General features: G+C 42.2%; 1 protein-coding gene across 1 annotated transcript; it reads left to right on the forward strand.

Annotated features, from left to right (window-relative positions):
- Positions 1–10,812: 10,812 nt before the first annotated feature.
- igsf9bb (immunoglobulin superfamily, member 9Bb) lies at positions 10,813–117,423 on the forward strand. Its single transcript, XM_076102120.1, has 21 exons — positions 10,813–10,876; positions 38,633–38,824; positions 50,803–50,949; positions 60,762–60,913; positions 62,139–62,256; positions 71,637–71,778; positions 76,967–77,112; positions 83,780–83,922; positions 84,128–84,268; positions 84,371–84,487; positions 84,982–85,132; positions 87,471–87,594; positions 89,728–89,903; positions 91,981–92,207; positions 95,333–95,417; positions 98,430–98,594; positions 99,350–99,395; positions 101,892–101,978; positions 108,637–110,274; positions 115,723–115,850; positions 117,209–117,423. The coding sequence occupies exons 1-21, from the start codon at positions 10,813–10,815 to the stop codon at positions 117,421–117,423; spliced, it is 4,404 nt and encodes a 1,467-aa protein (XP_075958235.1).
- Positions 117,424–132,627: the final 15,204 nt, after the last annotated feature.

Consider the following 132,627-nt stretch of genomic DNA (forward strand, 5'->3'; position numbering starts at 1 on the left):
ATATAGAACTCCAGGCTTCGTGTTACTTGAAGATTACTGAGGCTTGAAAGCTACTTAGAGGGTGAGATCTTTTCTACTTAGATCTTTTCAACTCAGAAATTCATTTTGAGTTTTACTTCCACATCATCAGGCTGAAATGTCAGGTCAGCCACGCAGAGGCAGTCAACGTTGCGTTCAGAGTAGATCTTTCGTCAAAGATCATCCCAATGAACAGCATCTACTGGACTGTTAAATGTTAATTAAATACTCAACTTATTCACATTCATCACATCAAACGCAGGTCCAGACAGCTGTTTGCAGCATCTGTTCAAATTTGGCTGAAAACAGGAAGCCGTGGCGTCATTCTGAGCGGTTTGAGTCACAGGTGTGTGTGAGAGCAGAACGCCCTCTTTAAATTGGAAACTGGAGATGAGTTGAGTTATTTGGAGGAACGAGTTGTGCTCAGTGATTTGGAAGGATTTGCCTCTCCCACGAGCCTCCTATAAATGGGAAGAACATTAGTCTCGCATTTAACCAAAAGAACGACAAAACAGACTAAAAATACGAGCTTTACTTGGCAGCAGAGAAACACGGTGACACGATCGCAGACACCACGTCTTCTTTAAATACAAGAATTATTCAAATCGGGTGCTATAATGGGAAAGACGTGTTTGGCACAGTGCGTGCATTTCTAGATTTGTTTTGCACACACAAAAGAGCATTAACTTTAGTTTAGTATCTTTAAATACCTTTTTAAAATGGCATTTGCGAGTATGTATTGATTTTTCCATTTGCAAACACCTTTGGCCTTCAGTGGATGTATTGTACCTTTATCTCTGTATAACCCAGAGGGGGATTACTTTGTCTAATAGTGTCTGAAGGCTACCATGTCAAAATCTTCATTGAAAATGTTTATAGAGCTGCGACACTCAGTTTGAAGAGAGTAGTCTTTTCTTTTCTTCAGAAAACCGTAAAACACTGACTGGCTATGGGAACATGAAGAGCGTTTCTGTTCACCACTAAGTGGTTGAATGAACGGAAGTGGCAACAGTTTTGTCTGAGACTGAATGGAAAAACACGAAGCAGGGACTACACACCTGGCCACCACCCTCAATAATTTATTTTATGGGACATAATGCATTCTGAATCAACTTTCATTCCAAAAACGATCACCATGATTTTTAATCTGTAATGGAATATCCCAACGTTATCTAGACTAACTTTACCCAACCTAACCTAACCTAACCTAACCTGACCCAACCTAACCTAACCTAACCTAACCTGACCCAACCTAACCTGACCCAACCTAACCTGACCCAACCTAACCTAACCTAACCTAACCTGACCCAACCTAACCTAACCTAACCTAACCTGACCCAACCTAACCTAACCTAACCTAACCTGACCCAACCTAACCTGACCCAACCTAACCTAACCTAACCTAACCTGACCCAACCTAACCTAACCTAACCTAACCTGACCCAACCTAACCTGACCCAACCTAACCTGACCCAACCTAACCTAACCTAACCTGACCCAACCTAACCTAACCTAACCTAACCTGACCCAACCTAACCTGACATAACCTTACCTGACCTAATGTTACCTAACCTTATTTAGATATTAGGGGGCTGGTGGTCACCAGCTTGCTGTTTGCCAATGCCAATGCTGCCTAATTTAAATTACGCGCTTAAGTTACGTAACGCTACGGAGGTTATGTAAAGTTAAGTAACATAGCCTTCTCAACTACACAACAAACGTCCTTATTTTAATCCAAACCACAATCTTCTTACTTTTTTCTGAAAATACAGTGTATACAGTGTAACAAACAGAAATTGACACGTGCAAAACTGACACGCGCAAAGCCAGTGTTGCCGACCCTTTTCCAATGAAAGTAGCTATTATTAGCTCCAAAAGTCACTAAAAGTCGCCAGATGACATCATACACTCATTTGCATGACGGTAAAGTCATCGGTTCGTCATTGTGTCGATTGCAGAGCGAGCGAGCGACTGCCTGAGGAGAGAGAGAGACCCCATTCATTGGGAATGAATTACAATGAATAATATATTTCCTGCTGTCTGATGGTCTGAAGTCGCTAGTTGGGTTTTAAAAATAAAGCTGCTAAGAGGGTGACTGAAAACTCACGAAATCTAGCAAGAATGTCGCCAAGTTGGCAACTCGGACATGAGGGGTACGAAGAGCGTCGTAGTTTGAAGCGTAGGACTGCTGACCAAGCTGCCTTGTTTGACGAGTTAGGGGTGAAAACGTGTTAGAACTACAGAGGTCAGAAGTACTGGCTAACTTATTCCTGCCATCAAAATCATCCCTTTGATCAGTTGCTTTGTTTTCTCATATTTTGAGCACTTGTCAAGCCCTACTCCCCTCATGGCACCTTAGGTTCAGTATAAATAATGAATTGCTCATTCCAATTGTAATGCTTATTAAAAATAGTTTGCATTCCAACTAAAACATGTTGACTTCTTTTTACCAAGAATTACATCATGGGCATGTTTTACTGTAGCAACAGATGCTTGTGAGCTTTTATTTAGTGTGGCTTGATTTTAATGTGGTATTTCACATGTTCAATCACAAAAGACTAAATATACTTCCAAACATCTCAGTATACAGAAGAAATCACAAAGTTGTGCTTAATCAATGTGCATCTGATTGCTTCTTTGCGCCATTTTGTTCTTGTTGATGTTAAATTTACTAATGGGATTCTTCAAGGATACATCCTGGGTCCTCCTCTCTTTTCTATGTACATACATCTCCTTGAGTTATTTGTGATATATTTCCTGTTACTGGACAGTCTAATTTCCTACAAAAGATGATTTTAGTACCATCCTTGTCTGTCATAGCTAAGCATTAGCAGACCATCAATAGTGTCAAATACTGTCCCAATTTGGGACTGGAATGACACTTTCAGTATATGCATCGGTCTGCTTCTTTTGTATCTTGTGTGGTGACTTGGATATCATTGTGTTTGTGCTTTTTGGTTCACTCCCCGTGATGGTGGTCTGAGGGGGAGGAGGCCTGGGCTGCATGCCAGCTGGACCTTCAGCTCTCCTGGGTTTTAGGGAAAGGTTGGGTGACGAAGAGACACAATATGTGTGGGAGTGACTGTGTGAGAAAGAGCGAGCGAGGGGGAAGGCCAGCAGACAACCCTAATTGATCTACTCCACCCCAGTGCCCACTGTGTCCCAGTCATGTGCATAGACAGAGAATGTGGCGCCTGTATTCATGAAAGCGATCAAATATGGCCTGAGTTATGACCGAAATGTAATGAATGTCCAGAATGGTGGTGGAGCTGATTGTTTGGGTGTTTGACAAACCCTTCCAGTGCTGTGATAAACTGGTAAGACTAAAGGTTGAAGCCATTACGAGAAGCTCAATCCCCTGATCGGATGTAACCTTTTTCATTCCCAGATGTAGGTTATGGTTTCAATGGTGACGTCATCAAAGATAATGTCATTGAACTCAAAAATGGCATGACTCAGCCTCTGTGAGAGGTTTCATTTGTCACATGTTCTTACGATAAAACTTTTGAATCAAAGCAGAGAAAGTGCTCTCATTTTATGACAGAAGGACTTAAATACCAGCAACCTTTGTGAGTCTAAGTTATTGTGCATACGAATTAGATGATCCATAGCAGCGTTAAGTGGCAGGATAAGAAAACATAGAGGCTTAAAATGACTTTACAAATATAGGAAATAGTTAAAAACTAGAGAGCATCTGTCAGTGGGATCACACCAGCCGCTACGCCTTCTACCCCCCTACTATTGGCGCCCTTGCTCGGGCCACACCCATCTTCAAACTAGGCCTTCATTTTGATCTTAAGTAGTGATAATGCTTGAGATTGTCCAACCGTCCATCAGGCAGCTTCACTCTCCCTCCGTCTCTCAGCCTCACCCTGCTCTGTTGCCTCTGTTCCTGAAGATGTGACTCTCCACAAAGTCCCCATCACAGTTCTCGTGGGTCTGCTCTCAGGGGATCCCAAAAACATCCGCCAGCTCCACAGACACAACCAAGGCTCCCAACACCCAGCCACTCTTTCTGTTGCTATACTTCTCAGTTTCAGTTGGGTGCAAGAACGCAGCCCCACCTGCCCCTATCACCCTGTGTGACTCCCTGGTCGACACTGTGGAGTCCTTCTACTTCCTGGGCACCACCATAACCCAGGACCTCAAGTGGGAGCTGAACATCAGCTCCATCACCAAGAAGGCTCAGCAGCGGATGTACTTCCTGAGGCAGCTGAAGAAGTTACACACCCTTGCAAAACTCTTCTCTTTAAATATACCCATGACACTTTAATAACATACTTGTTTTAACGTGCGTGTTTGTTTGGTTGTCATATTCTATTGCAAATTTTTCTGCAATGTCTTTTACGATTGTACTATGTTTATTGTCACGCACCAATCACCAAGCCAAATTCCTTGTGTGTATAACGTACTTGGCACTTGATTTCTGATTCTGATTCTGATGGATTGAATGAAATCACATGATTATTTTTCCTATCATCCAATCGTACAATATTTTCTATGTATATGCTTTTTAAACACTGAAGATATAGCTAGAATTGTTTGAATGAATATGTACATGTTGACTTCATGCTTATATATAAACCTACCAGCTGAGGTTTTGTTTCTATGAGAATCCAAGAGATCAATGTGATAATTATCTGTGATATCTGTGTCAAGTAACTCTGAATTCTCTGAATCAGGCTCCGCACATCACCCTACCACCTGTTGTCAAGCTCTCATTGTAGACTGTCCATCATATTCATTAACGTCTTTTGCAATCCTTCTCTTGCATCATTACATTCTATTACATTACATTCATTTAACTGATGCCTTTTTTTCAAAGAGACTCACAATAAGTAAATTAAACCCACAGACTATAAAATATGGACATAGTCTCTGTGACAAGGTCTCTAAAACATGTTTACTTTTGCTGTAAATTTGGGCATTTGAACATGGGGGTCTACAGGGATTGACTTGCTTTTGGATCCCTGTGATTACTCTATCAGCTGATTGTGGGCGTTCACTTTAAATTAACCTCTGCGAGGTTTCCTTAAGCCAATCACATCGTTGCTGTCAAACTTTCAAAATGTTCTCCTCTCTGCTACTGTCACTTGTCATTTCAGCTCAAATCGGATGCGACCCTCCTCCACCCTCCAGTCAGCATCCCAGTCATGGTCCTCATTCATTGTCGGATTGCAGCAACTCCCTTCATCACCACCACCACCACCAGTGTCTGGACTCCAGGGGGATTTTGCCTTATCTGACCTCAGCGTCACTACCTCTCTATTATCCTACTTCAGGATGGAGTCCAATCACCAAAGATTTTGCACTATTCAAATTGTATGCATGTGTAATAAATTATTGTTAAATTCTAATGAAGTCTCTCCTGATTTAAATATATTTGTTCAGTTGGAACATCATCAGTGTTTTCATCAATGCAATGTACAGATGCAGCCACCTGCCTCCATGATGGTTTGCAGGCCGCTCAGTGCTGGGACCTTGCCTCGTCCTTGGCTTAAAGGACATCGCCCTTGATAACGTAGTGAACACGGGGCCGACTCTTAACGTCCCTATGGGGCCATATGTGGAAGCCAGTTGCAATGGTTTATCAATCCATAAGAAACACAGATGTCAAGGTGATCACCAAAGTCAGTGGGGTTAATCATCTGGAGACCGTGACATCTGCACAAAATGTGCCAATCTATGCAGTAGATATAAATATTTTGCATGGATAAGTGGAAATTTGACCCTCTAGTAGTGCCAATACAGCAGCTGAAAAGTCAGGGGATAACCAAAGCCAGCAGGCTTCAACCTCTGGGGAACATGAATGTTTCAACAATATTTTAATGACAATCTATCCAATAGTTGTAGAGATACTTCAGTCTGGACCAAACTGGTGGAGCAACAGATGAGCTGGCTGACATTCCCGACAATAAAGTCACACCACTAGCATGGCTGTAAAGCAATTTTACACTATTATGACCATAACATATCCTGAAGGAGTTGAAATTTGAATGTTAATTGGTTTCCTAATTGCAAATCCAACAAAAAACACATTGTCAGGCTTCAAAATCGGACCATGATCCAACATAATAAACTACTGGAGTACTATGAAGGTAGTGAAAATGGGGAGTCTCACTCTGCCAAATCACCATTTGGAGCCATATTGACAAACTGCTACAAGGGGGGGCATTGATCCCCTCCCAAGTCCAGACTGAGTGCTCCCAGGCACATGTTAAACCTGTTTCCACATTAGCCAGCTCCCTCACCAGGTCACACAAAGCCCTCACATCAAGCCCACTAACAACATGCCACGCAACTGAAAATGGTGTATTGGTGAAGTCGTGTTTGTGACCAGCTATTTCAGTATGGGACACGTTTCAGACAGCAACCCACTCCTGACTTTCGACACACTTATTCATTCCTTTCATTCATTTCATTTTAGCTTCTGCAAACTGACTCATTTTCTTCACAAAATCACAAATAAATATCCAACATGTCACGATGGTATTTGCAGTGTTGGGTAAGCTACTTTGAAAGTGTTGTGAGCTGAGCTACCATTTACTCTCCATTAAATGAAGCTTCACTACACCAGGGGCGTTTCTAGGATTCAAAGAAAGGGGGGGGCTTAGCCTCAAGGAGAGTGGCATGTTTGCGCGCTTTTGGATATCCGGGGGCCATTTGGGGCCGCGGATAGCCATTGCCTCAGACAGTTCATAGATCGGTTTAATCAGAAAGTGTGATTTTGCTCTGTAGTTTTGTTTGCGTTCAGTTTATGATAACACAAGAGACAGAATTTCAGGGTCATAGTGAAATTTGACAACACAAATATGAACTTTTCTCAAATAAAGAGAGAGAAATAATTTTCCTGCTTGTAAAGGAAAGACGAATAAACTAGCTTTCACATCCGCGTCACTCCCAAATCCTAATTCTTAAAGGGACCGCACACAATGGATGAAGAATGGACCTGACAGTGTCAACTTTTGAGTTGTTTACTTGTTTTATTATGAGCAGAAGGGAATACGATTTTGATCAACATTTACATCTATTTTGTTGTCCGTGTAGTTTTTACATACCAGTGATATTTTATGCTCATTTGGACACTATCACTGAGATAAAGATGAATGAGTTCAGTGTCAAATATACGATTCAATGGAGAAAAAAAACATGAATAACAAAAATAAAACTAGAAAATTCCTAAAGAAATTTTGACAGTGTGGCTTCTACTGCCCGAAGAAATCGCGATATACACATGCCAATGTTACCGGTAGTGTCATTCAGGTTCAATTGAGATAGTGCTACTCTCTTTTCTGCATTTTAGATTCATACTCTTGGATTGAATCTTGTATTTGTGGGGCTTTTATTTTGAAAGGGTGGGACTGGGTGGGTGAGAGAGGGGGAGAGGAGACAGAATCATAATGCTTGACACTAAAATGAGAGGCTTCATCACGGGGAGACTGAATTTCAATTTCAAGAGTTTCCTCATCACCACATACATAAACACAGTCTGTAGCTACGACCAACAGCTGACGTTTACACCTGGCTCATTAGTCACCAGGAGGAACACAAACCTGATGCGAGCTGAGTGTAAGTAGATCACAGAATAGCCATGAAAGCTGAATTTGAATATACCATTTGCACTTCACACAGCTCTTTTATAGCACACTGCTCTGTGTGACAGTTAGCTGTGAGACATGGCTGCGCTCCCATCACCGCGGCGGTCTGAATGGCTGTTTAGCATCAGGAAAAGGACCTTCGGCTGCATCTGTAGCCAGTCGGTCACAGGAGCTGACATACTGGGACTTGACATGCCAAACTCTCCTGGCTGTTTCATGAGGAAGAAGAGCCAACGCGAGTACTGAGGACTCGCAGGCCTTAAGGAGAGAGGGAGATCAAGGTGGCCCCAGAAAAAAGAGTGTGACAGAGAGTGAGAGAGGATATCTTGTATCTGGATGTTTGCCTCTAAATGCTGCTTTACATTAACATCTCTATCAGTCAGTATAAAAAAGAAAAAAAAAAGATGAATAAGAATCCCTCTTATGTTCCTCACTTACAAAAGTAAAACCTTTGGACCAGGAGAATGTTTTATGATCAATTCCCTGTTGTTTTTTCACCAAAACTCGATTCTCTTGTTAAGTTTCCTATCTTTAGAATTAGCCTGCAAAACAACAAAGACTCTGCGTATAGTGTAACATGATACATCACCATGTTGGGACTGTATTAATCTACTCAGAGTCTGCCGCTAGTCTTCAGTCTGTGAGGCTGTGCTTACACGTCGCAATGCTTTCAGCATGCTACCATGTTCCCAATGACAATGCTATGATTGTATATTTAGCAGAAAATTACATACGAATTGAGGGGACTTCAAGTTTTAAGACTTTCAAGTTTTGATTTTTGATTTTAATTTTTGAAGCGTGAATGCAGTCACCAGAAGTATAAAGCTAATGTTAGGCTATAAACAAACTACACCACTGTCACATGGACAAACAGTACAAATCTTGAGCTTGTGTTAACCACAGACATTATTTCAGGCATCTAAACAAAAACCCATTAATTTGGAGAAAAGGGAGCCGGAAGTGCAAAAATGCTGACTCATTTCTCTGTTTTAGGACTCATTCCTGCAGCACGCATGCTGGAGCAATAGCTAGCTAGCTAGCTTGAGTTCTTCGCTATAAGCACCCTTGTAACATTTATGTTGCAGTCAAAAATGTAATTAATCTTAAGAATAAATGCCAAGTTTTTAGGGATCAAATAACTCACCAGGCAAGATTTACAAGATTTACAAGATTTTGCATTTAGTTGTATAAAATAAAGTTGTAGTCTGTTATGACCCTAATACTGTATATATATAAATACTGTATATACATATACACACACATATATAAACTTCTTAAAAAATAGACATTATTCTTAAGGGAGATGTTACTGGTTTATCCAATAGGTCTTTCAGAAAAAAATAGATTTTCATTTTATTAAATTAAAAACATAATTTTGTCAAGGAGGAATAATAGATTTCCAACAAATTATTCAAATTTAACATGAATTCAATCAAAATTCCCAATACATCTTCTGTGCTGTATCTTGAAGAGGAAAACAAATATCTGATGTTGCAAGATGACTTGTAGCATCTGTCACAGTTGTCATCATTGGGCCAGCGCGGGGAAAATGTGTGGATAAAAACTAAATATACAAGCTGGGTACATTTGGACATGAATAAGAAACATGATGAGACGAACACTAGCAATGTGAAACAGCAGGACCTCGAATAACTTCGAATTGATTTATTTGTCATATTGCTGGAGGCGTTTACTGGAACCTCCTCCTCCTCCTGAAGGAGCAGCCCCGGGGCCTGAGACTTGGAGCTGGGGGAGAAGTCTGAGGCAGAGGGTGCTCTATGAGCAAGGCCGACTGAGTCAGTAGAATTTGAAACTGTCCTTGACTGAATGAATCACTGTATCAATGAAGATGAATCATGCTGTATTCAAGTTATTTATTACGAATTGTTTTAGTCGGCGTTCTATGATTACAGTGATCTTCCATGTTAGTGCAACACACTGCTTCAGTCATACATAGTGGACATTCTTTCCAGATGGATTTGAATGTATGGGTAGTAGCACATGGCAGTGATCCACATGATGATGCACACAGTCAGGCTCGAGGATTCCTCTCGTCGAAATGCGCAGGATGATACCGCAGCTCCGATACGGGCTTCACACTCCAACCCACCTTAAAACGGTTACCCTCCGGTGCTGCATTCAGGTCCTACGTGAAAAAACGCAATCATCCTTTTTCGACACAGAATTTAGAAACTTGCAGTTTTGTGCATAAATCCTGATTCCTCAGTACCAAACTAAATAATGTGTCACACATCAACACCTAGAGCCAAGCAATGGTTGTATTACTATCTTAAACGAGCAAGGGGGATTTGCATTGGATGCCCTCACAGGGTAACCACCTGTTAGATTTTGCCAACTGTGGTTGAGATACTACGAAGTCATCGCTTCTAAATAAAGGGTGAACTCATTCATTGAAAAACTGGCCTCTTGTCCTTGTAAAAGGTAGTTTCAGTCTTAATCAATCCTTAGGATAGTTACCATGTTACCACAACAATCATAACTTTTGCCTTCTGTTTTCTGTTTGGTATTTTTTCCCCTGCAGCATGCTGTAATAATAATAACAGCAATGTCTTTAATTATATAACACTTCTCAACACAAAGTACCTAAAAAACACATAAAACATAACATAGAAACAGCAATAAAAGAAGAAAAGCACACAAAAGAGTAATCTTTTGCTTCTAACTCTACTATTAAATCGATTAGCTAGTGTTTAAAAACGTGATATCATGATTTTATTTCCAATAATGTCAATTTAAATGCGTTAAGGTTGCAAAGGCCATTAATGAGAAACTTAAGCATGAAATCTCCGAGTATGACCGTGTTCAGTGAACGCAACACTCCATCTGAGAAAGAGACAGCGCAGGTGACCAATCAGCGTCCGGACTTCCTCCCACGCCCATCAATGGAACGAGTGCGGAGGCGGGGCCGCAGTTATCTAGGAGCTCGCGCTTGGTTTCACTGCGTCGTCTGCTCTCGTCTCATTGGCGCAGGTGATCCGTCTCAGGATGCGAGAGGAGAGCGGAGGAGAGGGGAAGAGAGGGGAAAGCGCCGATGGAAAAGTGTCCAGGGCTCGGTTAACAAGAAAACAGGATACCGGCCCGCTTCAGTTCGTCCTGGGACACTCGGCGATGAGCGATTAACCGAAAGGGGCACTTTGAGATATGATGAGGTTTATTTCTGGCCGGCAATAGTACTATGATTTGGTATGTGGCCACTTTGATAGCAAGTGTATTCAGCACCCGAGGAACGGCCGCTCAAGGTGAGTCGAAGTGCAGTGTGTGTATCCAATGACGTTTATTGCTCAAGTTTTAACTTAGCTTTTTTTCTTTAAAAAAAACAAAACGTTTTCCCGCTTCTCTGTTTGCTAACTTTGAATATGTCGCTTGTATGTTAAGAAAATGTCACACTCTACGCCATGAAGTTCATACGTGTGTTCACCACCGCACCTGAGCGGAGCCCGGCCGGCGAATGATGAGGGAAACGGGCCGGTTAACCGTGAAATGACTTGTAACACACGGAGGATAGGGAACTCCTTTGGTTAAACCTTTAAAAAAAAGAAAAAAAAAAAAGAAGACAACCTGTTTATTTCCACTGTAATACACCGCGGACATGCGTGTTAAACGGCACTACTGGGAGTTCTGTCGTTTGTGGCTCCGGGGTGATAGATTGCGGGCTGTTTGGGTTGACATGTCCCTCCCAACATGTGTGAGTTTGCTCGCCTGGAGCTCCAGGACGGGTTTTTTTTTGGACTGCAGCAGCTGGGTTACACTGAGCAGCACACCGGCTTCAAATGCGAAGGCAAATGTGATTGGCATGGTGCGCTGGTGTAGATGTCATACAAATGCTATGAGTGGATGAACCTCTTCGTATGGAGCCGTTCTTTGCCGAAGCAGAGTCTGAGCTGCTGTGTGTCCGTTAGAGGGAGCGCTTTCTGAGGCAGCACCGCATCGGGGTGGATTCCACACAGAGGCTGCTTCTCAGGCATGTCAAGGGGGATGCAACTTTGATCACATGTACGGTGACTTCATGTGAGCTTGAAACAGTTTACTTTATTTCATTTTAACAAATCTGAATGTGCTTTCATGTAGAGAAGAGCACAGGTTTTTGTTTGACAAGATGGCGCCATAGGCTGGAGATCACCTGCAGCTGACCTCTGACCTCCCCGTAGAGCGCTAAAAGAGAAGGTCATTGTTGTGTCTGAAAGCCGATGGGTCATCTTTCACGACCTCAGAAACAGGGCTGCAACTAGTGATCATTTTCATTACCATCTGTTAATCTATTGCTATTTTTCTATTGTTTGGAATATTAAATATCAGAGAATATAGAAATTTGGCAATGACAATTTCCAAAATCCCCCAAAATAAATATCTCATGGCTTTGTTTGACCAGCTAACAGTCCCAAACCTAATGGTTGAGATTACTGTCATAGAACACCAACCAAACACAAGGGAATATGGACATTTGTGAAGCTGAAACCAGTAACCAAATTATTAAATAAATAAAAAATAATTATCTAATGATTGACAATCTATTAATCATCTAACAAAAGCTCTAATACAGCTCTAATGCAAAATGACATCATCCCCTAATCCCTGGACTCAACATGCAGCTGAGTGGTGAGAAAGTAGAGCTGCACCTCATCCTAAAAAAGAAGAGGAATCCCTGCTACTTTTACACCTCCCCCCTCCTCCTTCCTCCCCTTCCCTACCACTGATCTTCAAGAGAGAGGAGAGATGGAGGAAAGTGGGGCAGCGTCTGTGCTTCAGCATCACTGATTAACGACGAATGAAGGAGAAGCTTGATGACATCAAACAAGCTTCATGTCGTCACGCTTTCAAACTTTTTTTTCACACCAAAAGTCTTGCAGGTTTTAACGCGTGTTCACTTCCGTTGACATCCCTCTGGTACGCCAATGGGGCCCGTCTACACGTTATGTGCAATTATGTAACGTCCCGCCTAAAGAGGATACACTTAAGGCGTCGTCTGCCAAATGAAGGGGGGGGGGGGGCGACTTAGGGAGATGTTTTTAAGAGGCTTCCCTCGTCTCTTCCGTGGTCGGGGAGGGCAGGCGACTTGGCAGAAAACGAGCACCGACTTCTGAAGAGCGTCCCTTCAGTCGACCGGCTATGCATGTACGGTCCCGTGCTTTAACGCGTCGCCCCTGCGTGTACACGGGCGAACACGCTAGCCGTCGGAAGCGGGCGGCCTTCTGGCCGAGTGCTGCCAACTCCAGCTGGCGTATGGCGAAGCGAGAACCCTGGACCCGAGCCAGACCGTCTCTCTGTTCTCTCCCACTCCTCTCCGGTTTCCTCTCTTCCTCACCTTGTGTCATCCCCTCCCTCCCTCTCACTCCGTCTGACTCAGGTCCTCGCCAACCTCCCTCCGTCTCCCCTCTCTCCTGCTCCTTCCTGTCGCCTTCCTCTTCCGTACACTCGGGTGAACTTGTATCCCTCCAGGTTTCAAGTGGCCTCTCTCTCTCTCTCTCTCTCTCTCTCTCTCTCTCTCTCTCTCTCTCTCTCTCTCTCAGCGATGGGTAGGGGAGGAGAAGGGAACATGGTGGGCTGTGTTAATGGACGCTCGGGGGTTGCGCTCCACGGCAACCGTCTGCTGCCATACTTGTTACTCCTGCCCACGCACACACACAAAAGCATCCCCTGGGGGGGGCAGTGTGTCTTTAACCAGGATCTGAACATATGCCTGCTAACAGGCTGCCTGCCCCGAACTAAGCTGGACTCGTTATGACGAAGCTCAGTAAATACATGTGCCAACAACATGCCAAGAGGGCTGGAGGGGGAGGAGGAGGGGGGTGATGTTGGAGGATAATGGATGTAAACAATGGGGGAAAAATGAAGAGCATTTTCCTTTTTTGTTTTGCTTTTCTATTGAAATATCTTAGGAGTGCTTTCACATCCAGCCTGTTTAGTTCTGGGTAATCTTCTTCCTGTGAGCTGGTATGAAAGCCGTAACAGACGATATGGGATAATAAAGCCTTGACGGAGTCTTTGGCGTTTAGACTCTACGGGGAGATTTTTAATGGAGGGGCGTCTGCCCTGAGCAGAAGCAAGAGAGACCCCCCCCTCCTCCCTCTCTCCCCGTGGAGTCCAGACACCGGTGGTGCTGGTGGCTGATGATTCAGCTGAGACTGGTAGGCTGGTGAAGCTGATGGATCGACGTAGACTGGGCGGCGGCGAGGAGGCGGGGCGGTGACAGCAGCATCGATGTTCTAGAGACAGAGACACAATCGTATTTGAAAAGAGACAGCAGCAAGATGATTGGCTTACAATGTAGGCGTGTCACCGTGCCATTGGATGGATGTGAGCAGCTGATGAGAACAGCTGATACCACCATTGATTTCCTCTTTTCACTGCATTATAGAACACATATCAGAGAGGGAATTCAGAACACTTGCTCTAAGTAGCTTATGATATGTAATTAGAACTACTAATATCAAGATTTGTTTTTAAATCAAAGCATGTGTTTAAAATTCAATTTCCAGTGTTTTTATCCAAATATCCACTATGAATAGATCCTTTTTGACAGTTTACATTGACTTCGGTATAGTTGTAATTATTTTTTTGGGACGGTGGTAAAAAACAAAAATAAAAGGTTCGTCTGGATCCCTGCTGTCAAATGTAGTTCTTAGAAGTGAAATCAGAATCGGCCAAGAACATTGCAACCGGTGCATCTCTATGTTGGTCTGTATGCGAAACACGACCCTAAGCTGAGAGAGTAGTTGTATAGTCTTCCGTGGCTCTGGAGGAGCTTTGTCAAGTCTGCTAGGACTGCACTGACTCCAGTGATTCCACTTACTTACAAGTTGCTGCTGTCCAGCCCTCTCTATTCTCAGCAGCAATAAGAAAACAAGTGGAGATCACTAGTTTCACAAACACTGCAGTCCCAGAGAGGAGAATCAAGACAGTGAAAAACAAAACAAGGATGAATGATTCTAAGTTAGGAGCCGATAAGGTTTTCTTTGGTGTGGTCAAAGGCTGCGCCACATAACTGAGCCCTCTCTGCCTCCGTTGACGTTGTGCTTATTAGAAACAATAGTGTGGTTTTATTTGCATCAAGGCGACGAGCGTTCGACTACTTTCCTTAACACTGGTTTTCTTCTTCGTGAACTGAAGACAGCACCGTGGGCTTTTTATAGACCAAGCGGTTCATTGAGATAAATAATCTGCTGATTAATTAGTTCATCTTTGTTAGTTGCAGTCCTAAAAGCTTTGCCAGTAATTCCTCTTCTAACGATTACATCCTTTTCCTTGTCCATGACAATCCATGACTTCCTATATTTGACAAGAATGTTCACTGTCCATGTTTCCATGTTTTTATGCGTGTGATAGAAACAGCAGGTTTTTATTAGTGTTGGTCCTCTAAGCTGATTGGGGAAGTTATTCGTTTGCATCTCTGACCTCTGACCTCTGCAGACGAATGTATTTACAGCTGGATTAGTTTTTGGTGTGGTCCTTCTCGCTGCATGTCGGCTCTGTGTTTGCGTGGGTGAAACGAGATTATTCTGGAGCTCCCGGAAAACTTTTGAACTTGCGTTTGTGATTCTCTGATGTGTTTTTGGTGTATTTTTGAGTGAAGTGTGTGTGTGTGTGTGTGTGTGTGTGTGTGTGAATGGAGCATTTTCTGCCTAATTAATTCTAACTCCCAGAAACTTCTCCCAGTACCCCTTTCTTTCTTATTTTTATGATCCCTACAGTATGATCACTTAATGAGTGTTCTCCCAGTAGGTGGGTGGCTACTTGGCAAAAAAACAAAGCTGCTGACCAAGCAAAGAAGAGACTCGCGTCTCCTTCACAGCATGGATTGCAGTCTTGTGGCTGTTCAGCAGTATCTCGCTGTTGAGCCTTCTGTGTGGCTTTTTAAATTAGGAGTGCTCCGAACTTATAAATTTATTGATCTGATGCCCCTTTTTATTTCGGATGTAGAATAAACACATTTCATGTCCTTTAAATTTCTTTACAATAAAAGTCATTTCCTCCCCACAGTATAAGCAGACTTGTGTTTTTTTAATAATAGCTGCTTACAAAGCTCTGCATATTCTGTGATAAACATATTTTCCTAGAAATTCTTCTCCCCTTTATTTTTGCTGCTTATTTGTTCTCCCTGCAGTATTAGTAGACTTGTTTTATTGAAGAATAGCTGCTAATTTGCTCATACACATATTTTCTTTGAATTCCTCTTCACAATAAAAGTCCCCCGTTATTTTAGCTGCTTACTCTTCTTCCCTGCAGTATTAGTAGATTTGTTTTATTGCAGGATAGCCCCTAACAAATCTCCACACTTTCCTATACAACTTTCACAATAAAAGTCCCCCGATATTTTGTTATTTAAAAGATTTTATTTTGAAGCAGCCAAATCGGGAAGTGTTGGGTTTTAATCAGCTGTTACTGGGTTTCCTCCTCTCTTCTCTTTGATCTTTCGGTAAGGTGGGGAAGATGATGGAGACCCATGTTTAATAGATTGTCCGGATTGTGCCAACATGCATACTACACCTTACCGAGATCAGAACTCAATGCGAGCCAGACCACCTCGGCATGTGGATCTCAATGCGAGCGAGATCTGATCTCAGAGCATAGAGACTTGACAGCTAAGAACATTCCTGTCATGATCGCACGACAAAAGTGGCATTAAAAAAGACGAGTGTGACTCAACATATTTCAGTATAACTTAACAACCTCTCACCGGTTCACTTACATCTTACAACTCCCCCCTGGACTCTGCCAGTGGACCAGATGAATGAGCCACGACTCCCATCAGTCTATTTTTATGCTTTTAGGACTTCAAACGAGTTATTTCCTCTCTGGAGTGTACATGTTCTTTAAAGTTCAGCGTGTGTGTGTGTGTGTGTGTGTGTGTGTGTGTGTGTGTGTGTGTGTGTGTGTGTGTGTGTGTGTGTGTGTGTAGGTGTGCATTGCTTCTCATTGCAGACCAGAGTTGAAACTTGAATCACAGCGAGGTGGCCTGCTCTGTGCCCCGTGGCTTTGGATAAATTGTTTCTCTAATTCCAACACTCCACTTCCTGTATTGAGGTCACACATCCTGGTAATCACAGGATGTATCATGGAAGGCCCACTGGTTTTAATTTGTTCCATGAATCTATGAAATGTTTGTTCAGCAGTAGGAAAGTTTCGATGTGATGAGAGTAAGTCTACATTTCCCCCCATGGGGGCTCCATTTTGCAAGGAAACATATCATTATTAAGGAAAAACAACAACTATCCCCAGACTCACTGGCCAATTATGGATACAAATGTTATCACCCAAACCTTTTCCCATCAATATTGATATACATTTTAAAGCAGGTTGGTATTTCTGTGTAGTTTATTTTAGGTTAAAGATTCCCCCAAGCTTCAGATGGTAGATTGATTGTTGGCACAGAGTACACACCTCTATGTTTAGTGTCACACTTTAACCCTCTGAACCCCACAACCACAATCGCCAAAACTACACAGTTTATCATAGCCAGAAGCTGAAAAACAGACAATATCATTTCATTATCTTTCTGACCGTCCTTGAACACATCATGTGTGACAAACACTTCCCTCAAGAAAAACAACCAAATTGAAGCTTAAAATTATAATATTTCATCAAAAACACTTAATTTTACATATCTCATTTGAAATTTTTCCCCAAATGAACCGTTTGCTCAAACCAGATTCTGTAAAAGACATTAAATTCAGTGCTCTTCGGTGCAACTTTGAAGCCCTGGTTGACTCAGCTGAGACCAACTGTCACGTGACAAAAATTCTGTGAAACTTCGACTGAAGTGGCCGTTAAATATATGTAGCATGTGGAGCCTCAATTTATTTTTTACAACAACGGTAACACTTGAAACATGTTGGATATAGAGATTCCATTGTTTTCCAATTTTTCTTAAATAAATGATCAAATAAATTCAACTTCTGTTTTTTTTTTAAATTTTGATTCTGCTGTTTCCAGAGAGATGCAGGACTTAGATATTGCAGTGAAAAATGAGGCCACATAAAGTGAAATGTGACAGCAGCAAAAAAAAGTCATTTTAAAACTGTCTTATCCACTTTGTGGCCAAACGGGGCCTGAAGTAGCCAAAGTATCGCCACACCACCAACATCTTGTTACTTTGTTTATCTTTAACAGCTGTCCTGAGAAGGAGAGGAAGCACTTTTAGTGAACTCAATCAACCGGGCAGTAGGGCTCCACTGTCCATTATTTGTAAGAGTTATTTTATTGATAAGTCGATTAATCATTTGATCTATAAAATGTCCAAAAATAATAAAAAATGTCTTTTCCGGTTTCTCCGAATCCAAGTTAGCGTCGTCACAATACTGGACAATACATTGAAAAAGATCAATTTTAGAAAGCATTTTCGATACCACAGGGAAAAGTTCACAACATCGAGGGCAGTCAATTTTAGATTTTTAATAATCGATAAAAAATGGTGTATTTGCACTGATACTGTGAAAAATGTGTGTTGATACCGTTTCAAATATTCAGTATAGAAATGTATTGACACCTGGACAATACTAGTCCAAGGTAGGTCTTCAAATGTCTTGTTGTGTCCGACCAACAGTCCAAACCCACAGAGATCCGGTTCACTCTGATATAAAAGAGAGAAGAGTAGAAGATGCTGAGAATCAGCTGAACGTGGTATCTGCGGTCCACGTACGGCTGTGCGGTAACATCTGCTGTGCTCCTTGTACAGAGGCCGTCATAAAAGCCACCGACCTTTAGATGGCAATCAACCTGATATTCGGGCCAAACGATTGAGACGCTTCACGTGTGGTTTTAGATCCCTGTCAAATATGTGAGCAGTCCACAGAGTGTTGGTGTGTTTCTATTTCAGTCCAGTTAACCCAGAAACACACCTGATTCATGTTTACAACGGGAGTACTACTGCTGTCACTGCTGTCCTCGATCATAGATCAGATTTAGATATTATGACTAAACTTTACGGTATGCACTGCTGTTAACTTTTGTAAATTCACAACTTAAGAAGCTTTAATAAGCGTGGAATCATTTTTTTATTGCAGCTGCAAGCGTTTGTGCATTTGTCTGCAGCATCGCTCAGTGTCCTGGTGTCGTCGCTTAATTAATTGCTGGAAAGACGGCGTCGCTTATCTAGTATTGCCTTCCTGTGTAACTTCAATTATATATCCCTCTTGAAAGGAGCCAGCAGAGAAGAATGGTGTAGTTCAGCATGGATAAAGACACCATATCTCTTTAGTTGTCTCTCAACTCACGTGAGACCAAAACTTACTCCCTCGTAACCCCCTCACAGCGTCTCCTCACATCTGTGAGGGACTGAAGTAGACTGTGGTGGTACGTTGTACCGCTCACGATAAAGGGTTTGACTTGGAGCGTCCCTCGCAGCACCATCCCTTCAGGATGGTATTGCTCTCTGGCATTTGCTCTGAATATGCTGTACCGGTGTCCTTTAGCTGACTCATCGTAAAGCTGGCCAGCTCGTAATTACTGGAGCCCTTCTGCTGCAGTCAGGATGCACAGAATGGACACGACATCACAACGTTGTTACATCGCAACTTGTTTTCACGAGCTGTATACACTGTGTGTAGCAAGCCGCACGTCGGCAGGTATACTACAGCGATAGGAACCCAAAAGTAACTTTTTGCTGTGATTTAATTTCGATAAACAGGTTAAAATGGATGCCAAAATAACAAACCATTAAGCAGTTGTTAAGACATTTTACTCAAAACCAAAAGTCAGTAAGATTCATCACTGTGGGTATCTGTACCAAATATCATCCCCACCCCCAGATGCCATTGTTATTTTACACAACACAAAACGTTGTTTCCCCGTGTGTAGACAGTGATACAGATACGCTCCTGAAGATATTATCTATATCTGTGTTTCCCAGAGATTCCGTATATGGACAGGCCAGGAACCCCTTGATTGGAGATGCTGTGTTGAGTTCTATTCCTGTTGGCATGCGATGGTAATATCAAGGCTGGTCTGATTAGCCTCACAGTTTAAACAGCACTTTGTAATAAAAACATGTAAGCGCTTAATAACAGCTTGCATGTTGGAATTGTGCTCCTAAATGATAAAACATTGTATCTTGTGCCAGTATAATGAGCACAAATATAACTGTAGCAAATAGATTCCAGGTCTCTGTTGAAGTCCTTTTCCATGTGCAGTTGGTACCTTATTGCAATTTAAGCAGCTTCATATTAATTACAGGTGATGAGTGACTCAGGCTATTGTCACTAAAGGATCTTCCAAAATATGGCTTCAAAAAACAACCCAAACATGTCAATGACGCAACGTGCTTACTTCTTTATGCAGGGATTTGATTATTCCAACTTCAGCACAAGTGTTCCAACTTGTGCGGTGTTGATAGTGCTTAGCTTTACAAATGGGAAACGCATTTCATCAAGTGAAAAAATATATATATATTTAAAGACAGACGTTTGACTCAATCCGCTGCCACGTTGATGCTGGTTTTTTGACGCCTGACAGCAGAAATGATGAAGACACTCCGACGAAGTGCAAAACGCGCCCAGCTGTTCATAAACTAGACCAGAGGATGGATTTGAACATTTTCAGACTTTCTTCTCTCTATTTGGAGGGCTGTGATTACTGGTGTCCTCCTTGAAGTTGTGAGAAAAATAAGTAATTTTTCTGTAAGGTGAAATCCTTTTCTGTGTGCTGTAGTTTATACGCCTCATTAGCATGTCGTTCACAGCTGCCTGGGGGTTTGCAGTTGGGCATATGGACTGACAGACGTACACAGCGGCACGGTCCCTGATGGGCAGAGGCAGCTTTATTCCAGTCAGCGAGCAGGAAGGAACCATGAAGGAGGCAGTTCAGGTGCATGAGGGATTGTGATGGCTGGTCTTACTGCCCAGCTGTCGTCACATTTAGGGGTTTAGATAAGGCCACGATGAAGGGGAGACACCCCTGGTCTTTAAGAATAGCTGTGGATGAATTAAAGTTTGGGTGGAGTGTTGAGTCTGGCCTGACGCCACTGCGTCTGTCAGCTCTCCCATTCAGCCTCCCAACAGTCCCGAGATCTTGCAGCCGTCGAGGCAGAGCCGTGGTCCCTCATGAGGCTTGTCATCTTCACTTATGACATTCAAGTTGAACCTTTGAAGTATCTGACATTGTTTGCAGACAATGGCAGTGCATCCTGCCTCCAGTTCCTGTTCAAAGGGAGGCCTTTCTTTGAGTTGACAGTGTGATCCTGATCTGCTGAGAGATCCCAGTGTCCAACAGGTCAACAGACTGCCACCATTTAGTCCCATTTTGGTCCCAAACATGATACATTATTTAATAGTTACGACTAGGGTTGGGCGATAAGACGATATATATAGTCAAGCGATATAAAAATGTGTATTCATTTAAAAAAAAATGTATATCGAAAAACCAGCGGCCGGACAGCGTTACGGTAATATACGTCTTTATTACGAGGGTGTGTTTTTTTGGTTTCCTGCTAACATGCATCTTGGTTACTGTCCTGCTCTGTATACTTTCTCCCAATACTGCACTCCCCTCCCCTTCCCTCCCTCCATCCTGAGCCGGCTGGCTTCCTGCTCTGTCTCATTTTACAGCCTAGCCCACTGATGCAGCACAGTCAGCTTCCTCCACGCCGACTTCTTGAGACCCATTAAACATTCATTGGATAGGGCTATAAGATACCTCAGTGTAGCCCTCAGCTCTGCTACTCTAAATTCAGCCCAAGATCTGAGCTTCACACTCTTAACCATGATACCCAATGCAAACTTCTATCGGCATGCGTCCCTATGAGAGGAGCAGTAGAAAATGCATGCAATAGACAAACTGATTGATGTTGGCTGTGATAAGGCCCAAAATATTAACAGCAGCTCATGATCACCAGGATGTTCCTTCATTTATCCGTTGCATCAGAGAACATGTGAGAACAAATCCAACCACCTAAGAGCAAAGTAACCTAGAAACCCAGTCCAGTGTTACCAACTCTTTTCCAATGAAAGTCGCTCGCAGCACTAGCTCCTAAAGGCGCTAAATGTAGTCGGCAACACTGACAGCCCGTCCCTTCAGGCCTGCCTCTCAAGCCACTCCCCCAAAATGATCATTATGAACATAAACAACGAACGTTGCTGTTGTTAGTACTCACAGCTGACAGACTAGCAGCTTGTGGAAGACTCCGGTGACGATGAATGAGTGAATGGTTCAGAGTGCGATCGGGGTAAACAGTCAGGTAGCCCATCCAATAATTTCCTTCGGCCTGAATGAAATGATTGGAATGATTGGTAATCATTCTAATTCCATTACCATCTCTAGCTTTGATAGTTTAATACTCACAAACTCAGCTAATGAGCTTCACTGGGACCCATGTGTGAGAGGTTTGACCTGGCAACATGAGAAAACAACCCAACTGTCCCGTTCAGGTGTCGCTCCACTCTGGTTGGCACACCGAAGCATGTGACAGCACCTGTTTCCAACTGAGCTCGCCTGCTTCAAACCAGAGACAAGAACAAAGAGTAAAAACACAAAAAAGTAAACCTCTAATGTGAAATATACAAAACTTTTTTAAGATAAAAACTTTTGCAATTTGGAACCCGTCGCCTATGGGTCTGACAATTTAGCCTCTGGCTGCAACGGCCAATATTTCTGGGGTTCTAGCATAGCCGCTAGATAACCGGGTATCCGGGCCAAGACTTCCTCTTCTGTGCGCCGCTCATTGTTTACGGTCAAATAAGCAACGTGAGACACCACAATATATTTGAGACGTCTTCGACCGGATTGTTGAACAAGAAGCCAGCTAATTTGTCAGCTAATGAAAAGCGAAATGAAAAGCCAATTTGTTCCGGGATTGCATTATAGCCAATGCGTTCCACCTTGTTAGTTCTTGACACACAGTGTTTACTTGCATTCAACCAAAGCCCACTCGAACGTGATTGGTCAATAATACTGAGACTACAAACGTAAACCAGAACACTTCCGATACCAAAATCTCGTCCCATCGCCAACAGATTCTCTTCATATGCAGATATGTGTTTGTAGGGATTAAAACTATTGTGTTGTGGTAAGAAGCTGATTAAAAAAATACACTTTCAAGGCCTTTAAAGTAGCTGTGTATTCTCATACAAGCTGCCGTATACATGTGCAGTACTTTCAGCCCTCTGCCCATGGCGGTATCCATGACGGCTGCCTCCGAGGTGTCGAGTAACAACTTACTTATTGTTTCGCTGACATGAACTGTTTGTAATCTTTCCATCAAAAGGTCAGAGCACTCTAGCCCAGCTATAAGGAACAATGCAGACACGCGAGGCATCGATGAAGAGCTCTGGTAATTCGGTGAAATGTAGAACAGAGCAGCTTGGAGATAACGTAATGTAAAGGAACAGTGTCCGGTTTCACATGTGGAGGATGCAGGATGCTTGTGGAGGGGAATGGAAAACGGTAGAAGAGAATAGTCAGTGCACTGGGGACACGGGGGGAGCAGGGAATAGCTGTCATGTCCAAATAGAGACATATTAGGGGAGCTGGCACCGTATCTCCTCTACCACCAGGTGAAATGTGCTTACTGTGGACATCGGACAGCAGCGTTTTGCAAACAATACAGGATATGTGTCCTACACATCTGCCATGAACCCTATTTTAAGCCCTCATGCAGTTGAGTGTCTGCTACAGTTGTAATGTATGCACTTCCTGCCTTTCCTCCTCTGGCCTCTTTCCTTAAATAACATTCATATTTTTGAGTAAAACAGCAGGACTTAATAAAAGTCAGTTTGTAATAAGAATAGAGAAGATTAAACGATGTAGGTCATTATTTCCTTACTGCCAGTTTCAATATGGTGTGCTGTGGTTTACCTTATCTAGTGGGACCTGATGCCGTGACCTTGTCAGAGCAATGACAGCCGCGCATTACTTCCTGAAACGCAGCCGCACGCACGTGGAGCTATCCCTTCGGAACAGCCCGAGGCCTGAAGATGGCGGGGGGCTCCTGAGCCCTTTTCCCTTTGTCAGATCTGTTTGTTCATCGATTGTGGTTGGCAAACACGAGTCGGGTCCGGGGGGACGGTCGGTGACTAATCGGAGCGATAGCTCGTATAACTAGAGAGATTTATTTCAGAGCGAGTGCTCCCCTCTGGTTTCTGTCAACCCGTTCTGGATTGTTTCGACGTGTCCGCTGCTAAATTGCAGGTTCAAGGGCAGAAATGTTGGCATGTTTAGCGGCTGTACATGAGCCGCGCCTGTTGAGAGAAATAATGGCTTTTTAAAACCAAATAATGATGGCTGCTGTCATTTAATGCTGCATATACACATTTATTCTGCAAGTATGAACCTGCTGATATTGAAGTTGATCCAGCTTGTAGGCCACTCTGTCGAACGGGAAAATAGTTCTGCAATGTTCCTGTGGGTAGGGCTGAGCAATTTATTGATATTATATCAATATCGAGATATGAGACTAGATATTGTCTCCGATTTTTAAATATCGTGGCATAAGTGTTTTTTTGCTTTAAAGACTGCATTACAGTAAAGTCATGTCCTTTTCTGAACTTACCAGAGTGTTATAGCTGTTCTATTATTTGCCCCATAGTCATTATATCCAGATTGCTGATGATTATTTATGAAAGAAATCTCAATCTCTGTTAATATTTTGTGAAATCACCAATGGTCAGTCAATCCTGTAATATCGTCGCAATATTTATATTGATGCGTTTGATCAAAAATATCATATTTGATTTTTCTCCATATCTACGCCCTACCTGTGGGTCATTATGACTATAATATTGAATTGTAGGGAGGAGTCAGACAGACAGCGAGGCCGCTTCAGGTCTGTCCTGTAACTCCGGTCCAACACTTAAGTGATTAGCATACATTAAATGACTGCAGATTAATTGAAGAAGAAGAAAATGAGACACACACAGCTATCACTGAAGTAATGTGGGAGGAAACGCCGTTGACTTGCATTCACATCTACAGCCATTTTACTGAAGGACTCTTGATCAAAGCTTACATCAGGCCTGAAAGTAATCTTTAGAAGCAGCCAAAAAGAGCAGCGGTTTGGGCTGAAAAGAGAGGATACCAGCTGGGTAGTCAACTCCATCATAGCTAAGTTATGCAACGGCACACACATGCTCAAGCAAAGCATGTAGGCATGCACAGTCAACAGCTCCTAGTTATTGTACGTCTACAGTGGGTTTTTCCCGAATTAGTGATTTGTCTGTCAATTAACTAGAGCTGTCATCTGTTCTTTAAGCCGTTTGCTGCTCACGTGCTGTGAGAGTAGAAAACACACAGTAGTTATTATCAGCACCATGGAGAGTTACTGAACATAACTCATTTTCAGAAAGCTCTCGCTCGCTGCATTTTCTTTGATCGTACATGTCAATAAAAAAGGTTTAGAATAGAAAATACAAGTTTGCACTCAAGCCAAGACAAGTTTAGTTTGTCAGAAAAGGTTTTGATTTGTTTCATACATTTAGATCAGTTTGATCAGAGTTGTAATTAAACTTTCTGTGTCACGCTGCAAGTTCATCTTAGTCTGGACTTCTTTGGACTGCTTGGGTTCACTGAGTTAATCAGTAGCCGGTCCTGGCTGTCTGGTGTCCTGAAGCTGGCTTTCAACTGGTTCACAATCTGGCTATGAGCACGTTTGTTTGAAAGAGGCCTTAATAATAAGCAACACTGTCAGAACCACGAGTAGAGTATTAAATATGATATCAAAGTAAGCCGATACTGTTAACAAGAAGCTGTAGAGATCGACGAAATAATATAAGTAAGGCCATAATATCAGGCTGAAAATATATAAGGCTATAACATAGACCTTTTTAGAAATGGTTGGCATATTCAACATGGACATTTTGTCTCAGGCTGTTTTTGCTGCCAAAGCAGAGAGGAAAACTACAGATAGTCTGTTCAAGGATAATTTGTTTCCAGACATCTACACAAGAAAATCCAGACACACAACCAGACCAAAACAGTACTGCATTCCTGTAGTGTAGTTTTTTAACTTGCATCAGGAGGATTAAAAAAACAGCAGCAGCAAAACCATTCTCTGGGCCGACATCTTAAACAGAGTTTGCCTCCTCTCGTCCCACCGGAGTCCTGCGTCCTCCTGCGGTCCGCCCGTCAAGTGCATCTTCGTCCAGGACCGCGATGGCACCAGGTCTCTGTAAAGATGTGGGCACAACAGTCACCCATCTCCCATCGTTGGGTTAGCCCTGATTTTCTTGTGACCGAACATTAGCCAGGAGCAGACTGAGTGGTGGAATAGCCTCAGGTCCTAGCTGGGTTAGCTTAGCTTCCATCGCGGCTCCCCTCCCTCTCGACTCCGTTTTCGGTGGTGTTTGGTCGGGCAGGTCTGGCTGGGTGGTCGGCCTTGGGAGGTAAACGTTTCAAGGTCCGCTCCCCAATCCCCACGCTTCCTTCTCTGATGTTGATGAGTGTATTCTGTCACACGTCATAAGTGCTCCAGTTATAAACATGAAAAGACAACAAATGAAGACAAAATTCATGGGAGCTACCGGCAGCAGCATACACATGCGCCGCCGTTGGGAATGGCTTATAAAGATAATCAAATGTGGAATTTAATAATAAAGGTCACAGTGGTCATACCTTTTTATTTACAAAATCATATCTCATTGAGTCTTAAAAGATGTAATACTCACAAAGTCTCATGTTAAGGTGCAGTTATGCAGTAATACAACAAAACAGTTATGACCAGCTTTGTGTGGATAATGATCTATTTCGGTAGAAGTCTACGTCACAAAACCATGTGAATAGAAGAGAAAAACTATTATTAAATCTCTGACGTGATCCACATGGCAAACAAAGTAATTCTACTAATCTATAAAATGTCAGTCTTTTTTTCTTTACTGGAAGTGATTATCAGTTTAAAAGCCTTTTGCAACAAAGGTCACCTGAGGGATTAGCCTGTAATTGTCAGGGAGGACAAGTTTTGGAGACATATTCATGATAGAGTGAAAGCTGGCAGAATTAGTCCTTATGGGTACAACAATATATTATTTAGAGTAATCAGGATGAAGTGTGATATTAAATATGAACGCGTATTTGATGGGGTCACACAGACCATTTGGAAGGTAATACTTTTTCTTATGTTCATAAATCTTAAAGGAGAAAACTACTCGAGGAGCCAAGGACACAGAAACAGCACAATAAGATAGTTTTAGTAACCCTTTCGTTAAAAGATAGTCATCCTAAGTATTTTGTAGACATGGTAGACAGAATTCTACAGCAGGGTCTTAAAAAGCATTAAAAGATGAAAAAACAATTTACCGACCTATATAAAGCATTATAAAGCATTAAAAGGCCTTTTTCAGAGGTATTCAATTTTGCAGCTTGCTTTCAATATTTCTATTTGAAAAATACGTTTTTGCTGCAATGTTTGGGTTCATACCATTTGTTAACACAGATTTGGAGCTAATTTTATACCAATTTATAAAAATGCCACGTTAAGACACCAAGACCTTGAGGAAAAACATAAAGATCTATACTGTGATTTGGTATCAAAAACTTTTGACATTTGGGGATTTCTTCAAATTCTTTGGCAATTGGATGGCGAACACTTCTATTCTGCTTTGAAACCCTCTTAATGTCAATAAGCCATACATCCCCTGAATGTCCTAGCTCTTTAGTTTGTAGTTGTAAAGCTTTCTGAGGCGGTGATTATCCTAGAGGTCACAACAGATCATTTTATACAGTAATGTCAAATTTTAAAAAATGGTCTCTCGATGTGAAATGGCGACAATGGGAACATTACGCGTAAAGAATATGTAACTCAGCTAGCGGTGTGCATCTTTACCTCTCGAGACGCTTCAATAGGTATCTCAATACTTGATCTGCAATACAATAACGCTTTGAGACGGTTTGATATAGCACGAGGTCAATTCGATCCAATTCAGTACAACTTAATCAACAGTATTCTCATGATGTGTCATATATTTCCTCTACCAATATGACTCAATGCAGCCCATTGAGTCAACTGCAGGCGACATGCTTTGAGTCTGCAGAGCCCTGAAGCCCCATCCCCGATGCTGCACAGAGAGCGGCTCGCTTGTCTATTCAAAGTTTATTAATATTGAACGTTTCCGAACTGCACCAACACGGCACCGACTTGGGTTCCCAGCAATACACCCGCCAAGTGTGAAGTGGATCAGATGAACGCTTTTCGAGATATGCGAAGGACCCACAGACAGACAGAACGACAGACTCCTTGCTTTATAGTTAGATGTTTTAAAAATAATGGTGTGCCGCTTCCACACACCAGCACGCACAAGGAGCACTGGAAGTGATGGATTGTCATCATGACCTGTTCCCAGTTTCTTTTACAAGGAAAACGGGTGAAGCAGGCTGAAGCTCGTAACGCATGCTGACAGCTGAACAGATGCTAAATGTCCGCACACACCAAGAATGCATCTCTACACAGTCGGCCCGTAATGTGCGCCATTTATTCCGATTAGTTTTCCCTCGCATAATATTCCCGCCTTCACTTGGCAGCGCTCCAACACCAGCTGTCTGTGGCAGCCCAGAGTTTGATTAGGGCGTTCTCACCTTCCCAAACGAAGTGTACCGAGGGTGTGGATGTGCTACAGTTTGATTCAATTGCAGCATGGCAGGCACTTTCACACCTGCCATGCTGCAAGAGGAGAACACCGAACCTTCATCTCAACAGAAGCGAGAATGTCAGTAACAGTATTTTTGATTTGTTTCTCACCATCTCAGAGTTCAAAAGACTCACACAATACAACACATTTGAACACCTTTGTATTGTTAACAAAAGCTGTAAAATTGCAGCTGTACTACTAAACAAAATCATTTCTTGTTTTAGAAATCATACAGACGCAGTGTGGTAATTTATTTCTCCTACCTGACAATTGTTAAATATCACTGAATTGGTTTAATTTCAGTCACTGTGGCCGTGGTTACACTTCTCTATTCAATACGACTTTTGTCATCCCATCATGCCAAGACTCATTAACTGTACGCTAAGTCTCTACGCTCCGAGATCAGATCTGGCTCGTATTTAGGTTCGATCAGCCTGACCTCGTGCCGAGGTGGCCCGACTCTCATTGAGTTCTGATCTCAGTGAGCTGTGGACAGCATGTGGACACAATCCGGACAATTTACCAAACATAGGTCTCCATCATCCTCCCCCACTCGTAGAGTTCCTCTACCAAAGAGAGCAGGGTAGAGAGGAGGGAAAACCAGTAGCTGCTAATGACAACCCAACACTTCCTGATTGTGCTGCTTCAAAGTAAAAGCTTTTAATTATCAAAATACTCGGGTGTTTTGTTGTAAAATATGTATAGAATAATACGTCAATCAGTGGCTTTTCATCAATAAAACAAGTCTACTAATGCCGCAGGGAGGAAAAGTAATCAGAAAAAATAACGGGGACTTTTATTGTGAGAATGATTGGAAATTAAATATGTGAATCAGCGGAGCTCTGGATGCGGCTATCCTTCAATAAAACAAGTCGGTAAGACTTTATAATAACTACACACTATGAAGCATTAGTTAAGTATGAGTAAACACTTAATTCATCATTTATAAAGCATTGTTCCAACATTAATAATTCATTAGTATGCAGTTCATAACAACAGTTATACATGTTTTATTCTTGATTAATAAGCTGGTCTATTATGTGTTTCATTATTGTGTTTTCATACTTTATAAATGATGGATTCCCCATTTGTAAATGAAGTATTATATATTTTACAAACCAATTATTAAGGAGTTGTAGATGATTAATAAGATCATTTATAAAGTGTTAGTAAATGATGAATAACTTATTTAGATGTGCATTATTCATGCATTTATATATATAATGGTTAGGGACTATGTTAATATATGCTTTATTGATTATTTATTCATTGAGCAGTGTTTGCAAGAGTGATCTGTCTTTCTAAAATAGAGATTTATACAAGCATTTTACTTTCTAATAGCTGGACTTTGCAAACTCTTCTAATTACTCCTGGCAGAATGATGAGAGTTCATCATATGTTAAAAAAATGTAAAACGGTGTGGCAATTCTCAAACTCACCAGATGAAAGCCTAGTCTGATAATTGGTGTCAGACAAATAGTGAAATTACTATAATATGCATGAAATGTAATGCATGTATCAGCCAGTGGCGGGCCGTGCATTGTATACCTGGGCCTTCAGTGCTGTCCTGCTACAGTTGATCCACCTCCTAATAACCTCATTATGACGCCACAGCTACAGGTTTTTATTTATACACATATTCGTATTGAAGCGTTCGGTGCGAGGCTCACGGTTCGGTACGCATTACTAACTAGACAATACGTTTGAATAATACTATTGCATTTGGAAAATGCAGAAGCTTAAATTGTGGGAAATATAATGTTTTCGTGTAAAGATGAAGCTCAACACCTACAAATACACTAACTGCAGAGTGCAGATACATGAATACGCGCATGACGGGATGCTTCGTCATTAACGGACAATGCATATAGTCAAAATCAATGTAATTAACACAATGACAAGAACAAACTCACAAGAACCAGTCACATATATTTATATGACAACAAAGCATGACAAATCAATCCAGCAACTCTCCGGCGCTAAAACACGTCTTCCACCGCACACTCGAGGCGCGTTGCCTCCACTAACTGTTGGTAGGCAGAATAGTGAGAAACCAGCAGCAGGAATGTATCTCATCACCAGTGTGCTTCTACACATGGCCTTAAAAACTGCTCCATGTTGCTCCTAGTGGTTTAGTGTCCACAAACTAAAAAAATATACATCCAAATAAATAATTGCCCCTCTTCAAAAGGTGTGCAAAGGTTACAAAAAGTTCTTTGTGACACCCTGAAGGTCTGAGGAGACTCTAAGATTTTACCCAATTAGATCAAATCATTAGGAACGATTAAAGTCCAAATGCTGATCTGAACTGATGCTCCTTTTAAGTTTGACTTCGCCTGCTTTCACCTATTCATCTCAGAACCATCTGCTCTGTCTGAATTTCCTGCCGCCACAAAGAATGTCACAGGCAATGCATTTCAATGGTGGGACATCTCAGACAGAGGGGACTGCAGGGTAACACCTAGAGGACAAAGGGCCAAGGAGACGCCATTACTTGTCTGCACCAATATTTGCGACACAGAACTGCCGTTATTTTTGATGGATCTGCTGGCATGATGCGAAAGGGATGCGTGTTTCTAATCAGCAGTTATTACTTCCTGGATCTTTGGAAGGTTCTGCCCTGTAGCAGAGAACATGGAAATCTGAATTTCAGCATCAGCACCAGGAAAAGTGGGTCATGGAGAAGGACAGGATTAACGGACAAAATACGTAGTGGGCATTCTGTCGACACCATGATAGAACCGGCTGACCTGAAATCTGTGTTTAAAAGAGAACAGACAGAGTCACCTTGACCGGTGGCTTCTGCTGTTTGCGTGGACTGACAACAAAATAGAAATTGCATCCGGGATTAAATGCCGATTGAAAGTCAACCCTGTTGTCTCGATGTGCTGACTATTCACAAATGTTTGCCGTGTTACTATATAAAGGCTACCACTAACATCACATTAAAGCTTCTGTTTGCTTTCCTCCCCGTGTGGTGCAGGAGGGATCAGATGCTTCTGCATCCGGGAAAGATCTCCTGTGAATTCCAAATGATGAAAGCTTGAAAGTGGGAGTCCAGAATTTAGGTCAAGTCTCCCACCCTTTGGTGTAGCATTAGCGTTTAAAGCCACCCTGATATATCTAAGGATTGTAGCACAAGCTGACGAACAAAAAAATGAGCAATGCAATTTTCCTAAGCTCATACGCAGAACGGTTTGGCTTTCTGGGTGCTGATTTCTGGATTTCTTTCTATTTAAACAGAGTCACAGTTCATTCTCACTCACTGCTCTTCCCAAGTGAATTATCTCTTCTTTGCACAATGAATACACCGTAGTTCACACATTTTGCTTTATTGATCTAAAACTGTAGTTGTCTTTGATCTCACACTGGAGAATTGAAGCTCTTAATGGACTCGTCTCATGCTTTTCTGGTTAGAAAACTATTCGGATACTGTAAAAAAAAAAAAGAAATCCCATTTTTCGTTCTACAAATGCATTTAGCATGAGAATGTTGTTTGTTGAGCTCAGTCATCTATAGAGTATTACACTGTTATGTTTTGTGATACTGCATCAATTCTCAAAAACATTTTAAATAATAGTTAACATGCAAAGATCAGTCAACACGTCATTTCATTTGCAGAGTAATGCGCCCTCTCTGTGTATGTGTCCTCTCAAAGTAGGGCTGGGACGTTGAATGTTACATGGACTATGATGAATGCAGATCACACTCGTCTGATTGCATAACAAAGTAAAGTTTTCTAAAATTAGATATAAAAAAGTCTCAATATATTGCAGTATGTTGAATCTTAACCCATGTATCATAATATGTATTGTATCGCCAAAATGCATGCCAGTACACAGCGCTAGTACTCTCTTTAAGTAACATTTTAGAGAAAGATGACCCAAATGCTTTGAAGCTTAGAAGCTTCGACCATTACCATGGTAATCAACGTCCAAATCATTGTTCAAATGCATCTGTTTGTTTCAGTTTTTGTGCATCACCAGGCGGCAAACTCCAGATCTAAAAAGTGAAGCCAATGCAGAAGTCTTCAAACTTGCATTCTCTCTAGTGTCCAGCAGGGGGCGACTCCTCTGGTTGTATAGAAGTCTATGAGAAAATGACTCTACTTCTCTCTTGATTTATTACCTCAGTAAACATTGTAAACATGAGTTTATGGTCTCAATCTCTAGTTTCAAGTCTTCTTCAATACAGCATGATGTTCATTTAGTAAGTTATGGTCCATTTAGAGTCAGATAAACCATAAATCAGGGTATGCTTCAGGGCGGGGCTACACGGTGATTGACATGTTGCCACCACAGCGTTGTCTGGTCTGGGAGTTGTCCATGTTTTCATCTTAGAACTTTTAACACTCTCACAGTGTGTTTTCACTTCATGAAAGTTAATTGTAACATTTTCGCAAAAATCAAGATGGCGACGGCACAAATGGCGAAACTTCAAACGTCGCAACTTTAAAACGGCAGTCCACGAACCATTGGGTGACGTCACGGCGACTACGTCTACTTCTTAATAACAGTCTATGTACATTACCCCATAAAAAAATCCCATATAGCCCCTGAAATAAGGACTAATAATCTCACAGTATTCATTATGCATCAATATGAATTACTATGAGTTATTCTCAGACGGGTAGCTCTCTCCCACTGACATGAGCCACTGCATAACTTTGAGCCACACTGGTTAAGCCTCCAGATTCTGGTAGCAGATGGTGATGGAGTTTAAAGGCCAATGCAGAAAGAAAGAGAAAATGTTCAAATACAGTACACAACTACTAGGCTTTTTATACACAAACCTGTACTAGTATTTGAAAACTGATCATAATGAACCCCCAGTTCATTGTAAATCCCCTTTGGCCCTTGGTAACATCATTAATGGCGACATTAATGTCAATGAGCTGCCGTTTTATTTTCGCCACCTCAACTTTGGAATAAGATACAGGAGGACTAAGTGCAGGTGCAAGAATAATAGGCGGCGTGACAATGCACTGACCTTCCTATAGTCATTAATAATTCATGTTGTATTTTGTAAAAATCTCATTTATTTTTCATTTTTGTTGGCACTTAGCAGAATGGGCCAGTTGTCACTGCTAGACAGAGCCAGGATGGAGCCAGGGGACCGGCTGAGACGGGGACGGGGGACGCTCCAGTATATTTGGTGTTTTAAGTGCTAACACAGAGTCTCAGCTGAAATATTACGCCAGAGTGTGTCGTGTGTGTGTGTGTGTGTGTGTTTGTCGTAACGCTTCATACTTGCATTGTTAATTGCATCCCACTGAATTTTCACGCACGGTCTCGTTTATCACCTTGAATAAATATAGAATTGCAGTTTTCTCCGAGGCTTCAGTGTGAATATAAGCCTGTCTGCACTGTCACATGGTATTACGCTGTCATATATCCTCTGTTATACTGCCATATAGCAGAGGAAGAGCACTTAATCTGTGACACACCGGGACCTGGGATCAAATATTACTCGTAAATCATTTTAGAATAGCAGTTTACTGGAGCATTATGAAGGAGAGAATACCATAAACACACATAAATCATATATATGGGTTCTTTCTTTTCTTTGCAAAATTCGAACATTTCATTTGAAATGTCTTTAAAATGAAAATCACTCAAGTGACTGGGAAAAAGCAGAGTGAATATTTTCTCAATCTACATGTTATTTTATATAGTTTTAACATAAAGCTTACGGCGTAAGTTAAAACCTTATCCAATGATCTTCTGGGCTAGTGGTAGATGCTCATTTTAGCTGCAGGAAAAATAATCCCACCAAGACCTTCAAAAATGCAGTTCTTCAAATGGCCACTTGAGGCTGGCTCCAAAAGCAAGTCAATCCCCATAGACCCCCATGTTAAAATGTCAAACTTCACAGCAGTAATAGACGTGTTTGCAGCAAAGAAACGGTTTTGGTGTCTATAGCTAATATTTACTTTCATGACAACTGTACGGAGGTTGAATTTTTATATATAACTCACCCATTTAAATAATATGGAGGCTTAAAGTTATGCATGATTAAGGCCGTGGCCGCTTCGAGCAACAGGCGAGTGATGCTAAAGCCGAAAGGGTACGTCCCCTAGCAGCAAAGCCGGGAGCCAAGTAATCGGTGCATTTGGGAACGAGCGTGCGCTCCGGACGGGCCACGCCAAGAAAATTCATTGCACTAGTTCTTTAAATGGCGTAACTTTTAAAAATGTGCAATGTGTTCATGGCCCCTCTAAAAACTATGGTAGTCCAGCTAATGACAGTAAGCCGAGTTGACGCAGTCGGTGAGTTTCACCGTGGTATAAAGTGATACCACACACACACTGGCACAACTCGACAAAGTGTCTTTCCATCCACCACTTTTTATGTGCATTTCCAAATTTGCACATTTTTAAATCTTTGCAAAAAAAGGTTTATACTTGGCTGTTATGGAATTGTTTGTGTATTGATAGATATCCAAATTTCAATGGAAACAGAGGCGAATAAATGCGTGAAACATGTGTCTTTGTGTCCGCTGAAGAGACAAAAATAGCGGCAGACTAAAACTACGTCTTTCCTCAAATGAATCGATGAAACTGGATAGACAGTAAATGCACGTTTTTCTACATTTTTGTTGGGTTGATGTTTGACTGGAGCCCTTTTAATCACGTCACCTCGATATCCAGTGAACAGAAGTGGATAAAGGCACACATCTGTTTAACGTTTGCTCTGCATTCGCACGGAAACCTGGTTTATGGATCTTTAAAATGGCTCCAATTGACCCTATAAATCCATTTCAACACCACAGATCAAACATCTACATATTTCTCTTCTGATTGAACCATTACTGGGACACAATATATTTTTAATCTGATGGTGGCTTTCAAGAAGCATTATTACACAAGTGTTACAGTTCTCCTTACTTAAAAGACAACCTGGTTTTCGGTATTCCTTATTTCAGCATAAAAGACTCACACAAAGTGGCTAAAGGATTTTTTACATCACACAACAATCACACATCCCCAGCAAGCATACCCTCCCCTTCTCTCTTCCGCCGTGCTCTTGGTACTGCGTGTGTGTGTGTGTGTGTGTGTGTGTGCGTGAGTGCACCTGAGTGGTTGTACCTAGCGATGGTGCCCTCCCCCGGGTCTTTGATTGTAGATGAGCTGAACCCTTATGGGTGGGGAATGGGCAAACGAGCTGTGCCTCTCCTCTCTCCCTTGCTCCCTCTCCGTCTCATCAGTTACAAACAGTGAAGTCATACCTTCCAAGGGACCAGTTGTTTTTTTTTGTGCTATCTGCCATGATGTCACCGGCAGCCAATCAACACATAGCGCCGCTTGAGGAAGCGTGTGTATGTGTGTGTGTGGGGTGAGGGGGGGGGGGGGGGGGGGGGGGGGGTTCACCACTGGGAAAAGCACAGTTATTATCTGGCTCAGCTAGGCGAGCTCCAGAGCACACATGCACTTCAAAATCACGAAATCTGCAGTCTCCTTCTGATCCCCGCTGCCTCTCAGTGATGTAATGCACTCTGCGTTACATAAGAGCGCTGTATGCTGCGTGGCATTGATAGGCCTGTGATGGTAATGATGTATTCAGATACAGTCCACACGGCGCATTGTGTTTCACGAGGTGATTAGCAGCCCTGCGTTTGGGGAAACACAGCTCAACTGCTGTTACAATTTCACATTGAATCTGCTCCTTTTCATTCCATTAGTTCAGACAATTAGGCCTCATCATAGATAAACATCCTGTGTTTAGTGCAAAACCCAGACAGTTAGTCGAATTTCATATTGACCTCACTTCAAGGTGACTGTGGAGGCCTTTCATGCTTCCCTGCTGCAGCCTTAATACGCCCAAACCTTCAAGTCAAGACAGATCATTCGGATTTGATTTTACGGCCGGCCTCGAACGGATATTCAGTTATTGCAGCGGTGTAATTAGTTTGGTCTGTTTCACAGCGAGCACATTCTGCTAATTGCGAATCGGGACGAGCATCAAGTGCCCGGGATTGAAGCTCAGCAGAATGTCATCCTCTGAGCGTTTGTGCTTTCAGCGAGCTGCTCCTCCTGACCTTTTTCTTTGCTGTTACACACACAGCACCTCCGTTAGCCCGAAGCATTACTGTCCCATCCTGCTCTCAGTGGTTCCTGTGTTCATCGTCCTCCTACTGTTTGGCCACACACGTCCAGCAACACCACAAACATTCTTAATATAGCGTACATTTAGGTGTCTAAAATACCTCATACAACCCCACTTTAAAAAAATGATCCAAACTATCCCTTTAAACATAAGTGCAGCTTTAAATCAATCATTTCTACAGCACAGGTTTCTACATATTTGTGAGTGTAGGAAGAGTTTTAGCTGATTGTAAAAAAATGACGTCCTTTGCTTTGCTGCAAAATGTTAACGCCACAACTAGTGATCGCCCTTGCTTTAGTTATTTGCAGACGTAATAGATAAAGTCCCGTTGCACACGACGCCCACTGTTTGCTAGCGCAGGCAGCGGAGCAGCGTCTGCAGGAGGAACTCGCTGCCCCGCCCGGCCTCCTCGCAGGCCGCAGAGGGACGAGCGGCGAGTACATCCGATTAGCCGTATATCGACTGGTAAAATGCTACCATGCTCATAAAGCCAAGCTACATAGTAATTAGCCTGGGATCGATGTGTGGCCGTCGAGCAGCTAGCCTGACAGACACACAGTTTCACTGGGGTTAGTCCAGTCGCTGAGCCAATGGAGGGAATTCTTTTTGTGAAAGGTCAAAGTGTTATTGAACATCAGTTGCATTACTGTCACATTACCTCCTGCATGTTTGCGTCCTGTCAGTCGGAATTAGATGAAAAAAAAGACTCTGCCGAGATGAATCACATTCAAGTGTCTGCGGGTGCCGTTAATCTTCTCCTGTTCCCAGCCCCTTGGCCTTGGCTCTGTATTGGATTTGTCGCCGGCGGTCCTTGCCGCCCTGAGTGATGGAACGTGTTGCTTAGCACATGTTTGTGTTATCACACACACACTGTCACTCACTTCTCTGGGTGGAACCCTTTTTGCTTTCCGAAGACCTTCTTGCTACATTTCTCTCTAATCTGAACCATCTCTGATCAGGCTTACCACCCCCTCCTTGTTTACTTCACGTCGACTGATGCCACGATAGCCTCAAGATCAGACGACGTGATGGTCACTGAAAGGTGATGAATGGAGCGTCAACACTTGTTTGGCAATAGTAGTTTACCGTCAAGTACCACGAAAGGATTAGTTTGTCATTTAATCGGAAACATGCTTATTGGCTTTCTGGTAGAGAGTCCGATGAGAAGATTGATTCCACTCTCAAATGGGAAGCCACTAGTCATTGATTATTATTGATTAGCTTAGCATAAGGGTCGGAAACAGCTGATCATATAGTTCCTTTTCGCAGCAGCCATTTTAACGTGTGATAGCAGAGTAAGCAGAGGCGTAATCGATCAAATAAATGATGGTCCCGTTCTATTTAGCGTGTAGCAGTCATTCCAGTGAGCCTGCATACTCAATACCAGGGCCATGGCCCATCGCAATGGAACAGGGCCAGGATTCATGTTATTAATTACATCTGTGTTTACCCTTCAATGTCTTGTCAAAGGGCCTATTGTCAATTAGCTGTCAACTCATGATACGATATTATCACGCTACTTAAGTCACGCTGCGATCTTATGGTGAGTTTAGACCTTTTTGTGATAATCGGAGTATTTCGATAACATATACAGTATATCGCGATACTTTGGAATTTATTCTTTTTTTTCAATTACAATTTATGTATTTTGTCTGTTTTTCCACTCGGTTCATCTCACTTCACACATCTCACTCTTATTGCAGCAAAATGGGTTTGTCAGTGACGCAGACTGACCACCTCCATCTTTGTTTTCCTGCCAATATCGCTGAGACAGCACCTTCTAGTGGACTGAAAAAGCATTGTTACCAAAAGGTTTAATTTATGTATGCAATATTGATAGTTCATTTAATAGAACATTAATACTCGGTGTCCATTTGTATCGATACAATATCGCCATTTGTATCGATGCAATACTGTGCTGTATCAATTTTTTTAACCCCACCCCGAGGCTTTATGCCAAGCTAAGCCAATCAGCTGCTGGCTGTAGCTTCACATTTAGCGCACTGACATGAGAGTGGGGGGTCCATCGTCTCATCTAACTCTCTGCCAGAAAGCGAATGAAACTATTCCTTTGAACGGAGCTCTTATTTGCTGACTGTTGCTGTTGTTGTTGAGTGGACGATAGCAGAAAGCCGGTGGAGGTCACGTGGTCGGCTCCTAGAAATAGGATTCATTAATCTCAAACCCTTAAAAATGATCTGTCTGCCTTTATATCTGCTCTGTGGTTGCAGGAGTATTGTACATGCTCTAAATGTGTGAAGATCTGAATTTAAATGTAATGGTGTGAAATGCTCAAATGAAATGGGCTCGTTGACCTGGCTGACCTGTGAATGCCATTAACCCCCAGGTGCCCACGGAGTGCGAGAGGAGCCCCAATTTGTGACGGCCCGCGCGGGAGAGAACGTCATCCTGGGATGCGACGTGTCCCACCCCCTGAACGGCCAGCCCTACGTGGTGGAGTGGTTCAAGTATGGAATGCCCATCCCCTTCTTCATCAACTTTCGCTTCTACCCTCCTCACGTGGACCCGGAGTACGCCGGTAAGATGGTGAACGCAGTCACATTCACACCACAAACGGCGAAATGTCACTGCTCTCTCCGGTCAAACATTTCACGTCTGTTTAAATCTCTGACCCCAGACAGCATGACTCAGGAGTGTGCTCGGTTGCCCCCAGAACTAGTGGTGCACCGGGTCATAAAACTCACGGTTCGGATGGGAACACAGATGGGATCAGCTCAAAAGAAAAAAGGGAGCAAATATCATTTTAACAGATCCCAGATCACCTTTTATTTTTTGCCGCCGATACTAATTGCTGATCATTGATGACATCATGATAGTATAAGTTATGATTTAATATTACTAATTTTCACAGAACAGAGCCTGAACGCATCATAATGTAAGTGAACGTCACCTATGTTTGTTAGCAGTTAGTGGTGCTGCCACGGACACCAGCTCTCCTGTCAGTTAAACACGGATTGGTTGTTTTCAATGTAACATTATGAGAGATCAGCAACTAGAAAAGCATAAATGCTGATGTCCTGATCACATATTTTACGGAATGGTGGCGAGGGGAAGTGCGTGGATGTGAGGCAGGAGTCACTCAGGGGGACGTTCACGTTCTATTTTTAGACACGTTTAATGACATCGATAAGTCCCGACCTGTGAGGTTCAGGGCTGATTTAATACAGTATGGCAAACGGCGTGTTGAGCTATTTTGAACCCATTAAATACAGGGTTTTTTCCTGCTTCCTGGTTTTGGAAAGAACTGTCAATACTAAAACCAGTCATGCAATTTAGTTTACAGCTCAAAAAGCACGTTTGAGTGTGCAGCACAGCGTTCCCCCTCCAGACAGAAACAAGGCTGTGCTTTCAGTTCTTTCACTGTGATGTTTGTTTCACATCCATCTGCTGAAGGAGGAAGGTGTCTCTGTGTAAATATCAGTGTAACATTAGTGTGGAAAGCCAATCACAGTGATGATAGAAAACTATTTAGCAAAACTTTGTTGTCAATAGAGAAACTCACGCCAATCAAAACATTTTTTTCACTAATCCAATATATATTTGTGTGTAGAATAGTTGTGGACAGCCCTGATTCAAAGCAAATGTTACAAATGTGGCATCAAATAGGAAGTGAACTCGGTGTGTTTCCAGTAGGTAAATAAAGTGTCTCCCTTGATTTATAGAAGAGTCTCCCTTACAGGTGCAGCAGTGTGTTTTACAGCTCTGGGGAAAGTCGTCGCTTCCATCCAGCTCTTCTCATGAGATAATTCACATCAAAATATTTGGATAGAAACACGGTGTTATAGGAGCAGTGTGGGATCTTCAAGGAATAGCTAGAGAGAGAGAGAGAGACGGTGGGCCCGCTCGGAGCAGACAGCTGTAAAGGGGTCAGTTGGAAGTAAATATACAGTGCAGGTTTCGGTTTGTCTCTGAATAAACGTTGCAGCGCCTCAAGACCTAAGAAAGCTATGCGAGTTAACTTCCTTGAACCCTGTCTTTGTTACATTAGGTCAGCATACACAGACGTTTTGGAATAAAGCAAACCAGAGACGGATCATTATCGACACCGTTTTGCCAACAATCGCATCATTTTGGACAGTCGGGGTCAGTTGGAAGGCCACACACAACCGCACCGCTGTGTGGCTTCAACAAGACAGAAAATTACAATCAAACCGCAAATCGGAATTAGTTGTACAACAATTAATTGGCAACTAAAATTTCACATAGAAAAGCTCAACATCGATATTGAGAGGATCGCTATGGGTTGGTCGTTGGTTCTTTTACAACATATTTACACAATGAGATTTTTGATTAAATAATAAGTAATGTGGATATAATGACTAAGTGGGTAAAGAGAAATAAAATAAATGCTAGAGTCTCAGACCACGATATTGATATAATATTGATATAATATTGATGTATTGCTCAGCCCTAGTGTACAGTGATAACTATTAGTTTGATATTTGTCGTAGTGAAACCAGTGGTAGAATGCTCAGGATGTACACACATCCGGGATCATAGAATCACATTTTGGTAAACAAAGACATGAAACCATCGCCTTCTTGACAATAGTGCTGTCTTTGATCAGTGGTGTGCTTACAGCGGTCGACTGTAATAAATCTGTTTACTAACTAATGCAGACAGCTTTAATGAGATGACATGTCCTTTAGAGAGCAGCTCTTTCCACCACAGATTAATCATGTGTTGTGCTCAAGGTGAAGTTTGCTGAGGAGGTGAGAGGGATTGCCTGCTGTTGATTTCCTCCCCTCCGATCATTACATTTCAGAAATAATCCCCCCCTTCAAAGAGCTTTTATCATGTATTTATTCATGTCATAATAAATTAAATGTCAATTTTTCCACGTGTGAGGAGGAGTCAGCGCAAGCAGTATCCACGTGTTGGATCATCCAACGAGTTCAACAGTATTTCTAAAGCAAGCATGTAAAAGGAAATAAAGTATGGACGCACACCACAGAGAACAGACATTGTGTCTGATCTCTAGCATCAGCAGTACCTGCACACAAACACCAGTCTTTGAAGGAGAAGCCAAACCTTTGAACAGCTGTGCCACTAATAACCACACAGGTTTCAATTTATTCATTAACTTAAGAAGAGCATTTTTAGTACTATGATGTATCCTAAAATCAGATTGAAACAAATCAATTGTACTGTTTTCTCAAATGTATTGTTTTTCATAATTTCACTAATCATCATTGAGAGGCTCTAAGGTTCAATTTAAGACATGTTCATGTTGAACCATAAGATTATTTCCCAATAATCTGGATGCAGGATATTCTTGAGAATTGGGAAACTTTAACGTCTGTGATATTATGTTAATATTGGTATCACAAAAAGCCCTTCATAATACCAGATCATTTTCTTTATTTCTCTATTAGTTAGTCCACTTTGAAGCTCCCACAGTTTAAGTCCCAGTGTCTGAAATACAGTATACGATCCACTGGTCTGTAATTATCAGTTTTAAGAAAGTGCACATCAGATAGATTACATAGTATAAATGAAATATTTATTTGTAAAAATATATGCCAAGTTTACTCTAATTAGCAAAACCATGCCGTTGACATGGCGGATACTAATCTTCACGCGTGATTGAAAGGCAGCCGGTTGATCTGCCGCTGTCTGCATCAGATACAGGAAAAGGTGTATTTTTAAAGAGTCCTTTACATCCCACCTGCCAGCCGCAGCAGGAAGAAAAATAGAGTTTCAGACTAGGAGATTGTGGCAAAAATACTCGAGCTTTGTGTGATCTTTCATGCACCCTCACACACTTTGTCCTCATTGATTAGATCACCAAGTTTCAGAAGCTTTTGGTTACAGTTACAGAATCCTGACCGCAGCAAAAAGAGCAGCAGGATGGGAGTGCAACCCCAAGTCCCTGAGGACAGCAACAATCGCACCATTGAGTGTGATAGTATTGTGTCTTCAACCAAGCAAAATCTATATAGTAGACCTGGAAACCAGTTCATTTATAAGTTAGACTCATGCTAGGATGGGGTTCAATAGCATTATTTTCAATCCAATATTGGACTCTCCTCTTGAATACAAATCATTTCAAAGGCCGTATAACAATTAAATTAGGTCCAGCTTTCAATATCTACGTGTAACTGACGTACATAACTCAAAGTCAGTTTACATCTGTATCTCAAGTTTTCCTGGCTGGAGACAGGTTTTAGTAGCAGCCCGCTATGTTCACAATATAAGCGCCAAAGCAACAAAATGGCCAAGCGTGGTCAACTACATTGTCGGCGAGTCGCTGTTGAAGTGTTTCTCAAGCGCGCGTTGACGTTGTTACGTCGTTAAATATCACTGGGAACCAGGCGGCAACCTCCAGTTCTTCCAAGTGAAGCCAATGCGGAAGAGTCTTAAAACTTGCATTCTCTCTACTGACCAGCAGGGGGCGACTCCTCCGGTTGTATAGAAGTCTATGCGAAAATGACTCTACTTCTCTCTTGATTTATTACCTCAGTAAACATTGTAAACATGAGTTTATGGTCTCAATCTCTAGTTTCAAGTCTTCTTCAATTCAGCATGATGTTCATTTAGTAAATGATGGTCCATTTAGAGTCAGATAGACCTTAAAGCAGGGTATACTTTAGGGCGGGGCTTACTGTGATTGACAAATAGCTGCCAAATTCCAAATATGGTTACACCGTTCATTGGTTGTGAAAAAAACCAATGAATATATAGATATCTGGTAGTTTTAGTAAATGTGTTAACTGTATCTGGGTAAACTCTTTCTAGTTCTTCTTGTCAGGTTGTACAGCGTCCCATCAGATGACACATTGTTCATACTAGTTCTTTACCCCCGTTCAAGGCTCTTATCACTGTTGACCTAAACATAGCGTCCATAGAGTGATGTTTCTTTGTACAGACACCGGTTGGTTGAGAGCACATCACCCAGACAACAGCCTAAAGTTTCAGTCCTGCTGCTCTGTAATAAAGGTTAATGACACTGCCGCCAGCAACGTTTGTCATTTTAACTGGAGAAAGTGACAGCCATCACAGGCTAAAAACAGCTGGCTAATGTTACTTATATTGCTCTCTCTCAATAAGAGAAGAGAGATAAAAAAAGACATTTGTCAGCATCAGAGCTTAACCTATTTGTGTATTTTGCCATATGGAACCAGATCCAGGATGTAACTGTTAATTGTGACCTATGCTGCACTCATGTGAAGACCAGAATCCACATTTAGAGTCCCAGGGAGACGGAAGTCAGAGTGTGTTTTGCCTCTGTGCTGTGAAATGATACATTTAGGAGACGGATTCAAATCAAATCCTTTGCATTTGATTGGACTGCTAAAACGTGGGCTGGGTTAGAGTTTAGCGTGATACGTAGCTACAGACGACTGTTAGCGCCATACAACACCTCCCTCACCTGTTGTTAGATCAGGAGGCCACAGGGGGAAGTAGTGCTGCGCCATATGACCATATACATAGTCAAACAAACTAAAATGTCTATTGTTTATATTTTTAATACATTGTTTCCATCACAATGTTTAAAGAAACAGCGGCCCAATATTTACGTCAGTTGCACACCGCTTTACTCTCTGATCCTCGCATGTGGGAGCTGGAGTCCTCAGCTGTTCTGGAATGACGGAGAGGACACAACATGCGGAGACAGTCTCAGACTAAAACCATTAGAGCTCGTAAGAAAGTCAGACACGGACCAGAAAATGAGAAAATACTCTACTTTTCATTAAGTATCTAATTCAAAAATTTGAATGTAGGTAAAAATATTGCATGTAATGTCTGCCCTGCAGTGACACAGAGCTGGTTGAGTATTGGCAAAGTTTCCCCTTGAATGAATTAGATCTCAGTCCTAACTCATATCCAAACTCACCTCTCTTCCTGTCTCTCCTCATGTTGCTCCATTAGCTGCTGCGATCCACAAGCGGCGAGGTGCGGTTTCATAGCGGTTTGTACTAGGTAGTCGCCCAAAGTCTCATCTGATTGGATGACTTTCTAAGTGCAGGATGAGTCACCAAAACATTTCAAACCGCTTTACAGAAGCGAAACGACAGGAAGTCGATTAAAAAAAAAATACTCTGAAGCTTTAGATACAGATGTTTTGATATACATTTGTCATATAACAAGAGCTGAATGGACAATTAACGCAGGATCAAAACTGGGAAGATTTACATTATCTTTTCTTTTTAAACAGAGGCAAACATTAGTTTGTATCATATATTGCTGGAAGCTATTAAAGATTAGAAACTTCAAACGCTATAAAGACTGCATACATTGAACTGGTTTTTAGGGACCATATATACGCAGCGTTGTTTTGAAATTCTTCTCGCCGTCAGTCCTATGAGACACATGGCCGACTTTAGCCTTCAGCAGGGCGACCGTTCATCTCGTCGTTTCAAAGCGCAGAAGTGAAATATGTGAAGTTCTTTAGCCGGGTCGCAGGCGAGCATCAACCACCCACTGTGCTTCAGTGTGACATCATGGAAGATCACAGGTCACGGCCAAAAGCTGCTGAGATACATAGAGGCTCTCATTGTGCCCTCTTTAGATCGGGATGTTGTGGAGGGTTAATGAGCGGAGCCAACCACAGGGCCACTGTTTCCTAGACACCCGTCTGCCCTTCTGTCTCAAACAAGCCTTTGTCATGTGTTCCTTGTAGAGAGGAGGAAGGAGAACACATCCGTTAGAGTAGAGGAGGCAGACAGAGTCTCAAACATTTCCATGAGAACCAGCAGGAGGAAGAGATGGACAAACGTTGATAGTCACGCAGGAAGAAAGCAATAGAAATTGAAGATGAAACTGGAAATGGAGGGACGGAGAAAAAAGTACGATTACATTGTTGAGTGCCCCCCCATCATCGTGGAAGATCTCCAAGCTGGTCCCAAATTTAAAAATGACCCAGCAGACATTCACTGAAGCTAATAAATCTGCTTTGCCCTTCTTCCTAAGTTAGGCAGAATACGGGGGGCTCAGATTCTAGTCCAGGTCTGATCAATTGCAATTTTCTTTGCAATTTTTCCGATTTCTGAACAATTTAAAACTCCGACCCGCTGATTCTGATTTTCTTTCTAATGAGCTTCCGATCAGTTGAAAACCGGCTGCCGATCGATCGGTGCGTATAGAACTGATGAACAATCACGGTTTAAACGTACTGTATTTAGCACAGTTAAATATGAAGTAATATGTATGAGAATATGTCTTATCAGAAGCATGGCCTTTGATGATACCACTGCAGTGTTAACAAGCCAACCCGCAGCACCGGGCGACCTCATGTGAAGCTTTTGAAAATGTGGACCCAAGGCGAGTCCTCTGATGTTATCACAGCTAACGTCAGTCAGGAGGAGTGGGGCTCTGTGACAGGCTGCCATGTGCCGACTGCAGGAAGCCGATAGAAGAGACAAGAAGTGGGGTCGGACTGACTGGATAGAAGACAACAGAGGAACAGCTGGACTTGTGCCATAATTACTCCAATGATCAGAAGTCCCGCTGACTACTGCTCTTCTTGCCGTAGGGATACTGCTCTTGTCAGTCATTACAATATTCTAGGCACACACTTCAGGCCGTATATTCCAACTGTGAATTGAAGAGGGATTTAAATGAGAATATGTCGGGTCCAATGTATCGTCTGTCCATTTTTTTTATCCGAACTGAAATATCTCAACAACTAGAGTCAAACTCCTGCACACAAGGCCTGCACATTGCTTTTCAAATCTGCGACCTGGAAGGACATTGCTCAACTTTGTGCAGCATCTGTGATCCGCTGTTCACTGACTTCACTGTGTGACTTCACCCAAAGCAAAATGTATAGTCAGAGACTGTGGGTCAGCTGCGACATCACCTCTTGACAGTTGAGTCCTCACACGAAAAAGTTGACCGGTGACTTTCAAAAGTCCAACGTCGTCATCGTGGTTGTGTAGTCTTTAACCCTCTGAACAACACGTTCTGTATTGATTGAACTATTGACATATTTACGACCTCTGCAGGCTGCAGTTCATTCACTGAATTGTCTTTCCCTGACCGTTGGTCTCAGACGAATCAATTACGGCTTCCTAGTTGCGCTGAAAATGTAATGCTGTTTACAGGACCTAGCTAAAAACAAAGGTTTATGACAGTAATGATGGGTTTTGGGCGATTGTTTAAAGAAAACCTCCGGCGGGTTTTGGGGGTTCAGAGGGTTAAGTGAATCACTGTCTGTTTTCTGAAGAGTCGCATATATACGTAGCAGAGATTCTCTTGAAGAGCTCTCGAATATCCTGTCGTGTTAGCTCTGACAGGTACATATTCTTCCAAAAAGGAGAAGAATGGATGCTGTTTGAAGTGATGAATTACTGCTGTGGGGTTTTGCTCGGCTTAATTCACCACCAGTGGACTTGTGGCTTTCATGAAGTTTGCCCAGCCTGGGCTTTGTCTGTGATAATGACATAATTGCTGCTGAAAGCAGTTAATGAAGAATGAATAGACAACAAAGCCAAAGGGAGCGTGGAGTGTTCTTTTAAAATGCCACCAAAGCCCTTTAGTGGCTCCTCACCTCAGTCAATAGTAGCTGCAGCCTCTCACTGAACCGTCAAAAGGACATAAAGGTTCAGTGTGTCAGTTTTATGCTTGTAGGATTGTTGGATTGAAGCTAATGGAATAATATATGGTGTTGCCGCTCCAGAGATTTCTACATCCTAGAACACATGAATTTGTGAGACTGTACTTGTATGTACATATAACTATTGGTATCCTGCAGTGCACCATTACATCTTCATGGGTTTACATTAGCAGCACTAAGGAGCGTTTGTGTAAAGCTAGCTGGACATTACAGCTGCTATCGACCAACCTACAGACATTCATGGTCCCCAGATGGTGTATGCTACTGATTAACATATGTCCTGTTTATGATCATGTATGTTTTATGGACGGGGGTTTTCCTTCTGTGCTGGAAGAATTAACTTATATAATAATATAATATTACAGAATAAAATGTCCTCTGTCTACAGCATCACACTGGTAGTGAAGTGACAACAAAAGAAACATATACAATAACGTATAACAAATACTGCCCTGAAAGTATACGTCTATTTGTCCTGGCTGGAAAGTTCTGATGAGAATATACTCTGTTCAGCCACACTTAAGCCATCTGCATGACAGCTGTATTCTCTGCTAGATGGACTATGTGTTTCACAATGGGGATCCCTGGTGGCATAATGTAGTCAGTTTGTCAAATCGTGTATTTCACTATTCAGATTCAGAAAGGAAGAAAGTGAAGATATGCGAGACATTGTGTTTGAAATGATGAATTTCTGCTAAAAAAAAAGAAAGGTGCCACTTCCCACAGGTGACGTACCCTATCGTGGAATGCACCTGATTGGTCCCTGGTTCTCTCCATAGGAAATGAATAGAAAGATTTAGAAGCTCTCTGTTGCCGGATCCGGTTGAAATGCACCGTTGGACATTTTTCTGAACACAGGAAGTGGTTGTGGCATCACACGGTACAGGGAACATCACAAAGATAAAGCATGAGACTGGCGGTACTCTTTATTTTTCTTATTGTCCCAATAACAATCCTATTATAAAAGACCAAAAGCCATTAATTAATTTATCTTACTATCAAGAAGAGATGGGACTCCATGGAATTCTTCAATGGAGTCCAGTTCAAAATCTGCTCATCGGAAGTGAATCCTTTTGTTCTGTAAAGTTCTTACTTTAACATGATGTGCGGTTGATACAAATTCAGGCAGGGATTCAAGAAGTTGTTGACTTTGGTGAAGCACATCCTCACATTGGAACGTTTAAGTTCAGGGTCAGTCAGTCAGTCTTATTATCTCCACCAGGAGATTATGCATTCCGCCGTGCGTGTGCAGCTCTATGTCTGTCTGTCCACGACTGATCTCACATACTAGCGGACCCATCAGCCCAATATTTACTGTGCTCAGTTATGACTAAGCATAGAGCTCTATTGTTGTCCAAAAACTATAGAAACACTCCAATGAGCGATATGTTTTTGGTGATGTTCCGTCATTACCATGTATACATACACACTGAGCCTTTTAAAAACATGAAGTCAAACAGTATAGTATATTTGTGTCTTTCTTACAGAGCAGAGGATTACAGAAAGTATTTAGAGATGCACTCAGGCATTAGTTGTTAATTGGTTTTGGTCTTTTCGTGGAATTCTTCGAAAATATTCAATTTATAGAGCAACACCATCTTAATCCTTTAATCTGGTAGACAAATTCACCACATTTGGGCATCCTGGTGTACCTACTGCTCAAACAATTGATGCGTTGCAGTGTAAGTAACATTAGGTCGACCGTGATAAGCTTTTTCTCCAACCTGTGTTTACTTACCTTAAATCCCCCTCTCCGGTAATATCTTTTCGCGTCAGCATAGACTGTCAGGCAAATGACAACTCACTGACGTGAAAACAAGAACAAGACCTGCATTCATACACTTAAAAATAGCTTGACACTTTCTAGCTGTCAGAGGAGTTAAAAATGTATCCAGCTTCAGTGAACACACAGAGCCAACAGAAAGCATCACAGCCCTGATGCTGTGTTGACTGAGCAGTGGAGACTGTCTGAAATAAACGAGGAGGACGTGACCTCAGGGGGAAACAGAGCATGGAGGCCATGTCATCAACTGGCGGTGGATATAATTCACATCATCAACAGGGCTGTGGTACATGGTGTTGTTCGACTTCTGTGTGAGCAGTGCTTTCACAATGCATTCTATTTTTAGGATGTTAAATAGCTTTGACGCTTTTATATTCTCATTAAACGCTCCCCAATTTTACCTGGCAATCCTAAAAAAAATGATGAAGCAGATTGAAACACACACTGCTGGCAGGATCTCTGATAACCATAGAGTGTAAACGTCCATACATACCTGTAGTCATCCCTTTCAGAGTGTATACTTCAGTATTGAAGTAATCGGCTGTCTGTTAGTGTGAACATGACCTGCTCGCAGCCAAAGCAGCGGGACTCAACGATGCAGATTGGCAAAAAATTCAACAAATAGACTTGAACACGCTCCTGGTGGAATCAAATACGTACCTTACCAATGTGTGTAAAGAATGCTGATGTGAAATATGAAAAACAACCAGCAGTCAATGTGCAAGCTGCCAATTGAATGGTGATTTAAGCCACTCTATTGGGTTCATATAGTTGTAAATGCCTCACCAGCCACCAACCTCACCGCACGTCACTGGTCTGTGGATAATTCTTCCTCAGCATGCTGGGGAATCAGCATGCAGCAAAGCGAAGGGCCATGTGTGACAAATGACGCACCACTATGCTTTCACACAGTAAGCGAACAGCACCGTGTGTTTACACAGACACACTCACGCATGATTTCTTGTTCATTACCTGAAATACATCAAGCCCAGAAAAGGATACCCACTACTGTTTGGACACGCTGTTTACCCTCAGACAAAGAGAAATGGAGGTGGAATCAAAGGGCATGTACACAGCAGTGGGGGATACATAGATACATCTGTATACTAAAGGCAGAGTTCACACTCAATAATTAACACGGAGTGTCTTTCCAGTCAGGCAAGAGAGGAGACAGACATGGTTGGAAGCTGGACAAATATAATCTGATATATAAATAGCCTAACCAGGACACACACACACACACACACACACACACACACAGGCTACAGGGAAAAAACATCACTTTGACTGTCTACCTCAACTCAACTCACTGAGGCAGCCACCAGTGCAGCTGATATAGTTACCTGGGGTGTCATGCTGCAGAGGAGATTTAGGGGGGCAAACAAACATTAGTCAGGAATACCCTCAAAGTGGAGCGGACTGGGGGGGGATTAATAAAGGATAGCAGGGCTTTGAAAACGCAGACGTTTTGAGCCGCTGCGCGCTCCCTGAAAGCCCTTTGTTTAGCCTTTATTGCCAGTCGCCATCTGTTATGATCCAGTTGCCAGATTGCCCTGAGCGACATCATCAATCCCCCCCCCCCCCCCCTCCTCTCTCGGCTTTTGATCTGTAAAAGTAAGCCGTCCCTGACTCTGCTGTACTCACCAAGTCGGTATCTGTTCCGACGGATTGTTGGCTCCTGCGTAACCCCGAGGCTCCTCCGCTGTCACGCTGGCCACTTCCCACTCCTCAAAGGAAGCAACGACCTGTCCTCGCCTCGGCGCGTCTCCAAAATAGACCACGCACACAGTAGCTTAAGTGACAGATTTCATTGCGCGCATGCAGCTGCAGCCAGTCTCCCACTATGATGTTGTGTTGCACTTTAACCGTGCAGCAGAAAAACGGGCCTGCACTGCGATGTCACACTGTGACACCAACTCTCTTGTGCTCTGTGATCCCTTTATATTTATATCAGAACCTGTTCAAAGGTTGATTTTCTCTTAAACATTCACCCGGCGTTCCCTCTTCTCCTCATCCATTCACCTCTCACCTGCTCCTTCCCCGTCTCCTTCATTTCCCTCATTAAATTCAAACCCACCCGTACCTCCTCACCTCTCCGCTCGCCTCCTTTTTTCCGCTGACACGTCACCTCCGTGTCTCTGTCTCTCTCGTCCAGGCCGGGCCAGTCTTCACGGCAAGTCCTCCCTGCGGATAGAGAACGTGCGCTCAGACGACCAGGGCTGGTATGAGTGTAAGGTGCTGATGCTGGAGCAGCAGTATGACACCTTCCACAACGGCAGCTGGGTGCATCTGACCGTCAACGGTGAGTCCCATGAGCACGCTTTACTCACACTGTTCAACACTAACAGATATGTACACGGCACACATGTGGACTGATATGTAATTATAGGTATGTTGATTATTAGTGATATTGTTGTTGAGACGTGCACAATCAATGCAAACACACACACACACACACACACACACACACACACACACACACACACACACACAGTATTGCAGACAATTGGGATGCCTCTCCCAATACCAATCCTTATCCACAAGGACATGGAATAAGATACACTCAGATGAACTGCTGTAATAATGTAGATAAGCCAGTGTCAATCTATAATTAATGAAGTCATTCAGTCATAAAGACAACTATTAACCAAAATGAATTCCTACATCAACAGAAGGATTGTGAGGCTAATGTTAAAACTATTCAAATATTACGAGAATGTTAAAGGTTAATCATTTCTCCATAACGCTGTTCTTTTCGTAACGTGATAACCAAAATGAAACTTGGCTGTCGTCTGGTTTAAGCTGAACTCCCGCTCTGTAACGCCACTGTTTCTTTGGTCCAAACAAATCCAACAGAGTGGGACGTCTTCTCTTTATCTTTACCATGCCTCAGCGTCCGCTTAGCCTCGGGGACAAATTGATCGGAATTTGGAGGTCAAAGGTCACCATGACCTCACAAAACACGATTTTTGGCCATAACTCAAGAATTCAAAAGTTAATTATGACGATTTCAAAATGATGAAGTGATGACATTTTGGACAGACACGGAGTTACTTGACTGACCGGTTCAAGGCGTACAATCGTGAAGCGGTAGTTCTAGTTTGTATTTATAATATCAATAATTCAAGTTGATGAAATATTTTGAAACCAGGAACTCAAGCATTTGGGTCAAGTAGCCTGTAAAAAGGCTGGTAAGGCCTGTGTCAGGTTGAGTAGCTGCATCTTTATTACAATTCACCAACAAATATTTTTACTATCAATTCATCTTATTAATCTGATTATTTATCGAGCGAGATACCAAACAAGATACGGGGGGCTTTGTTGAATCTCTCTCTGTCTCTACTGTCGATGTAAAAAAAAGAAAAAGAAAACTGTCATCACAGTTTTTCAGATTCTTGACCAAAAAGTCGGCTGCAATCGGAGCATGAATGTCAAATTTCATTTGGGTAGCAATAATGTCAAGTAAGCACAAGGTCAAAGCTTAAATCCCCACAGCGAGAAGTCCACGGTATCATGACACTGATTATGGGTTATTGTTTGTGGCGTCTCACTGTCAGAACTAGAAGACCGCCAACGTTGTCCCTGAGACAAACACGCTGCGCTCCCCTCCACGCTCCATCACTGATGACGTCTCCAGAGAGGAGCGCTGCACAAACACCTGAGCGTCAAATGAGTAACCCACACCAGTGTGAACGCAGACTATTCTTTCCTTCAGTTGGTAGCCCAAGCGTTCATCGAGACACTTAATCAGTCGGCATATGATGACGACGGTTGCTGTGGCAACAGACACACCAGCTACGGTCCCGCACACGTGGTCACGGTGCATTAGCTCGCTTTCATCAGGGTTGCTGATGAGAGACAGTGTTCTCTGTCTCTCTGTCTCTCTGTCTCTATCTCTCACTCTGTCTCTCTGTCTCTGTCTCTCTCTCTCTATCTCTCTCTCTGTCTCTCTGTCTCTGTCTCTCTCTCTCTATCTCTCACTCTGTCTCTCTGTCTCTGTCTCTCTCTCTCTATCTCTCTCTCTGTCTCTCTGTCTCTCTCTCTCTATCTCTCTCTCTGTCTCTCTGTCTCTGTCTCTCTCTCTCTCTCTCTGAAGTGCTTTGAGGGCCTCAGGCTTCCTCCTCTGCCTCTTTTCTCTTTCTGTCTCCACGTCCATCACTCCTCTGCTGTCCTTCAGTGTCTTGGTGCCGCAGCAGACATGAGCCGAGGCACTTGTGTAGACAAGCAGTGGTGTTGTACAGGACACAGCTGACTGGGTTGCTAGTTCTACCAAAATGAAGAGGTCAACTTTGGTCAGAGATGTGCCGACATGGGAATAAATGACTGGAGTTGTCAGTTTATGATTCAAAGTATGTAGAGATGTCAAACCAAAAATGAATTGTCAATGTCTTAAATAATGAAGTAATGAAAACTGTATTGTATTGAGGCTTAATTTACACAGTACTTTTTGGCCGTGCAGAATCAACAAATGACAAACTGCAGGTTGACACTACAAGTCCAGTTTTGAAACATGATCCCACTACAACTCTACACATCGGATGAACTGTACATCTTACTGTAATCACTGCGTCCTCCCTGAGGCTTGTGTTGAATAGGAAATGTGTTTAAGTGAGGAGATAGTCGTGAAATTAAAGACACTATTGTGTTTGTGGCAGAGTTTCTCGTGTTTCAGCTCTTTCCTCAGGAGAAAAAAAAAGAAGCTAGGTGTCAGTGAGAAAACAGCCAGTGTGGGTGGGAGGTCAATATAAGAGCATAACTACAGTATACCAATAAAACTGAGAGCTTTTTCCCCCTTAAAAATAGTAGCATATAACATGGTATGTGTTGTGTAAGTGGAAAAAAAGATGGTTGCACCCTGTTAGTTTATAAAAACAGGTAGAAGAATGCAACCACACTCACCCTCCTGGCTGAGCAACAGTCATGGTGACCCATATGATGCAAGAGTTCTCCTTCGTCACGTTTCGAGCCATCTCCGAGGAGATGGAGGTTCACAGGGAGGACAGGAGGCGGCGTGGGAGCCGGTACTGTATTTTGCAAGGGACACCTTTGTTGTGTAATGTGCTTAGCGCTGCCCATGAAGATTGTGATTGGTTTAAAGAAATACGTTTTTTCCCTCAAAGATGTAAAATATACATCGTCCTATCAGACAACCTTCCGCTCATGGCAGCCAAGCAGCGTCCCTCCTTCTCTGCTGTTTGTATTATTTCACACTTCATTGTAAGTAACAACGTCACCGACTGAGAGGTCAGTTCCATGCCCTCTCTCAAACTGGCTGGTCATTGATTGGTCATGATTATATTGGAATCGGTCAATTTAATGTTGCACTCTGAGGAGAACTTTGCAGCTCTCCGAAGTAAAGGACTATTTTTAAATCACATTCTTATTATGAAGATCTTTGTCCAATAAGTGTCGATGGTAAATGTAGTTAATTAAAGCAATACATTCCTCAGCGCGTGCTATATTGATCCAGGAAGCTAAGTTCTCCTGTTAGCGGAGCCGACAGTGCCTACATGTACCGGGATGCATTGCATGTGAGCATGCATGCAGTCGCAGCCTCTCCCCGCGATATTTCTTCAGTGGCAGACTCTCTCCAAAAACAATGTTAAACGTCCAGAACATGCTCTGCTCTCATATTTACATTTTCACTCTTGGATAACCTGACTAGTTTACAATACAAGCAAAGAGATCAAGGAAGTTCTGTTTTTGAGCTGCCCAATGGCTACCCAGAGGCGCAGACTAGAAATCTTCCTTGAATCCAACTACGTCACTGTCACGTCAAAATGGCGGTGCTTGGATGCAGGATGAGCAACAGATTTATCAGCTGGGAACAGGGTCAATATAGCACGCACTGAGGATTTTATGCGCTTCAATCAACTACATTTCCCATCAACACTGATTGGACATCCAGATGAACGGTGGCTTTCTTTTTGACTGAGCATGTACATGCACAGAGGTGACCACAGAGGTGAGCAAATATATGGTCAAGCCTTAAGAGCTCTGTTGGCGGTGAAGCCCTTGTGAAATAGAGCTGAAAGAAACTGTAAAACAAGAAAGAAAGGAAGAAAAGTCTTTTGGCTTACTTCTGAAGGGGTTTAGCGTGATGTAAGAGGTGCTCTCTACATCTACAGTAGATGAATCCACCCAAGCTTCACATCCTCACCTCCGAGTTTCCGTCGATACAGTGAAGTGTGCAGTCGCAGTGAACCAGTTGGCGCTTCCAGCGTCGGTGTACTCCCCTCAGAGATAAAGCTGTGACTCCCATCATCTCAGTGCCTCTCATCACCTGCCGCATTATTAGCATGAGTGTGTTGAATCCCTAACTAACTGCTCCAGCACCGTGTGTAAAGTGTGGCTAATATCTTTTAGGAATTGCCTCGGCAGTATCTGCCAGGTCTCAGGGCCCTGCTACATACTCGTGCTGCATGAAGCTCCAGCAGTGCTGCTATTTATAGACACCCCCCCATTTGCAATCCACCTCTCTCCCTATCGTCGTCAAACATCAGTGGCTGTCAGTGATGACTCTGAGCACTTTAGCTGTCAGCCTCGTTGGCATTGAAGCGACGCATATAGATTCCGGGTGAGATGCATGCAGATTGTGGGTGAGAGCGTTATATCGCGCTGATGATTTTCCTCTACAAATTTACACCTGTGCTCGGATCCCCGTGAACTTGTATCACCCTCCAACTCCTTCGGGACCGAGTGTGAGTGGAGAACAGGAGGAGCAGGGAGAGAGAGGATGGGTTTGTAAGGATGATGTAATTATTGTGCAAGATGTGTGCTTGAATGGAAGGAATGCCGGACCAGTTATTGCTTGGAAGAGGTGTTGTTGCGAAGTGTCTAAAACACCCCTTAGCTGCTGTAAAATCACTGTAGCTCACAGCCTCCTGCAGCTTATTGCTTTTATAAAACGATTACTACACATACCTGGCAAGGTTTCATAAATAAACAAACAGCAACAACAACAGAAAAATGCAATAATTCATGAACAGCAAATTCTGCCAAGCAATGTAGTTCCTCAGCGAACACAGCAGAACGTTTGCCAAGCGAAACACAGATATAGTAGACGCACAAAGAAAGCCTGCTTAAAGAGTAGGGTGATTATTAGCATTTATTTGGATAAAGCGCTATCAAATGGTGCAATTTTTGAAGTAGCATTCAATCATGTTAGCATTCTTCTTTGCTGGTACAGGTGGGTTTTAATCACCTCCATATGCTCTCTGGAAGACCTAACGTGAGTGTCACCATGTTGCAGTTATAATACAACCATCATGTATCTACCATCAGTGACTGTTGTGTTCCAAACATAGCTTGAGAAACGTGAGCATAATAGGCTACAAATAAAAACATGGAAACCAGCTAAAGTAACGTGGTTAACTTACCAGAGGTCGCTGGTGTAGTTTGTCCGCTCTGGATGGAGGTGAGACCGGTGGACTGGGCCACTGACTGACCATGATTGGTATTTCTCCAGCGCAGTGACAGGACACGGTGGGTTCCCCAGCTGCTCCATCATAGATCCCCAGGGTCTCTCTTTGTTTCTTTCACCAGCATCTTTGTGGTTGGTAGCGTACTGTACTCTTAGCTGTTAACCACATGGTCCACATAGTCTGTGTGACGGTCCCGGTGTTGTGTCGAATACTGTTCCCCCCCACCTAAACCTGACCCAACCCATGTCTCTAACCACCAGTAGGGGGCGCTATCATTTGAATTTGTCTTTCATTAACGTCAGCGTGTAACAATCGACCCAGCGCTGCTGTTACGCTGTCACAGCTGTGTGTTTGTAGAGCATTCTTACAACGGGTTAGAACGCGGCTCAGACAGTCTTTTTGCACTCAAGACGCTGCTGTTGTGAGACAATTATGCATTTTTTTACCCACTAAGCGGGTTAGAAAACTGATGTGTGGATTTGTGGACGGAAGAAGAGGATCACTGTAGCTTCACACAGTCCTGTGGGCAGCATCCCAGTTCTCTGCCCTCTCAGGGCATTACTCTTCCTCTTTTTTCCTCCCTTCTAAATTGATTTAGACTCCCGCTGTTTGCCTCGCTCTCCCTCACAGTGTAGGCCCCAATCCAGCACAAGGTGCAAGGAAAGAAGCAAGGTTCATATCTCCCAGGGTCAGTCTTCAACCGCTCCCCTTAAAATAGCTCGCCATCCCCTGTATTCTGCTGCAGAACTCTGCAGTGCCTGCATGCTGCACACCAGCCATCTTTCCTCTCTGTTTAGTCTTTACCCGTCTTTACTCCCCCCCCCCCCCCCCCCCATTTTTCACTCTTATGAGCTTTCAAACACATACAAACACTTTCCTCAGCACAGGATGAGGTCTTTGAGGAGAATGGGATGAAAATGTAATTTTGCCACACTCCTTGCCACTGGCCACTGATTATCCCATATACTGACAGATCAACAAGCACAGCCCTGAATGGAGTGTCCAAACCCCCAAGACAAAAAGCTGCATTTAGAAAAATGAAGAAGTCTAACACGTCAATACACTTTTTTTTTCTAAATATCAGAAGATTTTACATGCAGCTCCAATCACAACTTGTTTCAGAATACATTCAAATCCACTTAGTCTAAGATATTGTGGAATCATAATTGGCCCTATATTCATTATGAAGCAGTGTGTTGGCCTGACTTGCACTTGTTTCATATTTGAGTGCCTGTGAGTGACTTATGTGGTGACATGGAAGTACAGGTACTTAATAATACTGTGTCAGTCTGGTGAAACAGTCGGTATGAAGAGCAGACTGTTTTTAGGTTAAACGTTGACATTTTACTTAACCGTGGTTCAAAGAAACACGGGGCCATAAATAGAAAAAAGAAAATCTTGGTCAACTGAAATTCGACCTACTCTTCAACCAATCGATTGGACGATGGGACACAAAGAAAAGAATTCTGCACGATTGACTAAATGGCCACAGTGCCCTGAGTGCACTCTACATGGTTACTTGAATTAATTATAAATAAACATATTTATAACATGCCCAAATGAAATGATTAGTAATCTAGATCAAGGTTTTTTAATATCCACCGCACCTAGCCGACCTGATATGACAGCCGATAAGCACTGCCGAACCTGCAAAAATATACATTAATCAACCGATCCCGACACGCAAACTGTCAACTTTATGCACTATAGGAGCACTATTATCAGGACTGAAGACTGGACGAGGACAGAACTGACCAATGAGAATTTGGTCGGACAAGAGCATATCGACCAACCAACCGACCAGATGGTGCCGACCCAAGCAGAAACGCACGTCTGTGTGAGATGCGTAGTGTTGTTGTGATCGCTGTGACGGCTACAGAAACATCTTTCATTGACATCTGAGTGTGTACACACCCGACACAAACGTCCTCCATGCCAGTCCCTGCACTGGAGCACAGTTGGCTCTGAACATGTTAACGCCTGTCACATATGCCTCCGCTCAGTAAAGGTCAACGGTATCCGGACCTCATGATGGTGATCACTGTCATGGTAGATTTATGAATCACATCTCATTACCTGCAGATTTTGACAGGACAGTATCATCAAGCACGGCAAACTCCCAGATCACTCCTCCTCGCATTTCCCTCATCAGTCATACCACATATAACACTATATTACTTACAGCAGCGGTTTACATTAATTACGCTACACTGCAAAGAGTTTACATTTGTTTGGAAATGGCATTCCATCACGTAATTCAAACAATTTGCTTTGAATAAAGGCTTTTCATGGTGTCTGAATGCAATGCTTTGGCAAAGCTGGCTATCAATTATTGGGAGCCAAAGTGCCCTTGAATGCACCACAGAGGAGAGTTTTATAAATAGCACTTGCTCACTACTGCAGTTCACATGATGACATAGATGTAACTATAGCACACGGTACAGGTGAATGATCTGAAATACTGTTTATAGTCTGCAGCTAATGCACTAAAATATGAAAGACCACCATTACTGAAAAAATAGAAAAAATATCATAATATTACAATAAAAATGTATGCCGGAAGATATCCGCCATATTCTAATGTGGTAATATAGATATTAATACATATCATATATCTCTGCTGCTTTTGTCCACTATGTAACTGTTTCTAGAAAAATATAGTGATGTAATCCTATTCATTGTTTGCATATTTTTACACGCCAGTCTTTGATGGAATACCTTTAGCAATAGCAGATAATACAAGAATAAGATTGGAATTCCAACACATTTGCTGTTCTCTTACTCTTGCTTGAAATATGAAATGAATAGATAGAAACAAATGTCTCTTAAGGAGTTGCACCGTGCGAGTGCCGTCACGGTCACCACCTCTGTGGTGTGGCGTTGGAATTAGCACTATGGCCTGGCTTATGGCTGCAGATAGAATGACATGTTAGCCATTGAGAGGCTCGTTGGATTACACGCGTAAGCAGATCAGCTTCGGTCCTAAGGTGATTAGATGGAGAATATCAAAACAGGAATTATGACCAAACAAAATCTGCATCAAATCACTGACAATGATATCGCCATGCGTGCGCGTTGACTGGGGTTGGTTCAGGTTGAACGGGGAATATGCAGCTTAAGTATATTTGATAGGAAGACGTGCCAACTGTCTTGTGTGATCATCCGTCCTCATAATCTAGAAGGCCTCTGAGCTAAAGAGGATTCTGAAAAATGTTTTTACAAAATGCAGCATGCCTGGACATCAGCACTACAGAAGCACACTTGATTCGAGTGTCAAAGCCCTGATAGGCAGTTTATCTAGCTCAAATGGGTCACTGGATATTATGACACACTCATCTGTCAACCTTCACTATACTGTATGTGTTCAATTTATGCAACGTTAGTTAAGTTGCAAAATGAACTTCTCCACGTCATTATTTTGCTCTTACGCAGTTTAAAACTCAAAAGAAGGTCTTCTTCATGTGACAAACATTTGGGTTTATTTAGACATTGCGAACCAATGTGTGAAAAGGTGCTTTGCCAGTAGAATTTAAAGATGGCAGCTAAGCTGTGAAAAGGATGATCTCCCAGAGTAGTGTGAGATGATATTAAATGCCATGGTCTGAAACATATGTTATAGAAAAAAATATTCTATAAATGCTGGAATAACATCACAATCTTCATAGTGAGAGTCAGTAAGGTTGCTAGTTGCCACCATGACAATGCAACCACCGTCCCAAAAATCGTTTCAACCGTTTCTAATGTTTTCTTTCTTCATAATTACACACAATTCAAATGATAAGGAAATGAAAGATTGCATTTTTATAGATTAAGACAAATCTTGTCATTAGTAGTTTTAATAATGTATTATAAGATGTTTAGAGCTAGTGTGAGGAAGTTAAACAGCTCATAATTCATCTCTAATATCTATTTATGTGAAAACATTTCCTTCAAACATCTGGATTTATTCAAGTTTCTCACCAACACTACATTTTTACAAGATTACATGTGAACACATCATGACAACGTTATAATTTACCTTCGCCCAATACTTATTTTCACTCAACAGATCCTGAACGCATCATAATGTAAGTGAACAGAGCCTTCCTTCGCTGGCCTTTAGCGGTGCTGCTAACGTTACTAGCTCTCCTGTCCATTTAAACACGGGTTGGTTGTTTACAATGTAACATTATCAGAGATCGGCGACTAGAGAAGCATAAAGGCTGATGTCCTGATCGCATATTTTACTCAATATTGCACGATTGATAACGATCGTCAGCAAAACTTTATTGGTTAACGTTAAACTGTGGAATGAATCCGCGGTTCACACACGTGCCGAGTCGTGAGGGCGGATTCACAGTGTCTGTTACACCACTATTTATTACTATTATTATACCTTTATGACAGTCATGAAACTGATGTAATAAAAACCTGTTATTGGAGTCTGCATTAAACTTTAAGGAGGCCGTTTTTTCCCCACATTGCCATGCTGGCTCATCAAGAGACGCTTCTGACAGTTGGTCAGACTCCTTCACAGCCTCCTGGCAGCCATCACATACCAGTATGTGTTACAAGTAAAACCGTCGTAAACACATTATGTTGTGTCTGTTAATCTAGCTTTTGGTCCTTCTGCTATCTGTGCTTTATCCTTTTGAAACATGTTTAACCCATCCTTGTTTATTCTTTTCCTCCCCATCCTCTGACTCCTCAGCTCCCCCCACGTTCACCGATACGCCACCTCAGTATGTAGAGGCCAAGGAGGGGGGCAGCATCACTTTGACCTGCACGGCCTTCGGCAACCCCAAGCCCTCGGTCAGCTGGCTGCGGGAAGGCAGCCTCTTGGTCAGCAGTGCCAAGTATAAGGTATATAACTCAAGCACATCATTCACACAGAGTGTGAGACGATGACAAGGACATCATCGACGCACACAAGGGAGAGACAGAGACAGGAGGAGAGGCCGAGTCTCCTGGAGAATGTGTCAATCTATTAGTGAGTCTGATCCTTCTGTAAGAGTAGCAGCTCAGTGAATACATCGGATTTCTATATTTGCTCTCACTATGACAGAGTTTGGTTTTAGTTTTTAGAATTTGTGTTTAGTGAGAAGAAAGAAGCCTTTGTGTTAAAGCTGCATCGTATCGAGCATTGAGTGCTGCGTGTAAGAATGGAAATGACTCCCCCACATTAGATCAATTATTTAAGCTTTGTTCACAGCAGAGTTATGTATCAGTCGCAGGCAGCAGCTAGACTACACTGTACACTTCTATAGTGGACTAACATGGAGATGTGCTCTACACTGACTGAAGATTTAGGCAATGCTGTAATCTGAATAACCATTTGGAGTCAATGCAGAAGTCTGCACTCTGATCTCTGTCTGAAGCTGCTGCTTCTTGCTGTCACATGTTTTGGATTGAAAATGAGTCCATTTTGACTTCAGCAGTGTTGATGTGATGTGACGCACTAACCATAGAGATGTGGTTTTTTTATATTTAAATGGCAGAAAAGTTAAAGTCAGCTGATAACTGCATGTTCACACTTGTTTTCATGTCTATCTTAAAACACTATGATCTACAGACAGTGGAGTTCCTCTTTAAGCTAAACTGCTCACACAAAACACAAAACGTAGTCCACATCACAAGCCACACCAAACTGCTTTCATCCGCCCAATGAAATAAGAAGTAAAACCGCCCAACCATCACCAAGATCTGCCATACGCAACATTTCACTGCCTCACTGGGCCCTGTGGGTGACAGTGTGTCGTAAAAGCTCCCTCTGTGTCTGATGCCTAAAGTTACTGTATGCTTTGACCTTTATCAGTGTATTCCTTACGCTGCCTCATGGGTCCATCTTCCATTTATCATGATGTTTACATATATTGTAAAGTGATCGATTGGAAATATATTATTTCTATTTATTTGCTTTACTTTTTAAAACTTTATTTGGACTCAAAACGTAACATGTGTGTGTGTAAACACACACTCACTGGATAAAAACAACATTCTTTGTTTGGAAGACCTAAGTTTAAGGCCTTTTGTAACCGACGGTCCATTTTAACAGTAGTTAAATGTCTATGTGTGTGTGTGTGTTCAGGTGTCTGATGGGAGTCTGACGGTGCTATCCATCACCAGGGAGGACCGTGGGGCCTACACGTGTCGAGCCTTCAGCCCCCAGGGAGAGGTCATTCACACCACGCGGCTGCTAGTGCAAGGTAGGCACATGTGTCCGTGTTGCTGCGCCCTTAGAAGTGCAAAATATTCATACATGTTCTCACGGCACACACGTCTGTTAATTAAGACATCGTGAACAGAAATTGACTGTTTGAGCACCAAGCATCACGATGTAAACACAGAGTCCAGCTTCATCCATCGACCGGACATCACACAGCCAGGAGCAGGCTGGGTAGTGGAGTAGCTGGGTTAGCTTAGCTTCCATCTCGGCTCTCCTCCCTCTCCTCCCTCTCCTCCCTCTCCTCCCTCTCCTCCCTGCGGCAGTTCGGTGGCGTTTGGTCCGAGGGACGCTGCACCTTTTTCCGATGTTGAGTGTATTCTTTCATATGCCACGAATGCTCCAGTAATAAACATGAAAAAACAACAAATTACGAAATCCATGGGAGCAAAGCCTTACTTAGTTATCACAAACTGTTTTTTTCCTCTGAAAAATGATCAGCCTAACAACGTGAGGCATTTTCCAAACTATATCAGCTGTCACCAAGTCACACACTGAAACTAACTACACGTCAATCTGACCCTGATTTATGATAAAGCCTGATAAACTGTGTGTGCAACACTATCCACCAGCTTATTCAAAACCAGGGGTCTGACCAGATTAATGAGCATGGAGGAGAGAAAGGTGGCTTCTACGAGGAAAAGTCGAGTATAGTACACAACACTCCAAACACTGTACAGAATGCAAAACAGGATTACAGTTGTTTGCCTTGACTTTACATAGACAATATCTGCATTTAGGCTACTACAGTTATTTCATTATTGCTGTTTTTACTGTGAGTTTGCATTCAGTTTAATGTATCTGGGTACATTTTGTGCAACACAATAACCCGACTGTCGGTACTGTTGAAGAGAGCAGAGCAGCTAAGGGAAGAGGAAGAGGGAGATAGTCGTAAGAGAGAGACTGGTTTTGTAAGAGTAGAAGTATAGAGAGAGAATAGAAAATATTTGTTTCTATAATCAGGAAAGATTGAGCAGATATCTGGGTTTACTATTATCTAGCACAGACTAATCGATAAAGTACGCAGCAAGCTACCAGACCTGTGCACCAACAAGGACTCACAACATGATCTATATTGATCCACAACAACAGAAACTATGTGAGCCCTCAATCCACAGTTCTTCCTTTTTATCTCCGCCGGGAGAATCACGCGACCACTGCCTGTTGATTCCACACTCACCACTCTTAACCGGCCCCCGGCCAGTAGGGGCCGCTAGTGACAACACAGCGAAGTGCATCGCCGACCCAGGAAGTGACGCGATAATTACAGTTCAGTGTGTCGGACAAGATCGTTCATTCTCACGAAATGATGTCGAACGACGGTACACATATTGAGTATGTAGTGCATAGTATGTGATTTAGGGCGCAGTCAAAGTCTGTCTTTTTAAAGAGCTAAATCCAAAATCCTTACTTCATAAAGTACCTAATGAAGATGCAGCGTTCTGCACACACTGCAAGAGTACATTTTTAGTTGCGCATAGTGGAAAAGCCGATACCAAAGATCATATTAAGACGGCCAGATAGCAATATACATTAGTATGCCCATGGTGTATGCATGAGCAGATACATTACATTCACAGGACAGATTAGGACAGATTAGGTCCCGTTAGATTAGAATGTGAGCGTATCTGTTGGTGAGATGTGCGAGGGGGGGATCTGCACTCTACTGAGTGTACCTTTCTAGTTTGTACTTAATCAAGTCCCTAAGAACAACAATTTAAAAAGGTATTTAGAGTGTTAATAACCACTCGATAAAGCTAAGAGTCTGCAGCCATGATAGCGACTCTGATGCTACACAACAGTTGTACTTTGAGCTAGCTAAATAAAGTCGCGGTGATGGTATAACATTTACTATATAGGTAGCATATGTACATCTTGTGTCTCGTTTAAAACATCTACAAAAAGAAATGTAAGACATTGTGGGTTTAAAAAAGCAACTCCAGGTCCGTCTTGTGCTAAGTTTCCACTGCATGGTACAGCTCAGCTCAGCTCAGCTCAGCTCAGCACGGCTCAACACGGCTCAGCTCAACTCACTTTTGGAACCAGGTCCTTCTCTCTATTTGTACTATCCCCAACTGAAAACCACAAAAACAGTCAAATTGAGTAGAGCCGTGCCTTACCACGCAGTGATAGTTACACATAGCTACTTGTTTAATAAACGTATATATATATAACTTCAACGTCTGTACCAAACCTCATGGCAATGTCGAGACATTCCCTCAAAACAAATCAAATCAACCCCGTGGTGGCGCTAGAGGAGGTGGACCAGCTGACAGCACACTAACATTGCTGGTCCTCGAGCTAAACGATAAAGTAAACAGTATTAAGTGAAAGTTTGACTTCATTTGATTAAAGCTAAATTCATCCCTTCCCTGCTGGTGTAAAACAGTCACATCCTTTGTGATATCAGCTCGCTGATCCCCCAAGTGTGCTATCACATCCGTGCGAACACAACAGGCTGAGTAGAATCTAAATAGTGCATGATGCAGCAGTACGTTTAGGAGTGGGACTAGACTGGGACTGAAATTAGTTTGAGGGCGGCTAACAGCTGCATTCTACAGCAGCAACATTTAAGACTTGATTGCTTAACAATTGTATTCATACATTTGAGCACTTTATTATTCATAGAGGCCTACGGAGTAAAAAGAATCAGAGGATGAGAGCGTTTCACGCCCGCAGCTCTAAGTGAAATGTCAGCTTCTGTAACTATAACAATCTGTCTTATCCGTCCACACTTCTCCACAAAATCAAGACACATTTAGCAGATTAATCATTCATTGTCTGCAACGGGCAACATCATGCACAGATTGCTGCTCAGTCACCTTTTGTTTCTCCAGAAACTGAAAGTAAACACAGCATCAAATGTGTGTCTGTGCAGCGACCTTAGATTTGATACGCCTCACCAAAGAGGATAAATGAAAAAGCAGCACACATGGCATTCCAGGTCATCTCATTTAAAGATTGCTGCCCCAGATCAACACAGCTGAGTGGTCATGACCTCATCTGAACTCGGGGGGGAATTGAGGCTTGATCTATTAACTGAAACATTTTCACCACATTGATTCCTATTGTTCTTGTGGAAATTCAACAAAGTAGCAAAAGACATGCTCACTTCATAACAAATGCCAGTTAGACACCAGAAAAGGGACTAAGCAAGAGGGGACTATGAGACCTTAAGCTGGCTGTCGGCCGTATAATGCTCTGCCAAACCAGAGAATTATGCTGAACGACTTCTGCTTCGAGCTCCTTCACTGTGGTGTTTGACCTTCACTGTGCAGAATGATGTGCAGTGTTTGCTTCACATGCATCTGTTCATTTACTTGTTGTACAATATATGGACATGACCACGATCATTTTTTACATTATCAACTTATCTTACGATATATGGACATGACCTTCATTGTTTTTGCTTATCTTAATATGATTTAACATGCCACAACATTTTTGCCAACACGGTGCCAGAATAAACAGCACGGTTTACTCCCTACCATCAGATGACTTGCATCAGTTTAATGACATTTAAACATAACTATCTTAGTTAGATAGCTTAGTTGAGCACTCTGCCAAATAATCCTTGTGTCACCGGATCTACTTTTTCATCCAGAGCGATAACCAAATCACCTCATCGGGGCACCACAATTCAAATAATAATCGCGATCTCGATTTTAGCCTCCCACAACTAAATGAAGATGATTGACATCGATATTGACATTTAAAATGATCCGCTCATCGAAAACGCTGCTGCATACCAAATCAAGCGCTTCCTCAACCAACAGCCAGCCACCAGGGGGCGATCCAGATGTTTTTTGGCTTCCCTTTTGGAGAGCCGTCATGCCACTACAAGCACACTTCACAGCAGCAGCCTGTGAAAAGCCTTGCTGAATGTTACGGCGGCAGTCCAGAGTAAAACAGTAATATACTGTACATTTTACAGGCAAAACTGACATGCTCTGAATTCGGGAAAAGAAGAATCTTATTGCGAGTCTTAATTTGATAAAAAAGACTTGTACTTTACCAGGAATGAAGAACAACATGGAAGTGAAAGCAGTGCTCTGTTCATTTAAATGTGAAAGTGCAATAAAAATCAATATTGATCAAAAATAAATGTGATTATCATTTGGACGAGCCATACACTACATATTAATGAAATATAGCCAACAGTGCAAATGGCTTATAAGTGATCACAGCAAAGCTGCAGTGCTGGCAGTTACTTCCTGTAGCTTTACGTAGCTGAAGAAGAGGAACAGTTTTGTGGATGCGTAAGTTCTTTTCATGCAGATGGAAAACAGTTGCTTACACTATGATGCATAGAGAGAGAGAGAAGCTCACAACTGTTGCAACTATGTGTCTCTTTACAAAAGAAAAATACAGTCCTCTTTATTAGCTTGGCATGAATGTTGAAGGTGCATTGATTCTACAACACAGGGTTGCAAAATAAAATGCAGGCTAGCCTTTATGCTACAGTAAAAAAACAAACCACTGCTCTGTGGTGTAAGTATGAATATGAGCCCGCTTTCATCAGCTCGGTGCTAGACCAAAGTAGTGTCTGTGTTTTTTTGTGTCAGTCGCTCTCATTCGTCAGAGAGCAGACAGCGAACATGTTCACAGAGTATTTGCTTTGGCGACTGAGCACCAAAGGCAGTGCAGAGCCGGAGCAGTCGTCTGACCCCGTCCTGTATAATTTACGGGAGAGACGGATTAATAGAGGCCCTCCTGGAAAGCCACTGAGCAGCAGATCAGCTAAGAGACTACAGTGCCAACAAATCTCCAGCACTCAGCTGGTTCCAAATAGGGAGGGTTGGCACACACACACAAACACACACACACACACACACTCACACACACACACACACATGCGCTCAAACACCAACAAAAAACAGTCATCCAACACAGCTCTAGTCTTGCTTGTCCCGCTAAGGGGCTGGCAGATGGAAATGCTGTGCCTGTTAAAGGATCAGGCCGTGGGCTACAGATCAGTATTAACATATGGGACTAGCAGTTTATAGTTGCAACAGAGGCTAAACAAAGCTGTATGTGTGTATCAGTGTGTGTGTATGTGTTTGTGTTTATCCTTGTGTGGACCAGTTATGAACAAATTGGGGAATATAAGGATAAATGCGCGTGTGTGTGTGTGTATGCGTACATCGGTCTTCAGGAGAAAGTGTTCAAAGGTTATTGTAAACCAGCCTCTCATAAACGCTGTCTCACAGCTGACCGTTGAAGCAGGCTGCTCCTATTTATATCTAATATTCAGAGGTTGGTATTGAGGCGTTTCTCATGACAGCAATGACAGAAAGAAGGGTTCCGACGAGGTACCGCTCTGTCTACAGTTCCTGGTAGTCGTCCTAGTTGGAGGAGGAGATGCTGTTTGTATCGTGTCTTGGAACTGAAGATACAGAGCACAGCACACTTTCTAAGGGAACTCTGCATTTGCTATAGATCATATTGGGTCATATTCCGTACCAATGATGATTGCCATTAAATATATTTTGTATTTATACAATAGTATTCTTTCACAAAACTATTTTAAACTGATATAGAAATGATTAAATCAGTCAGTAGGGCTGGGTGTTGGTACTCAATACCTTTACGGTATATCGGCCGAAATAACACAGTACCAAGAAGTGTTGAAACTTCTCCAGTCAAACAATACCTGCAACCGATCCTTTTTGTACTTAGACCTAGAAAATGAATTGTTTGTATAACTTTGCTTGCAGCCAATCCGGCAAGCGTTGTTCGATTAAATGCAACGTTTGATTGGCTGCAGCAGCTACAACCCATACGGTCTGTAGTGTGGCGAAGTCAACATGTACAAAAGTATGGCTCTAGTACACGGCGGGGGTGTGTGATGAAAATATGTGTGGTGGTGGTATTTTACCCAACTGAATGCTTCCAGTCACCCATTGGTTTGTGGACAACTCAACTGGTATCGGTATCATGTTCAGAGTTTTGTAATATTTTAAATGAAATAAAAGCCCTAGTGTTCAGTGCCTTATCTCTTCTAGTCAAGCCAAGTCAGTTTTATTTATACTGCGCCAAATCACAACAGAAGTACACTCGATAAACTTCATACAGAGCAGGTCGAGGCCATACTCTGCGGCACAGAGAGAGGCACAGAGATGCCCATACATAATAATAACCATAACAACTATACAGATACAGTAATATAACCAACTATAACAATAGTAGCAGTGGGCTTCAAGCAGAACCACGAAAACGAGCGCAACAACGTTTCAGGTGCAACCATGACCCGTGGCAACCTGCCAGACAATCGAGTCACCAAAAATCTGTATTTGGTGTCGGTGTGTGCACTTCAGACATTGGACCTCTGTCAAGAACAACTGATACATTTGCTTCTAACTGGCTCAATTGATTCAAGACAACTTTTGGCCCTAATCACAAACCCAGACCTGTCGCATTATACGTAGAGATATCCATCTTTCTCTGCAGCAGGAATGGAGCAAGAGTTCTAATGTCTTTATCTGAGTTACTTTGTGAGGTTTAATATGTTCCTAAAAACTATTTAAAAACAGATAACTACTATAATCTTCATGCATCAAATGTTCCCCATATCGTCATCACGGCATGGCAGTCTGCTGAGAGCTTCCACTCCAACAGCTGTCTTTATACAAGTCCCTGTTCAGAGGAACATCCTCCCTTTCACCAGTCTAACAGCACCCACTGTGTGATCATCTGTTGATGTCAGTTCCCCCTTGACCCCCTCCCATCCCAGTGATGGGCAGCTCCGTTTTTAGTGTCAAACTTGTCGTCAAGCCAATCCCTCTTTGTTTCTGTCACAGCACGGCGCTCTGATGTCGTTGGCAGTTTTCATATTTTCTCTTTTCAGATCAAACAGGTAGCCAGCCAACAACTGTACCTGCTCACAAACAGGTGGCATTCATCGAGTTGAAACGAGCGATTTATGACAGATGTGGACGAGAGACTTTTAGACAGTTTTAGCTATAGCTAAGTGACGAATTCCTCTGGTGTATCTGGCAGTTACCAAACAGCTCCAAGAGTAAATGAAAGTGTCTCAAAATTTCCCCTGGATTTTATCCGGATATGAGACACTTGAACTGAAATGAAGTGTAAACGTAATCTAAGTGAATCTGGCTTGTAAAAAACATGAAAAACGCCTCACAAGAGAGGTTTTGGATAAGAATATGAAAATGCTCTTGCAAAAGGCTGAATTATATAAAATAACTCTCTGAACAATCAGCAGTTCCGAAACGTCGGTTTTTTTTCCTCCTCCTTTCACTTTTTTCCTTTCTTAGCTTTTCTTCGCTGACTGCATGGTCAGCTGCTCCTGGAGCAGCCAAGTTTAGAGCCTTGAACCCGGAGTGCACCGCAGCCGTTTCATCAATCTCTTCATCACCAATTATCTTCTCAGCCTGTGGATTTAGGGTCTGGTGCCACTACTCCTCCTTTTTGACCCTCGCAAATAGTCTTTTGAGCGTGAGCTTTCGAGTCCCTTCGTCCTTTCTTCTCTCTACTCATCCAGGCCCATCTACCCGTCCATCTCCCCATCCGTCTCTCGGCTTTACGTACATCTGTCAAAATTCTGCATCGTGATTGGACTTTTTAAGCTCATGACACTTTTCCTGTTGCGTAGAAATTTGCATTCAAATGAGATCTTTCACACAAAAGGTCTCAGTCTGCCTTAGCAGTACTGATGTTTAGTACTACCTATTTTGGCGTGGTACTGCCACGTACGCTTCCACTTTAACGTGGTGCTCTCGTATAAATCCAACCACCCAGTGTGTGGTAAGTAGCTGAAAGTAGACGAAGGTAGAATAGGTTGACCAAACTCAGCACACTTATGGGTGTATTATGTTAGGAAATAACTGCAAATCAAATGTCATAGGGTAAATATATATCCATGCGTGCAAGGAGGATGATCCATCTGGCCCAGCAAGGATCACTCAATAGATTCTCATAATCCTTTACTTAGTGCAGTATGTGATGTGGCTCTGGGGTCTGCCACAGAGTGGATGCACCGGTGTTAATCCCTGTGTGTCTTCACAGCATGTGCACATGGCCATAAATACCCCACGACGACCCTCGCCAGCTGTTAACTAACTACCGTGAGGTGGGTGTGACGTGGCTGAGTGGGAAGTTCCCACTGAGGGAAGTCGTATCGGTGTCACGTCCTCGTGGATGTCACGCTGACCCGTGTTCCCCATGTTGACGGTGCAGTTAGTTTCATGCTGCTTATGTCTCATGTTTTAACATAGCCCTGGTTTAAGAACAAACCGTTGACACGTTGGGCTTGTACACTGAGAATTTAGTATAAGATGGAATATCTGATATTTTACTCTTGTTTGAATAGTAGTTTGAATTTTGAACAAAAAGTGACAGCCCTGCTCCCTAACTTTAAAGGAAGAAAGTCTGTCTGTGTCCTCCGCATATCTCAAGAACCGTTCATCTGATCTACTTCACACTTGGCGGGTGTATCGCTGGGGACCCAAAGACATGCAGCTTTGAAGTTGGTGTCATTTGGACTCGCAACACATTTGATATGTGCGTGTCATCGCAGCAGGCCTTTACAGGCTTCGGCTCATTGACCGCAATTGACTTTTGCTGCTGGTTTCTGGATATTTTAACGTTACACCCAAACTCTTCGTCACATTCCTGGAGTCAACGAGCAATGAGCGGTTCTCGACAGCGCTGCAAACAGCGCTACCAGGAGCCAAGCCATGCTATTAAAGGAAGACTGAAACTGGTCTCCGGTCTTTATTTTCAAATAAAATAGAGTTTGATCCAATACTGCACATGCGTTGTACCCATAGACTGTATGTAAGAAGTGGACGTAGTGACTTCTTATCACCATCTTGAATTACGTCCGTCGCCATGTTGTTTTTTTCGCAACCAATGAACGGAGGTTACCATATTTGGAATGTGGAGGAGTAACGTAGAGACTCTGTATACGACTCTGGTAGCAGCAGTGACCTGTCAATCACTGTGTAGCCCCGCCCTAAAGCATACCCTGCTTTATGGTCTGTTTGACTCTAAATGGACCATAAGTTACTAAATGAACATCATGCTGTATTGAAGAAGACTTGAAACTAGAGATTGAGACCATAAACTCATGTTTACAATGTTTACTGAGGTAATAAATCAAGAGAGAAGTAGAGTCATTTTCTCATAGACTTCTATACAACCAGAGGAGTCGCCCCCTGGTGGTCAGTAGAGAGAATGCAAGTTTTAAGACTCTCACTCACGCATTGGCTTCACTCGGCAGAACCGGAGGTTGCCGCGTGGTTGTACCTCAATGATATGACGACGTGTCCTGTATTTTAGCCTCATTGGAGCCAAGAAATTGACTCAGCGTATGTTTATCAAGACTGTTTTTTTCTCCTCCAGGCCCTCCCTTCATTATATCGCCACCAGAGAACATCACAGTGAACATCTCGCAGGACGCCTTCTTCACCTGCCATGCGGAGGCCTACCCCCGCAACCTGACCTACACCTGGTTCTGGGAGGAGGACAACGTCTTCTTCAAGAAGTAAAGTTATGATCGGTTTCCTTATTGTCTCCCATATCACCTCACCCGTCTGTCCCTACTGTTGACCGCAGTCAAGAGTCCTGTCTTATGATGGTGGTTTTTTTCCTGAGATTTTCTGAGCTTTCGCACTGCGAATAAAGGCATCGACCAATCACGATGTCCTGAACAGAGAAATTCAATACGTACACTATAGTGTACAACAACACGGAGGCTCCGAAACCTAGAAGGCAAACGTTGAGAACTCCTTTCATGTTTATAATGAACAGAAAAGTCTATCACTTATCTTTTGCAATGGATCCCTAGAAATGTCCGACAGTGCACATCTCCCTCCATTGCCACGAGCGATGATGACATTTCTACTGTTAGCTCGTGGAAGCTGTTCAGACAGACACAATGCACTTGTCCATTCTGCTCACACAGAAAGTGCCCCACAGCCACCAAAGCTTGAAGTAAAGTTAGGTTTGTGATGCACATTCACAATGCATCATATTGCATCAACGTCTGCTTCAACGCACTGTTTTTTTAGGGAGACTGAGCAGACAGGGAGGAAGCCAGCTCTCATGCATTGATGTAAAATAGCCCAACAAAGGGGGAGTTTTTCTCTTCTTTTACGGGTATGTCCATTTCATGCTGGCTAAAATAATATTCAATTATGGCAAAATAGCAAATGGAAAGAAAATAGTGTCATTTTATTTCAAAAAGCAGAATGTCTACACTTTGAAAATTGTAGAATAATTTTCAAGGGACTTCAAAACAACACAGTGGAAATGATACTAAATCTATTTCATCATTCAGCATATCAACTGAACTAACGGCAGACTGATGCATGTAGCGATACCTGGTTCTGGTGGCTAAAGCCGAGCGCTGGTGCTTATCAAAAATGCAACAAGTTTTGCAACTTTAACATGATGCAGCGTAGATGAATATTTCAGCAGGGACTTGATCCCTCCTTGGCCGTGAGTACTCTCCTGTAAATATCGCAGTAGTTTGGTTGACATTGTACATCCACGCTCGGTCAGTGTTATTAACACTTAGCACATGTTTGTATACTTCAGCAGTATTCTTTCTTTGAAGTGTCACAAATAACGGGAAAGAAAATAGTTGCAGTATTATGTTTTGTGATACTGTGTTGATTCTCAAAGGCACTATTGATATTTAATTAATAGTTTACATGCAAACATTTGTGGCAGACAGTGTCCCTGTTCTCAGATTGTATGCATATGGTGGTGTGTTCTTTATACTATTACAGTTTTCCTAAAATTAGATTTTTAGAAAAATGTAATATTTTGCCTTGCTTACAGTATCGCATTATACCGTGATATATTGAATCATAACCCCTGTATTATGATTGCCATATTCTTGCCAATACACAGCCCTAGAGCTAAACTCACCAGATAAACTATTTTACCAACTTAGAACCAGGTTTCAAAATGGAACCGGCTATCCGTCACATGTTGTCACTGATGTACGATGCAAGGCTGCTACACAAGGCGACACATTTTCTTGCCCTTTTGAGATCATATCCCAGTGGCTGTAAAGCTCTGGTTTTCATATAAATGATATTCTGCACACAGCTTGATTCATGGTACACAGCAGGACGGTTGATTCCAGAGGAACTGTAAGTCTACTGGCTACAAAGGTAGCTGTAAAACACAGACCGTGAATGCATTCCCCTTGTTTGTTATTTATTGCCCCATAGCACAAACTCTTTAGAATAAATATATGTACCATAGTGAGGTTGAAGGATTTATTGATACCGATACCAATGATAACTTTGCCGGATGCAGAGATTTCAGACTTTTAAAACCCCTCTAATCCCCCCAGCTTGTAGGCTTTGTGTTGGAACTGAAGAAGGGCTTCACAGAGATCTTGGTTCATGCTTGACTCAACGTCACACACAGTGCCTGCTGATTTTTCAGCAGCACATTTATACTCAAAAAATCCCATTTTTCAAGGTGCTTGACTATTGTGAGATCTGGGGGGTGTGTGTGTGTGTGTGTGTATCTCTGGAGAACTACACTAAAGTCACAGTCATGTTTCTGGAACTACTTCTGTGAAATGTATTCATTTTAATATGGTTAGAATGTGATGGTGGAGGAATTAGTTTTTTTAACAAGTCTGGCATAAAGAAGCATTTTTAAGTTAAAAACCTTAGCATGACAGTGACTCCAGAAATGTTGTATTATACTTTGTACTCTACCTGATTTTGCATGTTTATCTATCCAACTCCAAAAACACTGGATCAATCACAAATGCATCATTTACAGCAGTGTTTCTCGGTACTAGTACCCTAGGGCAGTGTTTTTCAACCTCTTCTGAGCCGCGGCACATTTTTGACATTAAAAAGATCCCGCGGCACACCAACAACCAAAAAAGATACAAAACCACACCTTTTAGCATAATACAGCATATATGCCAGGGGTGTGAAACTCAATCACAGAGAGGGCCAAAACAAAAAATTAGGACCATGTTGAGGGCCAAATAGGGTCAACATCTAATAAACAGGATAGAAGGGATATTGGACAAAGTGCAAAAAGAAATAAGCTACATTATTTTATGCATACGTACCAGAGCCAGATGTTTGGCATCTTCTCTTGGCTCCCAGTTCATCAATGTCTGGGGTTCTGTGCTGTGGAAACCCTCAGGATGGAGTGAAGGTGTGCATCAGTGAGACGACTCCTGTGTGGGTTTTTACTCAGTCTGATATTTTACAGACATGTAGCTCTGTCTATAGTTGCATCTCTTCTTTTTTTTCCACATCAGACATATGTGTTTATTTGGAGCGAGGGAGCTGGGATGAGTTTGAAGCCAGTCCTGAGATTTGGGTCTGCTGACTGTTGACCAGCCACTTGCGGTAGCCAAGGCAACAGATGTTTTGCATTCATTGGCTTTGCTCCCTCCTCTTCCTCTTTCCAAATCAGACTGGGAGAGTGCAACGAGCAGAGGTGGGGAAGCTAGTGAGAAGAAATGACATCATGCCTGACGGAGACGACACACATTTGTTGTCATTTAACCACTGTTGTGGTGTCACTTTCACAGGACTTTGTTTCTATATAAAGCAGTGTTTCTGCTGGTTGAACATAGAATAAAGAGAAGTGTTAAAAACAAAACGTCAAATTAAAGATCATTTGCAAATTGCTCATCATTGCAGCTTTTCAAAGGTCTGCGTATTAGAGCTAACATTTCAGAGAGAAACATGAGGGAAAAACAGGGATTTGTTGGCAAAGGCAACATTTATCATAAGTCCACCCTTTAGTCTTCACTCATTCATAATGAGGCTGCCAGGAGCAACACAATCTGCATCACTTGCCGTGTCTGGAGGCACTGAGACTCGGCTTGTTCCAATTGGCGATCGTATCGTATATTATGGATTGAAGGGATGATTGATGATTGTTTTTCTCATACATCAATATTAAAGGGATTTTAATTACCTTACTAGGAGAACTAAAATGTTATAAAAAATAATCTCCAGACTCTGCGACCTGCTGTGCATTTGGAGATGTTTCTGGTGGAGCTAAGCCCGGTTAATCAGCACCAGTGACGATTGAATTAACAATCCTTATAACAAACCGGTTTCCGTCTCTTTTCCGTGGATCTGCCCCCACATCTCCGTGCTCCTTATGCCTGCTCACTGAAAGGCATTTCTTCCCTTTCGAAGCTTTGATTGAGGTTGTCGAATGAAACTTTGATCGTCTGTTGTCATATTTTATGACGTTTGTCCCCCTATAAAAGTCTGGAAAATATGATTTTGTGTTACTGTGGTTATATAAATGTAATTAATGGTGCTGTTAGAATGCTGCTAGACCGCACCATTAATACAGGTGCGAGTCTGATGCAAGCGGGCGACGGTATTTAACCGCAGTGACATTTTCTCTTTTGAAAGGATAAACGCCCAACAAATATGGATGGAAGCAGAATAATCGACCATTGCACTGAATGTTTTCTGTTAATTAATAATAATATGAATGTCAAAGTCAGGAATGAAGTTTCAAGCTGCAAACTATTTGGTACAGCCCCAGTTATGGATATGATTTGGATTGTGATATTAAAGGTAAGAAAAAACGTTAAAGCGAAAACGAAGCTGTTGCATTGTCCCACCAAGCACACACACACACACAAACACACATACACACACACACACAAACACACATACACACACACACGCGCGCATACACACGCATACACACACACTTTTAAAAGGGAGCCATTGTTTGAATAGAGGAGACATTACTTTTAAATACAAAGATATTTTAAATAAAATGTTCACACACCTTGGTAAATGTTGATTTACGTTAGTTGAACTGCAGGGCTTACAAAAAGCTTCAAGGTTCAAATTATTTCAAACTATGTGTCGGAGCGGATCCACACTGTGAACCGTGTCATTTCTCTCACAATAGCGTAGTGAACTGATTCAGCAGCTCCACTCAGAGACACTGATAAGCCTTAAGAATGAATTACTTAGCTGTAAGAATACGCAGCTGGTGGGTCTCCCGTCCACAGGATCTCAGCTCTACGGTGTCAGTGGGCGACTGGCTCACATCTCATTAATCCTTAGCTTTACCTACGGTGGCACTTTCTACTCATCTTTTCCTTCTTTTTTATTATATCTTCCCATCATTTTTCTAGTATAATGCTTATATGTGTTTTCTTTTTCCCGTTGATGTGTAACAGTTTTTATAGCCGTGCCAATGATATTCAGATGTAGTAGATTATCATGAGAAGAGTATTATTTATATATATATATATATATATATATATATATATATATATATATATATATATATAGTAGAACAGAGGCTACTGTGGTGTTTCAGTGGAGTGCCCAGTGACAACAATATGAGGATCTTGGTGAAAGATGTCTGCCTGGTCCCACAGATGGATGGATGGGTTCAGATTCATTTCATTTTATTTTGTATAGCTCAAAATCAATAAAACCAAATGCCTCAGAGGGACAATCTGTACACAAACATCCTCTGTCCCAGGACCCTCGCATCTGTCCATAATTATTCTCAACAAATATGTTTTACAGTTTGTGCATACGCATCTTATTTTGTAATACAGCCTATGTTTGCTAAATACCTGGCTTTGTTTTTTTCTTCTCTACACTGAATTCTTCAAGATGAAATGATGTCAGCTCAAATACACTTTGATCCCAACCTAAACATTTCTATTCTTTTTATTCTCACAGTGACCTAAAGCGCAGAGTCAGTATTCTCATTGACGGTTCCCTCATCATTGCCCAAGTCAAGCCGGAGGATGATGGCAAATACACCTGTGCTCCCAGCAACAGCCTGGGCCAACCACCGACTGCCTCTGCCTACCTAACAGTGCAATGTGAGTGTCTTTGTGCTGATCTCTGGAGTGTGTCCTGATTCATTGCAAGGGTCCCTCCGTCTTCTCTTTGTCCTTTCTGTGTATTTGGGTCAAAGCCACGGCCACCTCAACTCTGTACTATTAATACTTGAATCCAAGGGCTAATCATGCTGGAGGTTCACTGGAAAGGAACATGGCAGAGCATGTCCACTACAAGAACATGGAGACCTGGCTTCAAATCGTCAACATTGAATGTAAAAAAACAAATAGGCAACAATCTAAACACATCTTTAGATGTTATTTATTAAGCGGTTGACACACGTTTGATCACATTTGATTGACACTGACCAAACCAACTGTCATCGGATTATTCTTATTAAAATGTTGCTAAATGCCGATTGGTGCGAGGAAGATTGTGACATCACTAGGGCTGCCACGTATTTTCTATTGATTCTTCTATCAACTATTTTACAGAATTTGAAGCGATTCATTTTCCCATGAAAAAATCGAATTGGCCATTTCATTAAAGTTCATTTTATTTTGACAAACTGCTACATCATAAATTCTTAAACAAAACTATTTTATTTAGAGAATTGATTTTTCAGCACTGACGTCAACTATTGACGACGAGCACGAGACATCACCTTATTTCCAACTGAGCCCCGCCCACTTCCAACGAGCAAGAAAAGGACGGAGAGAAAGCCAGATATAGATTTGTGTGATGTGAAACAAGCTAAAGGATTCCAACTACAAGTTTGTGGCTTCATAAAGCATTCCGTCACTCATAAAGCTGGTTAGGGAAATACTACATCAGGGACTTTAAGCAAATACACTGTGGAAAAGAAAGTGACTGAGGATTTCACATAGTGCTTCATCAGACTCATAAACACTCAGTAAACAGGCAGTAAGTCAATAGTCATGAATACACAGCACACAGAGAACACAGTCAAACAGAAAACATAGAAATGTGTATTCAGTAGAACCATATGGGCAGACCGTTTACAATCACTCAATTAATGTTATGTTCTATTCTCAACTATTCTATCATTACAAACAATAATATCTGTATTCTTTTTTGAAATGCATGTAGATTTAGAAGTGGCTACAATGAACATAAAATGCAGCTCTGCTCAATATTTTTAGGATAATACTTTTATCGACAGGTCAAGATATATCTGTTATTGTCAAAACGTGTTGTTGATACTCTTTGAAGCTAATCTTACATCCACGTCGTCTGTGTCGTCATACGTCTGTCCGTCAGCAGCTGAAAGGACGGCGGCAGGCCAAACTGACTTCACCAGGCTGACTGATAGCAGACATTTTCTGGATTAAAATAGCTTTCAAGTGGGCACCACGAGGAGTATACTGCTTTGTTTTATTTCATGGTTAATAAACTTCACCCCGCCCCCTACGGCGGAGAATAAATATGCCTACAGTGGAACAGATTTGTGTGATTTAAACAACTTCCTGTGGAGATTATGCTCCAATATGTACTCCAGAGGGGGGGGGGGGAGAACACAGGGTTCCTTTGATTCCCATACCTCTGATTCCTCAGAGTGAGTGTGGATTGATACATTTGATAATATTGGACATTAAAAGAAAAAAACTAAAGGCTAAACCAGTTTTGCTCATTACTAGCGATGGCAAATTTTTTGCAAGGCGTTCAAAAACTTTGTTGAATCGTAATGTAAGGGACACGTTGGAAATATTTACCCCTAAAACACAAATCTTTATAAATTGTTATCGCGGCGATGGAAGCTGTAAATGGGGCGCTTGTGCACAATGCAACAACACAACTGGACAAACTTGGTTCAGCCGCCCAGGTACAGGTAAACGAATACACACTGGACTCTATCTGTTCTCCATTAACAGCATTTCTATGAGAACAAGTAGAAGTGTAGTTCTTGGATGGATGTGTTGAGTTCAAACGTAGATGGACTTTTACATGAGTTAGCGTTATTTATAAATATTAAAGGTGCTAGTTTTGAAATCCAGATCATTAATCAAGTAACTGGGTTTATATGTAAAGATATAGTGGAGTGATGTTTACCTAAGCAGAGAATGAAGTCACGCTTTTTTGACATAACTGCCCCGGGCCAGTGTGCATGTCCTACCTAATCACCACCACTCTGCTCTGCGCTCATACGGCGTCTACCGCTGATAACGCCATCCCGTCAGATAGTACACCGTAGATGGAATTGCACCTTTAAGTGACGAGGAAGGTTTAAATGTGCTATCTTTAGAAAAAATGATCTGCGTCATTATTTAGAATAGATAGACGTGTATATTCAACCTTTTTGTCCCATTGTGGGTGACTGACTGTGCACCTCTGTGTCTGTCCACGGCTTATCTCGCATTCTGCTACAGCAAACTGCATCATATTTTGGAACATTTTTTATTGTTTGCTATTGACTGCCAGCTGACTCCTCGCTACTCTTAATCGCTCTCTGTGTGGATTGGCATTCAGACTTCTCTTGATTATTATTATTATAGGTATAATTGTTCCCAGGGCCTCGTTAGCACGACGTCGTGCAGCCTGCCTCCCATGCCTGGCCACTGGACTCGTTTAGAAAACCTGGCATCAAACATAAAAAAAGTTAGACTTCACAATAAGTGTAGACAGGTCCAATAATAACTGTGTTGCAGCATCACAAGGCTCCTGTTGAAGAAAGTAGGACACACGAAGCATTTAAGACTTCTTCATCTGTTGTTTTACACTTTCTACATCCATCATGACTATTTCCACAAAATAGCTTGAAAGTTTGTCAGTAACTGGCCCAACAGTAATGTAGTTTACTAGGTGTTCCTAATGGTATTTTAGACTTAGTCTTTTATGAATAATGAAACATGTTGATGACTCTCTAACCTGACCCTGCCAGACGGTTTGTTACACAGAACCATCTGAGAAGTCGCCATTAGAAACTGTTTGGAGAAGGCCGGGAACTTTCAAAAAATACGTGGCAGGTGATTGGATGAACGATCTGTCAATCAAACTCTTATCGGAGCCAGTCGTGAGAAGAGCAAGATTATCTTTCCGATGAAGAAAAGCCTGCAGTGTTGTTCTTTGCTCTTCTTTCAATGAAGAAATACTCTCCAGCTCTGAAGCTGTCGCAGCATCGACGCTAACCTCTCCGTCCGTGCTCCAGCCCACCGGACACAAACACATTACTTAAAGCTGGATCTTCGTGTGATATATGATCAAGCGATTCTCGCGACATCACAAGAACTGGTGTCAACTAATTTTGCATCCGATTTCAAAGCTTTTAATACAGACACAAGGCTACCATTGGGATGCGGGGATGAGCCTGCGTCTCTCCTTCACCAGCAGCACTCGGCTCGTACAGCCTCACTTCTAAAACTTCTTCTTCCTCTATATCATCGGCAGGGCGTTTTCCATGTTGAGCTGGAAGCTGCTGTACATTTGAAATATTCAGATTCAGCAATATTGGTTACTGTAACGATGCAGAATCAAATAGCGCTCTGCTAGTGGTGTCATGGAAACTTTAGAGTTTCAGAATATAGCTCAAGAGTATGATGTTTGATGACCAGTTTTAAGCAAAGGCTTGTCCATAATTGTAAGTTTCTGGCCAGCAGCAGGAGTGTCAAATGACCAATTCTGCTGTAGGGCTGCATGTCCAAAAAAAAAAGCGTCCTCTGCCCTGTGGAATGGATTTGGACACTCCACCAGTCTCCAGGCGAACTCTGCTCCACCTCTCAGCCAATCCCGTCCAAACACCCATTTGCTCTCTCAAATCAACTCTTCAATTTTTTTCCTGCTTGCTTCCTGCCTCTCCCTCCTACTCTCTCCTCTGCCTCCCCGTCCTTACTCTCTTCATGTCTCATTTGTACTCATTTATGCATATGTATTCACATGCACACCGACACATCTCTACCCCCCCCCCCCCCCACCCCCCTGTGTCTTCATCATGGGTTGCCGCCTCCTTGCTCCCTCCTTGTTCCCTCCTCCTGTACAACACCCTCTCAGTCTATCCATCACTGGGAGCTCCTGGATTGCGGTGAATCTGTCACTTTGGAAAAGCATCTGCCTCCCGTCGTGAGGCGGCCAGGCGGAGGCAGGACGAGTGTTGAGATTGTTTGGACTCGTCGACCGGTGACCGGCCACCAGCAGTAGTCAAGGCAACAGACATTTTGCATTCCATCGCTCTCCTGCCTTCTTTGATGGCTGTACACTATTAGATCGTGGCAAGTGTGTGTGAGGGTGTGTGTGAGTGTGACGAACAGAGGCGGGCAACACCAGTAGTGAGAGGGAGGGGGAAGTGAGGGGGGATTACATCATTGCTGTAAGACCAGGGACTTTTCTCCGTCAGCCTGCAGACTGCGCTCTCCGTTCCATTCTCTCCTCTTACTCTCATCTTTTTTTCCTTTTGTTCTCTCTTTATCCCTTCCTCTCAATCCTCAACATTCGCTCTTCCCCCATTTGTTTTATGCCCCCCCCCCCCACCACTCCTGTTTAAATCTTTCTCTCCCACAGTCTCCATCTTTCTCCCTGAAACGCTCGCCAGTGAATAACTTCCCCCAAAGCATCCTGCAGTAGGGAAACCGGCGTGTCGTGAGCGATAGCGCCATCTGAGGGCTATATTTAGAAACTTGGCTGATATTCTTGTCTGTGGTGCCGGTGGCGGTGCTCCTCTGGGCATCTTTGTGGCCGAGCGCTGGCGTGGGGGCCGGCGGTGGTTAGGACTTCAGAGGACAGCAGCTGTAGAGCAAAGTTGTTCTGGCAACAGTGCGGTCAATCGATCCGTCGCCGTGTTTCAATCCCTCCATCTCATCATGTCACACAGTCACTCGCTCACTCCCTCATCTCCTCTCCTTTTTATAAGGCAGGATGAACGCCTTTTTTTCCGCCGGCTTCATCGCGTTCACAGTCACGCCGCCTCATCCTCCTCTCTCCTCCGCCGGCTCCTCTCCACCTTACGTCATCCAGTCACATTTCTCTCTCTCTCTCTCTCTCTCACCTGTCCTCTTTCCCACGCTGGTGCTCAGCCTTGCTCGTCCACTCCTCTATCGCTCCGCCGATAGCGCTCACCCCTCCTCCTCCTCCTCCTCCTCTCACTCACACCATTTCTCCTCCTTATCACCCACTGCCTACTTTGAAGCTCTCCTCCTTGACCTCATTTGGGAACCACGCTGTTCTCTCCCCTCTTCAGAATCTAGGATTTTGAAAGGAGAAGCCCCCCCTCCCCCTTTCCTCCTCTTAGCCCCTTTCCTTCAGCCAGATGGTCTCCCTTTTTTTTTCTTGCGTGTGCCCGTCTTCGCCCAAAGGGTATTTAGCTCGACCATATCGAATCCCAATTATTTCAGACTTAAAGTACAGAGGGGGAGACATGAAAGGATGGCCACTAATTTCGAGCAAATAAAGTAATAAAACTCAAACGCTTAAGCGCTGATATGATGGGACTGATTGAGGGGAGGCTGGTCAGGTGTGATGTAATGTGATTTTTATTAAACTGTCTATAACTGAAACTTTAGAGAATTTAAGTTTAAGTTTCTACAGTATCTTATGCCGTTGGGTTACTTAAAGGCAAGGTTGGTGATCTTCTTCAAAAGCATTTCAGATATCTTTGTTGAAATTCTCCTCACATCCTGACAGCAATGAATGAATCAAATGCTCTGACAAAAAAAGGAGAAAAAAAATCTGGTATCTGTTTCTGTCCCAGGACTGTAATAACTGAGTCAATTTATTTTATAATAATATAATATAATAACTGGACGGGCCACCTGTCTACCTGATCGCATTCTGCCCGTGCACTCATTTCTCAGGATTACCAACTTTAAAATTAAGATTTATTTTTACATTCTCAATTTTAACAGTTTTTTTAGGTCTACCACTTGTTTGCAGACTGTAATGTATCAACAATAATAATTCAGATGATGACTCTATTTCTATTGAATCCTAGTAACAGTGCAATTTGTATTTGTTATACCAATGACCCATACAATAACCATCTGCAGTTAAATACCAGCGTACTGGAGATAAAAATGAAAGTATAATTAAAAATGGGGTCTAGCTGAGTGCATGTTTTATAATTTTTCTTATTTGTGAAATAATTTTTTAAGGTTTAATAATATTTGATTTGACTGTTTTACATGCAGTCTGGGACTATAAAAAGTTGCTGTTTAATCTTGTGGATGAGAAACAGATACCTGCTGCTTTCAGAAGGCTGCAAAGAGAATCACCTGAGTGAAGGCCGTCAGAATAGGCTACTAACTGTTGTGGATTCACTCATTCATTTCCATTCCATCTGGCTGCCATTAATACCATATTCTTAATACAACTTTTTTCCTGTATCACTAAAAACTGTCTTATTAAACAACTTTTTCCCTGTTTTGTCCAGGAAGTAGAGGGATGGGGGTAGAAGTCAGTGTAGCACACATACATGAGAGCAGGTTGTAGTGGGATTTGATCCTGTAAAATGTATTCTATGTGTCATCATGTACACAAAGCTGTGTGTGTAATGGGTGTTCAATGTTTAACAAAATACTCTCTGCAAACACGTATAAATGTTGCTCTCAGCCCAGCTGTGCTCCATATTAACTCATTTATCTTTTCATGACGAGCCCATAAACAGGTTGATTTCCCAATCTTCTCTCCGTAGCTCTTACAATCAGCAGCACCGGGTTTCCCTCTTTTCACAAGAGGTGTTTTTTTTCTCTTGTTTTTCACCAGATCCTGCCCGTGTTGTAAACATGCCATCCGTCATCTACGTGGCCATCAGTCTGCCCGGCTTCATCCGCTGTCCCGTAGATGCCAATCCCCCCGTAACTTTGGTTAAGTGGAAGAAAGATGGCCTCCCTCTCCGAATCGATAGGGTGAGCCGGTGCAGCATGGGGTTCTGCTCACTTTACCCCGCCTCAAACAAGTGCGGCATTTCTTCAGTGGAAGCTCCAAGGGATTCCATTTTTCACTTCAAACCCTGGTTTCAGTGTGCTCCTCAGTCTCTTATTTGAGTTATCATCGGCCTTTAACAAAACATGACCCTTCCTTACACACGGTCCATGACTTCTGCATCCACAGTACCCTGGTTGGAGCCAAATGGACGATGGGAGCATCCGTGTGGCAGAGGTGACGGAGGACTCTCTCGGCACCTATACCTGCATGCCTTACAACGCCCTGGGTTCCATGGGATGGTCCCCTCCCGCTCCCCTGGTGCTAAAGGTATGCCCACAGTCCCATAGCCAGTGCATTTAAATGCATCCAGGAGGCATCACAACTCACCCGCTTTTTACTCACCTTGTTTTGGCTGCTCCCCCCGGGTAGGACCCTCCCAAATTCTCAGTGGTTCCTGGAGGGGAGTACAGGCAGGAGGCTGGGAGAGAATTGGTCATCCCCTGTGAGGCGGAGGGAGACCCCTTTCCCAACATCACATGGAGGAAGGTAAGACACCCTGCGCACTCTACACCGCACCTGCCTACATGTAAACAAGACTTGTAAACAAGGGTTCTCCATTGAGAAGTCTTCCCGTCTGAAACCTGTGCCTTTAGTAAATTGCCTGATTTTAATTACTCAAACTACTGTATGTCATTGTAGCATTTTTAATCACATTTTAATGACGTCTATAAAATATGCAATCAAGGGAAATTATTAGATTCTCTCAGTTGTTTGCTTGATTATGAGACATGTTTAATCTCGCTCACTGACTACAGTATGATTAGCTATTGTTGTTACCTCCCACTTGTGAAATCCACCATTCTGTGTAATTTGATACTTAAGTTAGATATTGAAATCAATGTTGTTGTAGATGTAAAATTGCAGATAGATATCTCAAACTATCCCTGCTGTATGTGCATTTAGAAGTGCGTGTTCTCTCTCCGTCCCTCTCTTTCTCCCCTTGGCTGACTCTGTGTTTCCTTGGCTGGGTCGGACTGCAGGTAGGGAAGCCCAGCAAAAGCAAGCACAATGTTCTGCCCCGAGGCAGCCTACAGTTCAAGTCACTCACAAAGGAGGACCACGGGGAGTGGGAGTGTGTCGCCACCAACGTTGCCACAAGCATCACTGCCAGCACGCACGTCCAAGTCATAGGTACCCCGACATGGACACAAATTCACACAAACATACGTTTACAGGTAGAAACCTACATATATTTCTTCAGAACCTATATACTATACTTAGCTTACATACGAAGGCAAACATGTTTCATTTACAAGAGCCAAGGCTTTTAGGATGAAGACTAACCAATATGTTTGGGGAACAGAACGCTCTGTTGACAGGCCTGCTGTGAGTAGTTACGGTCGCTAAGCTATGATTGGACAATTGCTATTTTGGGAGAGGTGTTTAGCGAACATTTGATACAGTTCACATCAGCACACAAGTGAGTTGGCTTTGAGGGTCCCTCTTGGCTCATGCTGACCGTCCTCTTGAGAGATCTATTGAGTTGAATCTGGAAGACTCATCCTGTCAACTCCTTGACTCTTCCTCCTCTGAAGAGCCCACTCAAGAGCGCTCTGACACAGGAGGCGGGGTTATAGAGAAAGTATTAGAACAAGGCTAAAGTTTAATTTCTACACCCGTAGCCCTTGTTTCTGAATCGCCTGCTATGAGTGGTGATGGTAAAATAATATCACTTTGCACGGGACATGGCTTGTGGCCTGAATATGTCATTAGAGGTGTTGTGGGGGTTTTTCCCCGTTGATGATGATCAGCTTCTTTGACTTTATGACTTATGGTAAAACTCAATACCTAACGGCTGGCTCAGTAACTGTTCTCTATCTGACTCGTGGTGAGACACCACAGGATCTCACTATGAGGAACTCAGTAACGAACACCCACAGAACACAAGAGAGATTGGATTTTCTTCAGTTCACACAGATTTATTTGCATCACAAAGTATACAAGTAAACCGAGCTGTCCGGAGTCAACTAATCGCACAATAGAAATGCACATTACTTTATACTTTATACTTTATCCTGCCTCCCCAGTCTTGGTCTCCCCCCTCCTTTCTCCCACGATTCTGCTCTGACCGTTTACCCAGACAGGTTTCACTGCACATCTTAGACAAGTCCAAACAGATGACATTGGATTAATACACTTGAGAAGATACGGCTATCTTTCCCTCAGGACTCCTCTTGACGTCACAGCTGGTTGCCGGCCCTAAGGCCCCAGCTCGTCTTCCTCCCGTGTAAACCTAAAAGTACTACGAGCCCCAAGACTGATGGGCCTACCAACCCACTTGGAGTTCATTTATAGCTAAGCTAATGGACTCCTGGCTCCAGCTTCATATTTAATCCACTAATATATGCGTTCTACTAATATTCTCATTTTACTTTTAAAAAGAAAGTGAATAAGCACATTTCCCCAACAAATCTTTTAACAGGTGTCTGTATGCTCTGCCGGGGGGCTTTAACTGTCACAATGAACGGTGTGATAATCCTAGCAGGTACCACACATACACTGGTGCAGCAGCAGTGGTTGCATGCAAAGCATTCAGTTCTGCGGGTGAAGGTGAGGAGGAGTTTATTGATTGTGTTCACCAGAAGCTGCTCCGAGGTGGATACTTTATGTCTCCTTGACTAAAGCTGTTTGGAACAGACTTATTATTTAGTTTCATTGAACCTTTTGTTTTCCGATTAAGCAACAAAGTTTTGCATAAAAGAACATATAACAGATTTAAAAACTAAAAACTAAAAACAACATAAGAAATTGAACACAAAAGAAACAAGTAACAGACGAACAGCAAATTGCATCAACCAATGAATTAGCAGTGTTGTTCAGATGCTTGTCCGTGTAGATAGCATTGATACTATGTAGTTGAATGCATCATCCTCTCAACCACAAGGAGAACACACTGCACACTCTCTGGGAGTAAAATGATTTTGCCCCCGAATTTGTTTTGAAATGCTGGATTCCTAAAATATTTGAATGTGTGTGGCAGTCATTGACCTTGCCTGTCCTGTTGTCCATCTCTGTCCCTTGCTGACCATTAATGTGCTGTGTGGACGAGAGCCAGTCAAATCAGAGCAAAACAATGAGTGTATTGAACTGGCTCCTGATTGGTTTCCTGTTGCTTTGGCTCCAGTACAGGACCTAAACAATGGGATCGGAAATTAGCAAAAATGCATATCGGGAATTCTGCCTGGAGAAATCAGTCAAAGCACCGTTACTCACATTATCTACGTTTGACATGTCACAAGTACAAAAAAAAGTCATTTTGGACTCAAGATTACATTATTCATGCGAAACCAAAAATGTTTCTTTCTCACAGTTGGATGTTACATTGGCTGGCTGCTTGAAAACACATTACCTGGTCCAGCTCACAGTAAATCCATTTGACATTCCAAATGAATGTCTAACAGCGAGGCTACTCAGTGACTAATGTGGCCTTTTAACAACACCTCTCTCGCCGCTCTCTCCCTCCCTGCAGGCACAAGCCCCCACGCCCCCACCAGCATCCACGTGGCGGCCCCCTCTACCTGGGCCAATGTGTCCTGGGAGGTGGGCTACGACGGAGGCTTCCAGCAGACATTCTCAGTCTGGTATGGCCATGTGTGAGTCATCCCAGCATGCTTTGCTTCCTGCTTTTTCTTCTTCCGGTACTTCCTCTGTTGTTTCTGAAAACGTCTTTTTCCAGGGTTGTGTTCAGAACAGTTGTGAGAACGTAGAGATGGAAATACACGGGGGATCCAGATGTGTGAGTGAGTCTTTCAGCTCTGATCTTGAAATTTGTTGGTTGCAACTAAACTGAACATGACCCAAAATTCTCTGTGCTGCCGCTGCTGCTGCTGCCGCCGCTGCTGCTGCTTCTCTGCTGCTTGACTGGGGAAAAGGGCCTGGGTTGAAATGTTGCATTTACTTATTGACTTGAGATTTCAGCAATAACAGTAAGTAACAGTGCTTGAGTAAATGTACTTACATTCCACCACTGCAAAAAAAAGGAGAATGGACACAAACCTGATGTCGTTCTAATCAATAAAACAAAGTAAGTCTAGAATGCTCATTTAAAGGTCCATGGGATTTTTCATTGCTGCCGACTTGTATGCATTTTCAGTGGGATGCGCAGGTTGATTTTATACTAACAAACTCCTCGACAAGAGCGTTGACGAATGCGGTAATTGGCATGAAGTTAATGTATATTTATTATATGTAATTGTGATAGCAGTAACTGCTGCCAGTAATATGTGCTGCAGACTTTGTAAAAATGGTTAGTTGGTTCTGGAACTCAGGAGTTAGATGCATTCTGAGTGTCTTCTCTGTCACTATCTGGACCCTGCCAGAGAGATATAGCATTGACTAAACAGCTCAGCCCTCTGAAGTGTTCGTCCAAGTCTCCTCCTTAAGCTTCCCAAACACGATGCAGGACACCAACATGCAGGGAATAGTGTCCTTTTTTAAATTGGGATGTCCTGAACCAAACCACAGCATCAACTATAAAAAACCCAACTCCCGTCATGCTTTATTAAAACAGCGAGGGAACCGCAGAGCAGCACAAATATAGAGAAAAGCAGACAGCAGCTTTAATTAATGATATTCAGACTGACAGCAAACATCAGTGAGTGATGCGAGTGGAGCAGCTTTGGGCTGCATCCATCTCATTTCTCAGGTGGTTCTTCCCCCTGAAACCCTGCCATCGGTTAAAGAAGTGCATTTTAACTTCAGCATCATGTTCATGCGAGGGATGATGAGTAGTTTTCCACATCCTGTTTTAAAATCTTCCAGCCAAATAAACCCAGATGCACACTGACTCTCTTGATATTACTGTGTAAAACACTACAGCGCACTATTCCAACTATCTGTCAGCGCTGAAACCTGCTACATTTTCTTAATACAAAGCCACTCAGCTGTCAAGCATATCTAAATTGGATTAGCATTTCTAATTTTAATTAAGGCGTACTCCAGGCCAAGTGTGTGCTGTGCAGCTGTATCAAGGAGAGAACAAAACTTTACCAGATACGTCATATTAAGGAACTCTGGGGCAGAAAAATCCTCCCCTTTTATTGATGCTTTGAAGGGGACATCTCATGCTCATTTTCAGGTTCATCACAGTGCTGTGATATTTCTGCTAGAACATTCTTACATTCTTTAATCTTCAAAAAACACAACATTTGGCTCATAGTGTCTGTCTGAATATATCTGAATTCAATCTGACTGAAACGCTCCGTTTTAGCGTCTGTCTCTTTTAGAGAGTTGTCTTATTTCACACACGTGCACAAGAACTGAAAAAGTGTGTTTTTTTATGATATGTCCCCTTTAATTCATATATTGAACTGTGTGCACTTCACAGTGCTACAGTAGCTATGTTGGTGAAAACACTATCTCACTAGGTGATACATACAGTATAAAGGAAGTGCTTTACTATAGCACTAGGTGTTTAGAGCATGAGTGTTGCATGTGTAAGTTTAATGCTTTATCTGGTGATGAGGTGCAGCTGAATGTATGGCATGGGCAAACCCGCAAAGCTGAGCGCAGCATGGGCTTTATTACCATCACGTGGAAGTCACGTTGTGAATGAAGTGAACAAAAATACATGATGTTGGATCAATGATGGAACTAGAACTGTTGCAGAAATGACGTCACATTATGTTACATCGTGACGAGCAAAACTGTGTGATGATAATGGTGCTGAGAAAAGTGATCTCTCAAAATGTCTCCGCTCACCTCCTCTCATCCTGCCGCCTGTCCAGGCTGAAGAGGGAGCGTTTAGGTCCACACGACTGGCTTTCCATACCCGTGCCTGGAGGCCACGACTGGATGGTGGTGCCCGGCTTGGAGCCAGAGACAACGTACCAATTCAGCATCTTAGCCCAAAACAAGCTTGGCACAGGCCCTTTCAGCGAGGTTGTCACTGTGAACACACCAGGTGAGTGTACTCACTGCTGCTCCACTGTGACAAAAGGGATCCTATAATGAAATGGCTTTGGCAAGTTAGGCACGTCGAATGAGCAGAAAGTCTACTTACTTACTTGAGACTAAACATTTCTTATCTTTTTGTGAAAAATTAAAATTTCCTGGATCACCAAGGATCGTAAAGATCTATTCTCATTTGTATTCTAACATTTTCAAATAAAGAATTTGTCTCTAAAGAAGTAGGAACAATGTTGAAAGAACTATGGAAAGTGCTCTGGTTAATGTATTAATATAAAAGTAAGCCAGCTCAAGAGACATTCCTGGATATCATTCCAGAAAAGGTTAGCGCTCCAGTGTGTAGAGCAACGGTTTGAGAGAGTTCTCTGCTGTAAATGAGGTCTGACAAGTAAATGTTTCACGCCTCCGCTCGGGGAAATCCAAACAACACCCTCTCCGTGTGAGTGCTGGTCGTGTTTCACGTCTCAGCTAGGGAGGATCGTGCTGATGTTTTATGAGCTTCCATTCAGTCATAAACAATAATAGTGATAATTCATTAATGAACATATTATTTTCTGGCCCTAATGAAAAGTTATATTGTTAGGCTAAATTATTAAAAAAGTATAAAGATGCAATTTTTCTGACCAATGTTGGGATATAAATTGCAACTGTTTTCTATGTATTAAACTGCAGGCCTATATTTGTTGATAGAACAGGATGTGACTGTACCAAACATCACAAAAACAATAGAACAATGAGGATGTTGTTTAAGCCAGTCAGTCCGAGAAAAGGCTAAAAACATGTAAGTATTACACAAATTGAGCAGTTCAAATCATATTATTAAGATATTACTGGTGGATTACTGGACATCACCCAATAAAGTGACATTATAGTTATTGTTTGGCCATTTACACCACAACTGCTGAGCGACTTGCTCACTGCCTGTCTGAAATGAAGGTGATGTCCGATGTGATGGTCTTATACAAACACAGAGCTCGACAGTAACAGTTACCTGGTTGCTATTGGCAACCAATTATTTACGTATGTGCAAATTGATTCAGCTGACAAAGAATCAGATGAACCTGAACAAAAAACAACATTTGTGAAATCGTTGGGAGGTGAACTATCCCGGCATCTTTGAGCTGGACGGACGCATACATACATATGACATCTACACGCGTCACATTATTATTATTAAGCTGACGTATAACTGCATAGTAATCACTCAAAATATAAGGTGACTAAAAACGGCAGCCATATTTTCAGTTTCGGCAACCAAACACTGATGCCTGGTTGCTACTTTTAAAAGTTGAGTCGAACTCTGAAACAGCAAAAAGACACAGCACACTCCTTGTTTTTTTGAACATCAAAAACAACAAAGAGGTGTTTCTTCTTCCAACAAATCATCTCTGTCTAAAAAGTGCAAACACCAGAGTGCAGAGAAAGAATCTCTTAACCAGATAACAGCCAAGATGTCTTAATCTAAAATCAACAGTTCAAACATATATAAGTGTACAGAAATACAACATATAACTTAAATTCACATATTTTCCGTGCATTTAAGACTTCTTTTTACAGGAAAAACCAGATTATCAGAACCACAAAGACAAAGCCTAGGCTGTGGTTGAATCATCCATTCTACAGCACCATTTCTCCTGGCAGCGATGAAAGGGACATTTATTAAGTATAAATGAAGCTGTCACAGATTATTACTTAAAGATAAGTGACATGCTGAACATTGGGGTAACCATTCAGGCTGCATCACCTTCTGTGTCGAAGACGACAAAGCATTCAGCCGGGGGGCTGCTTGTTCTCTCCTTTAAAAAAAACATTTTCAAGTCACATTCAACAACACATCTATTAACACTATTATTGTTACTGAGGCAAAAGAAAAAAACGAGTAGCTCAATGTTGGATACCATCAACTGTTGACCACCTGAATTAGTAAATGAGGACCTGAAGAAGTCATGTGAAGTAATGCTCTGAAACAGTGTCAAAATGTAAAGGGGGGCTGATTCACTGGTGGAACTGCTCACTGAATATATAACTGAGTGACTCACACACACATTCCCAACCCGTATGTGCTCTTCCAGTATTTCCTATAAGTACCCCTGAACCATTGGTGCTGCTTACTCCACCACGGTGCCTCACAGCCAATCGCACGCAGCAGGGAGTCCTGCTCACCTGGATCCCGCCTGCCAATCATACAGCACCTATCCAGCATTACGTCATGGAGTTTCGCCTCGGGGAGCGATGGGAGGTCTTGGACGACAGCATTCCTGCTGGGGAGACGGACTTGCTCGCCCGAGACCTGATCCAGGTAAAAGACAGGACCCGAACTGTAGACCTCACACACAGTGTTATAGAAAACCTGCATCTGACCAGTTCCACGCTAAAGAAGTGTCTGGGACGTTAAATAGGAGAGGAGGAGAGGGTTAAATATGCCATTCAAATGTGCACATATACATATATATATATATATGGCATATAGGGGGATGTTTTCATAGAGTTCGATACAATCAGACGTCTTTTTGCAACTGAAGGAGTCGCCCCCTGTTGGCCATTAGAAAGAATGCAGCTTTAAGACACTTCTGCACTGGCTTCACTTTTTAGACCTGAAGGTTGTCCTGAAGGCTTTAACCTGCAATAACTGATATTTTGGCCACTTGGGGGCTGGGGAAACAAGTTGTTAACACAACATTGACGTATCCATATCTTTCAAGTTTATTTACACATCCAGCAGTTAGGGAGCAGCATAATCATTCATTATGAGTCATGTTTGTGTCCACCTGATGAATGTAAGTCCAGCATTCACTCTCTTCTAGTTCTGGTTTTCACTCTAGCAAGTCTTTACTCTATTAGCAAGTCGCTAACTGTGTCCGCCTGCCGTTTGGTGCTGAGCAGGTTGTTATTGTGCCTGAGAGCAGTGAGAATTATTCCAAGCAGTAAGTTCCAATCTCCGCTTTCCGCCTAAAAACCTGGAACACACCGTGGCCTCCCAACTCAAAACCCACCTGCACTCCAACCAACTCTACAAAACCATATAAATCATTTCAGACCCCAACACAGCACAGAAACCGCCCTGATGAGAGTCACCAATAACCTCGTCCTCTCCGCTGATGGCCACACCCTCAACATATGTTTACAACTTGACCTTAGTGCTGCCTTCCACGCCACCAATCACTCCATCCTCCTCACCTGCCTTGAGTCCTCCTCCAACATCACTGGCACTGCCCTTGCCTGGTTCAAATTGGTATCAATAAATCCAAAACTAAAATCCTCATAATCAGGCCCCAGATCCCTCCCGCCACGCTGTCTCTGTCATCGATGGCTCCCCTCTTACTGCTTTCGCCCAGATCTGTAACCTTGATGTTATCTTTGATCAAACCCTCTCCTTCGATCACCACCTTAACCACATTACAAAACTGCCCTCCTCTCATCTCTCGACAGCATCCTGTACAGCACAGTCCACCAAAATCCACAACAAACTACATCACATCCCAAATTCAGCTGCTTGTCTGCTCACCCACCCTTGCGCCAGAGTGAGCAAAGAATCCAGTTCCCCATCACCCACCAGAGGCCTCCACAGCCTAGCCCCCTTCTACCTTTTTCTGCTCCGTTTCACAGTGCAGGAAAAAACTTTATTTAATAGCTTACCTGAACAAATCCCAACACTGAGGCTGCTATGTTCAGACTTGAGGCAAAGATTTGTTTTTTGAAATACTGCTCTAGATTACCCAGATCAGATTCTGCCACATCCACCTTGGTTGTCATAGTAACAATGCAGGTGTGCACACTTTCTGACCACCTCTGTGGGTTTTAATTTGTGCCATTTCTGGTTATTATATGTTATGTCGAACGTCCAGAACGCACACGTGTGCTTTTACCTCTGCAGGTCTGCCACTAGCTTCTACTGAGCGAGAAGACAGACGAGCAACCGAAACGTGAAGTTTCGATACAATGTAACAGTCCGTATGAAGAGGACGGTGAATTTTACTGACACAATACTTATTTTTAAGCATTCCACATCTTCGCGCGTGTCGGCTAATTCTCCTGCCGTGACACGTTTGAGCTTCTTTTCTTCAATCTAACTGCCGCTGTCAGCTCCATGCAGATCCTTCCACTGCACAGCAAACACCCACACACACCTCTCTCCAGCTCTCTCACCACAGACACACACACACACACACACACACAATGCACCTCGCTTGTATAACTCTTTTTGCTGCACATTTTTTACTGTGAGGTGAATTGACCAGGGAGGGGACTGCTCTGTTTGGTTGGACCCGCTTCCCCACATCCTCAATCTTCTTCCTGACGGTGCAGGAAACAGTTCACGGCATGTTTATCCGTTGGTTTGTGGGCGTTACGTCAACAGTACAGCAAAGCAGGTGTTGCACCCCTGCTGAGGTGTCTTTGAGCAAGAACTGAATCTCTGCCAGCTCCACAGCTGACCCTGCTCTGTGGAGAGCACAGGCAGCCACCGAGGAAATGAAATGGAGGTTTAATGTCTTTTCATCATGACTGAGTCACAGGTGATTTATCCATCTTCAGCCACGTTATCGATCCATTAGGATATCCACGTTATTGAGATTCTTATTACTTGCTCCTCCTTATGCATATTGGTCTGATCACAGCACAACCTCGTGATATGATATTGATTTTAACATGAAGCTTCTGTTTATTACGGTTTACATCATTCTGCTGTCTGAATAAAATCAGTAAACTTTATCATCCAAACTTCTCTTAATTTGGCATTAACATGTTTTTTCTTTTTGAAAACATTTTTTATGACGCCCACGTCTATAATGCATTATAAACATAATGTGTTATAAGCACTCATAGATAGCACATTATAAAGCATTATTTAAGAAGTTATAAGTATCATGATACTTCATTATTGCTCACTGACATCTTAGATGTTCTTTTTTTCCCTTAGAGCAAACAATGATGACTGAGAGTAACTTATGATCACATTATAATGGATTATAACAGTGATTATAATGCACCGTAAAAATTATATTATGTTTCACAACTATGGGAATAACACAAGCCTTGCAAAGTAAAAATGTCAATGTCGATCCAAGATCACCCTGACGACATCATTATGACATCAGGAGTGTGATTTTGTTTTGTTTCTAGAGCGCTTAAGAAGTCATAAGAGTTTGTAAAATTAGCGGAGTGCCCCTTTAATAAAAAAAAATAATAATTCTTAATCTGAATGCATGACTTCTAGTTTCCATTGTGCTATTTATAAACTGCAGGAACAATGATGGGTTTTGGAATCTGTTGAACACTGAAAGGTAACTATTCATATCCACAAAGCCTCTGTGACTCAGCTGGCTGGTCTCTGGAGACACAAACAGAATCCTGCAGCCCGACAGACACCAGACACGAGTTTGACCTTCTGAACGTAGCTCTCTCTCTCTGCTCTCCTGCTCCTAGGAGGCGTGGTACGAGTTCCGCGTCATGGCCGTCATGGACGACACCATGAGCGAGCCCAGCAACATAGTAGGAGTGTCCAGCACAGGTGAGCCCACACAGTGCACACACTTGACTCTCAGCTCACCGCCCCCGAGAAGTTCAGAGGAGCTTTTCAGTGCTCAAACGGGACTCAAACCAACAACCTCTGGCGGCAAGCTGCATCTGTAACCTGGGGCGATCTTAATGAGTTGAGCCGAGGAGAGGCTGCAGATGTATTGCACACGCAGCAGCTCCCAACTTTACATTTTGCCCACTCAGCACTATTGAATGTAAGCTCTCTTTACATGCACACTTCTTTTGTACCTTCCTGAAAAGTATGACATCATCGCTCTGCCTGTCTCCCATGGATTGAATCAGGCGGCTTTGTGCTAAAAAGAAAAGATTCATCAAAGCCAGACTTTTCTTGGTCGCAACGCTTAAAGTCTGTTTTAAAGTCTGAAACGAAACCCGTCAAAATGTGATGTCACTCCCCTGCAGAGATCACTGGGTACACATCATTTGGGAAGAGCAGCTGTTGGTAGCGTTTATAGACTGGATATGCTCACGGATCTCTGGATGCACTCTGCTGCCCCCTACTGGTACATGTGTAGAGCTACGCTCAGTGGTGATCAAAGGCTCAAAAGTAGTAATTTGACTGCTTTTTTTCCTGTGCATATCAATATCAATCAGCATCATACTCCATACATGATGTGGATGCACCCTCTCTTACTGAAGGTGAAAGGTGTTCTCTAGATGATCAGTAGTTATTTCATGAACGGTGCAACACTTTGCATTTTGCTGTATCATGCTTCACTGCAGCACATGAACCACTAAAACAAAGCTTGACACATAATCCCCGCTGGTCGTCACTGAGCGATTCATTAGCATGTCGGCCACTAAAACAGCTCCAGCATTAATAAGTGAGGAGTTGGTTGCTCTACAGCGGGACTTAAAGTTGCTCTGGCTGGGTTTTCATTACCGTAAGAATATTGATAGTGCACAACTCTGCCGTGTTGAACAGAGAAGAAAGACAGCTCTAGAATGTAAGGCTGCAGGATTATTGCCAAAATGATAAATGCAATTATTTCTTATCAACATTGAGATCTCGATTATTCATTGATTTTAGGGCACAAAACATTTTTATTGCACTTCCACATTTTAGCTAAACTTTCATGTACACTTTCATGTTGTGCTGCTGGCTGTTGGTTTAGGAAGCGCTCGATTTGATATGCAGCGAAGATTTCTAGAAGCGGAGCACGCATTTTGAACGGCAATATCGCAGTTGATCGTGTTCTGTTAATTTGGGAAAGCCAAAATCGTCATCCTGATTAATATTCAATAAATAAGCATCCCTGTTATAAATATGCTACAGCTTGTTTGGGAAATCTTAAGCTGCAGCACTTTGAATAAATTGATCTAAATGGTTCTACACACCGAGATGGTTTATGTTATAAATATTCAAGAACATCTCTCAGTGACACCATGATCACTTTAAGTTTGAATCATAATTCAAAGTTCATGTCCAGGTTGACAAGCTATTACTCAGTGAAGGAAACCAATGTAAGAGACTTACGTCTGTAAGCATCCCATCCACTGTCTCCTTTCCCACAGACAGTATGTGGATAATAATAGCCAGGTATCAGCTTCTCTGAATTATTAGGATTATTATGGCTATGGTTGATTTATGATATTCTGTACATTCATTACGTCCTATTTCCCTTCAGTTTACGTTGACGCAGCATTAAAACAAACCAGTAATAATAGCTTTATTCTGTTCATTATTATTAACAAGTGCAAACCAGCCTTCATGTTCATTTGTCATGTATGGCCGTGTCATAACAAATAAATAAAAGCAACAGCACAGTGTGAGAACGTTGTGTTACAGCTGAAATCATTCATTCAACATTTGAGTGAAGTAAATGTACATTTAAATCAAAACATAATGTGCCAAAACTACACCTGCTCATTATTATACAGAATGGCCCATTTGAGAATAAATAAATGAGATCATACTGTAAGTGATGCATTCATGTGTTCATCACTTTAGTTGCTTTACACACTGCTGCGTAGCTTGTGACTTTCCCCCTCCAATCAATAAACTCTTAACCAATAATAGTACAACATAATGTATTCATTTATTATATATTGTATTCACTGATATGAATCTGCAAAGTAACTACAAATACAGTACTTGATTAAATGTACTTAGTTACTTGCCAGCACTGTTGAGAATGGACCTTTCAGTGAAGTAAGAGACATCTTGTGTCCAGCAGTGAAACATGTTAGAATATTCATAGATTCTGGATTTTTTTTTCTGCAGAATAGTAGAATTTAAAGCATTTAAGAATTTTAAACTTGGTAATTAATGTGATCTGACACAAAGCATTATTCCAAGCAGAACACAATCCAAAGATAATGCAGTGCACATGTAGCCTCCACAGCTTTCTACACTGCACGGGGAAGACAGTTTACATTCTGCTTAGTCATCATGGCATGTAACACATTACAATATGCAGTAAAGGTCAGCTCCTGCATACTTCAATCTCATTGGAAACGGCTTTTCCTTTCACTTGAAAGGCTCCTCTGCAGGAACCGACAAAGTATTGCACGAGGTGTCTCTTTCCTTTACCCCCCCCCCCCCCCCCCCCCCCCAAATTAACGTCAGAAAATTCTGATTCAGTTTCTCATATAATTAAATAGCTGCTTAATCAGAGCACAGTGTGTTCTCGCAAAGGACAGCGTGCTCTTATTTCTGCGTGGTAATCTCACCGTAAATATCAGCCCCGCTTTCAGAGCCAGGATATGAATGTTGACTTTAGCATTAATCTTGAGCAGTGCCATATCAGAAGTCTAGTGAGCTAACTTAAAGTTTATCATTTGTTTCTTTTACTCTCTTTGCTCGCTCCTCCATTCAACTGTCCATTTCCCTTCTACCTCCAGGAAGACCACGTCTCTGCCCACACACCATGTCCCAACTGCAAACTGTCACGTCCTTTATTTTGACATCCTTTTCATTTTGATGCTACACTGTGACTTCCACCAGCTCAGCGTCCCTGACTCTTCCCTCCTCACCCCACAGACTTCTTCCCTCCTCCGGAGATGGTGGAGGAACGTGGACTGGCGCGGCCTGTGGTGGCTGGCATCGTGGCCACCATCTGTTTCCTGGCAGCAGCTGTCCTGTTCAGTACGATGGCGGCCTGCTTCGTCAACAAGCAGCGCAGGAGGAAGCTTAAGAGGAAAAGAGGTGAGGGAGGAAGTCACGGCCATTAATAGTTGTCTCCAATATCACTAAGTCAATGTTTTGGGAACTTATAAAATATGGCACGAGATGAGAAGATTATTTCATATTGTACAGAATACATTAAAGGAACAGTGTGTAGCATTCAGGAGGATCTATTGGCAGAAATGCAATATAATATTATTAACTATGTTGTCCTAAGTGTATAAATACCTGAAAAGAAGAATTGTTGTGTTTTCATTACCTTAGAATGAGCTTTTTATATTTACATATTTCCAGTTCAAACAGCAAACATCCATTTAATAGTTTGATTTAGAATGTAAGCAACAATAAGCTTAATGACACTTCAGAAAGCAGCCATGGCTATAGTCAGTTATTATTTTTGATGTTTTTTTGTTATAGCCTCATTTGCATTTTTCTATTTTCTTTCCACTCTGTATCAAACCTGCTCCAGGCTCAGCTGCAGCAACACTGATGTCGTCTTTGGGGGAATGAAGTTTCTATAAACCTCATATGTAAATGTCTCGGATCAGTGTTGTTTATCATCAATACCAAAAAAGCCCTCAGTATAAATATGAAGTGCAGGGGCTTTTAATTCTGCCCTGAATGTGAAAGCAGTTCATCCGCTCCGTCTCTTACACTGCTTCTGTTAGTAGTTCTGAAACGAGAGACGGAAAACGCTGCAGTAATTATCATACAAACTTAATTAAAACATACACATAAAACTGATCTTTAATGGCCTCTTTCTGTCTTCTCTCCAGACCCCCCACTCTCCATAACCCACTGCAGAAAAAGCATGGAAACACCGTAAGTAACCCCAACATGACTCACAGCACTGCTTCACTGCTACACTGCACAGAGCTGTACTGCATCTACTGCAAACCCCATGATGACACAACACACCAGTTAGGATCATACACATCAACGTATCCCGTCGATACCTAAAGAACAACTTCACATTATTGCGTCAGTGATGTCGATCCTGCATGCTCCTTGTGTTTATAGAAGAAGAACAAATCATCCGACATTAATTCTGTCCATGTTGACCCTGAAATCCATCCAACCCACCATCATAGAGGGCACCTCAGGTCCCTCCATTGACTCTTTTCACAGCTGACATTTTGTTATATCATAACAGGAAGAGCACACGTGTGACTTATAACATTAACCAGGGCTCTAGTGAGACATGCCAGTGTGCTGGCGTGCACAGGCTGGAGCCCTGGCACTGGCACACCTAATAAAAGGAAAGTATCCATCATGATGTTACACCTGTATGAGACAAGTGAAAATGTCTCAATGTGTGTCTCAAATGTGTCTCAAAGTCTGATACATCTTCGTCCTCTGTCCCATAGAGATCTATTGTTGTCCACAAACACATCCCAGACAAACACTGTTGCACTGGGTGACATGTTCCTACACACTGTAGTTTATTTTGACTCCGTAACGCATGCACCTGCTGCCCTAACTACTCAGTAGCTCACCTGGTCCATGGCTGAAAATGTACTATTTACTCCTGTTGTAGTGACGTTTGTTGTTTATTCATCCTTTTAAAGACAGTATGTAGAATTGACGTCTTCAGGAGGAACCAGTGGGCTTGAGTCTGAGCACCACAGACAGGGTTGTGGATTCAGAATGTAATGAGAGACAGACACACGAGTTGGCTTTTATCGTGTAATTTGTTGACAATTAGATGATATAAAGTATTATCGGCCTTTTCGGGTGCTTTCACACCTAACCTGTTTGGTTCGGTTAAAACAAACACAGGTCCGTCTGCTCGGTTAGTAAGGTCCATTTGGGCCCGTGTGAAAGCTGTCAACGGAACGCTGGTGCGGACCAAACACCCGAACCGAGACCGACCGGAAAAGGTTGGGTCCTGGTCCACTTCCAGGTGGACTCGTGAGCGGTGCGTTTGTGGTGTGAAAGCAAACGCACCAACCACAGGATTTTATGATAGCATATTTGTGATGTAGCATGATTTGAAAAGCTAAGCTACTAATAAATCCATCTGCCATGTATATAGCCTAACCTATTTATGCAAATAATTTGCGAAGCATGGTGACACGTATGAACGTCAGTTCACTGCTCTTAGTTCATGAAGTCCATTAAAAAGTATATAACAGTGATCCCTCAGTAATAAGCTCTGAGATGTTACTGTCTCTACCTGATAGTAATAATTCATAACATGTGCTCGATTTGCAGTCTAATAATACTAATAATGCTTATACTCAGTTATTTATTTATTAGCTCTCTGTGACACCAAAGCACACAAATACACACATCAGAAGCATTAAAGTGCGGCATAAACTTCTGACAGTACAGGAGTTAGATTCCCTCACGTGGGTCCTGATGATACAGGATGACCTGTCAGTCGCTATAACTATAAATGTTTACTCCTTTTGATTTGTTTGTAAAAAGTCTCCCAAAAAAAAGGAACTAAAATGCAACAAGGTATCATTATTGTCCTTGGTCTGGACCGGATTAACCCGACTACAGGTGTGAAAGCACCTTAAGTGTGTGTTAGAATGACAAAGAAACCCTCTCAAAGCCCCCGTGTTTAGACCTTAACAATGTCTGACTCTGGCAACTCCCAGTGGTAGGAAAAAACAAAAACAGTCTCAGATCAATTAGTGGAAACAGTTGATAATTGTCTGATAACATTACAAACAGCACCAGTTTTAATCCAGATTGTCTCATTTAAAATCAGAAAAAAGATTTAAGATGTCTACACATTAACCTAACACTTACATATTTACTGTTTGACTGATCTGTACAGTCCAAATACGGGGTTGCTGTGCTTGTGTGGATGCTTTGCAAAGTTTTGATGTATGACAACATGCATAGGCCAATGTTTCCCAACACCAAGCAACAGAGCGGCACCACAGCGGTGCAGCCGTCATCAGCAGTCACACGTCTCATTCCACGAAATACGCATTCGCTTGATTTCTCCCTGCTCGCCCCTCTTCTACCGTCTCGTGTCTGTGGGGAAAAATGGCATTCACCTCGAGAAGACTGAGTATCAGTGGAATAGTGCTGTGGTTATGAGAATGTAGGATTTGGGCCTCAATAACCTAACCCTGCCTTTATCGCCCTCTAGTTGCTCCATGGCAGCCTTTCTCTCCGATCTTCTCTGCGGCTTACTAATAATGCCTCTTCCCATTCCTCTCCTTTTTTCAACCCACTTAATAATATCAACCTGTTTCCTCTCTTTTTCTGTTGCTGTTTCAAAGATGCCTCATTGACGCGCTTCCTCCTAACCTCCATACTCTCCTCACTTCTTACTGTCTGATCTCCCCACCTCTACAGGAGCCCACTTAGCCTCATTCCCAGCATTGAACCCTACTGGGAGGGGCTGGACGCAGGCAGGTACAAGCCCCGACCCTCCAGTCCTCAGTGAGTGTGCCAACCGCTGTCCCCCCGTTCTTGCACACAGTATACACCCCCCTTTTGCACTTTGGTTCAACCCCCCCGGCTCCTCAGAGTCCTGGCCTGGCTGCATGTGTCTGACCAAATGTACCCACAAAGTCGCCAACAATACCGGTCTTGGTCTTTCATTGATGAAAAGATGAAGGAACTTCATCAACAGAAGATGTAAAAAACAAATAAAAAAATCTCAGTTCAGCACTGAGTATTAGGGATATAAAAGCATGCGGGACAAGATTTCAGGAGACAGGATGACAAAATCAGTTTACTAATATCTCTTAACTTAACACTCATCCCCATTCAGGACAGCAGGAGTAGATCATGGGACATGTAATCTTTCTGGACTTCTGGACACCATACCAGTTACAAAACTTCCAATGGTCATTATAATGTATGTCATTGGCTAAGAGGATCTCACAGCTTTACATCTGGATTATTTAAAGGTCCTACATTGTAAAAAGTTAGATTTCATGTCATTTCTGCTTAAAAGCTAAAAAGATGCTTTGTCAATATTTTGAACGTATCAAAACTTTCAATCCAGGGAGCAATGCACACTGCACGTTCAACCAGTCATCAGGACTTCTGTATGGTTGTGATGTCACAACTGTACAGTGGCCGGTAGAGGTGCTGCTAAACTCTCTCAGAAGCGCAGAAAAACACTGACCAATCAGAGCAGACTGGGCTTTTTAGGGGGGGGGGGGGGGGGGTTTAAAGAGACAGTCGCTAAAACGGAGTGTTTTTAGACCGGTTGAATAAAGGTATATTCAGACAGACCGTATGAGAAACATAATGTGTTTTATGAACATTTAAGCATGCAAACATGTTTTAGTAGAAACCGAAAATACATATTTGAACTTTAAAATGATATGGCTCCCTCTGAAGGAATAGTTTGACACTTTGGGAAAACCCGTTCTTCTCTTTGGGGATAAAGCTAAATCAGAATCGATACATCTCTCATGTCTGTACGCTATATGAAGCTGGGACCAGGGGTTGGTTGGCTTAGCTTAGCATAAAGACTGGAAGCAGAGGGAAACGAATGAGGTATAACATGCTAATTAGTGTACTTTTAGCCTTTGCAGTGAGCCAGGCTAGCTGTTTCCCCCTGCTTCCTGTCTTAATGCTAAGCTAACCTAACCGTCCCCTTGCTCTTGCTTCGTATATAGAGACATCGGAGCAGCACTGACGTCTCATCAACTCTAATGCTGTCCTGCTCTGAGATCCTGTTAGTGGACTACATACAGTAAACTGGTCATTCTCTGTATGGTAATGATTCGTTGAAACATCAATGAGAGGCAGATCATGAAATGAAAGTGAAGAAAAAAGTTTTGGTAAATGACATCATGCATATATATATATCTGCTTTTGTCTGAAAATAATACATAAATATTGAGAGACTTTCCAGAGCAATGAAATCATTCCTGAGATGTGCGTTCAACCACAGTGCTTTGCTGTATTTGTTAAAGGAATAGTTTGACGTTATGGGAAATGCAAAGAGTGGTGCTGGTAGGCTGATTTAGTCACCAATGTAGTCTTTATGCTAAGCTAAGCTAACCAGCTGTAGCCTTATGGTAACCGTACAGATATGAGAGAATCAATCGTCTAAAAACTATTCCTTTAACATAATCCTTGTTTTCTGCATTGTTCACAGCACTCTATGCGTTGTAGCCGTTCCTACAGTCTGAGCTGTGTGTGCGATGGGTCCTTTCTCACTCCTTTGAATCCCCGTTTCACCTGCAAGTGACCTGGAACACTTTCTTTTTGACACTTTGAATTGATTCACGTCACCACTATTCCTTTCTCATCCCAGATGCTGTCACAGTCACACTTTTTGTTTCTGCCTGTTAATCTACCTTGTTGCGTTAAATAAATGCCAAGTGTTTGAGTTGTTAATCTGCATTTTTAGCTTCTGTGTAAACTTATGAAAAACCTTGTCTGTACTCGCTATTTTATCTGATTGAATGAGGATCGAGTAGATTTGAAGGACCTATTTTTTCTGTACAGCATCAGTAGTGATCACTGAATCTTTATTCAGTTGCTGTGTAATGACACAGTAATTAATGTTATTTTTGTCGTGAAGCAGCCAGTTTGAAGATAATCAGCTGTATTTCTTATTGTTACGTGTACATGACGGGAAGATTTTGCTCATACAGTAAATAGCCTGCTTCTCATCATTGTGGCCACTATTCGTCTTGGTTGTAGTCCGTATTTCTTAGAGAAACAGTGACACAATAGCATCATCAACTTAACAACGTTACAGTTTCTGATTATTGTAACCAATGGGAATGATGGTCAAATCAACAGACATAACAGAAAAGTAACCGTTATGATTGTTACATTGTATGAGCAGCCCATATTAAGACAAGCATAGTTGTTGTGATGTATGTGTTTCTGTTACAATATATACATGGGTTTAGATTATCACCATAGTTTATGACAACTAGCTATATTTTAGTATTATCTGTCTCTGTAGCTCAATAAAGCATATTTGCTTTTTCACAGAAACCATATCTGAGTATTTATCTGGTGTAACAGTGTCAGCTGCCTTATAAAGACTCTTCTTATATTATAAGCACAAGTCTGAGTGATTCATATGAGGAGTGGCTATTATGTTTTATCTTCCACTAAATAAAGTAACTGTGGCTTCAAAAACAATCATTGTTTTCATTTACTCCTTCCTATAAGAAGACAAAGTCAGTAACGAAAAATGTCTCGCCAAATGAGAACAGAGTTTCATATCGTGTCCTTTAAAGTGTGGTGTGTACTGGTCATATTCTCAAATACAAATACAAGGTACATCTGTCACCGCTCAACTTGAATTCTTTGATGCCACCCAGAAATCTCACCCTCAAAGCCGCCCACAGGAAAAAAAGGACAGTTGCAGCAATTGGGCTATCTCAGCTGACTTTCATTAGAACAGTGGCGGGCCGTGCATTTTATACCTAGGCCTTCACTGTTGTCCTGCAGCTGAAATACCACCTTATAACCACATGATGGCGCCACAGTTATCAGTTTCTAATGCTGTAACTATGTACGTATTAAATGTACGTAACATTCGGTACGAGACTTACAATACGTTTGAATAGTACTAGAGCATCTGGAAAATGCAGAAGCTTATATTCAGGAAAATATAATGTTTTCTGCGCTCATGGAGGACAGTGGTTCTCAGCTGGTCTGGCTGTGGGACCCACCATCACTCCTTAATGACAAGTCTCGGCCCAAAGAGATCGTCTTATGATTTTACTTTCACAACTTGAGCATTGTAGTACTGCTCTGCAATGTCTTTCCTCGTCTCAGCCCCCTGTGTCATGGTGTGTGGTACATCTCACTGAGTCAGAATGCCCATATTTGATTGGCTGAGCTGCATCACGTGATGTGATTCACTACCCGACTAAGCCTCTGCTGTTAAGTTTCGTTTCACGATAGTCACGTGCTCGCCCACTGACCAATCACAGCACACTCTGCACCTCGCGGCAGAGCTGCACATGGACACTGAGCTGCACGTAATGCTGACGTCATTATAGGCCGGCTCGCAGGCGCTGACACGTCAAAGAATACGCCCAACATGTCAAACTAAAGATCTGATTGGTTGAAGAATATGACAATCAACAATATCGTCCCCATTTACTTAAACTGCAAATGGATGCACTTGAGAGTCTGCAGGCCTCGGGCCTCTCTTCTTACCTAGAGACATAGAGGTGAAATCTGATTGGATAAAAGCTCTACTTAAAACAAGCTGCACTGGAAGCAGAGCAACTGAGGAAGACAGTAGCTGTGCATTGAGAAAATAAGGGGAAAATATTTTTATAAATTATAATACATGTAGTGTATTTAAGAAAAATTATTAAATTATAAAATAGATATAGCTTTGTGATTCTGTTTAGGCCAGCAGAGAAGGCCTTCCAGGCCCTGACGGCACACCACTGCATTATAATGACCTTTGACCTGGTAGTGACACAAAGCCAGTGTCACGCCCAGCTATGGTTGGTTATATTCTCACTCCTCTGCAGGTGTCTTGGGTCAAAGCCTCTGCTCCCACACCTGTCGGTCACACCTGCCTGCCATACCAGAGCGTTACATTGCTGTTGATGGCAACTAGTGTTGCTGGAATCTAGTGCAAAGGCCAGCTTTGTTTCCTCTTATGACATCGTCATGGATTCTTACTATTTGGCCCTGGAGTGGTCAAGCAAGCTGTAACTCCCAAGCTTGACTCCAGTCAGTACTGCAGTTAACATGCTAGCCATCCTGACATATTCACCGTGAGCATCATGTAGTGCACGTGGCATAAAGGAGGTTTTCTTCCCAGCTCTGAAACAGCAAGGGGTCGTAGAAATGCTTACATATTTATTGAAACATGTATGCCACACACTGAAATACACCTAGATGTTGTAGGCATTGTTGAAAGAAAAGTATTGCTCATCTTCAACTTTCATTTGAGAGTGTTTATATCCTTATGCATCCCTGTAAATATTTAGCATTGTCAAAAAGGTATGAAAAGGCTGCAAGTCTTTGTATGAATGTGAACATCCTTAAAGGATTAAAACACCATTTTCTCTGTCAGCCTCTGAGTGTTGGTGATGGGTTCCTAAGTCTGAACACTGGTTATTTCACTATGATATGATATTTCCATTTTTTCTCCGTGCTCTTCACACTAGTTTGAAATGAGCGGGGATGCAAAAAATGACAGTTGGTGCTTTGTTTGTTCACTGTCAATAATCTAACCACACTCGCACAGTCATAATGAAGCAGTTTGACTGTTAAATTCTCTATTATAATGGCAAAATATTTTTTTACTTTGTGTTGCTTTTTTAGTCATGGATATTTAATATTTTAATGGAATATTTTAGATTTGAAGCTACCCATTCCAAAGCTTTAAAGCTGAAAAACAGTTCTTTTTTATTACGTCATTATTTAATTTCAAATAAAGTACACAGCCAAAACAAATGAAATGGTATCACTGTCCAAATACACTTCAGATAGCTAGAGTGAAAGGCACTGTGTGTGTACCAACAAACCACTTTCTTGTTCTCATTTTCCTTTTTTTAATGGAATTGCCCAAAATTTATATAATGTATGTTAGAACCTGAACGTCAGGTTCGGGGGTCTCGGGATCGCCTCTCTGCTGTTTGCAGATGACGTGGTCCTGTTAGCCTCCTCGGATCATGACCTCCAGCATTCACTGGGGCGGTTTGCAGCCGAGTGTGAAGTGGCGGGGATGAGAGTTAACACCTCCAAATCGGAGGCCATGGTGCTCTGCCGGAAACCGGTGGATTGCTCCCTCCAGGTGGGGATGGAGTGCCTACCTCAAGTGAAGGAGTTCAAGTATCTCGGGGTCTTGTTCACGAGTGAGGGTAAGATGGAGCGGGAGATCGACAGGCGGATCGGTGCGGCTGCATCAGTAAAGCAGGCGCTGCACCGGGCCGTCTTGGTGAAGAGGGAGCTGAGCCGGAAGGCAAAGCTCTGAATGTACCACTCGGTCTACGTTCCTACCCTCACCTATGGTCACGAACTCTGGGTCGTGACCGAAAGGACAAGGTCACGGCTACAAGCGGCCGAAATGAGTTTCCTCCGTAGGGTGGCCGGGCTCAGCCTTAGAGATAGGGTAAGGAGCTCGGTCATCAGGAGGGAGCTTGGAGTCGAGCCGCTACTCCTTCGCGTCGAAAGGAGTCAGCTGAGGTGGTTCGGGCATCTAATTAGGATGCCTCCTGGACGCCTCCCACTGGAGGTTTTCCAGGCACGTCCAACTGGGAAGAGACCCCGGGGAAGACCCAGAACACGCTGGAGAGATTACATCTCCCAGCTGGCCTGGGAACGCCTCGGGATCCCCCAGAATGAGCTGGAACATGTTGCCGGTGAGAGGGAAGTCTGGGTCAGCCTGCTTGGCCTGCTGCCACCGCGACCCGACCCCGGATAAGCGGAGGAAAATGGATGGATGGATGTTAGAGATTGCCACTGGTCCTTTTAGTGTGTGGTTTTCCCTCATTGTGTGCACCTTCCTGACTACTTGACAAATAAAACAATGATCTTGTGTCACCAAACGTCTGCAAACAGTCGCTTGAACCTCTCTGTTTAAGCGAAGTATCTGTCCACGGTGAGGCATAGCAGCACATAATGTCTTTTTGTGACTGTTGAATGAAAAGTTGAGATGATGCAGAAGCAAATACACATAAATTCCCGGCTGTCAGGCAAAATTCATAACATTTAGTATCAAGAGAAAAGTTGAGACTGGTATTAAAGGAGTCATAGTTCTTCTCAAGTTCCCATTGGTCACTCCATGTTTATGTTCAGGACAGTGGAGGGTTGTTATATCCCTATCAACTTGTGAAGATGTTGCAAACAGCACACAAATTGAAAATTAGCAGGCAACATGTTTTGCAGGATATCTTTGTTCACTCATGACTTCAAAAAGGTGTTTTGAAGTAGAATTCATAATCTTCTCAATGGAGTGCAGCCGTCATCGATGTTATTGATTAAACCTGTGTTTTTATATCTCGTCTTCCTGTGTAAGGTGTGTTGTCATTTTAGTTTTATTGTAGCTGGATCCGTTTTCAGCACCTTCACTGAAGCTTTGCGCAGAGTACTGGCTTCATGAATATTTAAAGATTTACTTCTTCTGTATTCTTTTCTGTAGGTCATCATCAGGAAAGGTGAGCCCAGAGAGCATTCGTTCAAAGGCATCCCTGTCAGAATCATCTGAAGATAGTCATGACCAGCGTGGGATGAAACCACCCCAAAGTCCGGGGAAGAGGGAGGAGTTGTCTTTATACAAGAAGACCAAAAGAGCAATAACAAGCAAGAAATATGGCATCTCCAAGCATGAAGCTGAAGCAACAACACCAATTGAACTCATCTGCCGTGGCCCAGATGGACGCTTTGTCATAGATCCCACTGACCCAGAAATGTCTGTTAAGCCCCGGCGAATTGAGGGCTTCCCCTTTGTGGAAGAATCAGACCTCTATCCTGAATTCCGTCAGTCAGACGAAGAGAATGACGATCCCAGGCCTCTGCCCCCAATTATGGCACCACTCCGGCCTCATCAGATTTCTCCGATCTCCAGTCAGGAATCCTACCTGCAACCTCCAGCCTACAGCCCTCGTTTCCAGAGGCCCTTCGAAGGTATGACCATCATGGAGAGCAGTCGGCTCCAGGCCACTGGGCAGATCCGAGGTTCTCTCCACCACAGAGCTTTCTATGGCTACCTAGGCCACCCTGGGGATCATGATCCCCCGCCTCCTTTTTACATGCCTGATACTAGCCCTCTCAGCTCAGTCATGTCCTCCCCTCCATACCTTGCTGAAGGTCCTTTCGGTCACCCCATGATTCCTGAAGAAATGGGGGAGGGTGATTTCCCACAATATGCTGTCCCTGGTTTCCCACTTCCTCTGACACTCACCTCTTCCTCTCGTTCCCCGGAGATTTGGCAGGGACTGGATTTCACCTTTGCAAGTCTGGAGGGGCCCCAGTTTATTTTTCCGCCCCATCACCCTTTGCATCTCCGCCACGACTCACCCTATCCTCCTCCACCTCATGTTCTTCCCCTAAGTGCTTTCCAGCCCTCCTCCCTTCCAATGCCTACTTACCCAGCTGTCCTGCCACTGCAGGCCCCAAAGAGCCGCTCAAGCAAGTCTCCCAGCAAGGCCAGGCCTCGTGGCTCCCCAGCCAAGCATTTTGCTATGCAAGAGGCACATTTAGGGCAGCTAAGACACACAAGCCACGGTATGGGTGTGCCGGTTTTGCCTTACACCGATCCAATGGCCCATATTATCCCTAGCCAATTCAGTAGCTTGGACACACGATGGTTTGAAACCACCCCTCGTTTCAGTCCCAGACAGGCTCGTAGGATGGATTCTGGCATGCATCAGGTGGTTCTCCAGCCCTCCCGACTCTCACCCCTCACCCAAAGCCCCCTTAGTTCTCACGAGGGCTCCCCAGAGATTGTAGTACGTCCCAGGCCACGTCCCAGCATTGTCCAACCTCACATACCCCCAGAGATGTCTGAGATTACCCTCCTCCCTCCTTCCACAGCCAGCTTCTCAAGGAGATCTACCCCCTCCTCCTCACCTGCCCAAGGCCAGGGTAGCAGGAGAGCAAGTCCCAGCTACCGTTCCCACATGGCCTTTGCCACCTCTGCAACCAGCTACCCAGCTTCCCAGTCCCCTTCACCCCCCATGGAAAGCAGCAACCTATTTGGGCAGATGCCATCTCAGAGGAGGACTGAGGAGGGGATACTTCCATCTGAGCCCTCTCCACCCCAGTTGTCAGCTTCAGGGTAGGTGCATTAGGCATGCAGAGAGGGATACCATTTGAGTCATCTGCCCCAACCCATAATGCTTTGATGTATGAAGTTGCTCTGACATTTTGGTTGGTGAAAGTGCTGTCTAATATCCATCAATCTTTAAATCATCTCTGTGGCAAATTAATTTAGTTTTTTTTTTTAGATGCTTTTTTTCATTTGTTAACACTTTTATGTGAAAAATGAAAACCGTATGGTTGAAGGAAACCATTTAGTTGAGATGATTCATTTGATGAGCTCTGGAAGTTCAGTTTAGTTTCAGTTTGGTCAATGCTGCTTTTCATGTCAGACATCAAGTTAGAGGTATTCACCCATTCAATCTGTGAAGCATTGTCTTAAAATGATCACCTTGAAAAGTACATTGCATTTTCCAGTGAAACAAAAAAGTATAAACTGTGAAACAAATTATTTGTTGAATTGACAAGACAATGCATTTGCTTCACAGATTACATTTCAGACCTTTTGGGGCTACACTCCACCCGGAAGAAAAACGTAATTTGCTTGGCACAAGCCCCTAAAGGCCTGGGAATTTGCAGACATCACCACAGGATCCCTGTTTCTCCATCTGTATCATGCGTTACCCTGCTTTCACCTAACAGGAGGAATCCTATAATATTCATCCAATTGATTCCCCAGACAAAGCAAAAACCCATTTTTATGTCTAGCTCCAAGCCTTTGAAGATGCCTTTATCATGCAGAGGGATGCTTAAAGAAGAGTTCATCTTGGCAGGCCCTGCGGCCCATCCTCGGCCTTAGTAACCTGACTGCATGACCAATTCTCCCTTACCCTCCAACCTCTCCGATTTTCTCCAACCCTACTTCTCCTTCCCTTTCTGTAACCCTCCTCTCCCCAACCCCTTTAATTGCCCCAAGGACACCCCCAGGTCTGACTACCAAGGAAAGGTTGTTGGGCAAAGTGTGTCACAGGGCCTGTCCGCTTCTCATGTACTGCAATGTCTCCATCATTATGAATTAGGGGCAGTATGGTGGTTCTTGATGGCTCCTGGAGTCTTACCTGCTTTGTTTTTGATTGATCTCAGCTATCTGGGCAGCGTTGTTGTGACCAGGTCCTCTACACCACAATAGGTAAGGGTTGGATCCATGTCTGAAAGGGGGGGGTTAGCAGGTGGGACTTTTTTTGATCACCTCGTCCTTTAAAGGGGAATACAAGACGCTGAGTCTTTGTTTGATTTGTTCCTTCCTTCAGTCAACACGTGTAGTTCATTTCAGTTCTTTCCTTTTTCTTAAAGTGGCTATGCATTTTAAGTTCTGCAGTCTTCAGTACATTATGCATTCTGTTATGCATATGCCATTAGTTAGCCAATAAATTAGATCGGTTGTATCACCAACATGATTTCATGCTTGAGTGGTTTGCTAACTGACCACGTTCACGGATAACTCTACCACAGGTCTACACATAAGTACAACAATAGTGCTCTTAACCGCCTCAAACCAATTTCAATATTTATTTTTCATTCTTATTTATTCATTGCTTACTTTGCTATTCTGAAAATTGATTCAGCAAATGTCACAAGGGAATATAATACATTTCATTATAGTATTTGGTGCAAAAGCCTAAAAACACATCTGTGCAAAGCCAAACTGGACTACATTCCAGTTGACTAGTTAAAAGCTTTTCTTTTCTGAGCCTTTAGTCTAGAGATAAAACCACACTGAAGTTGTCATGGGTTCATCAGCCATGAGTTAAATGATTGTCAATGCAGACAGAAGCCTCTGAAAACGACAAAGTTTTGACTTATCGATTGATTTTCCCTAATTAGCCTCCGCCTCAGCACCCTGAGGCAGACCAATTCACTCGAGTAGTATACAATAATTGAGTAGTAAGATTGATGTTTACCTCAGTTCACATTGAATCCATGCAAAAGACACAACTCTTCAGCAAACATGAAGTCATCAATATTCCAACGTCATTGTAAGATATCCTCATAGAGGAGAACAACTCCTTCTGTTCCACTCCCATCCTGGCTCAAAACGCCAAATATAAGACCTGGGTTATATGTCCCCATTTTTCACTACGCCAAAAAAAGAACAGAACGCATTGCTAACCGCTGATCTTGGGGCAATGTCTTTTGCTACCAAATGCATGGTCAAAGCCCGGCAAACAGACAAAGGAATTGCACATGACAAGAATACAGTCAGTGCCTCCTTCCCTCTTCCTCCCTTTGGCCCAGTGGTAATCCATTTCCTCTATTTGGCCATCTTCCTCAGAAAGGCATCAATTGCTGCTCGATCCTGTCCAATTTCTCATATGTTAATGCTGCTTAGGGTGCAGCTCTAGGCTAGCCTTCTTAGGAGACTCCCGCACTACTACAAGACCCATCTGATTGCCGAGGAGATTGTCAAGGATTACCACACTTCTTACCAGGATGTCTCTGGTGTTTACCGTATTTTCCGCACTATAAAGCGCACCGGATTATAAGGCGCACCTTCAATGAATGGCCTATTTTAGAACTGTTTTTATATATAGGGCGCACCGGATTATAAGGCGCATAGAATAGAATAGCGTCGTAAGCGTGTCTCTTGAAAGGTGCCATTTTGGGGTCTTTATACACACAAGTGGTGTTGGACTAGGAGTAAGCACAGTACCGGTGTTTACCGCGGTGCGGCTTTGTAGTTTACCAGTCGTACTGAAACATTTTGACAGAGCGCCGTGTACAACCAGTATGGATCAACCAATTAACCAATTGATCCATATATAAGGCGCTCCGGATTACAAGGCGCACTGTCGTTTTTTGAGAAAATTAAAGGCTTTTAAGTGCGCCTTATAGTGTGGAAAATACGGTACTATCAACTGTGAGAGACAGTGTGCACTACATACTGTAGGACGGACACCTTTGATGCTCAACATGCCATTCCTCCAACTCACTATTCTAACATCCAGCAAGATGTTAATCTGACATCCAGCTGCTCCAAGTAATCCTTGTCCTTCTTCCGAGTCTGAAGATGAGCCTCGTAGGGATTTGGAGGGCCAATCACATCTGTTCCTTGGCCCCTGGCCAGAGGCCAGCAAAGAATAGCCCCCAGGCCACACTGCCTGTGTGAGCAGCGCGTGTGCGTTGGGTATTCTCTTGCTTTTTTTATTTCCGTGCCCATGTTAACGGGTTCGAGCAGCCTCACTGCATGCATGCACCTGTCTTCTAGAGATTTTAGGTCTCGCATATTTTTTTTTTGCGTGCTGTGCGCGCTTTAAAGCGAAACCATAGTGACATTTATCATCAAATTATTTTGACAGTGTATTGGCATCATACCAGCAGCATTACTACAGTTTCAAAGTCTATATCTGTAGAACATGTCCCAGACACGAGAGAGAAAAATTGCACAGCCTTCGGGAGCACTTTGGCGTTCAGTATCTTGCCCAAGTACACTTTGACACAAGGAGTAGAGGAGCGGGGACGACCCTCTCCACCTATGAGCAACACCCCCCTCACCTGTCTGTGTGGACACCACATGTGTGAGAGAGGCAGCCATCATGCGCTGCTCACACAGGCAGCGTGGCTCGGTGTAATGCTAGTAAGAAAAGGGCGCTATACCACTAATTACTTCCTTTATTGAAACAAATAAAATGGCTACTTACATATTCACAGAACTGGAGTTACATTCAGGTAATGTTGATTTCACATTATAAAAAGCAAATGTGCTGTTCTCAGCAGGTATCATCAACAATTGATGTTGGTGTCCTGTGTCTTTGTACTATATAGATTATTACAAGGTGTGGCATACTGTGTATTTATTTAAGGGTGGTCTACGTGGACGTCCACATTGACGTCCTTTATTGTTAAATGATCACGTTCCAAAACGCTCTTAGCATTCTCCTCAAGCGTGACACATTCTTCCATTTATATATTTCTACAGATGCTTGTATTGTATGTCACCAATTGAAAATATTTTGAGCAATATAGCAGGAGCCACGAGCAGCGCTTCCATCTCTATCTAGCCCCAGTAACTAAATGCAGATTCCTGGTGGACACATGGCCTTAGTCCCCTGTATAAAGCATCTGTATAGAGCAACAATCAAACCATCTACTGTAAGTATACAATTGCACTTTTAAGTTTGGACCGCAGAACAGTTCTCACTGCCATGTGAAGCAAAGAGTCCTGCCAAAACAGCTTATTCTTTTTATCCTAAAGAACAAATATTTTGCCAAGGGCTTGCAGACGTGGACACACACACGGGGGGGCTTGAGGACCCCTTATGTGTGAGTGAACTTCCCAAGTGCTTTTGAATGTATTCCCCTTTAAAGTCGTGTTCCATGTGCAAACTGCCATGCATGCCATCGCTAAATATTGCTCCTCCGTTTGAAAAAAAGAAGAAAAAAAGAAACAATTCTATGGATAAATTCTTGTTACATTTGTTGTCCTAGTGCTTCGCTTTTCTTTGGCTTATTTTTCATTATGTGACTGTTCCCGAGTAGTCATTTTCCCCTCCCGCCATCTCTCCCCCTGTCAGCATGGTGAAGCCCATTGTAGACAGTATCCATGTCTATGAATACATATTGATGATGCTTTGTTGCTCAGCTGTGATTCTCCCCCTCTACTAACGACCTTCGGTTTCTCTCTGCAGCCACGGTGGGATGACGGCCTCTCTGTAATGCTAATTGTTTTCTGTGCCTTGGGAGAAGCGAGTGTGTGTTTGTGACAGAGATCTGTGGGCTGCCGAGTCATATAAGTGCCTCCATGAATGAGGGGGAGGTCTGTGCAGTCATGATCAGCTGAGAAATATACACTGAACGCCGAGGAAACATTTGTTCTGTTATTTTCAGAGAGGATAGATTCATCTTTATTAAATAATGAAACAATCTGCAAACCTATTCAAACTCTTGCTTACATTTTGTTCAAAGAATTTCCCTCTGAAACCAACAGCGCAAGTGTTTTTTAATATGTTGTATCTTCTCAAAATGTTCTCACTGTTCGGATCTGCACCGTGAGGTCAACAGATGGTTTCAGGGCTCATGTAATACTTTGCTTTCCTTTAGATAAAGATTGTTTGGATCAATTTGAGCAAAATATCTTAGAAGTCCCTGAAGGGCAGTGAAATTTCAAGGTGCATAATTCGATCTACCATCTGGATTTATTAACCTATATTGTGAAACACAATCATCTTTGAGCTGAACATAACTGTTAGTAAATCCAGATGACGTACACGGTTTTGGCAATAGTAGAATTAATTGCACTGTTCTTCAAACCTTTATGGAGAAAACTTCTGTTAGTTCAGAGAACAGCTCTCTCTGTGTCTCATATTGATCCTTTGGCAATGTGCTGCACCTCTTTGCTTAGCACGAGCCGTGCTGTTCTGAGATCGTGTGGGTTTCTGGCTCCGTTGCACTCCGAAGTGCAGAAACACCGTCCACTGACTATGTTTGGCCCGGAGTTACCCGTTCTCCCCTCTCTCTGCTCTTCATCCAGAAAACGTCGAGGTGCGCCGAGTGCCCTTTCGGGGTCTGAGAGGATTGATGCACTGAGATACCAACGTATTAAAAAGGCCAAGAAGATGATGATGAACAACAATAACTCCAAGTCCAGAAAGAAAGCAGGTGTGAACCCTGTTCCTCTCACTTTTTAACGCAGTGATCATTTGTTATGTCATGATGACCACAGGTAAAAATCTTTGTTTTTTTTTGCTTTTAGAAGATGCATTTGTGTGTTTTTTTGTGACCTACGAAGGATTTTTTTAGTATTTTTATTTTTTTTATTTTGTGTGGGTCAGACAAATTAGAAGCAAAACTCTTCCTTTGACTCAATTGGGGGGTCCGTACTGATTTGGCATGTGATATTGTAAAAACATTGTCATCATGAACCTCTCATCACTGGTTGACTCCAGGGAGATGAAGAAGAGTTTGGTTGTATGGTTAGTATGTCCAGCATCAAAAGTGAACTGCAGTCAATGAGCCTGTGAAGCCCAGCTGTGGACACGAGGCTCGACTCCACAGAGCCCTCAATCACCGCCCCTGCTGCTGCACTTCTTTATTTAAAGTAAAGTAAATCGGATGAACGGTTCTTGAGATTTGCAGAGCCATCCAAACAAAAACACACAAGACAGGTTCTGCAGTTGCCGGGGTCTGACAAAGGGAACCCATAGATGGGTTTACACTGGAGATGTTCATCACTAGTCACTTTACTCATTTGTAGTCCTTCGTTTAGGTCTATGCAAAGATTTGTAGCCACTGACTATGTAGTTTGTTCCCTTTTTTTCTAAGCTATGTGAACACATCGCTGTTCAAATACAATACAGTGTGTACAACAGTGGGTGCTTCTCAAAGTCAAGGATGCTTGGTCGGACGGGTCCTTCCACGTCGTGTCCTACAGAGGCGAGGCAAGACTCCTTCCTTGTATTGGGACAGCACATAATGGTGTGCGTCACTGAAAAGACTCTCTCTGCTACTAGGGGATGAAATCCCCCACTGGCGATTATACAGCTATTACACGACTTATTGTTTAGTGAGATCAACAACATTGTCATTACATTTGTTTCTCACCAATATACAGGATGTGTGTGACTGGCACGACTGGCTAGCGACCGCTGGCCGTTTGTAGAGCTCCTCAACTCCAAAAACATTGGAGCAAATTTTTTGAATTGGAAGTTAGCAAATGGATATCTGTTTGGACTCAGCCAGGCTAGCAGGTGTCCCCCTGCATCCAAACATGGGAGATACAACACAGATTGTACACTCAACTCTCTCGATCATCTGTTTGCAGCCTTATGTCATGTACTCTTTAGTTGCAATAGATATTGATGTAGAATACATGATCATTTCACACAACATGGTAAAATTAAGGCAGGAAACGACGACTCCGGTCATGTCAGTGGGATTAATGTGCAGAATTGCCTGTAAATATTGGCACCATGAGTTCCAGTGGCCATGACCCTGCCTGTCATCTCCCCCTCCTCCAGGTGTCACCACCTCTCAGACCCAGCAGGCCTACACCTCTCAGGTACTCCAGCCCGAAGAAGCTCTCTACCTCCACAAGAAGAAGAAGCGGCCCATCCTCCACGACCCATATACTCGCTTTTCCGCTCTACTGTACCGCCGCCCACCCCGGGAGGACCAGAAGGCTATTCTGGCCAGCATGGACAACATAGACCTGGACCACGCAACGCTCCTCTGAAAGCCCCTTGAGGACAAGGTCACAATCATGCAATATCCCTCATTCCAAAAGTAACACAGATGGTAAAAACAAACAAGATGTTTGCAATGCATTGTCTATAAACGGAGGGAGCATTACATTTCAGCATTCACATTTAGTACATTCTATAGCTACGGGCCTTGGTCTGTTCAATCCGCACTAGCAAGCGTTCTGCCATGTTCCATCTGTGATGACGGCAAATCAAGAACCCACAAAAAAAGAACAGATTAATGGTTGTGTCTGAAATGCTGCTCCCAGCTTACTGAGAGTAACACAGCAGACACAGCTCTGAAAGAAGTTCTGATCGTTTGTACTACTACTGATTGGGATGTCAAAATGCACAAAGATCTGTGTGCTAAAATCCAGTAGCATTCCCTTTAAAAAAGAAAATGTGTTTAGGCTAGACGATAACAATCTAAACGACAGCTGCCACCATTTTCCAAAGTTTTACTCCAGTGCAAAAAGCTGAATTCAAAAAGAGGCGTTTTTCAAACCAACCGAAACCAGTTTCCCCTCGCCAGTGTTACCGTTTTAATTTTAAAAGGCTTCTCCAGACTTAGACCCCCCCCAATATATATATATATATCCCGGTCTCCGTTTACAGCACCTTCCACCGGATCCTCTCCGCCAGCATCGTCTCCTATCTGCCGAGAAACTCGCCTCACAAACGTGGACGTTCTCACTTCCTACCAAGTATACCTCAGAGCACAGGACACGAGACCACACAACCACAGGATCAGCCAGCAGAACAAACTAGCCTTTTACCATCTCTTTAGTCATCTTTGTGTTCCACTCGCATCCCTTATACTGACATGTTCAACTTCTCACACACTTGTAATGAACCATTAACGCGGCGATTCAATTACTTTCAGTAACAGATTTAGTACAGGAACCAGATATAGCAGATGTATCTGGTTCCTACAGCGCTCTAAATAAAGTCACCTAATTGCTCCAATGAACTGCTCCGTCTTTCGCTCCTCATATATCATATAACGGTTTGCACTGGAGCAAAATCTTCTCCATGTTACTTCCATGTGTGTGTCTGCTTCTTTACATCTTTAGTTCTTCTACTTTAGGTAGTATAGAGGGTTCAGAAAGAACTATAGTTATGCCAAAAACACTTCAATTAAAAAATAAAAATAAACAGCCATACATAGTGGAGGGTAAGATTGTGTGCCATAGTATATTATAGTATTGTCTTCATACATGGTAGAGGGCATAAAAAAAACAATGGCTTCGTTTGGTCTTAATCGAGCTTCTGGTTGGTTGCCTGCTTCACTTGTGTCTATTTTTTTATTTCTAGTTTCTTTTTTATTTCCATCTGTTTGTGCGTGCTTATGTAAGTACCCGCCTCTTTGTACTTTGTCTCTTTATGTGCTTGTCACTCGAAACGGAAATGCAGAGAGTGAAGTCACCTGTTAAGAACTTAGTTTGTGGCATTGAGGGTAACAAAGTGAGCCAAAAAGGTTTTTCGTTGTACACCACACTGGTATACGCAGATTTGTTTACATGTTGCCCAGTTTTACTTTGAAAGATTCCAGCGATTGAGATGATTCAATTTATCTAACTGACGTGGAAACGTGGACGCTAAGGGGCTCATTTTATTGGATGAGTACAGGAAGTGCCATAACATCAGAAACCCAACTACATCACCCATTGTACACGCTGCAGCTCAGTCATATTTTAGATTCAACACAGAGCGGGTGTGTACTGTTTTTCAGTTTTGCTCAAAAGGTGCTCAAATTCTTCAGAAGTTGTGTCCATTTATAGACATTACGGTAACATATCGGGGGCTCCTGATACGGTGACCATGTTCTTCTGAAGTGTGTCTGGAGTGGCATTGCTCATAGCTCATGTTCAGTGAATTTCTATCCATCTATTTACTTGTGTGACTTTTTATTTATTTTTTATTGTCATTTTGAGCAATTCTTACAACTCCAACATCTTTTATAATCAACTAAATTCTCAGTGACTGAACTCGGTTGCTTGATTAAGATGTTTCCACAATGAGTGCGTTTAAAATGAGCGCGGTCAAGGTTTACAAAAAACCTCTCCGTGACCTCTCCTCTAATATTTGATATTTAAAGTACAGGAGAAGTGAAGAAGAGATGTGATGGGATCTATTTACATAAATAGTCCTGACTCACAACCATATCCAGCCCACAGGAATCAAGTCAATGAAGTCATCAAGCACATGCATTGGGGTTGCTTTAGCAGTTTTAGTAAAGAAGCTAGTGCCTTTATGATGGCATTATGACGTCTGCAATTGTTGGAGCATCTGGTAGCTAACAGTAAAGAATGTGTCAATATGACGCACTTATTGTGGAAATAACTTTTATTCAATTCAATTGAATCATCTCATCTCATCACAGGGTGCTTGAGCGGTCGTGTCAAACACTTCCTGCGGTCTAAAGGTGCTAAGCAAGCCGTGTATGTGTAACGCCGTACCAATGAGTATATGTTTAAATGATTACAAATGCCACTTCTGAGAATGGGCGGTTAGAAGGCTTCAAAATCACACTGAAAGAGAAACGAGGCCCTCTTCCTCCATAAAACCCTTTATTTATGGCATAAGAACCGTGATATTACAGGCACTCTAATGCATAATGTTGTAACCAATATGTAACTGTACCTTGTTGCTTTTGAATATCATTGGTTTTATGCCATTTATAGAGCGATGTTTGTCAGATATGAGGAGAGTGCCATTGTTTCCTTTCAAGGGGACATGTTAGATCACTGAAGACCTTCTGATGTTTGTGTTGCTGTGGGTCCTCTTAGCTCAGTCCTGAATGAATGTTTGTTTTCGTTGACCTTGGACATTCTAGAGAGGACAGAGGACGTTACATGTAACACTGTGTATGAAGAGACAAGCTAACACATGGCAATCAATTAACAATGAATCCCCCAATAATTACTATAATGACTTTATTTACATTAGCAAGATATTGGTGACTTTCCCCAATACTAGCAGAACATTGCTGGAACAATATCTCAAAGCCCTTTCTCTTTTCTACCAATGATGGAAGGTTTTTAGAATGGAATCAATATTAGACAGGTGCTGACAAGTCCTCAACTTCCTTTAAAAGAGTTTAAATCAAGAATTTATAACAAAAGTAACTGTATTAACAATAAGGCCAGCTTCTATTGTACATACTGTACTGTACCAACATATTGTCCCAATCTACATACCAATATTGTTTTTGTTGAGGAATTAACTTGACAAGGAATTGCATATATTGTATCTGCAAAATCCAAACCGGTGCACTCTGGCAACATAACACTGAAGGGACTGTTCCGTGTTGTAATCAGCCCACATTTAAAAGAAGAAAGACCAAAATATATATAAGATTAATTATTGAAATGTGTAGATATAATTAGTCTATATATCGTAAAATGTAAAGAAAAAACAAGAAACTGAATATTTTGTTAAAATTGGGCAATGATATGCATGCCGTTACAGAAATCAACCTGAAATATATACCCATTCATTTATTTGAATATGAATTAGTTGCATGTAGATGCTGCTGTGAGTTGGACAGTGTCCCTCTGAGCACAGATAAACAGCCTCTACATCCCCTCCAATGCAAAGCCATCAACTAACCAACTAAAGCACTGACATGTGCGCCGCTCTGTGCATAGTGAAGGTTCAGAGCTTTGATTTGATTTTATATTTTTCTGGTTGAAAGTCGAGAGCATGAAAACCTTGAGTACGCCAACAAAGCCCAAACATTCTTTTCGTCACAACCGCGCTCTTCAAACCCGGGGTTGATGGGAAACGGTCCCTTTGTCTGCAGGTGCTACCAAAGGCTTCAGTGAGACCTGTCAGCGAGGACGGTGTGAGCTGGATGGACGAGACATCTTAAAGGCTGAGGGCGTAGAAGTACTGTATACCTCTTAATGTGCCACTGAGAAATGTGTACATAGTGTAGAATGAAAGATGTTCTTTGCATGGTATGACACATTTGAATGCTACTGATTGGTCCCGAATATTGAAGCATAACCCCAATGAAACAGCTTTGCTTACCTGAAAGTTTAAAGGTAAGCTGTGAGGCTTTTAAAGTGACTACAAAACGATAGAATAATGGGAAACAATTCATAAAACCAGCTGCTGTAGCAGCACTGCTTCATGTTTGACCCTTAAGAGGAGACACTACAGGAGGACACGTCTAACTCTCGTTATCAACATGAAACTTCCCCAGTTTATTACCAACATTAAGACAATTAGTTTTTGTATTACATGTTTTCTGAAATATTAAGTTTAAATATGCTAAAGAGGCATTATCTTATATATTTACCAAATGTGTGGTAATTTGCATACACTTCCATAACAGAAATATGAACACTGGATAAAGCCAGGATTTTAAATTCTTCTTTCATTTTGTTGACATATATATATATATTTTTATTTTTGATATCTCTTCGTATCACTCCATGAATCAGAAAGTACTGTCAACAGCCCCCAAAAAATAACAATTTCCACCACATTTTCAGTAATAAAATGTTCAATAAATCAGGCTATGAATGATATATGTAAAGGTAAAAACCTTTAGAATAGGAACAGGAATGAACCTGGAAGTTTGGTGTATAAGTGCTACTGAACATATTCTGGCTCATTAGAAAATGTCCTTTAATTACATTTTACAGGTTACAAAAGAAAATCCCCAGTTGAGCATTTACATAGAGACAATTGATGTAGTTTTCTCAACTGTTATGCTAAAATATACAAATGAGGCGTTATCTAATGGTCACTTTTGGTAAATGCAAACAGACAAAGTAGTAAAATAAACATTTAAATATGTATTTTGGACGTTTTCTTTCCACTAGTGTGAAAAAAGACATGTTATGGAAGCAAAACAGACCAACATCTCTAAATTGACCAGCGCATGTAAGACTATATTTTTTACCTGTATTGTCTTCTGTAGTGCAGCAAAAGCTTCAACACGCAAGAAAAGAACATACGGTCAGATACATTCAGTGGATTTGAAGCTGCAACACCCAGAAAAGAGTGAAGATGATTTGGTGATTAGGACGTGTAGAGTTGCTCTTTTACTACTTCTGTGATGTCTTATCAATTGAATTGATATTTTTGTAGTACGTGTTAGGTGAGCGTTATGTCACAAACCGTGAGTCTGGAGTAAAAAGAAACCAAGTCCAGTCTAGTTGACTTTTGTTAAGTCCAGTACATAGATGTACACTCCGTTGTGTAATGTAGGTCAGAATGATGACGGACTGTATACCATGATGAGGGTCACTCTTAGTCACACATCTGTACTGTAGCTTTGTCATATGAGCTCTTCCAGCAAAGCGGAGACAACAGCGACTCTGAAATCGCTTACAAACAGTTATTTGTGTGGTGACTTTTGTTTATCACTCATTAAAAAAAAGAGTTTATTAAGAATATCTCAGTACTGTATCACTCCTGACTCCTGAGCTGAGGAGAAGGTCTGCCCGTGCTTCACATACTTTAAGGTGCATTCGGAGAGAGACTTATCGGAGCGTGAACATCTCTGGTGCTAACACGTGCTGCGTGTCACCACATTGTAACCATATTCAATTGCTCTTTAGATGCACCTCTCTGAGCTCACTGCATCTGATACTTAAAACTGCCAAATATTATTTATATTATATTATTATTATTTATATTGTATTGTTTTAGCCTGGACAAGCAACTAACCCGTGTGTTGTGAAATAGGATTAAATCATATCACAGATCCATGAGAGTTCTGTAAATAAATAGACATATTGCTGTGTTGGCTCACGGTCAGAGCTGGCAGACTTATTGAACTGCAAATTGATACAACGTAATACGTCACAAGAAAGACGTTCCTCTGCCTTTCACATAAAATGATAGCTTACAGGCCAGTAAAATAAATCAATAACAATAAATGACAGGACGGTCAGAACAGACTCTATCATCTCTAACTGGCAGGAACGATGGAGACCTTGAGTTATGACTTTTTTTTTTTACTCTCCAAATTTGAGTGTACAAGCAAGGCATTACATATTTGAGATTTAACAAAAACAACATTTTGTTACTCTGTGTATATAATATCTCAAATAAGCTTACCTTGTCATACATCTATTTTTTGTAGAAGAATATATGATGCACACTCAACGCTATTGAAGACTGAGCGGGAACTGAGTAGTCTGCTTCAGTGACTCATTATAACACAGCGTAACAGACCCATCAATACCTTCCAAATGCTAGAATTTAGTTCAAGAATTTAATATCCTAGAGGCAGGAAATATAGATATATAAATAGATATAAATATATTGTCATGGAACCAAAACGGTTATATGAGTATATATATATATATATATATTTGGGGACAGTACTTGTTTTCAAGAATGTATAAGTCTATATTCTATTATTTTTATATCCATTTGTTGCTCTTTACTGTAGCAATCACACAAAGTAGAGAAAATGACTTTTTTAGCCTGTGTGCAAAACAAAAGAGAATGGTGCACCAACACCAACACTGTCACTGTACTGTACACCTCACCGTCTATCACACGGAGACCGTGGGAGAAGGATACAGCAGACTAGTTATCATAGCAATGTCCATGTGGTGTGAATAGCAAATGTAATTGTTGCATTATTTGTGGGCCATCTTCTTACCTTTACTACCTAATCTATATATATACATTTTTTTTCTATCACCAGGCTGGCTTCTGCAGTTACACATTCATCTTTAAAAAGATATTATTATTATTATTGTTTTGGCATGAAAGAATGGCGAGACTCTCTTTCCCTACTCTGGTGCTCCCTTGCAATGTGTATCAAAGCAGAGCACACAAACATAAACGTGTGATCCACAGATAGAAACCTCTATATTTACAGTATGTGTGTAACAGCAGTGCTTCATGAGGCCACTTTGAACTGACATAAAGGGGGGGGGGGGATCCACATGTTTGTTGTAAAACGGGAAGCACGTGTAAGCTAGCGCTAACGCCCTTTGGCTCAGGAGTGGAGGTCGAGCGTTGCAGCGGCTGCTAAACGTTTCTCCCACACATTCAATTCAGTGCTGTACATTGCCAAAAAAAAGACACGTCATATACTGTACAACTGGTGCTATTTAAACACATCTGTGGTGCTTTTTTTTTAAGTTGGATGTTTCCTTGCTTCAGACAAAATGAAGCTACACAATCCTGTACTGTACTGTATGGTTGCTGTCAGTCAGCGTTCGGATTTCGATGGTTTGCTTTGACTGCTCGCTGTTTCAGGGAATACACAGATCGGATGGGACTGACATTTTGAGTGGCGAATTTAAAAAGCAAGGAAATGGAAACAGAGCAGTTCACAGAATACACGTATCCTAACGGTTTTTTCCCCCGGGGGTTGAGTTTACAAGTCTCTTGTTCCCTTGTTTTTGCTCTGAACTTGCTTCAAAGTCTGATGTATTGGTGGCTGCAAATAGTATCCACACATTGTGTTTGGTGCTCACCATGACTTTTGATACGGTATTTCATCTTCGACATTCAGCTCGCTCTCTAGTCTTTCTATCAGGTCCGGTAAACATACTAACCCCCCCTGCAGGTGCCGTTTTATTGTACAGAATAAGCAACATCAACAACTAGTTCTTCTGCAACCGAGCTGCTCCAAATCCCACCACTTGGTGAAGGTTGTTGCTTATTAAGGGACCTGTAGTGTTATTTAGTTTGAAGACTGGAGGAAGCATTGAAATATTGTCTTATGAAGAGGTCTCCGCTCGGGCTTAAAAGGTTAAAAGTAGTTAACACTCACCTTTTGGGAGCCTCTGTACATGAAAAACGTTATGTTTTTTAAGTTACATGTTTTTTTCATCACGAAATGCAATACAAGTGGAAGAAGAACAAAGTGAAGTTTTCTCCCTCTTAATTGTTTGGTCTTCCTGAGATGTGGAGAACTGGTTTGAGTTACAGATATTTTATTTATTTTTATCTGAAAAACAACGAACAAGCGTGTGAGTGTGTTCACCGTTAGTTACAGGTGTAGACAACTCAGTACCTCAAATTGTCTCTTCATGGAAATCTTCAGTACAGATATATAATTATTCTGTTTCTTTTTTTGTGTGTATTTGTTTTTTAATGTTCACCATCTCGGAGAAGTCAGTACTCATGATGCTTTTTTATATTTGTTGGCACAAACACTAACAAGAATGTATGGCTATTGTAATTCCTGCTCACTCCCATTCTTTCTAAAATTGAAGCTTTTCAAGCAAACAGTCATTTTTTTGTATTTCAAATGTCTTGGTATGCTTGTTGTAGTTGTATATTCATACTGGTGTATATTACATCCGTTTTTATTTATTAAAATGTTTAAATTTTCTAAGATGACTGTTCTTGTTATTGAGCAAAGCGGCCTTAATCCTTTAAAGATGCAGAGAGGTGTTTACTCAGCACCGTGTTGAAGGACCATTTCAGTGTGTGTCCCTACCGTTTCAGGCAGCTATTGATCGCCATTCATTTCATATGTCGACATAGAAAACACACATTTCTAAAACACAACATCAAGATCTGCAAAGTTGTTGTGTGATAAATGTGATTCACAGTAAATGTGATAACGCATGCAAAACCACCATTTTAAAGCAATGTCAACATTTAGATTAGCCAAATATTAGATGAGAACAAAAGTTAGCTACCAGCACTGGTATACGATTGCATTCATTTTCTTCTATCGCCATCATAAGGTCATCATGTTTGTCCAATACTTTGCTTTATGACCAAATATCTGCAGCTGTACTTTTAGTTTAACGCTATTTAGCAATCGTTGGCATGCTAAACCCAATGTGTGTTACCATTTGTCTGTGGTAGCGTGTTAGCATGCCGTCAATAGCATTTAGCTCACAGTACACTAACGCGGCTGTAAACGCTTGTTTTTAAATTGTAGTGGTATCAAACGATACAAGCTTAGCTGGTTATTATAAAGAAGAAAGGAATACACTTCATCACAACATTATGAATTATTCATAAGTGTATATTTTCAACAGTATAAATATTACATTTTGTGGTACAATACAGTCGGCTTTCATAGAGTTACTACAAAAAGAGCATAACCAGGAAATTCGGGCCCCGTGCAAAGTGAATCACCGCCCATCTTTCACTAAATAGTCGTACCCACTGGATATCTACAGGGACAACTGTGGCCTGTTGAAATAGCATCTACTTCAAACATGTGAGTGATGGCATTGCATGCAGAAAAGAGAAGAACAATGTGTCAGCCTTTTAGTCCCTTATGTCCACACAGTGGTGGGCATCTTTTTCTTGAGCATTTCATTGAGAACAATCTGGGACATCAACTTTTTTTAAATCCAGAATATGAAAGTCAAATGTCTGACCTGGTCATTCCTGCAGCATGGACACGGTCTCACTGGCATTCCTCATTTGAACTAATAACAACAGAAAGCTGCTGGCAAACTGCAAAACAAATAATAAAAATGAGAAAATTGTCTGATGAGAAGAATTTGGTAAAAACTCCACAAATCCACTGAGATGTCAAATATGAAGGACTCTGTTTGATGCTAATTGTTGTGGACTCAAATGATCTGATCTGATGATGGCAGAGATTGATGGACTTAAATTTAACTTTGAGAAGAGCAGGAGTTGGTGGTGAACGTGAAGGATAAGGAGGAGGAAGAAGCACCTGCTACTGGTGGATCTGGAAGTCTGTGGAGTCCACCAGGTCCTGGAGAAAAACAGAGAAGATGTCTGGTATGAATATATTATACAGCACAAAACCTCCATTAAAAATATTTACATTCAGAAGAGAATCAGAGCTTCAAACAGTTCACACCTCAGATAGTAATCTAAGATGTTCTATCACAAAGATATACAACATCCCTGTTGAATGTGATGAGTTTCTGTTCATCTTGCAAATGTTTGAAATGTGTGTCTCACCTCTGTGTCTTCATGATGTCCTCAGGGCTCTTTGGGTCACATGTCATGCAGGTCAAACAGCTCGGATGCCAGAGTCTGCAGGTGAGACGGAGGTGCAGGTAGCTGGAAACGTCTGGAGGTGGAGGTTCGAGCTGTACCTTTCTGCTGGTATCTGAAGGTGGAGAAGAAGACTGCAGGTTACTGATGAATGGCTGCCGGAAGGATCTGGAACAGGCTGTAGGTGCAGCTGTCTCTCACAACATGCTGGTGGTGGCGGAGGCTGTAGGTGGAGGTTTGGGTTGCAGTCAGAATCTTCAGGTGGGGCCATGGTGGAGGTTTCTGCAAAAGGGCTGTAGGTGGAGGTTTAGGTTGGTGAATATCTTCAGGTAGAGGTGGAGGTGCAGGTTAATGACAGAGGCCATAGGTGGAGGTGCAGGCTGTACCTGTTTGCTGGTATTTGAAGGTGTAGACGGAAGATGCTGGTTGCTAATGAAGGCTGCCGGCTGGAACTGGAGGAGGCTAGAGGTGGAGCAGGAGTCTGGAGATGTCTACCAGAATCAACAGGTGGGGGCTGTAGACTGCTGGAGGAGGCTGTAGGTGGAGGTTCTAGCTGCAGCTGTCTGCCAGAACGTGCAGGTGGAGGCGACAACTGCTGGTTGCTGGCAGAGGATGTAGGTGGAGGTATTGTTTGTAGCTTTCTAACAGAATGTGAAGGTGGAGGCGGGGCTACAGATTCTGGCTAAAGGTTGCAGCCTGAACCGTAGGTGGAAGCGGTAGGTGGAGATTTAAGATACAGTTGACTGCCAGCAACCTGCAGTTGGAGGTAGGCAACTGCAGGTTGCTGGCAGAGACTGTAGGTGGAGGCTTGACCGCAGCTGTCTGCCAGAATCTGCAGGTGGAAGCGGCACCTGCAGGTTACTGGCAGAGGCTGTAGGTGAAGGTGGTGTAACTGTCAAAGAGACGTGTAATTGTGTATTCTATTGAGTTTATATGGTACCGCAGTGGCGGCTGGTGGAAAATGTTCTAGGTAGGGCTGTGCCACATCCAATCAATTTCAGCAAACATCCCAGTATGATTTAATGCAAAGTGAAGGTATCAAACATGCATTACTACTTTGCAGTTAAATATTTAATCTTTATTCCAACATGAAAAAAAGCAGTAAATAACACTTTGATAAACACGTCAGGACATCTTATTTTTGTCACCCTCACAGACAATATATATTTATATATGATATAATAATATATATATGATATAATAATATTCAGTATAATATAATATATATATATATATATATATATATATATGATATAATAATATTCAGTATAATATAAAACACACACACACATATAATTATTTATTTATAACTATATATCCATTTCTCAGACAGGTGCTTCATATCTCTAACTCCCTAACTGTCCGTGCTGGATCTGTCCCCGTTGTTTTAAAAAGCTAAATAAGTTATTAGCATGACGTCATCCAGCTAGCCAAACCTGTCTGGTGTACAGCTAGTAGAGAAGCTTCGCATGTACTGCTTCCCTTTCCTGCTAGTCTGCTGTCTGATTGTGGGGTCAGGTTGATCTGGGATCAGCTCTTTCACTGCAGTTTATCCGCCAAAGTTCTCCTCTCAAACGGGTCTTGGAGGAGTAGTGCTCGCGCTCACCTGTAGAGACTAGTCCGGACGAGAACACGCAGTTTGGGGCAGAATTAATTCTGCCCCAAACTGAATCTATTTGAGGACGCTGATTGGCTAAATTGTATGTCACTCATGTATATATTTTAATCAGCATTAAAGCATCATTGGCTAAACTGCTTCATAGACCCGCCTCTTTGGGGCAGATTCTCCAGCGCCCAGCCAGCTGAGACGTGCACATGCAGAGAGGACGTGCAGGAAAAGCATATATTTACGCAGATATCATATTTTACACATATTACTGGGTGATTCCATTTTTCAAAAACACAAATATTGACAATTTGTATAGTTTATTATTATTATTATTTATTTTATTTTATTTGTTGTGGTTTAAGGTGGGGCGGCGCCCTAGCACCCTCTATTGACCAGCCGCCACTGGATACAAGATTAATCGTACCGATGTGTCGTTTCTTTTTAAGTCAGATAATTGAACTGTTTCCATTTTGGGGGAAATCCGTCTCTCCAAAAAACACGAGGAAAAAATAGTGAAGAAAAGAGATTAAAATATAAAAAAATACAATATATAGACCAGTGGTGGGCCGTCAGGGCCTGCAAGGCCTTCTCTGCTCGCCTAAACAGAATCACAAAGCTATATCTATTTTATAATTTAATAATTTTTCTTAAATACACTACATGTATTATAATTTATAAAAATATTTTTCCCATTATCTTATTTTCTCATTGCACAGCTACTGTCTTCCTCAGTTGCTCTGCTTCCAGTGCAGCTTGTTTTAAGTAGAGCTTTTATCCAATCAGATTTCACCTCTGTGTCTCTAGGTAAGAAGAGAGGCCCGAGGCCTGCAGACGGAGGCCTGCATCCCTTTGCAGTTTAAGTGAACGGGGACGATATTGTTGATTGTCATATTCTTCAACCAATCAGATCTTTAGTTTGACATGTTGGGCATATTCTTTGACATATCAGAGCCTGCTCGCCGGCCTATAATGACGTCAGCATTAGTGCAGCTCAGTGTCTGCCGAGAGGTGCAGAGTGTGCTGTGATTGGTCAGTGGGCGAGCACGTGACTATCGTGAAACGAAACTTAACAGCAGAGGCTTAGTCGGGTAGTGAATCACATCACGTGATGCAGCTCAGCCAATCAAATATGGGCATTCTGGCTCAGTGAGATGTACCACACACCATGACACAGGGGGCTGAGACGAGGAAAGAGACTGCAGAGCAGTACTACAATGTTCAAGTTGTGGAAGTAAAAATCATAAGACGATCTCTTTGGGCTGACTTGTCATTAAGGAGTGATGGTGGGTCCCACAGCCAGACCAGCTGAGAACCACTGTCCTCCATGAGCGCAGAAAACATTATATTTTCCTGAATATAAGCTTCTGCATTTTCCAGATGCTCTAGTACTATTCGAACGTTAGTACATTTAATATACATGCATTTAATAGGTACATAGTTACAGCCTTAGAAACTGATCATATCTGTGGTGCCATCATGTGGTTATAAGGTGGTATTTCAGCTGCAGGACAACAGTGAAGGCCTAGGTATAAAATGCACGGCCCGCCACTGATATAGACAAATAAGCACACATACTGTACATATGAGTGTGTATATGTATATATATATATATATGAGTGTGTATATGTATATATATGAGTGTGTATATGTATATATATGAGTGTGTATATGTATATATATATATATGAGTGTGTATATGTATATATATATATATGAGTGTGTATATGTATATATATGAGTGTGTATATGTATATATATATATATGAGTGTGTATATGTATATATATATATATATGAGTGTGTATATGTATATATATGAGTGTGTATATGTATATATATGAGTGTGTATATGTGTATATATATGAGTGTGTATATGTATATATATATACGAGTGTGTATATGTATATATATATACGTGTATATGTATATATACGTGTGTATATATATATATATATATATATACGTATATATATATGTGTGTATATGTGTATATATATATATATATATATATATATATATACGTATATATATATATATATATATATATACGTATATATGTATATGTGTATATATATATATATATATATACATGTGTGTATATGTATATATATATATATATATATATATACGTATATATGTATATGTGTATATATATATATATATATACATGTGTGTATATGTATATATATATGAGTGTGTATATGTATGTATATATATATGAGTGTGTATATGTATATATATATATATATATATATATATATATATATATATATATATATATATATATACATATATATATATATATATATATATATATATATATATATACATGTGTGTATATGTATATATACATGTGTGTATATGTATATATATATGAGCGTGTATATGCATATATAGCCATGGGTGAATTCAGTTTGTCTCTTTGTAGTTGGTTTGTGGCTCAGCGTTGTCATTTTGTGTCTCTTGGTTGTTTTGCCCATTTGTATTGTCATTGTGTGAGTCTTCTTGTGTCCCCTTGTAGTTTTGCATCCGCTTGTAGTCGTTTTCTGTGTCTTGTGGTCCTTTTGGGTCCCTTGTCCTGGTTGGTACGTGTCAGTGGCATTTTGTAGGTGAAGGCCACGGGGGGCCCTGACACTTTGGGCTCCTGGGCCTGTGCTGTAATCCATCATGGGTGAATGTACGTCCTCTTGTGGATACATTTCATACACCCTGACCATTATGTTGTCCCACTAGTGCAGAAATCAGAAATTGCAGGTTAAAATTTTAATAAATGAGATGACCATATGAATGATGATAGATTGTTAGATTCTATACAATTGTTAAAATTCCACCACAGCCAGCAGCCAACATTAAAAATCGACTTGCATGTGAATTCATGTGGTGGTTAATCTATTTGGTGTTGGTGTGACCCCTAGAGGAGCAAAAACAAAGACTCAATAGAAAGACTTGGATCTCAGTATCAACAATAAAGAGCAGGTTCACGTTTCAATGTATTCAGTACAGTATTGCTAATCTAGCTATGACCGATAACAATCGGTCATAGCTAGATTAGCAAGACTGTATTGTAGATTAGCAAGAGCTGCTTAATGGGTCAGTTCTGCTTGTTTCATAAATTGATGTGACATTATACTGATTTTGCAAGACGCATTTCCCGTAAAGGTGGAGTTATTCATCACTTCACATGTGATCTAAGCTACTGGATTTCTACTGGATTCTTACCACTGCTTTGAAACAAATCTTTGACCTGTAACTATTACCAATGTTTTAACACCTTAAACACAACATTTTATTGTTTTAAACAGTGCTTGTAAATTTGAGTGGTGGAATGTAACAAAGTACATTTCACTCGAGCACTATTTTTACTACTTTCCAATCTATGCTACATTATACTTATCCTCTGCTAAATTTGGAAGCCAATATTGTACTAATAAGGATGTATTCATATTGATTAAGCTACCTGTTAGTCCATAAAGTAATTCAAATTACACCAACGACTGCACCTCAGGAGACCATGTGGCCTCATCCGGGACGGCGACATGTCTGCATACCGACATGAGGTTAAACAGCTGGCCCTCTGGTGCAGTCAGAACAACCTGGAGCTGAACGCTCTGAAAACTGTGGAGATGGCAGTGGACTACATTGCAATAATCCAGTCTGTTCTCTAC

The sequence above is a fragment of the Anarhichas minor genome, unplaced genomic scaffold (genome assembly GCF_050575085.1).
Source record: "Anarhichas minor isolate MPS153535 unplaced genomic scaffold, ASM5057508v1 ptg000027l, whole genome shotgun sequence".
In the NCBI taxonomy this organism is placed as follows: Eukaryota; Metazoa; Chordata; class Actinopteri; order Perciformes; family Anarhichadidae; genus Anarhichas; species Anarhichas minor.

Bases quoted from the DNA above. Each gene is read 5' to 3' on its own strand.
- igsf9bb (XM_076102120.1), top strand. From the start codon at position 10,813: ATGATTTGGTATGTGGCCACTTTGATAGCAAGTGTATTCAGCACCCGA. The intron at 84,488-84,981 runs GTAAGACACCCT...GTCGGACTGCAG, and splicing joins CCAACATCACATGGAGGAAG to GTAGGGAAGCCCAGCAAAAG. The intron at 115,851-117,208 runs GTGTGAACCCTG...CCCCTCCTCCAG, and splicing joins CAAGTCCAGAAAGAAAGCAG to GTGTCACCACCTCTCAGACC.